We start from the raw sequence: 144,179 nt of genomic DNA, 5'->3' as shown, positions 1-144,179 counted from the left end.
TATAAATCAGTCCTTCTCACTATCATTCTGAGATAATTCAAGCTTTAGAACTGGGGCAACACCAGATTCACAGTGGTCTTACTTCAAGCTACAGTTGTTTTGAAGGTTACAGCTGTGTGGAACTCCATCTCTGCATCATGATTCTGGGGTCCCCAATGCCAGCAGAACCTGTATAGTATCACCCCTCCTTGTGGCCATGAATCCACATAACTGATGGAAGAAATGGAAAGGAACTGTTTTTAACTTTCTGAAGAATTCTCTAGGCTACATCTTAAAGACCTCAAACATGGTCAGCAAGCTTTGTTCAGTCCCACATGACATTTGTTTAATCTCTCAGAGGTACAACTTAGGCCAGCAGTGACCAGTATCAAATGAATTTCATGCTAGCCATCACACAATTAGTCGGAAACAAAATGTTCCTTCTGCATTCAGGCTGCACACCATACTTGATGCATTTTTCTAGAGATTTCTGGCAGCATTTTCTAATGAGTTTCCCCATCATTAAGGGCAGTGTCGATGGAGAATCCACTATAATGTTGATGTGGAATTCTCTACCCAAGAACATGTACTGCCACCCCTCACCAACAAAGTGCCTTGGTTTGTTCATTGTTTGAGCTGAAGTAGGTCTTAGAGGTTTTACTTAATGGTTTGATTTTTTTAAGTTAAGAGAACTGAAGTTAAACAAAAATGATTTTTTTCTCAAGGCATAAAATTAGCTAATGAGATGTAAAGAGGCATTTAAATAAATCAGACAGAACCAAGCTAAGAAAGGATTGGTGGCAGGCCGGAGACAGAGAATGGAATGCTGGGGGCAAAAATTATGAAAAGAGCTTAATTAAAAAAATAAATTCAGGCAAACCAAGACAGTATCTATTTCCTCTCCATCTGTCTACCCACCCACCCACACATTCATCTACCCACCCACCTACCCACCGATCCACCCACCCACACATTTGTCTACCCACACATTCATCTACCCACCCACCCATTCACCAATATATCCGTCTTTGGGCTATAATGCAAGAGCTCTGTCTTCCAAAGCCAGGTCATATGTCTTTTACATTCTTCTCTTCTGGAACACTAGAAACACCCACGCTTCCCCTCTTTCCCTAAGCCTTTCAACATGCATTGGCCAATAGTCAACATTCTTGTCTGTAGCTTTTTTATTCACAAATTCAACCAGTCTCAGATTATATATATATATATATATATATAGATAGATAGATAGATAGATAGATAGATAGATAGATAGATAGATATACTTGAAAACAAATGCACCTGTAGGGAACATGCTCAGATCCTTTCTTGTCTTGATTCCTTAAGCTGTATAGTGTATCAGTTGTGTGCTCAACACTCATGCTGGACTAGGCATTCTACGTAATCCAGAAATGATATAAAATCTGTGGGAAGATGTGTCTAGGTTATATACAAATGCTACATCATTTTATAAGAGGGACTATAATATCTGAGGAATCGGATTTTGGCAGAGCGTTCTGAAACCAACCCCCAAGGATACTGAAGGATAACTATAGTAGCACTGAATCAGGGTCCAGCTGTTTAGTAACATGTAACACAAGGCAAGGAAGACAGGCCAGTCTCCTGTGTCAGGAATGGGACAGGATGTAATGGTGGCTTGTCACATGTCTTCCTAGTGTGTTTTACCTCTGGCAGTTGTTTTGCTATCTCCTGTGTGGTTTTCAATCTGTATAATAAAGCTTACTCCATGAGTCACCCCTCACCCCACCGCTCTTTCCCTTTATAGAATGGCACAAGCAGACTGGCAATAAGATGTCTTTCAGCACTTTTATTTTCTAGGATTGAAGCAAGAATATATGAGGAAAGGTTGATCTGTGGAAATATAAATTATATATATATATATTCATAGATCCATATATGCATATATGTATACATGTATGTGTATGTGTATAAAACAAAAATAATATAATCTTGAATTGGCAATCATTCTTTCTCTCTTTTCTGAGCCCCAAATCAACAGCCCCAAATAACTGGTTAGTATGAGGAAGGCTATATTGAACAACATGGCTTCAAGTTAAGGTCGAATTAGTTTCTTTACCGCCCTCCCTAAACTGTACACACTCATTGACTTCAAACAGAGACAGCAAATACCCCTCTACTAACTACACAGAGGACCCTGGGATTGAGCCATCATTGTCCTTTCACACAATGATAAAGTGGATGAGGCCTCAAGGACAAGCAGCTCACACACTGGCTCCCCAACTCCAGATCACAGGACACCTGATCTCCATCAAGAAACCTGCAGATCAGTGATATTTCTTCCCTTATGTGAAGGAGTGAATAAAACAGGGGGCTCTCCGCTTCCTCCTCTTCCTCCTCCTCCTTCTTCTTTTCTCCTCTTTCTCTTCCCCCTCTTCCTTCTTCTCTCCCTCCTGGCTCTTACTTGAGTATGACAGGCTAGCTTTTCTATTTTGTTGGTTACAAATAATGAGAAATGAAGAGTAGTTTTTTTTTCTCTCATAGCAACACCTCTCAGGGACTCTGGTATGAACGATATGGTTGCAAACTGTCATGTGTTAACTTTAACTACCCTCTACAACATCCTTGACAAGAAACTCTGATTCGTGACACTGAGGCAACTGGAGTGATGGGTACATCTGCTGCCCCTAGGTCGATGAAGACATAGAAGTCAGCACTCTATGAGTTATGAGGAATAATCCAAGAGATCCGTTGGTAGTTGCTGAGGAACTCCATCATCCCCTACATGGTTAACTGGGATTCGGAAGTTAGAGTCTTTTTATAACTTTGACAGATAAAGAGGGCAGATCTTCACAATATTGTGCAGGAAGCAGCTGCATATTTTGGCAACCACTGAGAGATGAGAGAATGCACAAAATATTGCTGCAAGACTATAAAGGAGGAATCTAAAAACCAAGAGAAAAGCGGAGAGTGAAAACAGAGTTTGTAAGGAGTCTCCTTCCGATGTGTTTTCTCAAAGGTTCTGGATTCAAAAGGAGAAACCAGGGATCAAGGAGACAGGGGCAGAGACAAAGGCATTGGAAGAGTGAGCACCAAATGGAGGAAAAACTTTCCCAAGAGACACTTAAAAAGTAATCAGAGAAACAGACTGAAGATCCAGAAAGGGCAGAGTGTCTGGAGCCTGCAATGGGGGGTGAGTACTGGGAAAGGCCATCTCCTATATCACACTCTTAATGGACCGAGAAATCTGCTGTGGTAATAGCTCAGAGCCCAATTGCTTTGCATGAGATTCTGTCGAGTCCAAATGACTTTGACAAACTTCAATTTCCCACTTTAACCAGAGAGCGAAGGATCATTGCATGGTGTGGGCAGCTTTAGGGCCACCACGTCCACTCGGTGGGAAGCTGCCCTTGAGAGATTTCGTATAGGATTCCAAGGAAGGCTGGATTAGCCACTTTTGCTCAGGCCCTTCTCAACCCTTGAATGGTATCTCCTCTCACAGCTCATCTGCAGAGAATGCTGGACCATTTATCCTTTCCCTCGCTCTTCCACCTTGTGGCACTACCCACTGGCCTGATATGGCTAGAGAGAAATCATGCTTGCTATAAACACAATGATTTCTGTAACTTTAAGATGATGCTCTGTTCTTCAGCTGGTTACTTCTCCCCCCTTGGTGAGCAGCACGTAGAATACACATAGGTAACAGGCTGAGAATGACCCCAAAAGACTGTCACCGAGCTCTGAAATAAATTTCAAAAAAAAGCATCTCTAGTCCCAGTGTATAAAAGCCAGTGCTCATTACTAGGAGATTGGTAACTATGAATTGTGACCAAGGGAAGAGTCATTTAGCCAAGGCCTGAAGATCTGTGTGTCTAAATGATGTCACTTGGAGTAGGGCCTTCTCTACGAGTCAGCCAGGTGGAAAGATGGAGAGAAAACTGATCAAAATACTCTGGATTATCTTTTGGAAGGGAACTGAAATTTAATGAGACTCATCCACATGCCATAAACTTTTCTATCTAATTTTGTACACCTCATCTCGTTAGAGCCTGCCAGCATTAGCTTTATTTTAAATGTGTGTGCTTGGAATCAGAGTCTAAGTCACTCATTCACACTCACACAATTGTTCTCCAGCAGAATGAGGATCCATCTTTCAGACTGTTTTTGAATTAGCTTTTTCTGAAGATCATCTCAGCTGACACAGAAAAAGCACAGGGAAAGTCTGGTGTGGGTTCGTGATTAATTTCTCCACGGGTTAGATATGGAAAGGAGGGCAGTTCCTCAACACCATAAGGCCTATTTATGTAAAAGCCAAATGCTAACAACACTGTTTATGTGAAAAACCTAAAAGCGTCCCACTGAAGCCCAGGGCAAGGCAGGGATGCCAGTCTCTCCAGATCAGTTCAGCCCAAGGCCAGAAACACTAGCAAAGAGAGAGGAAATGAAAAAGAGTAGAGGTACCAGATCAGAGAGAAAGAGAGAGATAGAGAGACAGAGACAGATAGAGACAGAGACAGAGAGACAAAGAGAAACAAAGATATGGAGAAAAACAAAGACCATCTTCAGATCAGAGAGAGAGAGAGAGAGAGAGAGAGAGAGAGAGAGAGAGAGAAACAAAGACTCTGAGAAAGACAAAGACCATCTTCAATCTTTAGATCAGAGAGAAACATTGACAGCATTTTTATACGTGATATGATCCTACATGTTAAAAAAACAAAACAAAACAAACTCCTTACAAAATAACTTAGAAGTAAGTGAATTCAGTAAAGAGTCAGGTACAAAATCAACAAACAGACTCAGCAGAATCTTTACATGTAAATAACAGTCTAGCTTTAAAATATTAAAAAGCAGCTCATCTCATAGTAGCATCAATGATAAAAAAATTAAGACTGAAATTTAAAACAAGGGTATGGACAGACTCTAATCTGAAAGCTGTAAGACATGGACAAAAGAAACTAAGGGACAAGATGTAAATACGTACAGAAATATCCCAGACCCATAGAACAACAATGGGAGAACAGCATCGTTAGATGCACACACTACAAGAAGCCATGTTCAGAACCAAAGCCCAGTGTTGCTCTTCTATAATAATAATAAAAAAAACAATGTTCACATTTATATGAAGAGATAAGACTCTGAATCCACCTAAATACAATGCAGAGGAAGCAAAACAAATGTGGTGATGTCGTGAGTCCCATATCGATGAATATACTATGGCAGTCAATAGGAGTGGGCATTCAGCACAGAGGAACAGTGTGGAAAACTCAGTAATGGTCAAACAGTGCAGTCACCTGCTTTTGATAAAATCACAAGGAAGATGCAAAGGATAAAGAATAGTTCCTTTAGAAAATGCGCTGGGATTGTCACATAGGAAGGAATGACACTGAGAGGGTGGTATGTGTGAGCCTCCATGTGGAGCATATGTGGAGGTCAGAGTACGGGCACTTGCCACCAAGGTTGATGACCTGAGTGAGTCCCTAGGGGTCATACAGTGGACAGAGGGACAGAGAAATGACGGGGACTCAAAGGATAGGGCATGTTTCAGAGCCCGTGCTGGCCATGGGAGCCATTCACCCAAACTATGGTGATGGTTTTTTGTAGTGAAAACAGGACTTGAACCCAGGGTCTTGAATGAAAAAAAAACATATAGGGAGCTAGAAAGGGAGTGTTCTGAGTAAAGAGCTCTAAGCAAACAGGGGATGCTTCATAAGTAGTAGGATAGGGTTGAAGTAACGTGTTCAGAGTAATGATGGCTTGGAAAGGTTCTAGAAAAAGACCCATGCAATACAAGAACTTATCACTGAAGGTTTTCACTAGATATATGGCAAAGATCTTTTGTGTGCCTGCGTGGGGGGGGGGTGTTGTGAGTGTGGGTGTGTGTGTGGGTACACGTGCATGTGCACATGTGTTGAAGTGGAAAGACCATCAGCTGTCATTCCTCAAGTGCTGTCTGCCTTGTTGTTTTGAGACAGGGTCTCTCATGACCTGGGACTTACAATCCAGATTGTTTGACTGGCTAGCTGCAGGCCCCGGGGATCCTTGCTTCTGCACCACCCACCCCCATGCTGGAATTACAATGGTGTATCATAACATGCATTCCGTTATTGTTGTTTAGTTTATATTTTAAAGGATCAAGCCCAGTTGCTAGTGCTTGCAAGGCAAGCACTTTGCAGAGTCACCCTCTGGCCCTTGGGATCTTTCCTGGTTTGGACTATGGAGGAGGTAGTGATACCCATGCAGGACACGGACATCTGTCTTGCTGGAGATGGCTCTGGGGCTCAGATTTGTAACTCAGCTTCCAACCGAATTCCTCATCACTGCGATGTGTCTTTCGTGTAAATATGAGTGACATACACTTAAGGTGACCTTGAATCAAAAGGTCTTTAAAGATATTCCCAGAAGTCCAGTTTGAATTAAGAAAGAACAAAAGGACTTCGCTTCCATTTTACTTCTCAGAAGTTGCTTCTGAGCAATTTTTAGGTCAGAAATGATCAGCCTCCACGTATCACTCCTGCTCATCTTCCCAGGCATGGAAAAGATCATGGTCACTCCACAGTCTGCTTGCTCTACCTGGGTAGGCGTTAGGATGCCCACTGTCTCTGATCACTCATAAATTGCTGCACTTCATACCCAGGATACTTCTGTACACCTGAAGATGGAAACAGCCTCCTGGAGAAATATTAGAATTAGTTTTGCAAGAAACAGGAACTGACCAACACCATTTCAGTTTTGCTTCCCAGAGGAAAAGTCTACTCAAAACAGCAGATCCTATGAGGTGCTGCGTAAGGTCTGATGGCGAAGTCTAGCCCAGCTCTACCATCCCAGGGAAGGACAACTTCCCACAGGTATGGCTGGAGAGATGGAGAACTTTAAACATCTTTATTTTCTTTTTCTGGGTCATTTTTGTGTGTCCCCAAACCTGGTCTTGAACACAGTTTGCTCCAGCAACACAAAGGCAAATACATACTGAGCAATCGTTGGGGGAGAAAGCCTTCCCTCTCCCTCGAAGTCAAATCTTTCTCCAAATACTGGCGTGAAAATTACTACAATAACTAGAGTCAAACTCACAGCCTCCGGGGGGTGAGGGGATTCATCAACACTCTGCAAAGTGGTTTACAAATGTCACGTTATTATCCCTTAAAATAGGTTAGGCAGGTGTTTATCCATGCTTTTTTATGGGCCAAAATAATTTTATATTCTCCACTCTGACTCCTGTGGACTGGAGATGTTTGCAAACTGTCTCAAAAGGAGAAAATGAATGCACAGGGGTGGGTGCATAGAATATTAGAGCTTCAGGGGACCTCAGAGTTCAGCTCAGTGACTCATCTCACAGTGCCGAGGCAAGGCAAGTTGAAGTGACTTCCCTCCAGCCACAGCCTGGACACTTTAATAGATGAGGTTGGCCTGGAACCCAAGTCAGGCTACTCTCAATTCAAGATGACTTTTATAACACCCTCCGGGAAGCACTGTTAATTCATGGCAGCAAAAGACTCCGGCTTTATACAAATACTTGGAACGCTCATGACAAGTCACAGACACTGAGATACTTGTAAAATTCAAGGATAAAGATTATCACATAAAGAACACACATTTTAAAGGTAGAAAAATATAGAAAAGAAACACAATAGTTGGAAAGGTAGACTTAGATATGTCTTCTTAGCCTAGTCCCATCATTTACCATGTCCCTACACTTAAATGTATCCATAACTGATTCTCTTATATGTAGGGACCACACTATAAATACCTTTCTAGCTAGCTTTGGGGTATAGTTCAATCATGTTTCCAAACAGATAAATCTGTATTGACCCTCTCTGTCTCTCTGTCTCTTGGTCTCTCTGTTTCTCTGCGTTTGTCGGGCGCGGGGGATGGGGGCTGACACTCCAGATCTTAGAATTGAGTTCCTAGCATGAAACTTTTATACTGTCTGTATTTTCTCTTCTACACGCAACAGAGAGGCAATGTGTTGAGTAAAAGGGATTGTACCCTTCCAAGTTGTTCCTCCTTATAGCTGGTCAGCACAGGTTCTGTGAACTTCCTTAGCTGTTTCCTCGGCTAGCAAGCATGTTTCTTTCCAAGGGTCACTTGGTGTCTTAGGGAACAGGTTGTGTAGGGTATCTTCAACACATAGTGGTTATTTAGTTATGACATTTACTCAATATTTTATTAATACTATAGTTAGCAATCATTGTGTGTATAACCTTAGACTCTTGTTTCCCACAACTTCATGTCTATAGAATTGGTCATGAACTTCATTTCTAGCTTCTGTGGGTCAAGAAAAAAAGAGTTCTCTCAAGTGTAAGTATCATGAGGGTGGAGACTTGGGCTTTTTCCTCCTCGTTATTCTTCTTCAGAATGCCTACTTGTCGGGCACAACCAGTACACACTGGCATAATCACTGATCGAGTGAGTGAGTGGATAGATGGATGATGGATGATGGATGGATGGATGGATGGATGATGGATGGATAGATGGATAGATGAATGGATGAATGGATGGATGGATGGATGATGGATAGATGGATGGATGAATGGATGGATGAATTAATTAATTAACTGTATATAACAGCTACAAGAATGGATTCCTAGCTGAGCCCTGTGACAGCTATCCTGACACAAGCTAGAGGCTTGCAGTCTTCCCTTTATTTTAAGTAAAGAAAAGACACCTAGGCTGGGGCCCCAGCTCTGGTGGACTTCACATTGCCAAAATCTCCTTTCTGCCAGTATGTTTCCTTTTTTCATCATGACACCAAGTGCACAAGCAAAGTATTTGCTTCCCTGTGCACTGGAGAAGCAGAGCCTGGGCAAGCATCAAACAGATGATGCAGTTTTAAAATTTCAATCCTATGTCGTATATACAAGACAAGTAAGCATGGCTCTGGGGGCAAGGAAATGTGTTAGCAATGAAGAGAGAGGAGCAGCACATGAGCTACTTACCCTGCCCCTCAAGAACTGGATACTTTTCAGACCTTTCAGATGTTATAGGAGCCTGGCAGTGATGGCGGGCATGGACCAGGCAGGGGTCCAGACCTTGTTCTAAAAGTGATGCTTACCCTTTGGCATTAGTGATACCAAGAACATGGGTTAGAATGTTACATGGTTGGAATGTCACTTCAAGTCTTTAAACATTGGCTAGATGTCAAGTCAAATAAAAGGTTAGATCTGGCCCAAGGGGATAGTCTACAACTAGGAATCTAGACACTCCTAGAAAGTAAAGGAACAAACATGCAAATGATGTCAGGTGTAATGTTCCAAGGATAGTGCGACAAGAGAGGTTTCTGGTTGTGGAGTGGCACAGAGGTAAGACACCAACCCCACTTTTTAGATAGACTGAGAGAATCCTTCATACGCTGAATGAACCCCTCTTCCTTTAAAAACCTCTGACCATTAAAGAATTGGTGTACAGGGTAGAAGTGTGGGAGGCAGCCAGCAGGTGCAGGCTTTTGGGTGGATGTGTACTCCAGTGTGAATGGCTGTATAATCAAGATGGGGTGAATCTGGTAAGACATTAGAAAACTACTCTTTGCGGAAGAGAGCAGCCTCACATTTCAGCCAAATGGGCCCACCACGGACCTGCAGGTACAACGTTCTTTTTTTTTCCCCATGCAGTTACCCCCCCCCAAATCACTCACTATACCAACAAACTTGGAACCCCCAAACAGGTGTGGTGAGAGCCCACAAAACTCAGAAGCTGTGTAGCCTTACACTGCAAAATCGGTGCTGGCAGGCACCCACGCTGCTGTCTTCCCAGCACGGTCTAACCTCTTTCTCTTCAAACGGCAACTCCTGTATTCTGTGCTATTTTTTTTCTATTTGGAAATGCTCCAGCCGAACACTTGCCTGGTTGCTATGGTAACTATCAGGTAGCACGGTCGTTTTGCCTGGAGCTGAGGCTGCCAGCAAGAAAGCCAATACACTAGTATATTGTTTCTTCCTGGACTAATCTTTTAAACTGTAGCCTATAGTGTTCCCATAATATATTCGATCAGAAGCTTGAGTGGTTTATTGAATTTAATGCGCCATGGCTCTCCTTGGACCAAGCAATACGTTCAGCAGCAGGCCTTTATTCTGAGTTTTCTCCTTTACAATGAAAAGTGTGAGACTTGCTTTGGTGTTCATTTTGTGATTTCTACAATTCTAAAGAAAGAGAATGGATTTGTACACACAAACACTCTGTCTTTTTAATCTCACACTCATTGAAGAATTATTTATCTTATTTAGACAGGGCCCAGGTGGGCCGTGTGCCAAACATCTGATGTTGAGATAGTACACATCAGGAGGAGAGAGCTAATTCTCTGCTGTGGCTAGTGAACACACTGAGAAGGCAAAGAGTACAGGCTGCTGGGTTCAAACAAAACAGTGTCTGTCTATTCAAAACTCTTCAAAATGCCTTCTCCAACTATGTCCTGATGGAGGAGATGCACCTCTCAGTCTCCAAGAGAATACAGAAAGTAGGGAGGGCCTAGAAGTTTATCTCATGCAGAAAGATAGCAACACAGAGGACCATGAATGGCAGGCTTACTCAGGGTCAATAAAGACCAGGGAGGAATGAGGGTTTAGTGAGGGTTGTTGTCTGAGTGTGCTAGGATTTTCACATGATTGAGAGGCAAGTGGGCAAGCCCTGGGGATTTGTCCCTCTATGGCTGTATTCCTTCCAGCATGGAGCCACTCAGGGCGGACTGATCCATGTAGGTAATGGCTAGGTATGCAACCCAACCATAATGGTATTTTGCCCTTAATAATTTATTGGTATATATAACTGTTAGAGAATTATAAAATATTTAAGATCAGGGCTTTCTTTGAATGGATGTTTGCTGGGTGTCTCCTCTGTTTTGACTTTGAAAATTAGAAAGCACAGGCACACTCTGATCAATTGTCCAAGCAGGACCTCTTTGGTAATATACTTCTCAGTCTTTTACTTATTAATAGTTTTACAAGCACCCATGAATCCATCATCTTCTCTTTATAGTTATGGATGTTTTAATGTTATGAGATGTACATAGAAAAAAAATGGGTCACTTTTTTCAACTAGCTTCTAATTTGGCAGGGAAAGCTGCTGTTTGCCCTAAAGATAGACCTATGCCTTTTTGCACACCCCCCAGAAGCTGTGACTGTAACCTTATTTAGAAAGAGGAACTTGTAGGCATGAGCAAATTAAGGAACCTATTTCAGAAAACCTGAATGGATGCTAAATGTGATCCCAGGCATCCTTCTGAAAGGCAGAGAGTGGTATAGCCCACAAAACCACATAAGAAGACTTTATGAAGATAGAGAGAACGGTCCAGCAACATCCAAGATGTGCCAAGGAATTCTACCAGAAGTGAGCAGGCCCAGGAACTTTCTCATTGCCCCAAACAAAATGCCACCCTATTGCATCATGAGTTCCGGCTTCTGGCTTCCTGCTTGGAGAGAAGGAATTTCTCTCATTTAAAATATCAGTGTGTTACTTGTCCAGTGCAGTCCTAGAGGTCTAATACATTGTATGATATGAGATGATTGGTACCATGTCGTGAACGATATGAGTAGTTGCTATGGCAGCCTTGGTAGTAACTCAATACCTCTTTGCCAAGCATTTTATATGCATTTTTAATTGTCCAAATGACACCATCAAGTATTTGCTGTAACTATCACCATCTTATAAGTGGGGTAACTGAAAATCAATGCGTTAGAAAATCGTCCCAAACTCCCGTAGCCTACAGTCAGTGTAGTATAAAGCCAAGTACCTAAAGATCACAGTTTAGTTTTTAACCCTATTTCTGATGGGTAAAGGTAAGGGAGAAGGGGGAAGAGAGAAAGAGAGAGAGAGAGAGAGAGAGAGAGATACAGAGACAGAAACAGAGAGACAGAGGGGCAGGGAGGCAGAGACAAAGACCGTCCATGTATGCTAAATTAAAATTTTTTCATTCTAAACTTCTAATTAGAAATTTTAATTGTTTTTCTATACTCAATGACTTTTATTTATGGTACTCTTCACCCCACTTCATCTGCTTGATAAGAAAAATACTATGTCTACTTGACATAAAAATGCCTAAAATAATCTTCAGAATCTTCAGGAAGCAATAGAGACAGTGGTTTTATAGTGTCTTGTTGTCAGAGAAGACAGGGGAGGACAATTTGTATCCCAACCAGATTGTAGAGACCATAGGAAGTCCAACCAAGGCTTTGGGCTTGATATTGTAACAAGAAACTGTGGGGGGGGGGTAACATCAAAAATGGTTATGCTAGGACCAATGACAGATTGATGACCCTAGAACTTTTGATGTTTGCATTGGGATAACAATAGTTTGCAGAAATTTGAAAGAGGACTGGGCAAGCATGGAACTAGAAGCGTATGGAACAGAGCCCTTGTGGGTAGTGCTTAGCAGGGAGAGAAAAAAAATAGAGATAGAGTGAGGGTTGGGAAAGGCAATGGGCAGTAGCTAGCTAAGTGAAGCTCTTCCCTTGAGGAATACTTGCTGGCATGTGGTGAAAAAGAAAAGCCAATTATATTGGAGTCCAAGAGGAATCAGATCCTCTCCCTAGACTTAAAAACAAACGAATTAATCTTAGTTCAGTAATTGTCTAAAAGGCTCTGAGATAGCTCAAGGTCTTTTTGCTGGAATCAAAGTCTATTTTTTAAGAGAAATTAATGCTTTCACAGTGTCTGCTGTTTAGTGTTCGCATGCATCAATGCCTCTATTCACAGAGACATTACTAACATTGAAGGTTTGGAGAGGAGTGTTTTCCTTCTCACTCAGACTCAGTCCTGCCTCCTGGCTACCCAGCACTGAGGCGATGCTTCACTGATGTGAGCTGAACACGGAATGGTCCTTAGTGGCATCACTCTGTCAGCTCTGAGCTCGATGACCTCGGGGATTACACTTAGGTTTGTTTCCTGATCTGTAAGTGCCGAAAACAGCCTGTGCTTCCCAGGACAGTGAGCATAAACAGAAATGACAGGTACGCGCATAGCACAGAAACCGGCCGCTCACACGTAAGGCGTCATCATGTTGTCAAGATGGTGGTTCGGGAAGCCATGTGGTTAGGACAGAAAATAGAAGAGGGTAAACTTGACTTTCCAGTTTCATTGGCTCACTATCCACAAAAGTTATTCAGCCTCCCCAAGCCAATCTCCATTTATAAAATGAACATATTAATATTTGTTTTATTAGGGACATTGTGGTGAATAACTGAGTTATATATAAGCCTAAAACTATGTCCTTATACATCTATATATAAATTTGAAAATATTCTTTTCAATGAAAAATAAAACTGGAATTGCCATTAAAAATAGTTGGATACATTTGTGGGTTTTTAAAAAAATCATTCTAATATTTCAAAATTGATGGCAACATTTTTTAGATTTTTTTATGTGTATGGGTGTTTTGCCTACATGTATGTTTGTATACCATTTGTATACTTGGTATCCTTGAAGGCCAGAAGGTTTCAGACCTTGGAACTGGAATTAACATATGGTAATGAGCTGTCTTGTGGGAGCTGGAAATTAAACCCAGGTCTTTTCAGCCATTGAAACATCTCTGTACCCCAACACCAGCCTTATTCCTTCTATACTCTCTAGAATTCTAAAAGTTAATAGTTACATATCAATATTACTCCTCAGAGTTTAAAAAAAAGACAACCCTTATTCCTCTGCTTAGAATAACAGAGAACTTTGCAAACGTCCATGCAAGTATCATAACAGCAAACTCAGGGATGTTCCTTCTTCTTTTCTCTCGTTGACTGCAGTTCTTGGAGGCAGAGACTACGAAAGCTTCACACGTTCTCTGTCCCAGATGATGTGCGATGAATGTGGGGGACAGCAAAGGAGATCTGAGATCTCAGAATTCAGAGTTTTCAAGTTCACACTGCCTCTGGGTGCCAGTCCACAATCTCACGTCTATATTGTTGACGACGTGAACATGAAGAAATGACAATTAGCTACGGCACTTCAGGCCCCCAAATCTCATGGGATTCATCCTGATCGAGTATGGTTCATCCCAAAACTCTCAAAATTAGAAATGGTTTGAATACACTGGAAACTCGTTACATGTATGCTGACAAAAATAAATAAATGAACTTGATACTGGACCATGGCTATAGTCAAAGGAGGCATGTTTGATTCAATGCACTCGGCTGCTAATAGGTGTGTTTTCTAACCTCCACTTCATACACATGCAGTTTGCATAGTGGTTGAGTGTTCTTAAGACTCTGAGTTTATTAAAACAAGGTCCCTGGGAGATTGGTCCTCAAGGTCCATGGATGGAGGAGGCTGATATTGGATGGGAGTATTCTATTTACGGAGAAGAAAACCATTGAGATGCACCAAGAGGTTTAACAAAATGTCTAGTAGCCACAGATTGAGAAGGATGGTTTAGAGAGTCCCATTTTAGCAAGCTCCTCTGGATTTTCACTCTTTCTGTTTAAGATCTCCATTTCTTCTGCTCTGGTTGGAAACTGAGATGGTTATAACACAATTCAGTAAAAAAGAAAAACTTTTGCAAATAAGCTTAAAAGCTAAACCTACAGAGACACTTACAGAACACGCTGCTGTTTATTTTGTCTAGAGTATGTCAAGATAGTGATTGAAGTAGATAGTTGGTTAGTAGGACTCTCGTTAATTTGCGTAGTAGGTACACAAGACAGTGAAAGGCTGCAAGAGAATAAACCTGGCAAAGCTATAAGAGGATTGGCATCACTGGAATGATGAAACTGTCGGCAGAAGGGGGAGTTCGGAGATATTAGAAGTTTTAGCTTTTTAATTCAAGACTTTAGTGCACCTTGAAAGTGTTTGATCTGAAAGGCTCTGGAGGTGGTTCTCATCCCTGTCTGACTACTTACTTCTAGACAAGTCCTCATGTAAGCATTGATTTCCTAAACTTTCAAAATGAGGGGATCATATTTATTCAACCCCTTCGGTTCACAAGGGAAGAGAATCTGGCTCAAACTGACCTGACTTTTAAAAGAGACTTTATTGATTTTTGTATCTGTGCACAGTACACCAACACCAGGCATAGCTGAAAAGAGGCCCCCAGGACATCTTGGCTCTCCAACAAGTGAGCTCTCCCTCTGTGACTCGGGGCTTGTTTTTGCATCTCTGGAGTTTTACGTCCTGAAAACTTCAAGCACAGCAACCATACTGAAAAGTTTGCATTTCACCATAGTTTAAAAATAAGACTCATGAATTTTGTTTCATTGCAGGTTTGAGTTTCAGTCCCAACTCCCAAACATTCACTGCATGATAGCGAACATAAATAATGTTCTCCTGTGAAACATGAAATACAGTCATGACAGAGACTGTAAGGAAAGGCTGGGTTCTCAAGGAAAACCAAGTATCTGGAGGAAGGTAAATGGCTTGTGGGAGCCCCTCAACTGGATATCAAATCAAGTGTGGAGACTGTTGACTTCAAGAAATATTCCAACTAGCTAAGACAATCTCTGGGAAACTTTCTTTTATTCGATGAGAAAAGTTATTAGCAGAAAGAACTGGTGATTTTCTCAAGTGTCATAACTAATGCAAAAATAAATTCACACTCTCTGCACTTGTAATCCCAGGCTCTGTCTCATTTCGAGGTTCTAATTCCAGCTGTTGCAAAAGCCTCAGGAGAAAAGGATTCAGCTCTCTGCCTGAGATCTCTCCAGGCAGGTATCATAATGAAGACTGTTTCTTTGTTCCTTCTTGAGATGGTGTTAGGAGCCTCTGATAACCTCTGGTAGCCAAAGTAGGGTAGAGGCTGGTTACTTGACTCTGAGCATGTCACAACACAGCACTGCTGAACATGCTTTGAGTTCTCAGTTTGGATATCTAAGAACACATTCATGGTTGCCATAGCAACTGCCTAGAGGTGACTCCTTATAAATATGGCAATGAGGATGCTATGTCTTTTTCTTGGTCCTTGAGGTGGGAGGCAGAGGGGCCATGTTTGAGTGATTTCCTTTTTTAAAAAGTTTGTCAGATGATGATGTGCAGCCAGTATTAGAAGTCCCTGGCATAGCCCTTTCAAGTTTATTAAGACAGGTTTGACTGAGTTCAAATAGTTCATTTCATTTCACATACCTCCATTTCATTGCAGAATGCCCCATAGTCTGTTCCTGCTATCTATTTAAAATTGCAATATTATTATTACTTTTATTTTCTCCTCAAAGGACTGCGTCCACTCTGGCACATCATGTGATTGCCCGCTTTCCAAGGTGCAAACTCATGAATATTCTTAATTAGAACTGTGGTTTCCTGGTCTTTCCAATCCAGCTAAGTTGGAACTTAATTACGGCAAGGGACCAGGAACATCTGGCAGGTCTAACAACCATGATCTGTGCTTCTGGATGTGCCCTGTGAGTTGCCAGCAAAGCCGTACATCACTCTGATTGCTGATGCTCAGTGGAGATACAGAGAAAGAAGGAAGCCGAGCCAGCAATAACCTCTCAATTAAGTTTTCCCGAAAAATGCAGATGATTAACTGGCTACAGGCAGAGTTTACTCTTCAATCAAAAACAGGAGCAACAACATAAACCAGGCACACCTGCCATCTCAATGACTTAGGGACGGTGAGAAGAAACATTCCATCCTTTTACATTAGCAGGCTGTCCAATGTTTGGCGGTTCCTTTCCAAGTGATTCTAGCTTCCTTCCTTCATTAGTATGAGGCTCAAAATAAGTTCTATTTAATTTCATATTATCGACTTGATTTATGTCAAAACACTGTATGTGTTATGACCCAGGCAGTGATAATCTTCAAGGAACTGTGCGATTCCGAAGTTAAAACATAGTCTTTGAAAACTGTTTTTTTTTTTTTTTTTTTGGAGGGGGGAAAATTCTGCCTTATTTTTGATATTTTAATGGAATTGTTTTAAATTTGACTGTTCCTAATTGAAAACATTGTGTAGGGCTTTTGGTAAACAACACTGGGGGGGTTTATCTAGAGAATGTGCAGTATGCATCCTGCCAACTGGTAGGCACCATGGTAAACAGAAGAAACAATGTTCTGGTGATGTTTATGAATCAGTGGAAGAGAAGAAAGAGTTCCTTCACAGTTACAGCACTGAGCAGTCTGTGATAACGGATGATATGAGCTTAAAGTAAACAGACTTTGAACTTGGCAGGGAGAAGGCAAGAACACCAATGGGGTTTTTTCACTTTATAAGCAAAAACTGGGAAATCAGGAGTTTGAGGTGACTCATGACAAGCAACACTGTAAGAAAGGGGTCACTTTTGTGGGGAGGACGTTATCACATTTAATTCTTAGCCCTGGGAAGTTATTCTCAACATATAGATAAACAGCCACAATTCAAAAGTGCAAAGCTGTTTCTCGGAGATCACTCAACAGCAACTGGCTTAACAATCAGTTCATGGAAGGGTGACCAGTACAGCTCAGCTCATCTGTCAGAAAGCTGAGAAAGTGCAGCCAGAATGTAGTCTATCAAGGCAAGATTGCACAAAGGGACTGCAGCCCCATAAGTTCAAAGTTGGCTCCATATTCTTGTCAGCCACTTATGGCTTATCCATCATCCAGTGAACTGCTGCCCGGAGAGCTGGCACACCACACCGTTAGTCCTAAAAGCATCCTCTCCTTTAGGCTTCCTTAAACTTCTGTCCTCTTTTTTCTGTGGGCCCATACATCCACTGTTTCTTTGTTTTCTACGCTCTTCTGGTTCAGGGCAGAAGCTGGTTCATTCACAATCCTTCCATCCATACTGATGGGTGGATCCTTGACCCTTGTCCCGCAACACCTTGACACATGTCTCCTAAACAGATGCTAGGTTCTCTTCGAAAGACTTCTACTAGGAGAGATGCATTGGCCCCCTGGGAGCCTATAGGCTAATGCTCTGTGCAGTATATGTCAATCAAAACTTGGCCAGGTGTTGGCAGCAAGAAAGGAAGAATAAAGCAAGAGGAAGTCAAAACAAAGACTACAAGAAGAGCAGCCTCCTTCCCTCCCTGCCTCCCTCCCTCTCTCCCTCCACCCATCTCTCTATCCCTTCCTCCCTCCCTTCCTTCCATCCTCTTTCCTTTCTTGTTTGTGATTGAAGGGGTTTTCTGTTTTATTGTTGAGATATGGTCTCATTCTTAGCCCAGGCTATCCCTAAACAGCATTTTCCAGATTAATTTGTACCTTGAAAAGAACTTACAGGACCTCATGAGCCTTGTGATTATACCCTCTCTTCCTAGTCACAGCTCATCTATGAAAACAGGTATAGAATAGAATGTCTGCAGGTGGCTTTAGGAAGACATTTCCTGGCTTGCTCTACATTTTAATCAGAAAAGTTTTTCTTTGCCAGCAGATTTTTCTTAAAAGTCGTGTTTTAGCTTCCAGGCCCTTAAACCTTTGTTTTCACATGGCTCACTCTGTGACAGGGCAGATTAGTTAAGAGCTTGGATTGTCTCTGATCCACCAACCAGCAGAGATCACTGAAGCAGCAAGAGCACAGGAGGTGGGAGGCGGGTCATTTGTCTTTTCAGTGGGCATGCACAAATGATCTTCTCCCAACATACGTTCTGAAGAACCCTCTTCTTTCCCTTCAGGTGTTTGACCCTCTATAGTATAGAGGAATTGATCAAAGTTGAAGCTGTAGAGAGACCAATAGAAAACCTCCATTTCTCAGTAAATCAAATCTTTAGAAAGACTTCAAAGTAAAATGCTGATCTCTAACTCAGTTGCTGAGTTTGCCTGCCTCATGTGAACATGATCCATGCTGCTTAGGTGTCTTGTTCTCTGGTGCTTTTTCAAAATATGCACACCCAGGGAATTCTATGTGGAGAAAGATTTTTTTTTAAGCTGGAACTAACCTTAGAGATAGATCTTGTTAAGCAAAGGATGGTCATTTGAAGCAAAGCTTCTTGTGTCGATTTCCAGAGAAATATGACTTGGAAGGTTCTTGGGAGGTGAAGGAGAACAAGAAAAAATAGACATCAAGTTGAGATCCTGTGCCAAACATCTGGAGGAGAGAATGGGAACATTATGGGAAAACAGATGGCGGGGGGCTTGGCCAGATAAAATTAAAGGCAACGCTGCTCAGTATCTGATTACCTAAGAGAATTTGACTTAAAAGGAAAGCATCCATAAAACCTGTACTTTAAATAACCTCTTGACATGAGAACACTTTAAAAAATTGGAGCTCTTGTCGGGCCTTGAGGTTTACTTTGATGGCTTTAATTTACTAATTACTGGGTGCATTGTTGCCTTTTATTATTATTAGAAACAAGACTCTTAATTGGGAACCAAAAGGCTTATAAAGGCCTGCACTAAAAATTATTTCCATGTTATTTTAATTAGCCTACTTAAATTCCATTTGAAAAATTAGGGACCTAGCCAAGCATCTGTGTGTGTGAATTAACTATCTCCGTCAAGAGAAGCAGGTGAGCTTCTTTGGGAGCTGTTTTCCCTTTGAAAAGGGGGCTCCTTTGGAGTGTGTAAACATTTTGTCTGCAGCCATGCTGTACACAGAGCAGAGGGCTCACCAGCATTGCATAAACCCAATAAAAATGTAAAGAACTTGATCTTAAAAACTTTATTGAGTCTCCCCCAAGACACTAAGCTCTGAAATGAAAATTAATAATGATGTCAAGAGTATATAATATCAGGGATGGAGAAATGGCTCAGAGGTTAGAGCGTTTGCTGCTCCTCCAGGGGTTCTGAATTCAGTTCCTGCACATGCGCACGTGTGTGCCCACACACACACACATCATAAACATGTCATACACTCACAGAAACATGCATATAAATAAAACCCATACACATAAATAAAAATCATTTTTAAAAGAATGAGTATTGTCAAAAGTGAGTTTATAGAGACATTCATGAATGGAATGTTTCCATTAAAGCCCTCCTTGCGTTTCATGGGATCAATACAACATAGAGCTCTTAAAGTCATTCTATTACAGAGGTCTCAAGATAGGCCTGCTGATGCAGAGTGCACACACACACACACACACACACACACACACACACACACACACACGTGTTCCTTGCCTTTTGAAGAGTGGGTCTTCAGGCCCTCAGCTTCCCCTGGCCACCTTATATTAAAATGTCTCAGCCTGAGCCATGAGCTCACAAACCGAGACAAGCATGTTGGCTCCAGCCTCCCTCCATCTACTAAGAGCCTGGGGAGCCTCACCACCTTTCGCCCGGGTCCTTCCTCCTCCCGATTTCCTTGCCTTGCTCTCTCCCATCGCCTTCCTCCTCTCATTTTTTCTCCTTATTTTTTCAGAGACAGTTAATTATTTTCTTCTCACCTCTTCAAAATTCACCACCGATAAAGGGCCAGTGTGCATAATAGATCTTCCTGAAACTTTGGGAATCAGAAAGAGGGACTGGTTCTTCCTGGGAAAATAAACGACTTAACGTAGATGCAAGACTACATCTTGAGGCCTCTCTGCCACTGCCACGGGAAACTTGTTATGGGGATTTCCTTGCCTTGCCTGCTAGCCAGACACCATATTGGTGGGGGCACTTTTGCAATCAGTATTCCCATTTTCCAACTCTTCTTTGGCTCTGAGGACTTCTCCCTGCTGCCCCCGTCCCTTGTCAGACAAATCATGAACATCACAGACCACCAAGGTCATCGCAGCAGCTGCCTTCTTCTGTGTCTATGATTGCTACCTTCTGCTAACAGATATTGTTTACCCTTGCCTGAATGGGGTTGCATTCATGATGTGGGGAAGCAGCTACGCCATTTTTCATTGCGTAGCCAGGGAAACAGAATACACTTAGGATCCCAAAAGTTGCACGTGGAGGCAGGTAGATCTAGGGTTTAAGGTCAGCCTTGGCAAATCTGGGACATACCTGGGCTACATAAAACCCTGTCTTGAAAATGATAACAACAACAGAAAATAAGCCCCAAAACCCTTGTAAGGGGACTTCGAGTTGGCACAGAACATACCCAGATACCAAATTCTCAGCACAAAGGAGATTTATTACACTAGAAAGGTAAGTGGTGGGGTGGGGGAGGTCTGTTTCTGGATCGGGCGAAGACAGTAGCAAGTGTTTGCAGAGGCAGTTTTTAAGGAGGAAGAGGGGAAGTTTGTGCTAGAATGAGCTGGTATGTCTCGATAGAACCTATGAGTAGATGTAGCCAAATAAAGAATTTGATGGCTGGACCATGGTGCTTTGGTAGTTGGGGTTTGGTGATCAGTGCTAGGAATGAGTCAGCGGCCAGATGAGGGAATAAACATTGGGAGCCAGCTCTGAGAATGTAATCTAATGGTTTAGCGAAATGGAGGGATGGGATGAGGGATAGACCTGCCAGCACCATGTTTGCAGTGCGTGGGCCTGTCATATCCAATCAAGCATTTCCTGCGAGGTCATTACTGTATTTATGATCTGTAATTCTCTTAACACAGTCCCTGAGAAGAAGCCCATGGGTCATAGTAGCAAACTAGATCTTCTTCAGCAAGATTTATTTCTTTGAATAATTTGAACTATTAGTTTTTACATGTTGATAATGAATTTTAGTAATGAAGTCCTTAGAAACTTGAGCTCTTCATCACTTAGCTGAGCAGACAGAGCACACCAGCCTCAGGACCAGGCTTCGGCTTTCACAGGCCACCATACTTCAACCCACAGCTGGGCTGAGTTCAGGGAGTTCAGGGCTGGGTTATTCAGCAGAGGTGACTTTCCTCAGAAGATTTCAATACAATGGGCTATGAAGCCAACAAGGGCCCCAGGGAGAAAGAACTGTGTAAACTGGGTATTTAGAGAGGAGAATTCAATTCCCAGGAAGGTGAAGAAACCATCGGACTCCACCTCACTTGACGCTGAGCACGCTAATGGTAAAGGTGGCCAAGCTTCTTCTGGTGAACACCAAATAGTGGAAGACACTGGGGCAGAAGGAAGATACAAAAGATCCAGGGCCTGGGCCTGGGAAGAATCTGAGATTATTGACGTTTTTTCCTGGAAACATCCCTAAGGGATAAGGTTCTAAAGATCATAGCAGTATAGAAACAGATTCAGGCTGGTCAGTAGGCCAGTTTCAATGCTTTTGACACTATTGAGGATTACATTGGTCATGTTGGTCTCAGTGAGGGGTATTATATTGGTCAGTTTTTCTATCACCCTGTCTTCCAAGAGACTACTCAGGGAACAATATCGGAAAGTCCTCTTTACCATGCAAGGTAACAGGCTGAAGTGGCTCTGTGTTAGAGCATCTCATTCCTGTTCCCAGAGACACTTGCATTGTCTCTGTTATTGTGCCTAGGAAGCTGATGCTGCTGGCCAGTGTTGTTAGTTGTGACACATTAGCCAGGAGCTGTACTGTCACCCTGGGCAACTTTGCAAAGGCTACTTTTGATGCCATCTCCAAGACCTACAAGCCACTCAACCCCCAGTCTCTGGAAAGAGACTGTTTACCAAACCTCCCTATGAGGAATTGACTGACCATCTTGGAAACCCCAAACCTGAGTCTCTGTTAAGAGGACCCAAGTTCCAACAGTGGCTACTACATAGGGTTTTATGGCAGAAAAATAAAGTAAATTAAGTCTATTTTTTAAAATGGGGGGAAAAAATAAAGAAAGAAAAGAAAATGTGGCCCCTCCTAAAGTTAATTTGACTGGTTGATACATTTCAAAAAATAAAGTTACATCGTGATTTGGTCCATAATAAATGAAAATGTGTTCGGTTATCTTCAACAAGCTTGCTAGACTGCATGTGATTCTGGCTTGGACTCAGTGCACTATTCTCCCTACTTGCTGAGTGGTCATCTACATATTCTATGCCAAGCTCCATGCTAGCATACAGGACGGATGTGAAGAAAAGATGTAGTAGTGCACAGCCATTCTCATGGACAGGGGGGGGGGGGCGATGACAAGCTGCAGAAGAAGAATCATAAAGCAACACAGTAGACAGTGCTGCTGAGACAAACAAACAGAGGGTAACTGGTTTCTTTAGCATATTTCAAGGGATAAAGAGAAGATAGCTTGTGAGTCAGCTGATGGGTAAGAGATTCCCGAGTGGAAGAAGATCAGAGCAGGGGGCAAGGAAAAAAGGCAGATAGGCAAAGGTAGGGATGGAGAGTGGAAATAGCTTGCTCATTCACGGAGGCAGTGCTGATGAAGAACTGGTTAAGACCACTACTATAGAAGATGTATGGGGCAGGCTAGATGGGCATGGTTTTCCATGTATCCATCCACTTCTGCAGAGTTGGAGCAATTTACATATTGGGAGCTTACAGTCCAGTTTACTCGAAGAACAATAGAAAGTGAAGGTTCTATGGGTGGTGATAATGAAAACTATCAGCATCAGTTGGAAGGCCGACAGACATGGAAGCCAAGACCAGGTTTACTGTGATGGTTCAGGCACGAGATGATGAAAGCCCTGAAAGAAGATGTGATGGACTGGAAGTTGGATGAATCCATGACTGGATTCTCAAGTGTAATCGAGGACTTTTTTTTTGAGGGTGAAAAGTCTTCCAGAGCTCTAAGATTACATTGAACATAAGAAATGGCTAATGCATAAAATTACATTTTCATCTCATTTAGACCTGTGCCATAGCAGGGGGCTTGATCAAATCGACTAAGAAAAAAGTAGGCCCATAGCATTGTCCTCCTGCCCTGTGCTTTTGTTGGTAGAATCCAGACGATGGCTGATAGTGACATGTTGGAGGACAAGAAGTGCAAAAAAAAAAAAAAAAAAAAAATCAAAGATATTTGTTTTTCTAAGAGAGTGGTCAGTCTTCATCCAGACATTCCATGCACAGGCAGAAGGCTGCGTGTTCTGGTATATGGTATTTATTTTATGTATGTGAGTTCACTATTGCTATCTTCAGAAACACCAGAAGAGGGCATCAGATCCTATTACAGATGGTTGTGAGCCACCATGTGGTTCCTGGGAAGTGAACTCAAGACCTCTGGAAGAGTAGTCAGTGCTCTTAACCACTGAGCCATCTCTTCAGCCCCCATCAGTACTTCATACCAGTCATGACACTGAGTCCATTGACCAAATTCTCACCTCCTCCTCTCACTGTTCTACCAGCCTTTCTACTTCTGTGAGACTTGTGTTTATGAACTTTATGCATGAGTAAGGTCATATTGTATCTGTTCTTCTGTGCTTGGCTTATCTTACTGAACACGATGTCCAGTAATACATTTATTACATCTTTTCATTTTTTAATTGAACAACTTTATTTTAAAAAACACATATCAATGTACAGATTTTAAGCATTTTTTCATAGAAGTATACAAATACATTTTTGTCAGTACTTGTTTTTTTTTTTTAGGTTTGATAATGTGCATTGAGATCTTTTACTACATCTTTTCATCATCCATCAGTAAATATGGGCATGGGGGTGTCTCCTCGAGCTTGCCCATTTCCTTCCCTTTGAATATGTGACTACCCAAAAGTAGGACTGATGAGGCATATGGTCATTCTATTTTCCACTGTTTTTTTTTTTTTTTTTTTTTTTGGTAGTAGCCATTCTGGTGTGAGATGATATTCTAATTGTGGTTTTTGATTTCTGTAATGGATAATTCTCTCTCTCTCTCTCTCTCTCTCTCTCTCTCTCTCTCTGTGTGTGTGTGTGTGTGTATGTGTGTGTTATCTGTGTATAGTCCGTGCATATGAGTGTGAAGGTTTATTTGCCTGTGCCTACATATGCAGAGGCCAGAGCAAGACATCTGGAATCCTTGTGTAGTGCTCTCTGGCTTCTTGCCAAGAGAAAGGGTCTTTCATGAAACTGAAAGTGATTTAGATCAAACTACCTGAACAGAAATGCCTTTACATCTGCCTGTCCCTGCCCCTCAATGCTGGGGTTACAGGTGTACACAGACACAACTGGATTTTTACGGAGGTGCTGGGGATTTGAACTCAGCTCCTCATGTTTATAAAGCAAGTACTCTTACTCAGTGAGCTACATGCTGCACCCCTGTCCCATTTCACATATCTTTCGGTCATTTGTGTGTCTTGTTTGAAGACATATTTAGTTACTTCTCTAGCTCACTTTAAAATTTCATCATTGGGGATTATTTTTCTATATAGTTTCTGAGTTTCTTACAGCTTTCAGAAACTATCCTATCAAACATTCAGATATTTCTTGCATTTTATAAATTTTCCATTCACTCTTGTGATTGTTTTCTTTGCTGTACAGATTAGTTTTGCTCTCAGGTCATTCTGCCTGTTTCTTGGTGCTCTCGAAGTTCTAGATAAAGGTTCTTGCAGTGACCGGGTCGTGCAGCCTTTCTCTGTTATTTTTGTTAACTGTTCTATAGTTTCGGGTTTTACATTGAAGAATTTAGTCTATCCTGAGGTTAATCTAGTTTATGGTAAGAAATCTGGGTTATTTCTTTTATACAAACATGCAGTTTCCCCAGGATCCCTTCTTAAGAGGCTGCCCTTGTACAACTGAATGGCATTGGCATCTTTGAAACGGCTGTAAATGCAGTGGTGCTGAGTAGAGCAACTTGAGCAAAAGTACAAATACGGAAGCCCCATAGGACCCGATTTCAAAGTAGTTGGCAGGCAACAGCCATCCAGACATTTTGGTGTTGGTATAAGAACAGAGCCACAGACCAATGAGACAGGCTCCTTGAGTTCACTCTGTAAGATCTGGTTCCTTGCTGTCCCACTGCCCTAAGTGGCTACATGGTACCTCATACAACATCTCTACCTTCCTGAAGTCACTATGCCTCCTTTCCTACTCCCGCCTTCCTTGGGTCCTACTATGCGCCCTTTCCTCTCCTCCTCTTTTCCATGTCTCTACCTGACCAGTTATCCTCTCTGGAGACAGCTAGCTGTTAAGACTCGAGAGCCCAAGAACAGAGAAGGAAAAGATGACTGAGCCTTGGTAAACAAGTCCAGAAATAGAACAGAAAACAGCTTAAGAAGTCCTAAAAGAGGCAGGGAACTGTTCTGGACCTTCAGAGCATCCTTAGTGATGGACATTTTAGCCTAGAAGGGAAGTTGAGACACAAAGGAAGAAAAAGACACTGAGAGGCAGTGGCTGGTAAAGTGGGTGGGGAGATCTGGTTAACTCTAGATCTTTGTGCAGGGAGCCATCTTAGTTTCTATTCCCATTGGTCTGTTCACATACCCCGACAATAACAACTTGAAAAGAAAAGGTTTACTTTAATTTGTAATCCAAGGTTTATGGTTGTCATTATGAGGAAGCCTGGGCAGCGAGAACATGCACCAGTTAGTCACATCCACAGCCAAGAGTAGAAACTTGTACATTAATTCATGTCTATACATGTTCCGTCCTGCCTATTTTTTTATACACTTCAGGGCCCAAACCCAGGGAATGATGCCACCCACTTTCAGGCTGTATAATTACACACCCACTATCATAAACAAGACAATCTTCCAAAGACACCTGGGCTAGACAATCCCTCCCGGAGAGTCTAGATTCTATTAAGTTGACAATTAAAACTGTCCGAGATTTTTTTTTTCTTCCAACTCATTCTGCTGAATCCTCAAACCCTCTCACATTCTCTGTGGGCCTTCTACTTCACACACAAATCCAGTAACAATGTTCCATTCTCCAAGCTACCCTTAAGATAACATGATTAAGATTCGAAGGTTGTGGGATCAAGTTTGAGTTTGATTTCTCTGTCTGATACATATTTGTTGAGTGAGTGTTGGCAAGTTACTTAACATCATGGAGCCTCAGGGTCATAAACCTAACATCTTTAAATTCATGTGCTATGTTTTCACACTGTTCATCATTGTTCATCATGCCATTTCACACTCAACCTGTGAGGTAAGATCTTCTATAAGACAACTGTAAGGAAGGGGATTCAGGCCAAGAGGGGAACATCCATGCTCAGAGACACTTGACCAGAGCAGAGTTGAGCACATTGACTAAATACCAGGGAAAGTGAGCTCTGTCTCTGTAGGAAGAAAGGCCAGACCACACCTGTGACCAGGACCTTGTGGTCCTGATCCCAGAGTCCTGCAGTAACCATGGCAATCGGCCACCTCTACATATGTGTGTGTTGTAGTTACAATTTAAACAAGTACATAAAGCCCATGCGGTGGGGGTCTGCACCTTGCTATAGGCAGGGACAGTTATTAAATGTATCTCCTTACATTTCACTATTTATCCACTTGTCACTTAGGTGTCCATTTGTTTTTATTGGTTCCGTATCTATCCTTGCCATTCAAGCATACTGTAGCATCCCCAAGAAAAGAGTTCCAGCCCTCTGTCTACTGCTGATGTGTATGGGTTACAGATAACTCAAGATTGAGGCAGTGTACACCACACACACACACACACACACACACACACACACACACTGCCATAATTCTGATTCTTTGGGATTAAACTAGGATGAAAACACACAGTCCTGTACTTCAAAAAAATGCATAATACATACTGGCTTGAAGCTCCTGCAGGTCACCAACCCTGCCACAAACCAGAGATATCAAGAAAGAAAGCGAACAACCATTAGAGAGAAGCCAAGGACAAAGGTAGTGTACTGAAAAAAAAAAAAAAAAAAAAAATCCCAGTACAGGGTTTCTATCTGCCTTTAACCATTTATGTTTCCAAATGGAAGTACACACAAAGCCTTGTTTCTCAATAGCCTTAGGCAGCACAATAACTGGGCAACAGCCTACCTACCCTCCATGCTGATTAGAATCGACCTTCCCATCATAAACCAGGTCGTCGCTCACTGTTCACTGTGCTCCTCCTTGGCTGCTCTTAGCTCCAACTGGCCAGCCCACATGGCCACATTTCCTTTATCCCTACTCCAAGGTGCTCTCTCCCTCCTGGTTGTTCTTCTGCCATGGAGGCTCTTCCCTTCCTCCCTTCCTCCCTTCCTCTGGTGCCCTCTCTGACCCAAGCACTCTCTGACCTCCTCCCCACCTATGTCTCTTCTCCCTAGCTATTGGCTATCAGACCTTTTATTCACCAACCAGAATTAAGTTGGGGGCAGGATCCCAGGGTCTATTTGCAGACTGTAGGTTTTGGGGGCTCACACTTAGCATTACAATAAACAGTAAAAGAAAAAATCAACAGGAAGAAAGGAGAGAGGGAGAGAGGGAGGGAGGGAGGGAGGGAAGAGGGAGAAAGGAGAAAAGAAGGGAGGGAGGGAGGGAAGAAGGAAGGACTTTCTGCTCCCCTTTCATATGCCTTTAAGGCTTAAACTTTAAGCATTCTTAAAACACACTGTGACATTGTTCCAGTGACATATCCCTATATCTCCCAATCCCTAACTTCAGAGGGTCATTGCAGCCAGTGTCAGCCACCATGTGGAGAAACCCTCTGATTTTTCTTTAAATGAGGTAAAAATCGAGTGTATCTCCGAGAGTCAGAGTCACACACGTTAGGAGCAGGAGACGAGTCCTCTGCACAGCTGTCAAGGAGGTTTCTATTTTTGGCCTCCAGTCTGTTTCAGCATCAATGAGGGAAAGTGAGCCCTAACACACACACACACACACACACACACACACACACACACACACACACACACAAATTTTTGAGGGCATTTGTAATACCTGTGGAAGGGACACAAAAGGCACTTGTGTGTATCAGGTGGAGGAGAAAATTGGAAACAAAGGGGAAGTCTGCAGGCGGAGGATTTAACATTCATGTATGCATTCATTCAGCAAATATTTGCTGAGTGCCTACTCGAGGCAGAATCTGGCCCAGGGTGATCGTTCTGACGTATAAATATTAAAGAGGCCCAGCTCCTGCCCTTACCTCACAGTCAAGTGCAGGAGATGAGACATGTACATATTTATTATTTAGTAGTGTCGTACAAACATTTGAGCTGGGAGGCTGTGGGCTAAAAGGCCGAATTAGTGATGACACAGAGAACAATGTCCCAGATCCTCCTGGTCCCATCATTACCATCACCTCATGACATCAGCCCTCCACCTTACCATAAACTAACAGTGTGCATTGGGTTCATAGCTAAACTCTGGGATTCAGTTCCCAAGCCCTCTCTTCTTCCGAGGACAATGGGTCCCGGAATACCCTGACAGCTTTGTATTTGATGATAGAGTTCCACATCGGAATATGAGTGACTTCCAAAAGCCTAGGAGGCGTTGTCCAGGTGAATGTCCAGGACACAAAGGCTCTGGGGGCACAGGCATGGATCTGCTTCTCAATAGTGTCCATGGGTTCTGTGACAAAGGAGCCCCTCTGAATGTCCACCACGAGTCAGTGGATGTGTTCTCTAAAGCAATGTCATAAAATGTTCAGAACAAAGAGCTCAGAGCACAGCATCACCACAGCGACTTTGTGTTCGGAGTCCAGGCTACTGTACAAGGTGTAGCTCGTGCTGACAATACTTGATTCTTTTGGCTTGGGTGATGTGAAGTGAACCCACTGTGTGGTTCTGTTTCTTGTTTTCACTCTGGTGCCGGCATAGCCATAAGAGTGGCCACTTTGAATGGTAGATTCCTGGCTTGCTGGAATGAGGCACATCCACCTACTAATCAACCATCACCGTCACCTATCCTTAGAACCTTTCCATTGCCCCAAAGTGAGACTCCGTTCCAATAAAACAATTCACTCTCTGTACCTCCTTGTCTAACGCCTGATTTCACCACCCTACTTTCTGCCTCCGTGGATTTGTCCACTCTAAGTATCTCACACAAGCAAATTTATTCTGTATTTTTTTTTCTTGCATGCTCTGTTTATCCAAGGTATAGTATGCATCAGAATTTCACCCTTTTTGAATGCTATATAATATACCATTGTTTGTGCATATTGCATTTTGCTTATCCATTCATATCTTGATGGACATTCAAATATATTTCTACTTGTTGAGTATTGTGAATGATTCACTGTAAACAGGGCATACAAATATTTGTGCCACTGTCTTATTTTTAATATAATGCTGTAAAACTATTGAAAGTGCATTTGTAAAATTGTTTCTTCTTCCTGGGAAGGATCTTATAAGGATTGACAGGGTAACTTTTTATCTTTTGGTTTTGATTGCAATGTTAGAAACACTCTTGATTTTGCTATCATGGGTAATTTTTATGAATGTCTAGAAAAATGATGCTTCACTTTGTGAGACCTGCAAACTAAGAATGGGCATCAGACTTTTCAATGACCAATGAAGAAATCTTAAGAGCAATAGTTCATGATATAAGAGAGTTATGTTTGTAAATAATTTCTAAACTTGAGTTTATTGGAGTACTGCCATGAATATCCATTTTTACATTGTCTGAGACAGCTATCAAACTAGAAAGAAAGTTGAATACCTGTGCCAGAAACCTTGTGGGCCTCAAACCCTAAACACTTATAATCTGGCTATTTTGAAAGCAAATGCACAAACAAAAAAAGCCAACAGCTGACACAAATATTTGATCTACTCTCACTTCTTCATCTATATTTGGGAAAATCCAGGACAGTGTCCTATCAGGCCAGATATTATAGCCCTAAGAGTTTCTAGAAGCAATCAAAGTACCCCTGAGCTTCTAAACATGTCTCATTGTGATGCTGTCTGTGTGCAGCACAGTGGCTTACCATGAAGCGCTGGTAGTGGACCACCATACCATCAGCCTGCCCATGGTCTCAGCCTTCTCTGCTGCATCTCGACCCAGTAGGATCACTCTGAGAAGGTCTTTAACAGGGTCACCTCGGTTCACATGCTGACCTTGCCCATGATTGCTTAATCATGCTGTCCTATGATGGAACCTTTCCCCACTCCTTTCGGGATAACGCTGTATCCTAACTTAGCTCCACAGAGCTGAATTCTGCTCTCTTCCTCTCCACTTTCATCTTCCCACCCTCACCTTCCTCACTTCACTCCTTCTCATCTATGTCTCAAGTATTTCACAAGCCCCAGTCTGCCAATCTGTCTGTCTCCTCCCTCCCTCTCCCCCACTGTCTGTGTGTGTGTGTGTGTGTGTGTGTGTGTGTGTGTGTTTGCGCATGCACACGAACATGCTTCCACTCCCTCTCACAGACAGAAGGTATAAGGACTCACCCTGTGCACTTTAAGCACAGAGTCAGCCTTGCAGTCTTGAACTTGTATCTGAGGTTTCTATTTAGTTATGTCTTCCCTGCTGGAGTTTAAAAGAAGGGGAAGAAATATATCCAACAAGTCTTTAGCAGTGTTGTGTATCATGGCATGTGATGTGACTTCTGCTCCTGCTTCGTTGAACCATGACACGGATGTCAAAGAAAACTAAAGATAAATGTGAACAGGGGGAGAGATGCAGGTTTATTCATTTCTTCTTTTTCTTTCACTTAGTTTAGTGGCTCAAGTGTCAACAGTGACATCGGAAAGAACCGATAATAAAACCACCTTCTTAATCTCTAGCAACTAAGGGTCTCAGAAGAACAAATTTGAACCTAAATTGAAAAAGGAGATTGAATTACTAAAACAGTGCTTTCAAAACTTAGGGTCACAATTCAGGAATGAGAATGAAATCTATTCAGTGAGAGCCAGAATTATTTAGAAAAGACAAGAAGGAGGATGGGGGCAGGGAAGATGAGAAAGAGGAGAAGGAAGAGGACGAAGGAGGAAAAAGAGAAGGAGGAGGAGAAAATACTGGTGTGCACAGGGAACCTGATGCTTTATGATTTTTGTGTGCCATATGTGTATGTGTGTGTCTGTGTTTAAGATAAATTACAGTAGTATTTTCACAATTGATTATGATCAAGCCACTTGAAAAACACCACATTAAAACATTTGAATTTCATATATGAGTGGAGAAAAAATGGGGTTTATAAATTTTACATCAAATATTTATATTTAAAATACAAATATGATATTCACAGAGGTTCTCAGCTCCTAATTTATAGAAACACGGGTTGATGGTACCTGTGTGGTTTTTAAAACATGGCTGCACATTCTTTGACACTGTTTCCATTAAAAGGCAGGATCTAGCTCCCCTTTCCTTAAGTTTTATTAAGCCCTGTGGCTACTTTCTCCAAACAGTACTAATAATACATTACCATGGGATTTGAGACTAGGCCATAGAAAGACAAGCTTTGGCCCCCATCGAAGTTTAGCCTCTCCACTGTCCAGGTGGGCACTACAGTGACTGAGGTCATCTCAGCAAGGCTTAGATCTATGAGGGAGGCCATTTTGGATCCTTTATAACAAACCTTTCTTCAGCCAAGCAGGATCACGCAAATTCACTAATGCGTGGTAGAACACACAAAACTCTCAGAGAATCAAGGCTCAAATTCCTGACCAATAAAACTGGGACACAGAGTAAAAGTGAATGCCATCTTAAGTTACAGGTGGTTGTAAAGCAGGTGAAACAAAATGGCAGATGCCCAACATGTACATTAAAAATAGTGTTTCTCACCTAGAGGCATGAGTCACAAAAAACGACATGAGGGCAACTTAGTAACAGTATAAATAGATCCTAAAATAAGAAAAAACAGACTAGAAAAAAATTATAACACATAGTTCAGAAGAAAGGTAGTTTTGAGACACTGCTACATATATGCAAATAAGTATATGTATATACATGCTATGTATATTGGGTTCCGATGTATTTTTTATAGTGAATTACAAAAAAATTTAAGTAATATATTAAAGCGTCTGAATGTATTATGAGAACAGGCAAGAACTTATTTAATAATATTATCAGACAATAGACATCAAAAAGAGGGTCTTTAAATATTTCCCAGGTATTGAGTTCACAAAGCCATAAACCAATGTCATTTGCTTGTGATTATCAGAGTTTGCACTGCTTCTGCATGTTCTTGGAGCTGTTTCTGTCATGATGGCTGGATATCAGAACTACCATTTCTGAGTCATGGTGTCTTATCATAATGTATATAAAGAACTATGCTTCCAAAAGAAAATATTCCCCAGTGTTTATTCCGACAGGACATTCCAAAGCTAGAATAATGAATTCAGAGCTACACTGATTAGTTCTTACCTAATACTAAAGCCTTGTCATATTTGAATTCTGCATTCAAATTCTCTTCTCTCCTGCTTATTAGACTGATCAGACCTCCATGGCAATGGTTATCAATTCAGTTAATAAAAAAGCATCTTGAGGCTGCAATGTCACTCAAGAGAGATGGCAGAGAAATTATTTTTATGGGGAATCACAGACTCAGATCTTAGTGTTTTGTAATGAATTAGATTACAATAACTAAAATGTAAGTAGCATTTTCAGAGGAACTATCCTTTGATGTTTTCCTGATGTTTTTCTTGTTCTTTCCTAATGTGCATTAGCCAGAGAGCAGCAGAATTTCTAACGAGTAGACTTTGGAATGGTTGTTTATAATCCTGGAATCCCTAAAGGTAATTCTAAAACTACAAGACCTATTTTCTGTCAGAGAACTTGGCTCCCCCAAATCATTTTGATCAAACCATTTTTCTTTGGATATATTCTTACCAATAAATTAGTAATAACAATTTGTGTCCTTTGATTTGGTTTATTGGGGAAGAAGTGATATGATTGTTGTAGTACTGAGTATTTCAGTTAGTAGCATCACATGTGCCTATCTCACATGTAATAGCATCAGGGGCTCCCTTAGACAGAGAGGGAGAGGTATTGGAAAGAGGATCCTCAGAACAGTTGTGCATATTCTGAAAGTGACATATACCAAACCTGTTCTACCAAACACCCATTAGGAACCATGAGGTGTGTGTGTGTGTGTATATATTCATGTATGTGTGTGTGTGTGTGTGTGTGTGTGTGTGCATGCATGCGTGTGTGTTATACACTGTCTGGAATATGAGGAACAGAACAGGAACACTTCACCCTTCCCCAGGAGAGCCATACCCCAGTGAGTCCAGAAAGATTCTCTACTCTAGTGAAAAGAGCTTGCTCCCTGATAGAAGGTTTATATACGACAGTTGACCTCTTTCTTTAGTGGGCTCAAGAGGACAGTGGGGCAGGCTTGGAATCCTAGTGTTTTGTGGAGCATGCCACACAGGCACACTACTCTACACAAGGACCATGTGTAAAGAAGGATCGTATGCATTTCTTATCTATTTCTGACAATAAGAATATTCAGAGTATCAACTCTGTCTTCTGAAAGATATGCCTAGTCAGTATAAAAGCCAGCATACAAGATATACTGTGAATATTTTTTGTGGGCAGCACAGTATTATGTGGAGCACTATGCTATGTATTGGAATAAAAAGAAAACCACAGTCCCTGCCCTGTTGTGGCTCAGAGCTAGGTCAGAATAGCCAAGAGACAAAATAGTATAGTGGGACACATCACAAAGGCAGGAGGAGGTGAGCTCACAGTGTGATAGCATCAGGGGCTCCCTCAGAACAAGAGAAGAAGATATTGGAAAGAAGATCCTCAGAACAGATATGCAAAAAGAGATATGAGATATGAGATAGCATATTGCAGTTGGCTTCATGAAATGAAGCCAAACTACTGCATTTTAGGAGATAATGAAAGAAAATAGGCTATGCGGGAACCTGAAGAAAAGGCTTCATATGCCTTCTAAGCATCTGGGATTCTTTCAAAAAAAAGTTATGAATTGCTAATAAGACAAGTATAGAAGTAATGCATCTCTGCATCCTTTAGAAAACATGTTTTAGATTCAAATTTACATACAGAAAAAATACATAAATTGTAAGTGCATAATTCAGTGAATTAGAAATTCTACTAGAGGTGGGCATTTCGCTGTTTCACATTAACTTTCTGTCATTGGCTGCTGTACCGTTTTGATGCTATGCTTGTGTACGAAAGGGAATCAGTACTGGAGTCTCTGCTGCAGGCAAGAGCATCTAACCTGATTGAGAGTATGACAAAGCACTGTTGAATGATTCAGAGACATGTGTCTGAAGATGTAGAAGAATTCCTTCAAGCAAGATATTGCTAAACGGGGTACAGTGGTCAGCCTTGCTTTTGGTTTATTTCAAGTAGTGATGGGTAGGAAAGAAGTCAGACCAGCATGAGAAAGAACCCAGCAACAGTGGTACATCCAGACCTTGCTCAAAACAACCTCAGATGGGTGACCGTGCTGCGTTAGCACCCCAAAACTGACCCCCTCTTTTTATTACACCTTCCAATGAACAGACTCCACCAGAATGGAGGTCCCCATCTCTGCCTCGGCCACCGCCTCTCCTGATCAGTGTGATCACAGGTAGTGTTTCGGTTTTGTGCTAATACATTCTGCTAATTTCTGACTCTAATTCATAACTCTCCTCTCATGGCCTGTGAAGGATCAGGACACTTTTGTCTGCAGAAACTTCCAGTACTGCTGTCATCTGCTACTGTGGCTGTGACAAACGATAAAGCTTACTATGAGTAATTGGTTAGCCATCGTTAACCGTGCAGGGCAGAGCAGGGTCCCAAAGCGCCGGCCAGCCTGCCTTCTGTCCATCCTGGTCCAGTTGGCTGGGTTGGGTCAGTGGGATGGGTGCCACAGAGCATGGAATTGTACTTCACAAGAAATGAATCTAGGCAGGGACTGTGAGCTTGGAAAATGTTTTCTTTCCAAGTTGGGAATTGAAGGAGATACCTCACAGCTGATGGTCCTCTGTATCTGTTGATTCCACAGTCCTAGATTCGACCAACTGCAGCTTGAAGACATTTCTCCAAGTGTACCTTCACTGAATATGTAGAGTTCATTCTTGTCATTGTTCCTTAAACCATACAGTCTGTTTAGGTAGGTTTATCTGGTACCCAGTACTGTGAGTAACCTGGACATCAGGGGATGTGACTGGCTATGTGGAAACACCATGCTACTCCATAGAAGGGGCTTGAGTTGGTATCTGTGGGGGTCCTGTAGCTTATGCCCACTGGGCACCTTGGGACAATTTATTTGTTTGACAGATGACAACCTGCTTTAAATAGGACACTTGAGGGTACTCCAAGAAGAAAGCAAAGAGACAAAATGCCTCTTACTGTGGCATCTCTGCTCCCCCTAGGCTGTGTTCCTTCCCGGCACAAAGCCCCACAGAGTCGGTTCCCATCCCTACCTGAAGCCCTGCACTGAGCCCATGGCGTAGCATGTTGTTTCTGGTACAAAAATAAATAAATAAAAGGATCTGCCTAATCAGACCCGGACTCATTGGAATCAACTTAAATTCTTTCCTGCTCCCCAGCCGCAGCTGAGCCACTCCAACTCCCAACCCACCACCAGTCACTCAAAGAAGCTCTGCACTGCTTCCGTCGTTCAGAAGATTGGCACCTGCTGTTTGTAATACCCACAACTCCCCCTCACTAAGCTGAGTTTTGTTCCAACCTGAATATCAGTAACTCCAAGAGATCCTTACTACTGGTGAATCAAAAGACCCAGAGGCAACCCTGGAACACACTGAACTGGGAAGAATTATTGGCTAAGAGAGCCTGTGAGAGTCACAGGAGAAGCCAGGCAAAGTCTGAGGCAGGCACCACTACAAATATATTCAGATAAAGCTCGTGTTTGCCCAACTGCTTGTATCTGTGTGATATGTGTGCCATGAACAACATAGAGTAAGGCAAGCCAATGGTTAACATGACCTTAGCCCTGGGGTTCCCAAGAACTCACACTTTTCGTTTAACAGAGAAGTGGGGCGAGAGCCAAGTATGGAGGCTGGTGTTTCTGAATCTGCCTTCAGCTGCCACAGTGACTGACAGGTACCTGAGGATAGAAAGGGGAGTCGGAACCAGGAACAAGCTAGGGCTGTTTGAGAAGAAAAAGGTTAGTATAGGATGGGGGGGGGGGTACAGATTACACTTGGCCACAGTCAATATCTGGATTTCATTCCCTTTGCTACAGGACGTGCCCGGGTGTTTCAAACAACCAGGGGACATGCAGGTCTCTCCGTCTCCAAAGAGTACTCTGGGTGCTACATGGGAAATGGAGGACAGAGAATGTCCGCAGTCGAAAACACTGCCTACGTTCTTAGAGGTCTAGGTCGTTCCCAGGAAGAGTTTATTTAAATGCTTCACAATCACCAATTCACCAGATCCTTCAATAGAGCCCAACTCGGATACCATCCCTACCCTCTCTGCAAGTGAGGCAATTGAAACACAGAGAGTTCAGTAGCTTTTCGGAGGTCACACAGTCGGTAGGCAAGTGGAGCTGGTGCTCCGACCGAGGCAGTGTGAATTCAGAGTCTGGGCTCTTAACAAGCAGGGTAAAATAGGCACAGTTATTCCTGCCTTCCCAACTGACAAAGGACTGCTTTGAGCTTAAAATAGCATGTGCTAGTAAAGTGCTGTGAATATTAAGAAGGGTACTGTGAGAATTTAACAATGCCATTATATCGTATAAATATAACTCATTAGACAGAGTATAATGAATTGGCTCCTAATCTTCTGTATATTGTGGTTAAAAGAAGCACTAATATTTGCAGCAAGAAAAACAATTAGCGCATTCATTAAGCCGAGTCCTGCTTACACTTTGCTCATTAACTCTAATCATCTATGAAATACTTGAACTAAGCTAACACGTCAGCCCAGGAGCCATTAGGGCCTGTCAGCAGATAGGAGGCTTTAACTTTTAGAGAATGTTTTCATTTTACAGGCTAACAAAGAACCCAGCTCAGCCATCATCTTCCCTTAATGATATGTGATCATGAGATTGAATAGAATTTAAACTCACAAATTCTTCTCCACAACAGCACCATAAGCTGGACCCTAATTAGTGGTCACATTTATTTTTGTGTACCTCACTAAATATTATAACTCCTGTTTGGCCTGTCAATTAGCAATATACAGTGTAAAGCAGAGCATTGGAATATTTCTAAGGTGTAGCTTTTATGTATAAGTCAATGTGGACAACTCCATGTGAGATGCTGGGATACCAGACACACTTAGAAGAATGTTCTCAAATCTTCTGAGAATAACAAACAGCTTTAAGTGTCTGTATTCAATATTGACTCAAGGAAAATGGGAATATATATGTACACTATTTAAGAGGGTCACAAACTGCTAATATAGATCCTGTTATCAGCCAGAATGCTACATGAAGAATTTGTGATTTAACTTGATTTGACTATGTAGAGACCAGCTAAAGCTTATGCCCAGTTATAAAAGTTTTTCTTGAGAGAAGAATGGTAGGTAACAGACACACAGGAAAGGGCAGAAGTAGAAAACCTTACGTTTAACACAGCTTGTGTTTTCTTATGTGCCATAGAAGCATTGGGTTCTGTTTGGAAACATTGTCATTTTTAGGGGGTGTATGCTAAGATATTAAAGGGCAAAAGGTCATAATGAGATAACTTACATTGGAAAGATTTAACAAAATAGATGATTGATTGGTACATACATGCATACGTAAGTACACGCATACATAATATACACATAATACATACATACATTTACCATATACAACGCATAAATACATACACACATATATAATTATACATATTACATACATATATGCATGCATGCATACATACGTACAATTGATAGGTGATAGAAAATGGATGAAGTAAATATAGGGAACTGTTACACTAGTGGAGTCGGGCATGGTGGTGCACACTTGTGATGCTGGCTCTCAGCAAGATTGGGAGTTTGAGAGTAGTCTGGATTTACAAACTGAATTTATGTCAGAAGGGAAAACACAGAGAAAAGGAGGTGAGTGGCTACTATATATCTGGCTTTTGTTTTTCCGTTCTTGCAATAGTCTCATTGTTAAAAAATTTTATAATCGATATTTGTGGGGGAAAGACAATAGTTTTTGAGTGTTTGAGATTTGACATAGATAGCATGAATGTAATTTTAAATTTTAAGTAGTGAAAGTTGAGCATCCATGTATAGTCTGAAGGAGGGGTTGATATTACTAGATTCAAATAGAAAGTCATTTTCAGATTTGCTTCAGAAATAATATTAGAGAAAAGGTTCAATGATGAGGAAATTGGTCAGATAAGATTATCTGTCTTAGTCAGGGTTTCTATTCCTGCACAAAACATCATGACCAAGAAGCAAGTTGGGGAGGAAAGGGTTTATTCAGCTTACACTTCCACACTGCTGTTCATCACCAAAGGAAGTCAGGACTGGAACTCAAGAAGGTCAGGAAGCAGGAGCTGATGCAGAGGCCATGGAGGGATGTCACTTACTGGCTTGCTTCCCATGACTTGCTAGGCCTGCTTTCTTATAGAATCCAGGTCTACCAGCCCAGGGATGGTACCACCCCCAATGGGCTGGGCCCTCCCCCCTTGATCACTAGTTGATAAAATGCCTTACAGCTGGATTTCATGGAGTCATTTCCTCAACCGAGGCTCCTTTCTCTGTGATTAACTCCAGCTTGTGTCAAGTTGACAACAAAAGCAGCCAGTACAATTGAGCCCTTGTCAACTTGACACGCAAACAAATCAATACTAAGCTTTAACCCTTACTTTCTTGTTCATTCACAAGATACACTTTAAGAGTTCCACAGTCTTTACCAATTCTTACATTTTAAAATTGCAATACCTTTAAAATGTTGAGTCTCTTTTTAAAAAATCAGAGTCTTTTTATAATTCAAAGTCTCTAAACTGTGGGCTCCTCTTCTTTCAAGAGGGAAAGATATCAGGGAACAGTCACAATCAAAGCAAAATCAATCTCTAAACCATCCAATGTCTGGGAATTCACTTACAAGCTTCTGGGCTCCTACAAGGGCTTGAGTCACTTCTCCAGCTCTGCTCTTTGTAGCACACACCTTGTCTTCTAGGCTCCAGCTGCCTGTTCTCCACTGCTGCTGCTGTTCTTGGTGGTCATCTCATGGTACTGGCAACTCCAAACCACTGCTGTCAGTCCTGGGGCACTAATTGCCACTGAGGATGCACCTTCACCAATGGCCTTCCATCGCCTCTCACAGTGCCGAGCCTCAGCTGTTCTCCATGACCCCTTCATTCCTTCAAAACCAGTACCACCTGGGTGACTCTTACACATTACCATGTCCAGCCACAACATGAGGTACAACCTTGGGTATCTCTGGAACACATCCTCTTTGTGCTCTCAGAAAACAGTTCCCAGAAGATATCACCTCAATGATGCTGGTCTCTTCTTAATCACCACTAATTTCTTAGCTCCAACTGACCATCAATAGTCCCAGTAATGCATGGGTTTTGCTTTAGTAGTTCCGGGGTATCTTGTTAATCACAGCTGATTCTTCAGCCTCAGCTAACCAAAACTACAGAATCTTCACAACCAAAACAGCAACAGCCCTGATCAAAGAGTCTTTAATCTTCCCTCTGAAATTTCACAAGCCAGGCCTCCATCTTCTGCACTGTTCTCAACATTATCGTCCAAGCTCCTACAGAACATCCCACAGAGCTCTTAATATGCCAATGGCTCTTCTAGCTCAATGTTCCAAAGTCCTTCCACAGTCCTCCACAAAACATGGTCAGGTTGTCACAGGAATACCCCACTATGCTGGTACCAATTTGTCTTACTCAGGGTTTCTATTCCTTCACAAAACATCATGACCAAGAAGCAAGTTGGGGAGGAAAGGGTTTATTCAGCTTACACTTCCATACTGCTGTTCATCACCAAAAGAAGTCAGGACTGGAACTCAAGAAGGTCAGGAAGCAGGAGCTGATGCAGAGGCCATGGAGGGATGTTACTTACTGGCTCGCTTCCCCATGTCCTGCTCAGCCTGCTTTCTTATAGAACCCAGGTCTACCAGCCCAGGGATGGTACCACCCCCAATGGGCTGGGCCCTCCCCCCTTGATCACTAGTTGAGAAAATGCCTTATAGCTGGATCTCATGTAGCCATTTCCCCAACTGAGGCTCCTTTCTCTGTGATTAACTCCAGCTTGTGTCAAGTTGACACAAAACCAGCCAGTACATTATCATAAAGGTATAACATCTCAAATGTAAATACAGAGTATCTATTAAAAAATATTATCAATTACCTCAATCTACCTTAACCTAAGTCAATGGAAACTCTTTTAATATTAGTACATGCAATATAAAAGCACCATCATACTCTATAAATATAACTTGCTAATGTACAATGAATATATATTGTGGTTGTTAGAGGCAGCAAAACAAAGCTGCCGGAGTGATGACTTAGCAGTTAAGAGCACTAAATGCTCTTGCAGATGATATCAGCCCCCATATTGTGGCTCTTGAGCACCAGCAACTTCAGTTCCATAGTATCTGACTCTCTCTTCTGGCATCTTCTGGACACAAAGAATGCACATGGTGCACACATATACAGACAAGCTCTCATACACATCGCAAACTTTCAAAGCAGCAAAACCAATTAGCACATTAATTAAGTAGAACCCTACTAAACTTCATCCAACAATTTATAAATTTCTCAACAATTTTTCTAAAACTGTGGGGCCAGTCAATGGTTTGTGAGAACTTGAGAAAACCACCAGTCAGGGCAGTAGAGCTGATGTTGACAAGATCCTCTACTGAAACAGAACTGCTGATGAAAATGATGTTGGTGAATTGCCACACTACACAGGAAAAGCTGAGACAATGGGAAGATGTGCCATACTCCTTGCTGGGAAAACCAAACACTGAAGAAAAATGCTTTTATTTTATATATATATATAAAATAAATTTATTTATTTAATGTATATAAGTGTTTCTTCTATATGTATGTCTGTGCACCTGAAAAGGGTGTCTGATCCCATTGGACTACAGTTACAGACAGCTGTGACCTGACGTGTGGGTGATGGGAATTGAACTCAGAACCTCTGGAAGAGTAGCCCATGCCTTTAACTGCTGAGCCATCTCTCCAGCCCCTCCAATTGAATTCTTAGCCACATTTTTCATGGATCTTGATGAGGCAATGGTAGAGTTCATACTGAAGTCTAGGGTTGACAAGAGCAGAAATAATTTAATAATAACGATGGTAGTGACAATAACTACAACAATCTGTCTCAGCAGTCACTTGGGGCTGATCATACAAGCTATGTGACGATGGTATAAGACCAATAAAACAGAAGGAGTGCAGAAGGTGCCTGGACACATATGGAAATATTAATACATTGGGATGAGGCTTTGCATTTTAGTGAAAAGAATGATAGAAATTTGAATGAAGGGCGCATAAAAATTAGCTAGATAGATTGAAGATATAAAATGATACCCCTTACAAAATAACTTACTGTCTATTGTCTTCAGCTTAAAGTTTCAAATATAACATTTTGGCATTGACTTGAGAAATAATATTTTAATATGATTTTAATCAATTTTAAATGTTTTAAAATTGATTCTGCAGGCTGCAATAAAGTAACAGACTTCTTATTTTTTTAATGTTTAGTTATGTGTCTGTATATGTCTGTGAGTACTTATGTGTGAGTGCAGTTGCCACCAAGGGCAGAAGAAAGCTTCAAAGCCCTGTTATAGACAGAGTTTTAGGTAGTGGTGAGCCAACCAAGGTGGGTACTGGAAACTGACCTCGGTCCTCTGCGAGAGCAGCAAACACTACAAACACTGAACCATCTCGCCACCATTAAGAGGCATTATTTGTCAGGTGAAAGTGATCACTAATTAGCGGGATATAGTTGAAATTTATATAATAAAGAGGAGATTGGGTAGAATGCTTAGCAGCTTGTGAAATGAAAAGGATAAACAATTTATTGGGCAAAAGGTATAAACAAATATTTCTGTGAGGAGGAAGCACAAAGTGCCAATAAGCACGCGTCATATTCCCTTTATTTAAAACAAACTGAGTGCAAATTGAAACCATAAATAAAAGTCACATTGAAAACCACCGGACAGATAGAAAACATAAAGTCAGACTCTGTCTTAGCATTAGCGAGACTGAAGTGTCAGAACACTTATACCCAAGATGAGAGCATCTTCTGTTTCGTTCAGTTTCCACTAGAGTTTTTTAAAAAGCCCCTCAAAGACACATATAAGAATGTACAGAACAAACTCCCCATAATAGAAGAAAATGTGCTACATTCGCTCAATGCAATTGTATAACATATAATGTTGGAAAGGAGTGAGCCAAATGAAGAGTGGCTTCAATATTCCAACATGGGTGACAAAACTGATAACAGAGATGCGTGTTTCCTGACTGGGCTACGAGCAAACACCCTGACAAAGGCACCTTAGAGGGAAAGGGCTTGTTCTATCTGTCAGTTCCCAGTTTCAGCCCCCATTTCAGGGAAGTCACAAGGACAGGAACTAGAGAAGGTGAGTCATATCACCTCTGTAGTTAAGAACAGAGAAGAACATATTAATACACGCGTGCTGGTGCCCTGTTCACTTTCTCTACTCCTCTGTGATGCAGGGTCCTTGCCTAGCAAAGGAACAGAGAGCAAGTCTTCCTGCCTCAATTAGCATATTCGAGATATTCCCCTCAAAGACACACCCACAGGCCCTCCCAATCTAAACAATCCTGAAGCAGCGGTTCTTTCCAGGTGACTTTAGATTGTGCCAAGTTGACAATTAAAACTAAGCATCACAGAGTAAAATCCAAAAGATTGTACTTTTGCAAAGTTTAAAAATATGCAAGAAAGAAAGCAATATTTTTAGGAATGCATGCACATGGAATCAAGCATAAAGCAAAGCAAACGAATAATAAACTCAAAATTCAGTACTTCAGGGGTCAATCTAGATTTTGTTTTGTTGTTAGTGATTATTTTCATTGGTTTTGTTTATTGTTTATATTGTTTATTGTTGTTGTTGTTGTTGTTGTTGTTGTTGTTGCTCTTCTTCTTCCTCTTCCTCCTCTTCATCTTCTTCTTCTTCTTGACGGTGTTTTGGTTTTTTGGTCTTTTGCTTGTTGTTTTCAGGGGCTTCTTTGTGTCCCTGGCCATCCTGGAACTCATTCTGTAGACAAGGTTTGGCCTCAAAGTCAGATCCACCTGCCTCTGCCTCCCACCACAGCCTGGGCCTGGCTTCTTTCTTTCTTCTTTGCTTTTAAAGCCAGATCATCAGGAGACCCTGTGTTGTCAAATGTTCTGCTGAGTCACTAGGGCTTCTCCACATCAGACACTTCCTCAGGCTGCTGCAAGGTGACACAGTCAGGTCCTACTTCTGAGGTCCCCTGTTCTAACTCTGATGAAGAAGCATGTGTTCAGATATTGCTGAGTGTTCCTGGCAAGTCAAACCCACCCCACTGAGGACCACTGTCCTACACGCTCTTCTCTCCTATATCATCTTCTTGTGGGTAAATGTTTGCTATTTATTATTATTATTATTATTATTATTATTATTATTATTATTATTATTATTATTATTATTAAAGGTTCTCAAACATTTTGTGACCCAACAGCTAATTCAAATGAGTGCCAAATGAGACTCTTTGATGCAAGCACTAGACTGTTAGTTCCTTCCCAGTGGTTCGTCTACACCCCTCGTGAGCCTGACATTCGCTGGACTCTAGCTGATCCCTCAGGCAGGTCCCATGGCTTTTTGATCTGGCATTTTAATGTGGTTAAACCTAATAAATGGAGGAGATTTATCAAGCTTCGGGGGTAGACACTCAGATAATGAACATGTCATTTCTTCCCAACTGAAGCAAGGATTTAATAAAATTGTAATCATAGTCTCGGCAGTTTCATTAACCTTCATAATGATTCCAAAATTAATTTGAGAAGATAAAAAGTTGAAAAAGATAAGAAAGAGAGGGAATGGAGACTTGTTCTATTAGAAACAGGACTTCACACGCACACAAAATAATTAAGATAGTGTTTGGTGAGACAGATGATCTAATGGAGGCAAACAGAGCCCAGAGTAAGGACCATGAAGAATCCATCAAGATAAGCTACGGTGACACATTAGTCCTGAACTCCACCATTTAGCACTTAGTTTTCTTCTCTCTCAGAGTTCAGTGTTAGCGTGGATGGATGAATGTTTGTGCGCGTACGTGCGTGCGTGCGTGCGTGCATGCGTGCGTGCGCGCGTGACTCGGGCTCTTGCCTCCCGCTCACAGAAGAAAGCTGAGAGATGGAAAGTCTCCCCAGTCCCGTCTGAGAACAGGCATACCTTTTCCGTTTGGGTCAGTGGCCACTGCTGCCAAGCTGCATAGGAGCTGATCAGCAGAGACTTCTGAGGCTCCACGGAGAGCAGTCAACAGTGAGCACCAGCGATGCTCACAGAGTACTCCATGCTTCAGACTCGGAGCTCTAGGTTTCCTGTCTACCCAAACACCATTGCTAAGACCTGGGTTGCAGATCATGGGAGGTGGGGGTGGAGATGTTTGAAATGTAGTAATGTGTCAAAAAAATAAAAATAAAAATTGAATGCTTAACTCATGATGTGACTCCAAATCGATTGAAGATTTCGATGTAAATAATAAACCTAAAATTAGTAAAAATTAGCACTTGCTGTCTTCACTAAATCGAACAAAAATTTTGTTAGCAAAATAATGAGCACCAACTATAAATATAAAGGAAGTGACTGATAAATTTAAAGTAGCAACAAAACAGGTAACAGTGTTTTAAAATAAAGCAAAAAAAGACACTTAAGCTACAAATAATAGAACGTTGAGCTGTGTTTGAAAATCTAAATAATGCATATGATGAATAAGGGGTAAAGGGGATGAATCAAATGAACAGGCATGTCCCATGCCAGGCACAGGATGTTTACTGGGACATTGTAGATAATAGAAAGACTGAGAAATAATTTTTTTTTCCTAGAAAAACATTCTCTAATTGAGCGCTAACAATGGACTTCTAAAACAGGGTTAAAATGACAACCATACTCTGCCCACAGCAATCTGGGTAAAAAGGTAACTGGGAAACATAGTGTTTGTTCAAAACACAAGTGTTTCCATACATTTTTAATCTGTGCATTGCTTTTTTATGTACAGTTTATATGGTCTAACAACAACAACAACAACAAAAACCCATGGAATAGAAGGTCTCAAATCAAAATCAAGATTAGAGTTGCCTTCAAGGCAGAAGGACAAACAGACTTTGAAAGTCCTTCTCAGCTTTATACTAAATAGTTTGTCCTTCTCCTCCCTCAAAAAGCCAAAGCAAAAATGGAAGATTCTCAAGGCTGATGGAATCCAGCTACCTGAGAACTGTATGTTATTCTGCTGTCTAGACTTTCCTTTCAGTTAAGAATATATTTTAAAATGTATTTATTTATTCATTTTACAACCTAACATCAACCCTTTCTCTCCTCCCAGCACCTTCTCACACAACCCCCCCCCCCCGCCCTGCATCCCACATTCCCCTTCTCTTTTGAAGACACATCCTCTCCCACTGAAACCAGACAATGTGGTCCATTTAGAGGTCCAGGAGCCACAGGCAGGCAGACAACAGGCTCAGGGACAGCCTTTGTTCCGGTTGTTGGAGGACCCACATGAAGATCAGGCTGCTCATCTGCTATATATGTGCAAAGACCCATGGTTCAGCCTGTGCTCTCTCTTTGGCTGGTGATTCAGTCTTTAGGAGACCCCAAGGGTCCAGGTTAGTTGACTCTGTTGGTCTTCCTGTGGAGTCCCTGTCCTTCCATCCTTTCAGGCCCCCCCAGTCTTTCTCCCAACTCTTTCCTAAGACTCTCTGAGCTCAATCTAACGTTTGAGTATGCATCTCTGCATCTCTTTCCATTGGCTGCTGAGTCAAGCTTCTCAGAGGACAGGCTCCTGTCTACAAGAATAACAGAATATCATTAATAGTGTCAGGGATTGTTTCTTGCACATGGAATAAGTCTCAGTTTGGGGCAGTCATTGGTTGGCCATTCCCTCGATTGCTGCTCTGTCTTTGTCCCTACACATCTTGAAGGTAGGACATATTTTGGGTCAAAAGTTTTGTGGGTAGGTTGCTGTCTTTGTGCCTCTACTGGGAGTTCTGAGTAGCTACAGGATGTGGCCACTTCAGGCTCCATATCCCCCACTGCTAGGAGTCTCAGATAGTCACCTCCATAGACCCTCTGGGGCCTCCATCCATCCCAGGTCTCTCGTGTCTTAGGGATTACCCCACATACACCACCAATCTCTCTTTTCTCTCCTCTGTTCTCCCTACATACTATCTGTTTCCCCCCACACACCCTGTACCTTCCTTCTCCCCATCCCCACCAACCTTTGATATCTATTTTGATTCCTCTTCTGAGAAAGATTCAACTATCCTCCCTTGGGTCCTTTTTGTTGATTGGCTTCTTCTGGTCTGTTGATTATAACATGGTTATCTAGTACTTTTTGACTAATATCCACTTATAAGTGAATACATACCATGCATGTTCTTTTGGGATTGGGTTACCTCACTCAGAATATTTTCTAGTTCCATTCATTTACCTGTAAAATTAATGATGTCTTTTTTTAATGGCTGAGTAGTATTCCATTGTGTAAATGTACCAAGTTTTCTTTATTCAACCTTCAGTTGAGAATGTCTAGGTTGTTTTCAGATTCTGGCTATTACAAATAAAGCTGCTATGTACATACATGAGCAAGTGTATTTGTGGGATAGTAGAACATCTTTTGGGTATATGCTCAGGGGTGGTATAGCAGGGTCTTGAGGTAGAATTATCCTTAATCTTTTGAATCATTACTTCTGTTATTGTCATTAATTCTGTTTAGTTTCTTTGTCTCAATGATCTCTCCAATGGTGAGAATTGGTTATTGAAGTCCCCGACAATTAATGTATGGAGTTCAATGTGTAATTTAAGCTTTAGTAATTTTTCTTTTATGAATGTGGGTGCCCTTGCATTTGAGGCATTAATGTTCAAAATTGAGATATCCTCTTGGTGGATTTTTCTTTCAATGTTCTTCCCTGTCACTTTTGATTGCTTTCAATTGAAAGTCTATTTTGTTGGATATTAGAATATCTAGTACAGCTTGTATCTTGGGTATGTTTGCTTGGAAAACTTTTTTCAAGCCCTTTATACTGAGACAATCACTATTTTTGTTGCTGAGATGTGTTTCTTGTAAACTGCAAAATGATTGATTCTGTTTATGCGTTCTATTACCCTTTGTCTTTTTACTGGGGAATTGAGTCCGTTGAAGTTGATAGGTATTAATGACCAATGATTGTTACTTCCTGTCATTTTTATGTTGGTGGTTGTTGAGAGAGAGAGAGAGAGAGAGAGAGAGAGAGAGAGAGAGAGAGAGAGAGAGAGAGTTTCTCATCTATTGGTTTTAGGGGTATGGAATTACTTATTTCTTGTGTTTCTTGAGTTAGCCTCATTGAGTTAGAGTTCTTCTAGTATCCTCTGGGGCTGGATTAGTGGGAAATTATTGTTTAAATTTTGTTTTGTCATGGAATATCTTGATTTCTGCATCTATGGTGAGTGGATATAAGTTTTTCTGCATATAGTAGTCTGGGTCTCTAAGGGTCTGCAAAACATCTGTTCAAGCCCTTCTTACTTTTAGAGTCTCAGATAAGAAAATTGCATATAATTCTGATAAGTCTGCCTTTAAATGTTACTTGGTCTTTTTCTCTTGCATTTAAAATTCTTTTCTTTGTTCTGTATATTTAGCATTTTGATTATTATGTGGCAGGAGGACCTTCTTTTCTGGTCCAATCTGTTTGGTGTTCTGTAAACTTCTTGTACCTTCATAGACACTTTCTTTAGGTTAATTAAAATTTTTTATGGTTTTGCTAAAGTTGTTTCCTGGGCCTTTGACCTGGGAATCTTATTCTATTTCTATTATTCTTAGGTTTCTTTTTTTTCCCCATGTACATATTGATTTTATTGTAACAAAGCAACTGTACACTTCAACATTTAAAATGAGCATCTTTTTTTCTTCCAGTGAAAACCAAAAAGAAAAAAAAAAAGATAAAGTTACAACAGAGAATGCCAACTCCAAATAAAGTCTGCTGATTCTCCCATTGAGTGGCAGGGCTCAAGTCATAATCAGGAGAGAATTTTATTTTAAATGTCACCTTAAACTGCAAGGATGTCTGTTAAGCATCACAATTAAACATGCCAAAGGAGAAGACATGTTGTCAAATGCCCACCTACCCCCCGACACCTCAAACCCACCCTTGCTAACTGTCTATACTCCCTTTTCTCTTTTTATTAAACAGGAGAAAGTAGACAGATCCATGTTGGTAAATGCTGTCTGTATTTACATAAAGACATAGTGTAATCTCTGAACCCAATATACAGAGAAAGGACAAAAGCTAGAATTCTATGCACTACTACACAGGGGCCCAGCCCCCTCCAGCCTCCAGCAGAGCCAAGAGAACTGGAGGCCTTTCCTTTTATCCCCATAGAGCACAGTGGAGGTGTTGAATCCACAGTTTTTGAGACAAAAAAAAAAAAAAGGATAAAAATGAATTTAGAACAGAAACCTGGAGATTCTTTTCTTGTTGTATTTTGCTCAAGATATTTTCCCCCAAATTAGTTGAGAACCACAATGTTGAGACACGGCAACCGAGCATACAGGGACAGGGAGGAAAGGATGTAACTTGCTCCCAGGAACTGGAGAAATTTAAAAAACAAACAAAAAAAATTAAAAAGAAGGTTGGATCCATCAGTCTTCTGTGCTTGTCATTCTTGTCTTCATCTTTCTCTCCTTCCTCCCCTTCATCCTCCTCTCCTTCCTCCCCTTCATCCTCCACTCCATCCTCCCCTTCATCCTCCTCTCCTTCCTCCCCTTCATCCTCCACTTCATCCTCCCCTTCATCCTCCTCTCCATCCTCCCCTTCATCCTCCTCTCCTTCCTCCCCTTCATCCTCCACTCCATCCTCCCCTTCATCCTCCTCTCCTTCCTCCCCTTCATCCTCCTCTCCTTCCTCCCCTTCATCCTCCTCTCCTTCCTCCCCTTCATCCTCCTCTCCTTCCTCCCCTTCATCCTCCTCTCCTTCCTCCCCTTCATCCTCCACTCCATCCTCCCCTTCATCCTCCTCTCCTTCCTCCCCTTCATCCTCCTCTCCTTCCTCCCCTTCATCCTCCTCTCCTTCCTCCCCTTCATCCTCCACTCCATCCTCCCCTTCATCCTCCACTCCTTCCTCCCCTTCATCCTCCACTCCATCCTCCCCTCCTTCCTCCCCTTCATCCTCCTCTCCTTCCTTGCCTTCATCCTCCTCTCCTTCCTCCCCTTCATCCTCCTCATCATCTTCTTCACCTCATCCTCATCTCCTTCATTATCATCATCATTATCCTCTGCCTCTCCTTCTTCATCATCCATATCCGGAACCAAACAGTACTGCAAGGGATTTGGCCAAATATTATCTTTGATGACCTCCCCTAACTCAGCCCCTGCGTCAGAGTGGTCAGTGGACCAGAAGAAACTCTCTGGCTCTTCGTGCTCCCTCTTCCTGCCGGCTTTATTCTGCGTTTGACTTGAGCATTTTGTCAAATCCTTTCCAGATTTCCATTTGGTCTCAGTGGACTTTGAAGACGGGTCACCACTCTCATTCAGATGAAATTCTTGGAGAGAACTTTATTTTCAAAGTAAGGGTTTTCATCAAAATAGAAATCTGTTCTGCAACCTGATTGGATGTCTTCAAATTCTGTCGCTTCCGCTCTGGTCAAACAATGCAGGGCCTCCTCGTCTTCCTCCCAAAGCAGTGCAAACACCTGTGGATGATTGACAAATATTGTTATCCCAAAATTTGGGATTTTGGTGATCATTTCTGATCTCTTCTGAAAAAAAATGGTTGGCAGAGTGTGTTATGTTTTTCTTCTACTTTCAAAATGTCCTCGCTGGCTTGTTCATTAAGCCTGTCTGGAGAGGCCGCCTTGTCCTCCAGCTTCGGGGCAGCAGCGGGTCTGGATCTTTTGGACTGAGGCAGGATCGCAGATTGCCACTTCGGGGCCACGGCGTGGCCAGGAGACAGAGGCCAGAGCCACAATGCTCACAGAAGTAAGAAACTCGCAGGAACTCAGGTTTGGTCTTTTCATTGTGTTCCAGATTTCTTGGATGTTTTGTGTCATGAACTTTTTAGATTTTGTTTTTTTTTTTTTCTCCTATCGTGTCTTCTACACCTAACCTTCTCTCTCCCATCTCCTGTGTTCTATTAGTGATGTTTCAATCTATAGCTCCTCTTCTCTTTCCTAGGTTTTCCACCTCCAGGACTGCCTCAATTTGTGTTTTGTTTATTGCTTCCATTTCCCTTTTCAGGTTTGAGACAGTTTTATTCATATCCTTTAACTGTTTGTACTTTCCTGTTTTTCCTTACATTTACTTGTTTCTACCTGTTTGAATGTATTTTTTTATTTACTTAAAGGATTTATTCATGTCCTCTTTAAAGGCCTGTATCATCTTTGTAAGACTGGATTTAAGATCCTCTTTTTGTGCTTCAGTTTCATTAGGATATCCAGGTTTGTTGTAACAAAATAGCTGGGCTCTGGTGGCACCATATTGCCCTAAGTCTTGTTGCTTGTATTCTTACGCTGACCCTTAGGCATCTGGTTTTCCCTGGTGTTGGCTGGATGGTCCTGATGGCAGTAGAACTTCTAAAGAAGGCAGGAGGAGCCATGGGCCAGACAATGGAGGACAGGGTACCAGACTCTTCTGGCTATGTATCAGATAGACCCGACTCTGCAGGCTGTGTCCTAGTTGCACTCAACTGGGTTGTCAGGCAGATATGACTAGGTTGGGATTGGTAGATCAGGGTTCCAAGATAGTTAGTCTTAGAGCCCCCAAAGGTTTCCACGGGGAAGCAGGACACTCTTGGAGACCCTCAAGGGTCCCCCAGACTGACTCCGCCCGACTCAGCTCTGCAGACTGTGTGCCAGGTGAACCAACTGGGATGGTGAGCGAATCCGACTAGAATGGGCTTGGTCAGGCAGGGTTCCAAGATGCTCCCTCAGGGTTTCCATGGAGAAGCAGGATGCTCTTGGGGTTCTGCAGTGTTCCTCCAGACTGAAGAGTGAACCCAGAGCTAGACAGTGGGGCTTGGAAACCTTGCACAATTCACTTCCGCCGGCTGTTCCTGGGATGGTGGGTGCATCTGACAATATTTTTTATTAAGGGCCCCGAAAAGAAACAGAAATGTATTTTTAAAACACTAGAAGGTATTAGTTAAAATGCATAACTTTTGATCAGATCAGAGCTCTCGAATTAGAGCACAGACAGTCACAGGTCATGTGACATGTCTGGGTTAGAGCCCTCAGAGCTAACACAGCGTTGAGAAGCTCAACTTCATTTCTGTTCCAACAAGACTTAGTTTTCCCAATGGCTTCCTGTAAAGGAGGCAGCAAGCCCCTGTGGGGTGTGGGGACAGAGCAGCACTGGAGCACATGGGTCACAGAAAACAATTTAATTCACAGAAGCAATAATTTAAATAAAGCCACAATGCCCTGCACAAAGTAAGCAATCTCATTAGTAGCCCGATTTTATAGCTAATAATATGCACGGGTCACTTTACTGGTTACTGGGCTCTTCGAGTTCTGGGGGTGAATAATAAAATGCCACTTTTTTTTTCTATTTTGGGACATCAATGGCATTTTAATAGCTACCATCCTTTTGGCTAAACTGAAAAGTCACCCATATATCATTTCTGTTTATGAGGCTTTCGAGACATCTGTTTCTTGCATCAGGTAATTAGTTTAGAGCAAGTTATGGTAAGTGACATATATATTGAGTTGACCATCTGCCTTCATAATATAGTTCACTTCCAGGACAGGGCTGTCGTCCTCTGTCATCCCATCAATGTGCTCCGCCACAGGTCTGTCGCTCAAAGCTCCAGTCCACTCCCTAGCTTGTATCTTAACTCTTTCCAGCAGGACTCACACTGCAGACCTGCAATTGCCACAAGGGAGATTTCATTTAGAAAGATTTAGTAGATGCAATGAAATCCCTCTAAAGACAGCCTGAGCAAATGGTTACGAATGGGCGTTTTTATATGTGCTGTAGTTTTCCTAAATCAACAAATCTTGTTTTACGTTGTACATCACCATAACCATGACACCCGGGAGTGCTGCTCTAAAACAATTCTGAAGTGCCCTGGCCAATAGCTACCATTTCCTTTTGGGAAGAACAAGAGTTCTCAGGTTAGTACAAGTGATGTGGGCTTTGAAACCATCTTGAATTCTGTGTCATGTTCAAAACTGCAACTGGGCAATGGCACTTCTGCCTCCCCGTTCCTCGAGCTTTGCAAGAGTGGGTTTTATAATGGTTTATGCAGGCTACGTTTAATTAAATAGACAAGAAGGAAAGAAAAGGAAGAGTAGGCTGACTTGTTTCTTAGAAAGCAGGCGATGGATTACATTGTAATGTGTGTGTGTGTGTGTGTGTGTGTGTGTGTGTGTGTGTGTGTGTGTGTGTGCATATGTATGTCTTAGTTTATGTTTTATTGCTGTGAAGAGACACCATGACCAAGGCAACTCTTACAAGGGAAAACATTTAATTGGGGCTGGTTTATAGTTTCAGAGGTTCAGTCCATCATCATCATGGTAGGAAGTATGGCAGTGTGCAGGCCAACTGGATATTAGAGAAGCTGAGAGTTCTACATCTTGATCCAAAGACATCCAGGAGGAGACTGGATCACACTGGACAGAACCTGAGCATAGGACACCTCAAAGCCCACCTACACAGTGACACGTTTCCTCAAACAAGGATGCCACGCCTCCTCCAATAAGACCCCATGTACCAAGCATTCCAACATATTAACCTATGGGGCCAATACTTATTCAAACCACCACAATGTGTGTGCATTCATGTGTAAAATTTGTGTACATGTGTATGTTCATGTGTGTGTATATGAGTATATGTGTCTGTATATGTATATGTATGCATATATATGTGTACATATGCATGTCTGAATATGTGCAAGCATGTATATATGTGTATATGTGTGTATGTGTGTGTATTCACATACACATACATAACTATATATATGTATGCACATAAGATCCATGTATATAGACATGCATGCACTTATACATATGCACACATGCATGTTTATGTGTGCATGTGTGTGTGCATGTACATATAAATGTGTGCATGTAGGCATATTTGTGTATTTGTGAGTATATGCATGCATATGTATTTGTGCACCTGCATATATGAGCATGTGTGCATGTGTATGTGTGTTTATGAATGTGTGACATATGCACATGTGTATGACTATAGTCATGCATATGTATGTGTGTACATTTGTGTAACAGTGCATGTATGTCTATATACGTGGATATTATGTGCATATATATATAGTTATCTATGTTTATATGTATGTATGTATATTGGTGTATGCATGTCTATATGCATGGATATACATGTGTGGGTTGCATGCATATTTATATATATGTATGAGTATGCACATGCATTTGTATATGCTTATATATGAGTGTATACATTCATGTATATATGTGTAAATATGTGAATGTGTGAATGCATGTGAATATGTATATGTATTAATTTGAATCTTGCAACTCTACCATAACAGTCAAAATTAATTTCTTAAAAAAATAATTTTTTAGTAGGGCATCATTCCAACTGCCATATTGTTGTTCCTATCTCACTAAGAATTATGAGTAAATAATTAATCACAATTTTTACTATTCTAAATTTTCTATTTTTTAAATGACGCATATTAAGCCTAAAGAGAAAAAAACATGAACTTTAATCAAATGCTTTAGGAGTTGGGAAAGTCTTATGATTTCATCATCTGACTTTATCTCTTCCAGGTGTCTGGGTCTACCACCCAGAGAAGCAAGGTATGTTAAGAACTAGGAGTCACTTTGTGCTGTTTGCTTTGCTGCGTGAGGTAACTGCAGCAGCTGTGGGTGTGCTCCTTTGTCTCTGGTTACTAGGAGACAACAACACTCAACTGGCAAATAGAAACAAAAAGAAGGCAAATAAGAAGAGCATCTAACCTGCCACTATTTCTTAGCAGTTAGGTCTCATAATGCCATAACATATATATGTAAACATCACAGTGGCTGCTAAACAACAGCACAATGGAAGTGTCTTAATAATTAGACCCCTGTAAAAATAACGTGTGGGCTGAGGAGATAAATTACTGGAAATCTTGTTTGCAAACAAGTATAAAGACTGGAGTTCGGATTCCCAGAACCTATGTAAAAGCCAGGCAGGCATGGCAGTCACCTGCAATTAGAGCACTTAGGAAGCTACTAGAAACCCCAGGACAAGCTGGCTAGCTAGACTGGCAGGAACTAGGAAGTTGCTTGCAACCCTAACCAAGACCCATGGGGGCAGAGATAAGAAGACGCAGAGTTAATAACACAGACACAGGCAAGTGGCAAAAGCAGTCTCCTTTATTTCAGGAACTGGGCACGCCTGTACACCCTCCATCCAGGCCCCATTGGTTCATGGCTGCTTGCTCTATGTAGTTGGCGCCATTTAATTGGTTGTTCTGGGAATTTGCTCTGTCGCCACTTGTCTCCAGGTGTCAGGTAGGCTTTAGGGCTTGGCAGGTGCAGAAGCTACTGTTGCACTTGCTTGGGCCACTGTGAGCCAGGCAGGGTTTGTTGACTCATTCCTCCTACACTAGGAGGCTCTAGGTTCAGCAAGAGACTCTAACTAAAGTGAAGAGTAATTGAAGAAGCCATCTGATTTCAACTTTGATCTTACACACACTCATACACACACATATGGGTGGAGATGCATATATTTGTGTTTTCATTTACATGCACACACACAAACACACAAATATTAACTATGGGATACAGGTAAAATGCAGAAGAGTGAAATTTTACCTGCTATGTTAGACCAGCCAGGATAGATAAACATGCGAACTCAACAACTACAGAATCACAGGCATGGAGTCTTTGCTTGCCTTGTGAAGTTCTATTCATATTATGGTCCCCCTGGAAGCTTTTCTTGTTATTTCTGAAGCATACTCTCCTTCACTGGCTTTTTAAAAGCATTATGTGTTTCTATTATGGTATCTTCTACTGTCTTTTACTGTCCTGTTCCATCTCTGAAGCACATAATTATGTATATCTGAAATTCATCCTATTATTCATGGTCTGTGGGTTCCACACTTATGCCTTCAACAAACATTGCTTTGAAATTACCTTCCTGAAAGTTGCATTTGCCCTGAACATATATAGTCTATTTTCTAATCATCATTCCCTAAACAACACAGTATGACAACTATTTGCACGGTATTTACATAGTGTTTTGGTATGACATGTAATCTAGAGATGATTTAGAATGTAAGGAAGAGTGTATAGAGGTTATATGGAAATGCACCACTTTGTGTAAGGTACTCGAGTATTCTCAGACCTGGAACCAATCCCAATCCCACACAGATACCAAGGGACAACTGTATTTAATGTGGCATTGTTCTCCCACCTTATTTCTGTCCTGCATTTCCCAAACCAACTCTCATTAAATCAGTGAGGAATTTACAATTCATCAAGCTGGGAATAGCCTTCCAATCTGCCTATCTGGAAGGGAGGGTGCACATCTGTTGGTGTTTGTATTATCTAAGAAGATAAACCATATTGCTTGTAGGATAGAGACCTGGGGAGACTGAAATTAATAACCCCAGGCTCTCAGACTGAGAGAAGGGAAGAATTTTAAAGAGGTGACCACCATGAGAAGATTGTGTTTTTATAAAACTGGATGTATCCAATGATTTCTCCTTCTTCTCTCCAAATTTGTTTTAGTATTTTAACCCTACTCTCTGACAATTTGATCATATTGTATCTGTTCATATAGCTAAAAACAAAACAGTCTTTGGATGTGTCACAGAGGGAATGCATGAAGTTTACAGTTGAAGATTCTTCCCCCTTTTCACCACAGAATCCCTCGGTCCCCAAACTCCAAGTGTGAAGACTGACAGCTCATAACTGAATTCTTCTGGATAGAATATTCTCTGCTGGTGAGAGCAGTCTAACTTAAGCTCACATTCCCATCTTGAATGTGGCCCACATCCGATCACAGGCCAAAGATATAAAGGCTGAGTCTGTGACCTGATTTCAGATGACAAAAACCGACCACAGTATCAGGGCAAGTAATCCAGTTGTTTGGGGTCTTAGTTGTGAATGCCTCACCACTAGAGATCTCTGTCTACCCCTATTTCCTTCTCTTTCCCACAAATATTAATCCAGATGTAACTACCTCCCAGGGAACTTAATCTGTGACAGCTGTTGTGTTATAAGTTGTCAAGCGGTTTCGGCTCTGATCCAATGAATAACAATGGCCCTACCACTGAAGGCAGACAGGCCTCAGAATGACAGAAAATGCTCACCAATGGTGAACAAGAACAGAGGCAGGCACAATGAGCGTGCCTAGTGTATAAGGTGCTACAGAAACACTAAAATAATAGTAATAGTAATAATAATAATACAGGTAAGTGACCTAATTAAAGACAAGTGTGATCACCAAATCCTGCTTTGGAGCATATTGAGTGACAAATTTTCCACTACTAAGGGCAGGCAAAGCCCTTTATTTTATTTATTAAAAAAGTAGAAATAGCATGATTCACTATACTCAATGGTTCTGGCAGGTCTACTATGCCACTATTAAGGTCCTGAATAGAAAAGAATGGGAACTATGAATCTTGAGATGGGTATGTCTACGTTAATCAATTAAATAATATTGAGCTCTCAGATTCTCCTGAATCTCCTGGAGCAATAGCCCACTCTTTCCAGTAAAATGTTAATGATATGAAGCTGGAGAGGTGGCTCCAAGGTTAAGAGCACTTGCTCATCCAGAAAACCTCAGTTCAGACCCTAGAACCCATATCAGGCAGTTTCCAAGCACCAGAGAACCTAATGTCCTCTTTTGGCTTCTACAAACATGTACTGAAGTGGCATACATCCACACAGGCACACACACGTGGTCTGTTGGTAGATGACAAAAAATGGCCCTTCTCATGCAAGTCAGTGGAGACTCAGATATACTCACATCTCCCTTCTGTCCACTGAAATGATAACTAGGTTTAAGTCACAGCAAAAAGTGACTTCCTAAGTCTTTTTCTTCCTGCTGTATTTAAGGAAGAAAAGACCAAAGTGCCTGTAGCAGCTGTAGGATCTCGACAGAGCCCAGATAGAATACATGTGAGCCTGAATTCTGGGTTTTAGCATGTGGGTGAAAGATACTGGCAGATATTGGAGTTCTGATAAACATGAAAGTAATAGAGAGCTTAATTCTTAGCAAGACCCAGACAGTGATAACATTTCTGTTACCAAGAGGCTTGTGGGAGGGTTAGAGAAAGCAGTGGTTCATATTAAGTCATGCAGAAACATTGGGACGTAAAATGGAAGGAAAAACTAAAAGCATTACAGAAGTATGCAATTGTGGCTATATCAGGTAATGCTGAAAATCCCACCAAAGGAGTCTAACCTAGAAGAGGATCCAGAAAGTACTCTTTTAAACAAAATAAGAAGCACACTGCTCCGAGGGGCAGCATTATCAGTGGGCAGCTGAACTTTGGCCTACTTCTTGATATCATTGCTGACAATGGGCAGAGCAGCTCCTAAGAAAAACTGGGCCTTAGAAATCTATGGAAGTGCTTAAAAGAGCGAGGGATCCCTAGAGGTGACAGACAATGGTAGAGGCTGTGGTGTATCCCACAAAACTTCCACTCAAAGTTCCTCTGAGGAAAAAAATAATGCCACTGTAATCTCACATAAGTGGTTCCCAGGATATATATGAGGCAAGGAGAGTTCATACACAGCCAAGTGGGTTCTGCATTGTGACATCCAGATCGTTCTTTTTTAATCCAGCTGCCAAGAATATTAGCAATAGACAACTCCTCTGTAGGGATAGTGTTACACTGACAGAAGCCATTTACTTGCAAGCATGATTCCCTTCAGGGAAATCCCAAGAACCAATTCATCAAGAACTATGAAAGTCCACCTCCCAAACCCTACTGAGACCCAGACACAGAGTTGCTTCTGAACCAACAGTTCTTGGCATCACCCAAGGCCTTGGTGATTGTTTCAAAGCCTGACTTCCTGTCTTATACATTGTTTCTCCGCTTTTCATGAGTTTTCACACTTAAGAATATCCCAATAAATATCCCATGGAACTTAAACTGAAGTTTTTCCATCACCACATGCTACATCAGATTTGTAAATGCATGTGATTGACTTGCTATAGAAGAAGGGTCTAGATTATAAAGTTCACCAATCCCTTCAAAGCCACTGTGGTCCAGGGAATGCATCATGGATGTGACATTTTAAGGTACCCTTGATTCTGAAAGGAAGCATGATATTTAACCTGCCGCCCTGTCAAGAACCCACACTCAAATCATTCTATGATACATCTTTCTCTTTACCCCTAATTCACCTCATTGAATGAGTGAAGAATGGAGAAGCAGTAACATGTCAAAAAGCTTGATAGCAGCTAAGTAAAATATGAAAAACTAGTTCAGCTACTGCAAGAGTTCAGAAGAACCAAGCAATTAGTATATGTCTAACTATTTCAATGGCACTAGTTTGGGTCTCCGTTTCCATGAAATGACCCTAACCAAAAGCTATGTGGGAAGCTTATTTCTCCAGTCTATCATTGAGGGAAGTGAGGGCAGGCAGAAACTAAGACAAGAACCGAAGTAGAGACCTATGGAAAATTTTGCTTACTGATTCACTTTCTAGAGCTCTCTCAACTTGCTTTTGTATACAACCCAGTATATACCCAGGGGTAGCACCAGCCATGTTTTGATAGGAACTCCCACATAATCAGTAATCAGTAAGATGTTTTAAAGGCATGGCTATAAGTCAATCTGATGGAGGCAATTCTTCAATTAAGGTTTCCCCTTACAAGATGGCTCTAGTTTGTGTCAAGCTGATAAAGAGTTAACAATCACAGTTAATTCCACTGTGTTCTGGAGACACTCAAAATGGGGTTTATGGCTAACTTCTGGCTTCCACATACAACAATCATCTCTTCTGCCAGATGCTAACCTCAGCCCTTGCTGTCTCGAACTCTTGCAATCCAGTTTCCCTTTCATTTCAGTTTCTTTACATAATCCTTGGTAGTTTTAGATTTTTGCATATATCTCAAGTGTGTGTGTGTGTGTGTGTGTGTGTGTGTGTGTGTGTGAGACTATTGCTTTACAGTACTCGGCCCTGAGAAGTATTTATCCACACTACACAGTTAAATGTGCATAGTGCAAACTACCAGGAAATCCAATGAGTCTGGTTGCCCAATTGCCCTAATTGAAGGCTCTGATTCCAAGGTGTGTCATCGGGTAATCCAAGACATGGAGACTCAGAGCACTTACATTATTATACACAACACAGGAGGAAAGGTGTCAGAAGAATCAAGAGGAAATTGATGTAGACACAGGTATATATAGAGCGAGATTCTCGTCCATGAAGAAATACTGGTTATAACTTCTTATTTCCAGATTCCTTTCTAATTCTGTCCTTTTCCTCCAGGAAACCTCTACTTTTCCTATCAAGATCCCATGGAAACCTTGTTCTGGAGCCATGCTGTGGAGGAAACCTAATAATGTTGTTTTCCCCCAGCTCCAACCCCCCTAAGCTGAATAAACATGCTAAATGAAAGAACCAACATCTGACATAACACCCCTGGTCTTTCTGTTCTTCTGTGTTTAGTAATTGCTCGGAAGAATAAGACTAGGATTTTCAATTTAAAATTTAAAATAAAAAATACAACTTGTGCATCTTGAACTTCAGAGAATTTTTTTTCTTTCTAGAAGGTAAATTATCATAATTAATGCCAATTCTACTATGGCACTCCTGGGTCACTTGTTTCCCTGTAGAGAGATGAGAAAATAGAATCAACCAAGAATACATTTGTCTTAATTTTAAAAGTGTGTGCTATCTGGCTTTATTTATTCGGCAGTATGTTCTGTCAGCCTTTGAGTGGGGTTGCCAAACATTCTTGTGCTTCCCAGAGGAAGCTTAACTTGGGACCAAGCTTGTCTCTCAACTCAGCTTGAGGTGTCCATGGTTCTTTATAGACATCTTTTTTCAGTGGAGAAGCGGGTATTGTCAAATTGGTTCATACCACCACTCTGTGAGGGTGAATATCAAGGATATTTCTTTTCATTTTTTTCTTACATTTATTTGTGCTTTAAAAAACTATCAAAACAAGAAAGGATGAATCTGAAGTTTCTTAACACATAGAAATTAAAAGATGTGAAGAAATGAAAATGTTAATTTTCATAATCTGCCCATTATCCATTGTATAAATAAATTACCTGACTTTACATGATAAATATATAGAAATGTTTTGTGTCAATTAAAATTAAAGAGGTTGGTGTTTTAAATATTTTAGCTACTGTGATGAATACAGAAAGCAATACAGGAGATGAAATATCTCTTAAAGATACTGATTTTCTGAGGTGAAAGTATGTAAGGTTGATTGCATGATTACTTCACAATAAACATGTATATCAAAATATATAGTTGTCAACTTTAAATATATATCATTTTAATTTCTAAGTCATATTAAATAACCCTGGAAAATAAGGTACTAGATAGAAAGTGGAGAAATAGATCATCGCTTTAGAGCAATTGCTGCTCTTGCAAAGGACCCAGGTTTGATTCCCGGTACTTGGCAGTGACTCACAACCATCTGTGACTCCACTTCTGGGAAATATGATTTCTTCTATTGACATTTATGGACAGCAGGCTCTCACACATGATGCAATTACAAAAGTTCAAGCAAAGTATTCAGACATGAGGAAAATAATGATGATGAGGGTGGTGAGAATGAAGATGATAACAGTCTGTGATTGTAGGCCCACTTACCATACATGTAGACCTAATGCTCAACTAAGAAAGTCTAATCATGGCGCAGACTTGGAGCAGTGCACAGTGGAAAGTCTCTTCCCACCAAGATATCCTGTACCTGAGGACTTCTCTCTGTCTCTATTGCTATCATAGTCAAACCATAGCATCTCCTCTCTGATGACTATATCACTTTCGGTGCCTCCCGTTGCTAGCCTCAGTTTCAACAAACAGGTGTAGATATTTGACTATAGGGTATAGTTGTATCATAAGTTAACCTGATTCCCTTCCATAATTCGCACCGTTTCCCCCAGTTAAATAAGAATACATAAGATATGCCCTCTTAGCAAACTTAGATAAAAAACGGTCTTGCTAATGCCACACCAATCTCTACCCTGCTTCTCTAGAACAGATTTATCTTGCATAGCTGAGTGCAAAGTTTAGTTTTTACTGATTTTCTAAAATATTTGAATCTTAGCCATGGGAACCGTAAAAGCCATCCTACACCATACCCTCATTTAAGGAAGGTAGGTGGAACTCATCACAACAATTTAGCAGTACATGGAATCCAACCAGGATTCCCAGGTCCATTTCTAATGGCTGATTACTGCTCGATCTTAGCACCTTTGTGAGTGTTGTTTCTCTAAGGCCTCTCATCATATAGCTTTCCATTTAGTGTGGTGAGCCTCTCAGTGTGTCTCCCTAGGGAAAGTGTAGTGAAAAATTCCCCTCCAATCTGCAAACAAGCTCTAATTGGATGCCATCCATGACAAATGACTCCAAATGTGACTAAAACAGTCCTAACATTGGTGGACAGACACTTTTACCATTTTGTTCACTACTCTGTTCTAAGAGCCATGATAATGCTACAATTTACTAACGAAGTATTTACCCAATGAATGTTAGTCAGACCAAAAAGAAAGAAAGAAAGAATGGAAGGGAGAAAGGAGAAAAGGACAAGGAGGGGGGAGGGAAGAGAGGAAGAGGGAGGGAGGGAGGGAGGGGGAGTTTCAACAGAAATAGTATCACACTGCAATGTGAACAAATGAACTGGCTAAAATATTTTTAAAAGTCCACTTGAAAATGGCCTAGAGTTACAGGAAAGGGTTGATGGCTAACGACAGGTCAAGAAAGATAATCTGTGGTCAGGCCATGAATTGTAATCCAGGTAAAAGTCTGATTTTTGTGGAGAAAGGGACATCTTTTCTTAAATTCAAGAGGATAAAATGATGGCATTTATTCTTAGAAAGAACACTTTGACTGTAATGAAGAGACATGCATTTGGCCAGGAGATGGACTAGAAACAGGGAGAGAGTAGGTGAGAGATATTTGTGGCTAGTCCAGGGAGGCAGTAATGTGTCACAACATTCTAATATACTCTGAAAAAGTGACACTTGGTGTCGGAAGCTTGACTGGTTGGCGCTATGATTCCTGGCTTGTCGGACAAATGAGCAGATGTGGTCGGCCAGGCAAGGCAGCATAAGGCTAAGGAGGTGACGTTGAAGGGATGGTGGTGGGGTGAGTGCTGGATATAATGACTTTAGGACTTGCTGGAGTAGCAGGCCAAGAAACATCTGCAGATTCTGATGAGGAACTGGGAGGGAGGTGCGCTGGAAATTTGGATCTATAGCTACTGGCATAAAGACATAAATGAAAACATAAGAGCAAGTAGTGATCTTATGTAGCAAAGGAAGATACCTGGGAAAAAAAGAAGATGGGGGGACAGAAAGAAGGGGTGTCTCCAAGGAATATCTGTACTATAGAAGAGACACAAAAGGAACCTGCAAAGGTGAGATGGACAGATAAGAGATACAAGAATGTACCACTGTAAATATAACATGGAAATGTACAGTTTCCAATAGTTCTCTCCTAGTAATAATGAACAACTTGCATCTGGGCATCATAAGTAAAAGGCAGAGACCTAGTCTCAAATACTCATGATGCGAAACTCACCCCCAAAGAAAGCAAGTAGAGAGAGCATAAAGGGATGCATGGCAGAAACTGCTCTACACACCCAGCAAACTCATTTGTCTGGTCTTCTCAGTACTAGAAAAGTTGGTTCTAATTAGCGACTCAGCCATGCAGTGGGATACTTTTTCTTCCCGGATCATTTCAGGAAAGCGTGGTGGTCCTGTGATGACATTCTGGCCAAAAAAATAAGAACAACTTCTCCATAATATCTTTGAAAAGGAAAAAGTTGTCCCTATTCTCTCACACCCTGGACCGGAAAGAGGGTGTGATTCTTACAGCCTGGCTTTGACAATTTGTGGAGAACAGTCCAGCCATTCCCCACTACAACCCACTGATCTCTAAAACTATATGTTAGAGTGGTAGTTTTCAACCTGTGGGTTGTGAGCCCTGTGCGTCAAACAACCCTTTCACATACAAGAACCACCACAATGGGTGAGAAGAAGCTGAAACCTATCCACCTGCCCTATCTTCTACTGTGGACTTACAGTGAACAAGGAGCAAATGTGTAGCTTTTCTGAGCCACTGATGTTTGGGTGTCTTTGCTGAAGCAGTCCTGTCTGAATAACTTGCTCTAGGTACCTGATTCCTAAAAGAGGAACCTTTTCTAGTATCTCCTACAGGCATCCAAAGAAAAATATTCCACTAGAACTTGCTGACTACTAAAACTGTATTCTAGAGCTCCCAATGTGTGGGTCGTGACCCCTGTCAGAGTCAAACCTTTCATCCTGCCTATCAGAAGTTTACAATATGACTCATAACAGTAGCAAAATTATAGCTATGAAATAGCAGTAAAAATAGCTTTATGGCTGGGGGGGGTCACCATAATATGAGGAACCGTATTAAAGGGTCACAGCATTAAGAAGGCCGAGAACCACTGTCCTAGACGACCACCAACATCCTGGATGTGGATGCATCTATTTCCCTTGCCTCTCTGTTTACCCTCCCTATCTAAACTGAGTCAGAGGCAGCACTAGAATGCCTTTCTCTGCACGGGTTGGTCCTAAAAACATGGACTGGGACTATGTGAGAATGAAGAAATGCCAGATACAGACATGAATGCAGAAAGGCCGTGTTAGTCATGATGGAGGACACCTACTGCTCAACTTGGAACCTCTGTACACTTGTTATGAATGGCAGGGGAGGAGGCATTAGCCAGTCTCAGCAGGAGGTCTATGTCCAGAATCAGTTTGAGGCTGGATACTTGCAGGAGAGGGAGGGCTCAGTGGATGCCCTCTGTATGCTGGTCTTAGCTAACAGCGAAACATTCATCAGCATTTGTACTTGTACCAGAGGAAGGCTTTGCCATCTCCATGGGTCTGAGACACGGGTGTCCTTGGCCAGGCTGTGCCAGCGTCAACAATACACGTTCACTCGGGGCTTCCTCCACCCCCACACGAGTATGACCAGGGCTTTCTCATCTAGAGTATACTGAGCCAGTGGGTTGCTGTTATATTCAACACCACAGAAGCAGTTAACTATTCTTCATCAAGGGTTTTCAAAGAGAACAGGCCGCAGGTGTTTGAAGTGAAGTTCGTCTCCATTCTTTGGTGCCACATCCTGTCTGCTCCCAATACAGACAGCCATCAAGCAGTAGACTTTTATAAGCCATAATCACCCAGAACAACAGTCTTTAAAGGACCCTTATGTAGACAGAATGGTCAACATCAAGCTATTTGTTTTCTGAGCTATTAGCATTCTGCACCCTGTTTTTCCCAGTGGTATGCTACTCATGTCTTTCTATTAGCCAATGAATGTTAAACACTTATTAAAATGATTTTTTTATGAAACAGAGACTTCTAAATTGCTAAACTGATATGCCAAAATTATTTTCATTTTTCATTGGAATTAGGGCTCACTTTTGATTGCAAGCCTCATAAACAACCCCCCTTTATTGCCTCATTGACAATTACACAATCTCTCTATCCTCTTATTTACAGAGTTTTATGGAAACTATTTCAACAGAGTAGACATTCATCATCACAGAAGAAACTCTCATTCTGACATTAACTACCTCAGCTTTATTACAAACTCATTTCCCACAGATGTCCAGCCATGATTTGCTCCTTTTTTTATCAGGAAATAAATAATATCAGGTAATAGCTTCCTGTGGCAGAGGTTACATCTTTATTACATCCAGGGAAATAGATCTCTACCGGTTAGAGAAAAGCCAGATGGTATACCTTCTCATCAATAAAATTTAATTTTTAGTAAGCCAGTTGCTATTAAGCTAATGTTCAACTAGAAAGCAGGAGGCATTTCAGATTCTTAGAAGACACAGTAAGTGTCACATTAAAGTTTCCGATTTCTTCCATGTAGCTCCCATTAGTAGCTGCTGCCTTTTCTTTGACCTAAAAGCCTAAGCCAGGAATCTGGCTAAGCCAACCCATAGCTGGTTGTATCACGTCAAACTGCCCCATGCCCCGAACTCTGTGTCTTCTCTGAATTTCCATGCCGCAACCTGGATAACTGCTGCTCTGCTTTCTATCTGGTATACCCATGGTGCAGCACCGCCTTACACCACGAAACTACCACCTTACATCATCCACCCATCAACCTCCATCTTCCTCACCATCAGAAGTGGTCTTTGAAGGTGGATATGTGTGAAATGCCTGAGTGTGGTTTAAAAACAAATCAAAGCCAAAACCAGGATCTGCATCTCTGCCTCATTTTCTGGCCTTATTTGCTGCCTTCATCCACACATCATGCTTATAGCTGATATTGTATTCAATTTATATAAGAACTTGATGATTCCCCCAAACATATCGAGTTCATGTGGCCTCTGAAAACACGGTTCCTTTTGCTTGTAGTAATGTCCTCTCTGTACCCACCCATCCATTTGCATTCTTACCTTGGCCTGGATAATGATGGCTTTGCTTGGTATCTAGTGTACCTATGACTTTTCTAGTGAAGACCCCCCTTTCAAGTCATCCAAGAAATTTATAGGTATGTGTGCCACGAGCCAGTTCACCACAAAAAAAAAAAAAAAAAAAAATCCATTTCTACTGACTCTCCAGTCAAAACGAATGTTGGCTTATGTTTACTGAAAAACAAGGAACTAACTAGTTAGTCTTGTGTGATCTTGCATAAATGAGGTGCTTGGAGAGATGCTCAGCATGATTATTTCTGTGATGTTCAGTTCAGAAACCTGTCCCAACCCAAAGGATTTGATGATGTCATTAATATTGCTAGAGGCATCAGTTAGCAATGGCGGCGAGGTGCTAGCATCAGAGAGCAGAACTAACAGAGGCTTGAAATAGAAGCTTATTGCTCTGCCTCAGGAAAAAAAAAAAAAAAAAAAAAAAGAGCATCTAAAGATAGTCAATCCAGGCCTGATACTGCAGATATAAAGTCATCAGGGACACAGCTGCATCATCCTAAGTGTACAACTTCCATTCTCAAGACTGCAAAATGTCTGCGCATCTCTAGACAGTCAACTTTCATTTCAGACAAGGAAATGAAAACAAGGACCAAGAACAAATGGGACTCTTGCTGGTGCCTTCCCTGTGGGCTTCAGTTGATAGCAAACTGTCCACTCCTAGATGCATTATGTGATGGGTTAGTTGTGCACACTTGTGCTTCAAATAACACTACATTAAGAAAGAGTTGGGTAGCAAATACTTGGTAGGTGATTTGCAATTTACTCCATACTTGGCAGGCTCTTAGGGTCCATGCTTTAAGGAAGTAATCATCCCGACTAGGACATTCAAATTTCCACGTAATCTAAGAAACAATACATTGTTTAGCAAGAAGAGTCACTGGGGAGACTTTTAATACAGCCCATTTCCAACACGAGGAAAGTGTTAAAATTTAAACCACAGTGGTCTTTTGGGAACATATCTGTTGCATCTAGCAAGATGTGTTTTCCTACAGAGACCTCACCTACTCACTCTTACATCATCCACGCTGAACTATAAATGTGTAGCACAATGCACAATTTGCCTTATGAAGTGGGACTATCATTCTGATTTTAAACTCCAAGGCAGAGTCTTATACAGAATCACATCTCTGATGATTGTACTGGCTTCAAACTCAGATCTTCCCAAGGCTCTATACTGAGTAACAGATTCTCTGCAAAGCCCAGTCACCCACCTTTAAGATGGGCTACATGTTGTCACTTCAAGAACAGTTTTCAGTGTCACCTCATGAGAAGCCATCATAGCCTATGCCAAATCCATTAGCTACTTTGTTAAGTTTAAGCACATGGTGGGCAATCTCAATAGGATGCTTGGGTCTTAGAGCAAGTAAAATCATTTCTACCCATTTTTTGTGGTGAACTGGCTCGTGGCACACATACCTATAAATTGTGTAGCCCAAGGGAAGCATCCCACTCATTAGATCCTAGTGCCCTTCCCCTGTTCCTTGTCTCCTCAACCCAAGTCTTTTCAAATTCCAACATGCCTTCTACTGCATTGTCAAGCCCCCTGAAGTTTTCCTAATGACTCAGACTGTCCTGTTTCCACCTAGTACATTGTGAACCCACATTCTAGTTCTTCAGACCTTCTGTTATATCAATTCCACAATACTAATTTATAAGCACTTGTAATATTTAAAAAACCTAAGTATCTAGTTAGTATTTTGTCCACACTAATCATTCATCATGTATTCATGAATGAGCAAATGATCTACTTGTGTTTTACTATTTTTGGAGTGGCTTTCTTGACCGGGTATATGTCTAGAATTAAAAAACTGGGCTTAAGGTTCTATATTGGGGCTTTCCCTATTGTGCTAGTTTGGTTTGTTTACCAATCTGAAGCATCCTCTAGGAGACTGTAATATAAACGACCTCTTCACACCATTTTCTAATACCTAGAATGTGTGTGATGTGGTGTTATGTCCTAGTGCCATGTGAACAGTAAACAAGTAAGCCTAAGTCTCCAGATGCTCGTAAGACTTCCGTAGCATTATCCTGAGTTTTCCATCACCAATGAATGCCACCACATTCTTCTAAATAAAAAATGATGAGACATCTAAGAATATAAAATTGGCAGGCTCGCAATACATCTTACAAAAAAGCGGGAGCGTAGCTGTCAAGGAGAAAAGATACGCAGACAAGAAGAGTCTTCAGAGCTATATCGTTAACGATTCTCACAGTGGTCTGATGGCATTCAGCACTAAGCAATCCTTGTCCGTGCTGGAATGGTTGACTGGGCAGCTCTGACTGATCTTAGACAGCTCATCTTGTCTCAGCCAGACAACCTCATGTGTACAGGAGATACATCAACAGGAGCAGATCAGCTGGTTTTAGCTGATGCCAGATGTTCTTGGCTAGAATAATATTAATCCATCTCTGTTTCAACCATCTCTAACCATCCAACAGGCTAAAACACACTTTCTTATAGTGATGAGAGGGTAAGAAGCAAACAAGCTTTAGTTCAACAAGCTTGGCCAAGCTTCTGTTTGTACCTTGCTTACTAACTACTCCTTGTCCGACCAAGTCTCATGTTAGAGAATATAATCTCTGCAGTTGTGTAGCAGAGACTTCAGAGGTAAATAACTGCCTTTTACAAATCTCCCACCAGAAAAAATAGACTGAATACTATTTGCCTAAATTTTTCATCACTAACATATAAACAGTGATTGGACAAGTATCAGTTGAACAGATGCATAGATCAATGGATGGACAGATGACTGGATTCATTAATAAAGTTAGTTTACAGAGCTTTTAGCAAAAACAAGTTATTAATAATTCAACTACCTTATCATCTTGATGCCAGCAAAAAAACTCTTGTCCACAGATTTCCACAAGATGTGACTCAGTCTTTTGTAAAATCAGGACCGAGCAGAAATTAAGGCATTTCAAGGCTTCACCCATGGAAAAAACTTCAGATCCTTCTCAAATCAGAAAATACTTTCCAAGTGTCACCAAAGACTTCTTGTGAAACTAAGGTGCATGTTCCTCGTGGTTATACCAAGGCCACTCTAAGATCTATAGTCTCCATTTCTTTACTGCACAGAGCTAGGGGATGCAGATGTGTGTTTTATTCCAATGCAGGTTCTTTATTGCAAGGGCAATAGGAAGCACCCCTGACCCATAGCAGACCTCTGAGAAAATCATGCAGGCCTCTCTGGAGCTTTAAAGCACATCTTTATTCAGGAAACTTCACTGGTGACTAGATTGCAACAGACAGTTGTGAACTCAAAGGCAGAACCGTTGGAGCCTCCTCCGTACACCTTTGCTCCGAGCTGAGAGACCGTCCTGATTAGTGGTGAGATAGACTGTATAAATAATTCATCTGGGATCTGAAGAGGTAACTCGGTAAAGTGTTTGCCATGGAAAGATGAAGACATGAATTCAGTGAGTTCAGATTCCCAAGCACTCTCATAAGAAGGTAGGGACAGAAGCATGCCTGTAATCCCAGCCCTGGAGAGGTGGAGACAAACTGACCTTACCACTCGATGGCCTGAGAATCTAGCTGAATGGGAAGCTTCTGGTTCAGTGCGAGATCCTGTCTCAACAAAGAGAGCAGACAAATACACGTGAAGTCAACATCTCTTCTCTATAGCCATCTACACACATGTGCATAAGCATGCACACACACACACACACACACTCAACGTACATCTCGATGGAAGCATGGGGATTGTAACACTACTACAGTGTATTGTTTTTAAAGGCAATAAGCCCAAGACTTCCAGTGATTTCTACAGGACAATCAAGTAGTAGATAGTAGCTTTTGGCATCATTCAACATTCCATATAACTCTGAGGGATCTGAGGGTCTGAGGATCTGGAGAAGTACTCACAATAGCAACCAACATCCCCTGATCTTTTATAGTATCACTGGGCTCTGTGGACCCTGCTCATACAGGTGACAGATTCCACATCTTCATAATAACTCCATAAACGTTACAGAGGAAAGGGTCAATCTTGCTAAGAGTTTGGTGACAAGACACAAGACATCACTTTTTGTGAGATTTGGTCTATTGCTATGTCTTGAAATACTAAATTCTGTACCCAAAGAATCCTCACATTTACCAGCTTTTGTTGTGCAAACCTTGCTCCTTAATTTAAAACTATTGGTTAATAAAAATGCCTACAGCCTGTAGCTGGGCAGAAGACAGGTAGGCAGGACTTTGGTTCCCCAGCTTGGAGTCTGAGAAAAGACTACAAAGTGAGGGGGAAGGAGAAGGAAGGTCCATCTCCATCTCTGTGGGGACATGTATCATGAGACCATGGCCACAAGGACCAGTCAGTTGGAATAAAAGCTGTCCAGGTAAAACATGGCAAGTTTTATCTTGGGTTTATTCAGAGAAGCAGACCAAACAGCATAGAGAGTTGCTATCTACCCAGCTTTGGTGCTTTAAGGCTTATTATAAATAAGAAGGTTTTGTGCCTTTTCTTTGGGAATTAAATAATCTAAGTTGGGGTAGAAACCCCCAATTAAAATTTATTACTAAAACTTTTATTTATATCTGTCATCCTGCTATCATTATTATTATTTTCTGCTGTAATTATGGATGATATCACCCTTCCTTAAGATGGATGATGGTTGTCATGCTGGTTAAGAAATTTACCCGCAAGGCTAGTGATGGCAGAATCAGGACAGTTAAGTCAGCCTGATGCAGATGCTCAGCCACTGAAACCCCTTTGTCTACACTCATTCTCAATGATGCTGACTGAGGCTACTCCTCTGGGAACTGAGTCAGTGGGGACTTAGGCATTAAGACTGGAAAGGGGAATTTCAGTGGGTTCTAGTTGTGGTCAGAAGGGCTGGAAAAAAGATGTAAAGTCTCTGACATCCATCTTTTAGCTGGAGTGTAAGCTATTGCTTATGTGTTATCATGGATAAATCTGCTCTCATGTTGACTGACTAAGCGTAATGAAGAGTCCAAACTTCTGTATAATCTGCTATACAGAACAGTGAACAATGCTGGCTGTTGGAAGAACTTTCTTCTTCCCATTTCTCTTACTGCCAGTAAATACCAGCATTTGTCACCTTCCATGCTCTTGGAAGGATGGCTTATGTCTTCAAGTGATGGTCAATTTGGGTACAGTGAAAACTAACATTATCATGGATTCCTCCTTCTCCATTGCTTCCTTCCCTGAGGTAGGAAATCAAAAACAGAAGGCAGCCATGCTCACCATGAGACCACCAGCACGGCACCTACAGAACCTTGGTGGAAACTGCTGGAGAAGCACAAGTTTGCGATGTCTGGCCGTTCACTGCTCACACTTCCTGAGTGCAGTCACCCTTTACTCCCATGTATTCATTTATTCACTGTACATCTCAATATCTAACCCCCTCCCCCATTCCTGGTACATCAAATCTCTGCAGGGCTAAGCACATCAGGGACCCTACAGGAAGACCAAGAAAGTCAAGTCACCCTTGGGGACTCCCAGAGACTGAAACACCAACCAAAGATCCTACATGGGCTGGACCTCTCATTCCTAGGCCACAGTCATTGCTCTTTGCTGGTGCATCTGAAGGGGGGGTCCATCCATACTGTCCTCAAGCAAACCAAGTTGGAGAACAATTCGCATCGAAGGGTATTTGTTCTCATGGAAGAATCACTATTGAATTCTTTTAATAAAATATATTTATTAAACCAAAGGACTGAAAATAACTCACCTGACAGTTTCGGGAGTTAGACCAAATTACAGAATAAAGAAAAATAAATAAGTACCAAGAAGGGCAAAGAAGAGCCAGAATAAAGTCTTCTAGAATAATGATTACATACATGGGTTGTGTTTAGAAGTCGCTCCCCCAAAGTACAATATCCAGAGGGCAACCAGGGAACCCCTAATGCACAAGAAGGAGCACAGCAGAAACAGATGTCTTCGGTTGCTTGAGTGCCCTGAGGGAACCAGGAGGGTAATGATGCATACTGTAGAAGTGGGGAGGGGAGGTAGAGGAATGAAGGAAGGGAGCAAAGGAGGGAGAAGGGGAGAGAGGGGGGAGAGAGAGAGAGAAGGAGGAGGAGGAGGAGGGAGGAATGAAAGAGAGAGGAGAAAGAGGGAGGGAAAAGAGGGAGACAGAGACAGAGAGACAGAGGGAGAGAAAGAGAATCCACTGACTCAAGAGGGAAGAGAGAAGGAATGGGCAACCTCTTGCCACTTGCCTGACATTTCTCTGAGCCACACCTAAACTGTGGCAGGCAGATGAGACTTCCAGAGAGCAGATCCCGTGGTCTCCCTCCGCCACAGTCTCCACAGCGGAACTGGTCAGAATGTTTTCCTTCTTACTAATCGGTGCCCAAGCCACAAGAATATTCTCTTTCATTCTGTTTTCAGGGAACTAGAGAACAGGCAAGCTCCTCACTGCCCATGTGAACAGGAATGATGGGGCTGCTGTTACCTCGTGGTGGTGTGATCCCTTGGAAGAACAGTGTCAAGCCCCATTGTCACCTCCAGGTTCACACACTGGGCTCTAAAAATTAATGCCCTTTGTCCAAGCAGATTGTAAATGTTGTGCCAATAAAATTAAGTTTATTACAGTTAAAAACACTTTAAGCAAAAGCCTTAGGAAATGAACCTTCACCCAATGACAGAAAACCAGATATGAGTGTCAACCACAGGCCCAAATCCTTCAGAGCAGAAAGGCAACTAAATAGCCAGGCAGACAGACCAGCACTAGCACTCTCTCGTCTGTCTCTTCCTGCTAGACCCTTTCTTAGGTAGGGTAAATATGCTATTGCTAATACTAGAGAGGGTGCTGATGTTGAAATGTCTGAGTATTGTTCATTTGAATTTATTGTAGCTAGTAATAAGTACAGACTCCTCCTTATCCCCCAAAGAGTCCTTACCCTCAGAAGCCACAAGAATGCTACACTATCTGGTGGGAAGAGCGGCCTTACAGACATAATTATATATACAGATATAGCTTCTAGCCAACTATAAGCTTTCCTGATAAGGTAAGAAATGAAGCAAGGGTGAGCCCTGTCAGCTCACCACAGCGTCTTAAGAAGTTTGCTAAGATGAGGAAAATAAACATGAGGCCCAGTGATTGGGGAAGAAGAAATAAAATGCCTTTGTTCATTGATAAGCAATTACATGGAAAGTACGAGAGAATCAGGCAGGCCTGGCGGAGCAAGCTTGGAACCTTGGCTACTTGATGGGCAGAGCTGGCAAGTTCAAGGTCGGCCTGGGTTATAGTGTGAGTTCAAGGCCAGCCTCGGCAACTTCGTGAAATGCTGCCTAAAAATAAAGTGTAAATATATGGATAGGGTTTTTCTCACTGTTAGAATGATTGTCTAGCATATACAAGGTCCCCTGTTCAATCCCAAAGAGTCCCACAGTCCACCTCCTAACATAAATTTAATATAAGAAAGCCAATGCCTACCTACATGTGAATAATTAATGGTGTTTCAAATAAAAAAAAAGTTACCATGATCATTAATAACCCCAAAATAAAACGCAAGGATATAGATTTAACAAAATATATACATTTTTTTAAAGAGTGACTCTCCACAACTTTGGTAAATATATTGTGGTGGCCAGTCTTATATCAACTCACCACACTAGAGCTATCTGAAAAGAGGCAACCTAACCTGAGAAGGAAAATGCCTCCTTAAGATCCAGCTGTAAGGCATCCTCTTTCTTAGTGATTGATGGGGAGGGCCCAGCCCATTGTGGGTGGAGCCACCGCTGGCCTGAGAGTCCTGGGTTCTCTGAGAAGGCAGGCTGAGCAGGCTGACTAGGCGCAATGGCTCATGGCTTTAATCCCAGCACTCAGGAGGCAGAAGCAAGTGGATCTCTTTTGAGTTCAAGACCAGCCTGGTCTATAGATTGAGTCCAAGACAGCCAGAGCTACACGGAGAAATCCTGTCTTGAAAAGGGCAAACAAACAACAACAAAACCAAACGACAAGAAAAGCCAAAACCAGGCTGAGCATGAACCCTTTCTTCCCTAACTTGCTTTGTGGACGTGGTGTTTTATCATAGCTGCAGTAACCCCAATGAAGACACATCGAATCGTGTATGGAAAGGCAATGCTGTCAAATATGTCAGTTCTTCCCCACTGAACCCATAGACTTAAAGCAACCCAGCCCGCCTCTGCAGATGTGGTGTAGTTGGGGTGGCGCTGGCCTAGCATTCATAACGACCTGAGTTCATCTGCTGGCACCTCACAGACCAGTTACGGTGACACATGCTGGTAACTCCTGAACTGAGGAGGTGAAGGCGGATCAGAAGTTTCTGTTCATACTTGGCTGTACAGTGGGTTAAAGACAGATGGGGCACTTGAAGACCCTGTCTTAAACACAAAAAGTTCCACACAAATTTCAGCAAGCTATAGGTGTTGACTCATTCATGTCAAATATTACAGAGACAGGCAAAAGACCCATGAGACTATGAATAGAATGAAGGTTGCTAATTGACTGCCCATAGGAAAGGGTGATTTCCTTGGTTTATCAGCAAGGGTACAGTCTCACCACAAGCATCCTTATAATTAGACGTGCGAGGCAGAAAAGTCAGTGTCAAAGTAAGCTGAGTGGCGTGAGTCTATTGGACATTGCTAGGTCCGAAGGTGGAGGGAGGAGGCTCAATCCAAGGGATGCACGGAAACTCCAGCAACTGAAAAGGCCAACAGCAAAATGATTCTCTGAGATCCCACAGTACATAGCCTCACCCACCTGCTGCTTAATCTGAACCTGGCTAGAGCCACACTGAACTTCTGATTCAAGTACTAAACAATAATAAATGTAAAATTTGAGCCACTTTGAAGTAATTTGAAAACAATAGGAAAGAAAAACACTGTGCTAACTTTAGGCTATTTCATATCTGCTTGTCTCCGATTCTAATAAGTGCTGTCACAAAGCCCTGATCATTTGAGTTTTACAAACGAAGATACTCCTCAAAGGCCAACAGGTGCTTGTCTTAGTTTGTATTCTGTTGCTGTGAAGAGACATTTAATTGGGTCTGGCTTTTAGTCTCAGAGGTCTAGTCCACTATCCTGGGAAGCACCGCAGAGTCCAGGCAGACATGGTGCTGGAGAAGGAGCTAAGAGTTCTCCATCTTAATACAAAGGCAGCAAAAGGAGACTGTGTCTTCTGAAAGCAGACAGGGGAAGGCTCTCTTTCCACACTGGGAGGAGCTTGGGTGTAGAGACCTCAAAACCCACCCCACAATGACACACTTCCTCCTATAAGACCGCACCCTCTAATAGTGCCACTCCCCATGGGCCACACATTCAAAGCACAGGAGTCTATGGGGACCAAACCTATCCAAATCACCCCAGGGCTGTGGATATATCTTCAATATGCGCCCTAAGGGCATCTCATTAGAAGGTCAATGTTGGGGAGGTGATGGAATGCTTTAAAAAGGTGGGGTCACTGGGGAGATGAATATGGGTGTGTAGGAAGGATCAGACAACCCAGCCCTTCCTGCTCTTTGGCTTCCTGCCTTACTCTGTGAGGTTTCCCACTTACGTGTGCTTTCTGCTTTCCACCTGATGGCAACTGCCACGACACAATGTCACCAGGGGGGCCACTCCAGGGCTGCCACTGTGTTGTGTGGGATGTCAGCTTTAAAACCTATAGCTAGATAAACCCGATTTCTCTCTAAAGGACTCATCCTTAGCTACTCTGTCACAATGCCAAACAAACTCCTAAAAATGAGTTGTCTACAGTGTCTCTTGGGGTACAGGGCACTGAAACCAAAGCTGCCTTTGTTTCAGACCTGGGCTGAGTGACCTCAGGCGTTAGACTCACTCCTCAGAAACTGAGTAAAGAAATTTTTTTTTCTTTTTTTTTTTTCAAAAGAGCTCCCTACGTGGACAACAAAAAGAAGGTGTCATTTTGGTCTAACTACTGGCTCTGATAGGCGCTTCCCTTACTTCATATGTAGGGCTTCTCTTAACACAGAAAGAGCAGGGTAGACATGAACTCAGCCTCAAAGCTGGGCTGAAAGCATCCCAGTTAACAACCCAGTCAGACCCTTGGAGTCGTGTTCCAAATGCTGTTTTTATTGCTTGTGTTTTTGCCTTTGTAATTAATTAATTGTCGACAATGCTTTTTGCTATTCTTTTTTATAATTAATTAGCAAGCACCGGGGGCGGCAGCGACTTCTAGATTGCATAAGCATGCAGTGCTAAGAAATCGGCATCGTTACTGGAATACACATTCACGGATTACTGAGCTGCTCACACGCGAATTACACACTAATTCAACGACAATAAAAAATTACACTTGAAGAGATTATTATATACGATTCCTTCCCCTTCTAAGGAATGTTTGAGCAGAAGCCTAGCATGGCTACCATGGCAACTATAATGCAAAATTGGCAGTAACTTTATGAATTGCAAATTCCTCTAAGGGTGTTGGGGAATTTTTTTTCTTCCTTCCATTTTTAACCATCTCATATGCATTATCCCAGCAATATGTTAAACAAGATTTGGGGGAACTCAGCAATTACTTGGAAACAAGCTGTGTTTTAAAGCTTCAAATTCCATTTTTCTAAGGAAGGCGCGTGTTCACAGGGAACCCCCACTTTACCTGGATTTAATGTTCCGTGTTATTAACTGAGCTCTTAATATACTTGTCACCCTCACCTTTTCCGAGGAGGGTCTGGGTACTCTCAAAGGGACTCCACTAGATTCCTTCCCGACATCTAGCCTAGAATTTCTTGGCAAATGGCAAAAGGGTCAGTCTCAGTTTCAAACAAACAAACAAACAAACAAACTAATCTTATGACCAGTCTCTCCAAGTAAATTCAGTTGTGATTCTGCATCAAAATGTTCACCAAAGGAATGGTCAGTCCTTCTTGTTTTCCTCCCTCAGTCCCATCACACATGACAAACATGACAACGGAAAGCAGGCAGCACCCAACAAGGCTTGCCTGCCATGGGATTTAGACACTTGCAAAGGTAAGCAGAACCGTGCTGTTCTGCATGGGAAGTGCTCTCCTCACCTAAGATGGCTAGGATTGAGAGGAGAGTGAGCATCACGCCACCTTCTACCTCTGGTTTTGGCCTCATCCCTTTCACAAGTCTGTTGCGAAAATCATATGAGACAATGTGTTTGAATTCTGCCGTATCCCACTAAAATATGACAACCCAGAATTCTGATTTTCAAATTCGATACAACTCATAATAAAAAGTTAAAGCACAAATGGCCTTTATTCTCTGAGTCTGGCACCAGGAAAAGAAAGTGATGGTTTTGCCAAAAGATAGTTCAGGTCTTAGGCAACACTCTGAAATGAAGGTAGAGACCAAAATCTGAATGAAATCTTCCTCTGTGACAAAAGACATAAACGGAGAGAACTGTCAGTAGGCAACGAGTGACCCAGAAAATGACTTTGTGAAGCACATCTCTAAGAGCAGAGCTCTTCTGTGTCCTCGGTGCAGGGCACGCAGTAGCATTTTGAGAAAACAAGGGATCTTCTGGTGTGCTCCTTTCTGTCCTGTTTCATAGCAACCCCCTGTGGTCAGAAGAACACTAGTCTTCTACCATTAAACAGTAGTCATCAGAAAGGATGTCACAGCACTGCTGACAGACATGAATTATTTTAGACAAGGTAATCAGAGGAACCAAAGAGGCTTCAAGAGACAGGCTCTTGAGTTGCTCTGAAGACTTTCTGGTCAAACTTCCTACTTTCATGCCTCCACTCAACAAACACCCACTGAAAGTAGATTGTTCTCTGCCCCAGCAAATAAAGGGAAAAGAGCCCATAAGGTCTTGTTTACAAAGACCTTTTCCAACTGACTGGGAGCAGACTGTGCGGCCCCTTCCCGACTCTTACAGGGTTATGAGATAGCAAAGACCAAAGCACAGAGGGCAAAGGGGAATATGGAGACACATCCTGCAAAGTGGTCTTTGCGTTGTGGTGCAGGAGCATCCTATGTGATAAAGATATGGTCATGACTCTGCAGAGGAGAGAGCACTTGGGAAGCCCAGAGAGATGAAGCCTAGATGTTGTTGTGGGGTCCATAAGCTGGGGCACAAGAGGGCAAAGATAGAAGACCAAAGAATCCTTCCAAAGTATGTCCAGGTCCAACTTGATAGTCTATGTACAGCAGTGAGAAGGTCCATATTCTTTTTAAGGAGAATATGGACCTTCCTTTTAATAAGGAGTAGGGATGTTTTCAGATCAGGGTTTTAGGAAGAACTCAGCAGGGATAGCAGACTCTTCCAAACAAGACTAGTCATGGTCAGCAATGCCACTCGTGTCTCCTAGGATAGCCTACTCTCTTCAACACAGACCTGAAACGCAATGGCCCCACAGACATGAGAAGCGTGCGGAGCTACAGGAAGTTGGAATCTGCTGTCCTCCACAACTTCCCAAAGAGCAAGGAAAGCACTGGAAGGCAGTCAGCCTGCTCTCAGAAGGTGAGCGCACAGATTGCAAAGCATTTCCACCTCTCCAGCTTGGCAGTGATACAAAAATGCGGTCGGTTCCCTTCCCTCCAAGAAACTCACAGCAGATGCTGATGCCCTTAGACTCTTCCCCAGCTACGGTTCCCAACATCATTTCCTTCCAGAGGTCAGGCATGTGGAGCTCATTAAATTCCACACAGCAATATTTGAGCCGTGTGAAACTTTTTGTCTGCACTGCAGTTTCATGTTGAGTTTGATTTAAGGGGGACTGCGTATTCTTGGTCCTGGAATGAAAGTCTATTTCATCCAGAAGTTGAAAGCCTGGTTTAGGAAGATGGGTTGGGAAATCGCAGCTTATGTTGAGAATTTGTAAAGGCAGGAGAACCATCCTGTCTTAGAAATGGTCTGCTCCAGCTTCATTTTTCATATAGTGGAGGATACCAAACTCTGGACCGTTCAAATGGTAAAGGTAGGGCCTACAAACTGGATGTCCTTGTCCTTGGCTCTGCAGCACTACCACCCCTGACTCCCCATAGATCAACATACAAAAAGAACAGGCAAATAGCATTTCTCATCCAAGGTGAGACTCACTTCAAAATGAAAATGGCCACCCATTCACAAAGTGCTGATTCCTTCATAGCCTATTATAAAAATGAGAACATTAAGATTTGCTTGAAAAGGTCTGGTGTCTGTTTGCTACATGATTATATAATAGGGAGCATGCAGTTCCTAGGAATTTAAATAACTTCCCCAGAGTCACGTGGCTTAGTAAAGTCTAAGTCATGGTGTCTCACTTGTAAATGGGTAAGTAAGATGGTTCTCAAAGTTGGATGTTTTGTTTACTTAAACCTTAAAGCGAAAATGCTTAAAAGACAGTGGCTGTTGTGTTTTGAGGAGCTAGAGGGCTTCAGTCTGCTTAACAGACTCAGCAAATACTTGTTCTCACGACTGCAGTCTGAAACCTCTGAATGCGTGAGCGAAGACTGAACGTTTCTCTTGTGTTTATTATCCCAGGTGCTGGGTCACGGGGGAGGGTATCACATACACACACAGCCTATGACTCAGTTTTATCAACTTCATTCACTAGCATTAGCCCTCCAGTGCATCTAATCACTTGTTTAAAATGAAGCCAGACTGGGAAACAGGGCATTTGCCACCACTGAGGATTCTTACAGACTTGGTTTCTCGAAGGTAAGTAGATATGATTTCTCCCCACCCCCCACCTTGGATATTTTATTTACATTTCAAATGTTACCCCCTTTCCCGGTTTCCCCTATGGAACCCCTATCCCAACCCCTTCCCCTGCCTCTATGAGGGTGCTCCCTCACCCACCCACCCCCTCCCACCTCCCCACCCTGACATTTCCCTACACTGGGGCATTGAACCTTCACAGGACCAAGGACCTTTTATCCTGTTGATGGCTGATAACATCCTCTTCTAATATGCAGCTGAAGCCATGGGTCACTCCATGTGTACTCTTTGGTTGGTGGTTTGGTCCCTGGGAACTCTTGAGGGTAGGGATGGGGGCTCTGGTTGGTTGATATTGTTGTTCTTCATATTGATTGCAAACCCTTTCAACTCCTTCAGTCCTATCTCTAACTCCCCCATTGGGGACCCCATTCTCAGTCCAATGGTTGGCTGCAAGCATCCTCATCTGTATTTGTCAGGCTCTGGCAGAGCCTCTCAGGAGACAGCTATATCAGGCTCATGTCAGCATACATTTCTTGGCATCAGTAATATTGTGTGGGTTTGGTGACTGCATATGGTATGGATCCCCAGGTGGGGCAGTCTCTGGATGGCCTTTCCTTCAGTCTCTGCTCCACACTTTGTCTCTCTATTTCCTCCTGTGAGTATTTTGTTCCACTCAGGGACCTTGGGAAGGTCATCATTCGCTATGGAACCAGAGTCTGCTCCCAGGATAAGAAGGTGAGAAATGAATGGTGTTGAAAACTCCACATCAGACCCAGGGAAGGTAGAATTCTCTGGAAGTAAGACTAACATTCCACCTTCAAAACAATTGCACGTTATTATCACAAGCAGGAAGGATTACTGCAGCTCTTGAAGAATTCTTAGTCTACAGGAAGGACACAATGAAAGAAAGAGCCTGTGAGTACACAACCCCCAGGAAAAAGAGCCTGCGGGAGGAAAAGAATGCCTGGGCCATCCAACTTTGCCCCTATTCAGGATAAAATATTTCCTACTTCACCTATTTCCCCAACACTTACACACACACACACACACACACACACACACACACACACACACACACACACACACACGGAAGGGTAGGCCACATGCCTCCTATGTTCTGCCAACAACTTTCAGAACTGAGGGTCAATACCATCCTTGCTACTTGCACTTCAATACCTCATTCTTCACGCTGTTATCACCATAACCCTATCATTACACTGCTTGTTAGTCATGATTAAAACAATAAACAAAGGGAAAAGTCTTCCCTTGGTGAGCATGAAGAATTGCAGATGAGCACATCTTGCTTGGGCCCCACACCGTGTAATGTTATATGCTATTACGAACAGTATTAGAGGATGTTTTATTGCCTGATACAATTTCTTTCTAATTGTACTATCTGCTCCCTTCAGATTCCAATCTCATCCTGAAGGCCCAACAAAGTAACCCAGAGGGAGTTTATAGCTCTTGCCTGCAATTTATGGAAAAAGTCTTTTTCCTTGGTGATATAACCCTGAAGCAAAAATGTGAAGCCGAGCAGAAAGAGGCAGGGCATGCTTTGACTACCAGGCATTAAAAGGAAGAGCATATGGGACATGAGCCTTGCTCCTGGGGTAACTAGCAAGGAGGGGAAATCTGGGGGCTCATGTGGAAGTGTGCCATACACCAGCAAGCTCACACTAGAAAGCCAGTCACTCTGGGGCTGGCTCAGTCCTGAGGCTGGAAACAGCTAGGATTTCTTTTGTCCTCTCTCACTGGCTCTGTCGGCTTTCTTCCCTTACCCAACAAGAATGCCTCTGGGACATGAGGAAGTACTGTTCACATCCAGTGGCTAGAAGAACCTAATTTCAGGTATCCTAAAAGCGCATCTGCTGATCTATCTTCAATAATCATCTCTCACCCAATTTTAGGTTCTTCGTTCTTGTAGTTTGAGGAGAGGGGAAGGTCAATCTCCTCTACTAGCTTGCCCATCTTTCCTTTTCTCTTTTCTTTCTAATCCATTCACTGTGCTGCCTCTGGCTCCTGGACCAGGATAAAAAGCGACAAGGGCAAGGTCTATAAACTGGTGATCTTGTATCCTTTTAGGATGTCCTTTAAGTAAGATAATCAGATGCTGGCTCTGGCACATCCTTGTACTTTTGGGGGATTCTTAAAGAGATATCCCCCTTCCCCAGTTTGTTCTATAACTGCAGCTCTCTGACTACCCATGTTCTTAACCGAACCCCTAAATGCATTCTTGGCCTTAGGAGACTCCATATGGCTTCCTTGCAAACTCTGGCAGGAAGTCCTATAGGGCAGGCGCCTTTCAGCATCACTCTGACTTGCTAGTTTCCTCATTAGTCAATTGCTCCACAGGAAGAATCTCCCTGTCATCTGCTCCCTGGAGCAGGAAGGACCCTGAAGCCTCTTGCAGTGTCTGCTTTTGTTTCTACCATCAAAAGTGACTAGACTTCTTCAGGTAACAGCCAGGTGTCCCTCTCAGCCTTTTATCCAAGCCCACCACTACTGGTCCACATCAAGTTGTGAAGTGCAATTTTAAAAATGCAGTTCTTTGAGTGTCAACGTGAGTTATGATTTTAGTTTACTGACTTTACAAGTCTAAGGCACCAGATATGCTCTCAATGAGCAGGTCACACCTGACCCTTCCCCCTCACTGGGTTTCTAGCCTAACAGGTGTCTCTTCAAGATACCAATGATTTTCTCTTGAGAGTATTCCAACTTTCTACTAGGTGAAAAAATCTTAGGCTTAACATTCTTCTCTCTCATAATCTTAGACAATCTAGAGAGATAAATGTATGGCTTCGTACCCATAAATACGGTTGTTTTAGTTTATCAGAATATATATATTTTCACCTATAAAAGCTTATATCCATCATAGCATTTTTCAAATACTCAAGCCAAATATTATCGCTTTAGATACCATGACTCTTCTAATGAAGTAAATGTGAACCTTCTAATCTTGTCAATGACACATAATACTTTTTTTTTTTAATTCATGCATCCTTACGAAATGAATGCGGGGTTAATTGGTGAAGGGACAGCTGATAGACAGGTATATTGATAGAGATGAATGTATTTTCTAGTTCTTCCAAATGCTACATGGTGATCTTGTGAAATGTGATTCAATGTCATCTGGTCACTTAGTTTCCTCAGTTATAGACAGACACAATAGTCTTGCTGTGAGAAATGGATGAGGTTACTTACGAGCTCTACACTCTATACTGTAAGGAGGTATTAGTGAGATGGGGCGGGAGATCTGCAGCTCTGCCATTGCCTTCAACGTTTTTCACAGGCTCCATTTTACCACATGCAGATCAGACACTGGAAGATTATGCCCCAGTTTCCCGTGGGCAATAGTCCAAATAGGAGAATCAAAATAGCTGTACAGCCATCAATCTGTCCCAGAGTTCCCCCAACCCACTGAAGCCAATGGCTATGACTACATCATAGGGTTGTTGTGAGAATCAAATCTCTTAATGTAGTACAGTGGTTCCTACAGAGACGGCAGTGCCCAGCATATACAATGATTAGATTCATTAGTGCCCTGTAAATTCCCAGTGTAAAATACCACAGGGTTACCTCCCCCTTCGATGCCTAGGTTCTGTCATTTTTGAATAAGCTTAGTTGCTATGGTTACCTCCCAAAGACACAACGTTGGAAAACGTGTTAGAAGATGGGGATTGACGGCAGAAGGCTTTAGTGGACAGCACAAAGCAACTTCAGCGGTGGAGACATTTTAATACATGTGAGCAGTCTCCCTTGGAAACCTAATTCACATTTTGCCAAAATGGAAATGAACTCAAGAAGTAGAGCCTCAGGAACTTTGTGCACGGCCCCCATACGAGACCCAGACCCAAGACCTCAAGAACAGCATTTCTGGCCCTGATCCAACTCCAGAGCACCGCAGTGTCCTCTCCCAGGAACTGACAGTCACAAAGATGTAAGCTGCTAGACAGCCTTCATCTGATGCGGTTGCTTCTGTGTAGAAGGAAAAATAGGTGGCCCAGTAACTGAGTTCATTAAGAAGGGGGCAGAGCTAAGAAACACACGATTTGCTATCGCGCACGAAATAATAATGGGCAGTTCTTACTAAATTCACTAGCAGCCATTGATGTGTGTTCTGGGGGCAGGGAGAGGTCTCATTCCCTGTCAGTCCTGTTCACTGAGGGAAGTGATGCTAACAGCCCAAACTATACCCTCCCCTTGGTGTGCTTATAAATGGGTTTTCATCTATGAAATCGGCCACAGCTCCAACCACTCTCAGTGAGCGAACAAAAGCGGGCCTGACCCTGCTTCCTGTTTTCAACACAAGCAAACCCAGAGCCCTAAGAGGCCTGGCAGACCCGGGGTATTGTATAGCCAGTCCTACTGAAAAGACTCTTTCTGCCTGGTCATTTTTCCCAGACATTCCAGGGAGCTGTCCTGCTCTTATTTGAAATTCTAACCAGAAGGAAGTCACCCCTGAAAATACTAGGTGCCCCAATTTTCTTTTCATGATGATTCAGCACCACCTAGGGGACACTGCCATTCATCTCTTTTCTGTCTCCAGTTCCTTGTGAAGTACGTCTGTCCTCCCCACTCACACCCTGTGAAAAAGCCAGAGAAGCTTCTCCACACATGCTTTACAGACTTCAACCTAACTACAGCTGGAAGCCATGGTCAGTTAGCTTACTGCTCAATGACCACTGCTGAGAGCTGCAATTCACATCCACAACTCAGCCACAGGAAAGTTGCCTCCCTATTATAAGAAGCACCAGTTGTTAAGCATCAACCGTAGGGCCCGGCATATAAATGTACTTAGAATATGCACACCGGTCCTTCAGATTGGCTCTTAGCATCCCCATTTTACAGAGGAAGAAATTTAAGGTCAGGAAAAGTTAAGAGATTTTCCTAGACTTCAAGCCATGGTAGACTTAGTCTTCACTATAAAATGATTTGTCGATATCCTACTATGGGTTGAATCTTCATAGCAATGGGCTGCTCACTTAGGTGAGTTATTATCATCCAAAGAGACCACTCCAAAGACTGTTGTGCCATTCCAATAGCAAATACTCAAAACATGCATCTAGGTTGAGGGTACTGCTGTAGGAGCTATCTGTGAGCTGCAGAGCAACACTGCACTGCTTGAGAAGCAAGCTGCAGGTTAAGTGAAAATGACATGATTCCATGAGGCTGGGCGTGATCACCTTGCAGGCCTGTGCTTGACTGTAATCAGTAGGAATGCTTGGGAAGCACTTGCTGTAGTGCCTTGAGCTTGAGGTTGGGGGAGGAGGTCGAACTTGGCTCTTCTTTCCCCCTAAATATTATCTCGTAAGAAAACTACTTAAAGCCCTTATCAGAATTCCTAATCTATGGAATGAATATGAAAAATTATCAGTAACCATCAAACAAGTGCAATATAATAAATGAGATCACACTGTAAAATGCTAGTACAGAACCTGGCACCTAATAAATGGCCATTGTGTTATTCAACTGAATGTACATTCAGCTCATTATTGACCTTGGCCTGACATTGTATATTGTCTCCAAGCTGTTGTATTTTAATGTTAATTCCACTTCCCCAAGAAGGGCTGCCTAGTGACTCCAACTGAACCTTCCCATTTTAATTAGTAAAATAATGGAAAGCCAGAGACTGGAAGGGGAGAGGGAAGTAGAGAGGGTGGAGAGCTCTGAGGAGGTCAGAAGACTGAGGGTGAAGGTCGTCATGGCAACATTGAGTTTCCCAAGGACCAGCTAGATCCAGGTGATATTAATTGGCGTTAAATAGCTATAAACATTGAGAATTTTATGGGTCTAGCATCTTATATAAAGGGAAGTTTGTATATTTGTCTGTTTGATGTAATCTTGTTGTGTAGAGGGTTTGTGGATTGAGAGTTGAACATATAAACCTGTATGAAAAGCTACCAGGCTGTAGAGTTGTGTTTGTGTGGGATTTTTGGGTACAGAAATACCCCGGGGCAGAGGCTGAGAACAGGCGGTAGTAAACCACCAAGGGAAAGGAGTTGCTTGGATGAGTTGGGCCATGGTGGCTTGGACCGGGCGCCAGAGGTGCTCGCAGCTCCGAATCAGGGTCAGGCCTGAGGAGTGAGACCTCAGGGCTGGTAAAGAGATAAACTGATTATTATTTTTTAATATTTGCTGCATCATGACAGGGCTTTCTGCTATTTCTAAAAAGGAAATTCACGGTGAGCAGATTTGGTTATGGAAACTATGTTTTGGCAACATAGACTTCATTAAAAACTAAACAATAAAGTTCCTTAGGAAATAAGATGATAGAGGATAAAAAAAAAAATCTTTGGATTAGGAGAACACTCTAGAGATGAGAAATTGAACACTGAAACAGTCTGACCTTCAAGAGATCAAGTCTCTGGGGGTGGGGTACACACATGGATATAAACAACCTAAGCATCCATCAACAGGTGAAGGTGTAGCCCACACACACTTCCATATACATACATGGAATACTTATTTCTGTGATTTAGAAAGGAAATTCCAACACACCAAAGAAAAAAGGGAAACGTGTCCTGTGAGTCTTCTTTTGAGAGTGTTTCTATTTATAGGGGTTGGGAGTATGGCTCACTTGTCTGGCATGGAGCGTAAGGTCCTAGGGTATGCAGTATTGAAAAAAAAGTACAGATAACAATTAAATGAGGGCCTTGTCCTTCTCATGCCACCAGCTAGGTCCCATCACACATTCCTCCTAGGCTCTATCAGGACATCCTTGCATAGCCAGTTTGGCCCATCTGTCCTATCCCATGGGCCTTCTTGGCCTTCCTAGAACTTCCCCACACTGCCAGGGAAGTTCACTCCTACCTATCCCATAGGTCAGCTGGGATCCCCAAGACTTCCCTAGGTGGCCAGCTAGGCCTACTACTTCTGACCCTAAAGCTCCCCCAGCCCCTCTGTGTCCTTTATTCCCTGCATTGCTAGGCTTGTGTGGGTTGATGTTAAGGTGACACATGATTGGACAGTGGCAAGGTAGGCAGGAAAAGAGATTGGAGGAGCAGAAGAGGAGGCGGTAGGAGGGATTGGTGGCGGAAGGAGATGGAAGCTGAAGTGTATGTTTCTGGGTACATCTCTAGCTTGATGAGGTTGTCATAATTATTTCTAAGGGTTTCTATGGGTCTCATTTATCTCATATAGATGTGCAGTTTATATCTTTGTTCATTGGTTGTAAGCTTATTGTGTAGAGGGTTTGTGGATTGAGAATTTAACATAAAACCCTATTTGATAAGTTAATGGATGTGGAGTCATATTTGTACTGCAAGGCGGAGGAAAGAGAGTGAAAACATACCTGGGTAGTCATGTCCACCCAGGACAAAAGCAGCAGGGGTGGTGGAGTAAACCGCGCCTGAGTTCTCAGAGGCGGCATGGAACGCCAAGTTAGAGATCCTCACAGTACCAGATGGCCCCTCGGGAGCCAGCACTAGCACAAGATAAAAAGTTACTGCTTTTTAATATTTACAGCAACAGGTAAGCCCCGCTCCTCCCTCCTCTATAGCTCCCTTTGTCCTCTGAGACCTCCCTCCCCACCCATCAGATAGGCTGTGCTTCTCCTATTCATTGTAGTCAGTCCATCTCTCCAGTGATCTCTGGTTTCTCTGATAGACATCATTCTGGATCATCCTCCATACAGGCCTCCAAGCTCCTCCCAGATGTCACCTCCAAGTGCTACCAGACTGACCAGCTCTTCTTCCAGGATCTCCTATCCCAATCCCCACCACATAAGTTGAGGGTTTCATTGGGAATCTCACTCCCCAGTGCTCCCTAGAAGTCTGTGCCTCTCCTTACTCCATAGGCTTCCTCCCATACGTAGCTTCCTGAGAAAGCCTGCTCCCAATTCATTCCCAGTTGCTTATTCAAGGTAGAGTGATCAGACTTGCAGAGCCATACTGGAAGGTAGCAGAAGACCAGCAATGGCTCTTGGATAGTGTCCACTTCTGCAGACTGTAGCAGACTCTCCAGAAACTAGAGATGAAATGTTCAGCTCTCAATATGAATTCCAAAAAAGAAAACAATAATCTTCCCTACAGCTTATTCCTGTCCTGAATATTGTACAAGCCTACACTGAAAAGAATAAAGTGGTTTAAGCAAATGAAAGAAAGGGGTAATGAACAAACTGTTTCAGACACATGCATTCCAACATAGAAATAAAAGTGAATATAAACAAACAAGACAACATGTCCTGTCCAAAATTACTTATCTCATATGAACACCAATGAGAGACTGTCTTCCAGACAGCTAGCAAGAGGGTTTCAAAGCTCAACCCCACAGTGACACGCTTCCTCCAACAATGCCACACCTCCTAATAGTACCACTCAATCCCTGGACCAAGCACATTCAAACCACCACATCACCTTACAGTAAAGGATGGGAAAAAAAGATAGTCCAAGCAAATGAAACTAAGAAACAAGTAGGCATATGATCTAATATCTAACAAAATAGAGTTAAAACCAAACCCATCAGAATAAATGCAAATGTCACCTTGCACCAAAGGAGCTCTACCAAGAGGATGTTACAATTCTTTTGTTTAAATTTATACTTCTAAGCATAGATGTACCCAACTTCATTAAAAAAAAAATATATATATATATATATATATATATATATATTAAAACTAGAGATTAACTCCAGTACGATAGTAGGTAACTTCTACACTTGACTCTTACAAATAGACATCTGGGCAAAAACTAAACAGAGAAACTTTTTAAATGACACTATACATCAAATGAACCCAACAAACACCTACAGAACATTTTATCTAAATATGAAGGAATACACATTTTCATCAGCCCATAGAACTTTCCATACATTGGAAATATATGGAAATATATACCACATATTGTGTTATAAAGTAAGTCTCAATGAATATAGGAAAACTGAAATAACAGCCTATATTCTAACCACAGGGGAACAAAGTTAGGTATGAACACCAATAAAAACAGTGGTTAGTACACAAACTCATGGAAAACAAACAACATACTACTGAGTGATAATTAGGTCAAGGAAGTAATCAAGGAAAAAAGCTTTAAATTCCTAGAATTGAAAGAACATGTAAACATAATATACCAAAGTCTATAGGATACAAAGAAGGCAGCCATAATGGGAGTTTATGCTACTAAGGAAGAACCAAGATATGTCCAATTAATAGTGTAATGATGCACTGAACGCCTTGATAAACAAGAGCAAACATGACCCTGAAACAATAGCTGGGAAGAGATCATCAAAACTGGGACTGGAAATAATGAAATAGAAACTAAAAAAGAAAAAAGAAAGAAAGAAACAGTGAAATGTTAACTCTTTCAAAAGCTAAAGATTAAGAAACTTTTAGCCAAACAACTGAAAGAGAAGACACAACTTAATACAATTGGATATGAAAAGGGAGAAATTGCAGTAGACACTAAGAAAACTCATGCTTATAAGGGCACAATTTATAACTGTATACTCCAGGGGTTCAGCAGTTGCTGCTCTTACAGAGAGACCAGGTTTGGGTCCCAGCACCCACATGATGGTTTGTATATATGTGCAACTCCAGTTCCAGGGCATCCAGTGCCCCCTACTGGCTTCTTTAGGTATCAGATCTCCACACAGAGCATGCACATACATTAAGGCAAAACACCTATACATGTAAATACAAACAGAATCTTTCAAAAATGATATTCTACTAATCTGGATAATCCAAAAGAAATGAATGAAGTTCTAGATTATGGTCTGCCAAAGTTAAACTGATGAGAATTAAATAATTTAATAGGCCTATAACAAATGTCACAGAAGCAAATTAAGTGTCTAACTAAAAAAAAAAAAAAAACAGCCCCAGGGCCATACGGATTCAGCACAAAATTAGACTACACCTTCAGAGGACAATAAACACCAGCATTACTCAAATTATACCACAAAATACAAAGGGAGAGAATACTCACACATCCTTTCTATGAAGTCGGTATTAGCCTGATTCCAAGATCAGATAAAGATGCAACAAAAAGTACAATTTATGATTGCATGCACTCTCCATTAAAATTCCATTAAATTAAAATGCACATCATCATAGAAGTTTAAAAGTAATTTTAAAAATCACAAGGAAACACAAAAGGGTTGGAATATTTAACATAATCCTGAGGAATAACAACACTGCTGAAGATACCACCACTCTGATCTCAAGTCCTACTTTATAGCTATGCTAAAAAAACCAGCATAGGAGCTGCAATTACGGCCTAACAGTTCATTACTCTGTTCTTACACAAGACTTGAACACCACTGCTAGAACCTGGGTCAGGTGGCTCACAGCCTCCTACATTTCCAGTTCCAGAGAATCCAATCCCTCTGGTCTTCACAGGCACCCAGATACATATGCACAAACCAACACACAGACACATAATTCAATATTTTGTGTTTTTAATCTTTAAAAACACAGTGTGCGGTCAGCCTGGTCTACACAGCAAATTCTAGAACAGTCAGGACTGTTACACAGAAACTCTGTCCTGAAAAACAAAAACAACAAAACAAGAAAAAAAAAAAAAAATCAGTGTGGTACTGGCACTTAAAACAGACACATTAATCAGTGGAATATAATTGAGAACCCATAGAAAGCCCGCATTCCTACAGCTACTTGCATTTTGATAGATGCCAAGAATATACATTAGAGAAACACAGCATCTTCAACAAACTGTTGGCCAAACTAGACAACTACATGAGGAAGAATAAGACTAGACCCTTATGTCCTGTCCTGCACATAACTCAACTCCAAATGGATCAAGAATCTCAACATACAAGCTTATCTTCTGAATCTTGTAGAGGAGAAAGTAAGGGATGCAACTGAAGTTACAGGCACAGGAAGTTTTTCTGAACAGGACCCTGGTAGCACAGGCGTTAATTAGAGCTACTGACAAACGGGAGCACATGGTATCAAAAAGCTCCTGTACAGTAAAGGGTACCGCCACCACATGGATGGAAAGACAACCCATGGAAATGGGGAACAAATCTTTACCAGCTACATATCTAAGAGGATTTATGTTTACACCATGCAAAGAATTAAAACAAACACACAAACAAACCTTAAACACCAAGAAAACAAATAATCTTTAAAAAAAAAAAAAAAAAAAGGAACATGGCACTTAGCAGAGTTCTCAAAAGAGGAAATGTAAATGTTCAACATCCTTAGCAATCAGGAAAATTCAAATTACTTTAAATTTTACCTCAATCGGAATGGCTAGGAGACAGACAGACAGACAGAAAGACAGACAGACAGACAGACAGAAATTACAAAAGGAAATCCTGGCTGTAGGGAAGGTATAAATACATACTCACTGTTAAGGAAAGTACTGGTGCAGCCACGGTAGAAATCACTGTGGCGTTTCCTCAAAAAACTAAGAAACAGATCTCCGGTATGATACCATTCCTGGGCATATTCCCAAAGGACTTCATCAATAACTGAAGTATATCTATATATACTAAAGAGATGCTTGCTTGTCCATGTCCATTGCTCCCTCTTCACAATAGCCAAACACCCACCAACAGCCTTTGTGCCCATAAGCTGATGAATAATGAAATGTGGACATACACGCAATCGGATTTTATTCAGATGAAATTAAAACATGAAACGATCAAACTCATAGGCAATGGATAGAGTTGGAAACAATCATTCTGAGTGAGGTAACCAGATCCAGAAGGACGAATGCTGAATGTCTCCTGAACATGGAGGCTAGCCCTGACTATTTAGATGTACATGTCTGAAGTGGAGTAGTTGTAGAAGTCAGGAAACTAGCAAGGGACCAGGGTGAGGAGCTTACTGGTGGTTTGAAGGTAAATGGAAATGAGGGAATGGGAAGGGTTAAATGGAGGGAGGGCTGAAAGGCCAGGGTTGAAAAAGGAGTCTAGGGAGGATAAGACTAAAGACCTTTGAAAACGCCATCTGGAGACCTACTACTATAGCGGTTTCAGATAAGAGGAGACTAAGTGGCAGCTCAGGGAACATCGCAGAAGAGAATCAGAAAGAATAAGAGAGCCAGAAAAAACAGGATGCCTGCTGTGAGCCAAGTGACGGGGATGCAGCACCCATGGAATCTTAAAGTATGATTGCTTATACGAGACCTGTATAATGACAACCGCAGTTGACATGTCAATGCAGCTAAGGGAAATTTGGCAAGACCCAACCTTAGATGAAGCGCTACAGGCTTCATCAACAGCTACTGAGAGGCAAAGACAATCTTCAGGGATGGACCCAGACAGGTCATCCAGACCTAAGTAGTTAACCCTAAACACAGATACATACAGGCACACAAAATGGACTCGTTAGGTTTGTGTGTGTGTGTCCAAATATATGCACATATATGTAACAATAATTAAAGAAGTCATGAATTTGAGAGGAAAAAGGTGGAGTAATAACAGCTGAAGGAAGGAGGGAGAGTAGGAAATATGTAAGTATAGTAGTCATACATGAGATTCCCAAAAGGATTAATATATATACAAATAAGCACTTCCTTTTCATTATCCATGGGGTAGACAGGGAACGAACGAACTGAATGCACAAGTAATTTTCAACCAGCATTCTAAAAACAAACAAACACACACACACACACACACACACACACACACACACACACACACACGACTGTCCTGCTTTAGTTTTCTTCCACTCTATCGGTTTATCTAAATTTCACTTAAGGGAAAATGTAGACAATCTGCTCAGCCTGGATTGATGGGAAGCTTTAAAAACTGGCTACAGCGTTATGGGAAATGTCTAGGGACGTACTAAGAGGGACTTTCCTCTCTAGCCTGTACAGAGCTCCACCCTGGGGCAGCTGGGTAAAGTGCAGGCACATCAGAGGCTTGACCTCTGGATCAGATCATAGGAAACCCCATTTCAATCATGGCCTGCAAGAGCATCGCACACGATAAATGGAAACTTACATCTTGAATTTCAAGCTGCTGAAGAAAGCGCTGTTCTTCAGCTTCATTTATTTTTAATTTTCTCCGGAATGAAGTCTTCTTCAAGTTGAGCTTTCAGTAAGATAGAGAAACGGTGCTGTGAGACGCCACAGTGGGTAAAAAGCATCGCCGTGCAAGCCTGGTGACCCGGGTTTACGCCCCCGCCCCCACATCAAAGTGGCAAGGGAGAACCCACGCTGCCGGTTTTCCTCTGACTGTCACATACACAGTAAAAAAAATGAAAACTTAAACATAATATTTTCTTTTGAGCAACATCCAGTACTATGAAGGCTCCCAATATGCTGCCATTATTTCAACTTAATTATGAAAAGATGGAAGTTATGCCTGTTGTTAATTCCGCACCTCCATTCTGCATTTAACATGGACACGGGATGGTTTTTCTAAGGCCACTGGGGCAAGGGTTGATGATACCTTCTCTTCTGTCTTCAGGATAACATGGACCCAGGATGGGAACACTGCCTGAGAGATCGGTGGGAAGATATACAGTGAGCTATGGGAAAAGAATGTAAAAACTGAGTGTAAGAGGAACTGGAGGGAAGCAGAGGAGGCGGGGTGTTTTCTCTCCTCCCCTGCCTCCTGGAGAAAAGTGCTGAGAGTAAGTTCACATGTCAAACCGACCTCAAGAAGCCTTTGGTCAGAATAACTCACCCACCCAGAACCCAGTCAGAAAGCTACATCTCCCACTGAGAGCACAGAACCCGGGCCATTGCCAGGCTGACCTGTCCAGAGCCTTACTTACCACATTAGCCAGCACAGGACGCCCCATCCCGCTGTGCTGCACCATTGGAATTCTGCCTACTGTAAATAAAGCAGATGCTCTTAGCTATTGCAAAAGAAGCATTATCTCTTGTTTGGCCCACCTGATGTCTTTTTATTTAATATCTTACTTTTATAATTGTATATGAATAAGCATATTTGAGTGCAGAACCCATAGAGGCCAGAGAATGAATTAGATCCCTAGAAGCTGAAGTTGGAGGCAGCTGTAAGCACCTGATATGGGCGCAGAAGCAGTCTGCACTCTTAGCTGCCAAGCTATTTCTCCAACTCCCAACTTAACTTTTGAAGCTGGAAGAGAATCTGCAAAATATAAAATGAAACATTTTCAGGCCCACTGGTGACAGAGGGCCCACACACACACACACACAAAATGGGCCATGAGTATACCAAGACTTTATTGAACTCACAAGAAAGCTTTGGTTACCCAGCTTTTTGGCCACCTGGAAGCTGAGGAGCTCCAGGCTTCCAGGAAGGTCTCACAAAGAACGGCCATTGAAGTCCAGCACTCAGGCGATAGGGATAATAGTGTGAGGAGCGGGGTGGGGGTGGGGCGCTTGTCACTCCTTTGCCACTTTCAAGTGTCCCACTTTCTAGGCAGCTACCCAAGCAGCCTGCTGCTGAGTGAGCCACTATGGAGGCAGGATCTTCCAGCAGCTAGAGAGTCGCAATAAGACACAGTCAGTTTCAGAAGCAGCAGCTTTCAACAAGTACAGCTCCATCACACACCAACTGTACAGCTCCATCACACACCAACTGTACAGCTCCATCACACACCAACTGTACAGCTCCATCTCACACCAACTGTACAGCTGCATCACACACCAACTGTACAGCTCCATCACACCCCAACTGTACAGCTCCATCACACACCCCAACTGTATAGCTCCATCACACACCAACTGTACAGCTGCATCACACACCAACTGTACAGCTCCATCACACACCCCAACTGTACATCTCCATCACACACCAACTGTACAGCTGCATCACACACCAGCTGTACAGCTCCATCACACACCAACTGTATAGCTGCATCACACACCAACTGTACAGCTCCATCACACCCCAACTGTACAGCTCAGCTCCATCACACACACCAACTGTACAGCTCCATCACACACCAACTGTACAGCTGCATCACACACCAACTGTACAGCTCCATCACACACCAGCTGTACAGCTCCATCTCGCACCCCAACTGTACAGCTCCATCACACACCCCAACTGTGCCCAAGGTGCTTCTATTAGCTTAGGGATCACAATAAATTTGATCCTCACCATCCAACACTCTTGATATTTAAAAGTCCAAGTGAATCTGAGATTCACCTGTATCTCTAGACATGATGTGGCAGGGAGAAGTGCTACTGGGCTACATAATTTCAGTTTTGAATGGTATTTTTAACAAGTCCTGCTTGCTTTCATGAGCTACTATTATGAACAGTTCCTTGTCAGTGGTTACTACAAAGAAGTTGAAGAACTTACCAACGTGTCTTGTTTAAGAACCCCACGTGTGTATTTCAGCACACAACCTGACATGTGATAGTTACACACAGAGAGTGAAATAGAGCCTCTCACTAACCGTTTGGCATATAAAATTACTTGCAATTTCACAAAAGCAGTATTAAATAAATTCCCTGAAACTTTGGGCTTTGTTGGTTTCTTCTTCTATAAAGCAAATGTTTTCTTTCTCTATGCCCGAGAGCAGACACTGTAAGTACCCGTAACCAGGCCAGAGAGAAAACTGTCATCTTCTATGCAGATCCCAAGAGGCGGGAGCAGGCAGGGAACCTTTTAGGTGGTGCATGTTTGCATGATCGTGGTAAGGGTTTCCTAAGTGTGTCTGCATTTTGTGTGCACATGTGCAAGTATAAAACTGTACTTTACATAAGCAGATTATAAGCTAGTTAGACTTTAATACAGCCATTTTCCTGAAATATAAAAAGTATATTCCAAAAACCTTGCATTTAGAGTCTGCCAGCAGCCAAAGCAACTGTTCACTGCATCTTCACCAGTACGTAATTCTTTAAAAAAACGACGAAAACAAAACAAGAAACCACTGCTGATCTCAGAGGTGAGGACGGCTCAGTTATTAGAATGTGTATGTCTTCACTAGCAGACTGAAAACTTTTCATGCTCTGCCTGACTGCACTGACCATGAGGAGCCCTAGTAAAACAGGAATGCCCTGTGTGTGCTTTTAGTCAGCTAAACTCAATAAAATGACTACTCCATGCAGTGGGCTAGGCTCCGATAAATCTGTCCAGTCCTTGGAATATGCATAATCATTAACCACTAGAAGAAACTGATGGACACTTAACATTTAAAGAATGAACCTTGGTTTTCTTAATAACAGTATTTCCATCTCACTTGGAACCTTATAAAGGTTAGATCACTTGGCTAAACACACACAAAGCTAGACAATGTCCGATATGGAAACGGAAGGCAGACCTCCTGGGACACAAACTGCAGAGCAGCAGAGGATGAGAGGGTGTGGAGATCAATGGCATGACCTTGACTCAGAAAAATGAAATTCCTAGCGCCTTAACCTCATCTGTTGTGTGTGTGTGTGTGTGTGTGTGTGTGTGTGTGTGTGTGTGTGTGTGTGTTGGGGGTCCACTTAGAGATCTCTAAACTTCCTTTCAGATCTGACCTTTCTACATGCATCTGGATACACTGATAAAATCTGACAGCTGTTGTCATGCCGTTGTGGTTTGTTAATTGGCCAGCTAGGGGAATCCTCAACAAGTTGAATGTCAGCTCATTCAACCCCTAGCCTACCTTGGTATCTGTAGACATGACAAAAAAAAAAAAAATTCTCCACATACTAAGAGGAAATTAAAGCCCACAGAGGATCCTAAGAGCAGCTAGACTTCAGAGGGTTTTTAAAATAATGAAGACAGAATACAAACAAATACTTAAACATGCTGAGCAAATAGAAAGGCACTCCAACAGCTGCACAGGCTGGGTGCTTAGGGATAGAATAATATTTCTTTGCACATGGATCCCAAGACATAATTACATGGGTGACCATACACATTGCCACTGTATCCCATGGTTAGTGGATAGACATAAAAACAAAATATTCGAACCTCAACAAAAGAATAAGGAGACAGAATAAAATAACAAATATGTCTAGTTCAGCTCTATATTTAGATTTCAAGTCTCATGCAGTGGTGGATGACGCAAGGACAAACAAATTAATCTCAAAAATGGCCAAACTTATGTCAACTGACTGTCCATTCATTTTAAGAAACATAGATTACTTCACTTCTGTTTCTCCTGCTGTGGTCCAGGACACACTTCCACTTGCAGTGCTTGCCACATATGTGCACACCATCCCCATGTGCTTTGTGCATGTGTGTGTGGCTGCAGGTGGTTGCAGAGGCTACGGTCAGGATGTCTTCCTCAGCACTTCTCCACATCATCCACTATAGTCAACAGAGCTGGCCAGTGAGCTCCTAGGGTCTTCCTGTCTGCACCCCCACACCCCTACACACATACCAGGTTACTGGTAGATAACCATCCACATCTGGCTGTTCACATGGGTAACATTTGCACATCAAACACTATAATAACTAAACCATTCCCAGGCCCCTCACTAATTCCACATGCTACCTCACCAATTCTGGCAGGACCTACTGTTTGAGAACTTGGCCACTGTTTGAATGATCTGAAGTATAAATCCCAAATCTCACAACAGCTGACAGAAGTATAAATATTCAGACTTCAAATAATTCCCAACACAAACTTATATGTGACCTAGCACAATACAACGAAGAAACCAGTTTTAACACATCAAAGCCAGTGAGAAAAAGTTTAGAGACGGCTCCTGGATACTGAGCATCTGGACAGTCAGAGGAGCAGATATAGTTGGGAGAATGGCTCTTCTGAAGTGTTTTCAGTGCATTCTAAAATACCAGAGTCAACAGCTTTCCCGGTCTTAAAGTCATCTTTAACCCAACCTGAAATAACACTGCTCCAGTGATCAGCCAGCCTGTTCCACTGGTAACAGAGTCACAGACTTTATTAAAGTCATTTACAGCTGTGCATGTTCTGATAAGCGTCTGATTTAATCCGCGCTTTACATGGTTGCATCAGTAGTGGGAAGAGCTTCATCTGAATAGATCTTCTTCCTCACAAATGTGACTGCATCTGCCATCTTCAGTTTCTTCAGCTCCCAGTGATGGATCTTCCCAAGAAAGAAAAGTTTGTGAAAAATGCTAACATATAAAATAAAAGCTTCTTTAGAGACCTAAGCACAAAATAGTAGCAAACCAGCTTTTAAAAATTAAATGTCACCAAGCAAATGTTCATATTCTGAATTTAATAAGCCTAGGACTGAGGAAAATAGTTAACACCGGAAAGAATAAGACTTCAGGGCTCTCTGAACAATGCAAAATCATTTCTAAACTTTTGGACAGTACATCAGCAGAGGGGAGCCATATCAAACCTTAGTGAGCCAAGCCACACCACCTCTGGATACTAAAGTATGATAATGGGAAATCGGAGTGTTTACACTTCCGGCTGTGTGCAGGGCTACTGAATGGCACACAGATAAAGCCAAAGATCACCATCAGGTCTTAGTGACTGACAGGAGATCTGAAAGGCTGTTCGAGAAAAACTGTGGTGCTGAGGGTCAACGGGAAACCTAAGAAAAGTATCTTTTTCCAGGTCTCCAGGCAAAGAACATAAAATACAAGAGTCTCACATTGGCCTAGAAAACAAAAGCCTTAACATCATTCCTTGTTCAAGATAATCTGAAAATTGGAGGTAATTTTATGTGTCTTAAATTCAGCATGAAAAGGTATTATTTATCCTCTTCTTCATTAAAAAGAGATTAAGGCTGACCAGATACCAGGTATAAACTCCTAATAGATGACAATACCCAGCTGAGTAGAAGCCAAATCACATACTAGAATGTTCCTTCTGACAAAAACAAAAAACAAAACAAAACACCCACTCACGGCTAACGACTGAAAGGCTATCCTGCTGGTCTGAAGCTGCCCTGCGGCCCTAGTGACTACCCTCCCCCACAGCATCGGGCAGCACTAACTCAGGAAACAGTCCATTCCTATTTTCCTCTTACCAAGATCACATGGAAGCCCATTACATTCAAATGTCGAATTTTCATGGCCATCAATCCTCTGGGGTGGTTTGAATTTAAACAGTAAACAGACTTAGGAACACACAGCACGGCCACTCTGAAAAGAAATAGCAGACAGGAAGAGTGACGGCGAGCTCCTGGGAGCGATGCAGCCGGCTTCTTCGGGACCGTGTTCCCACCTGTCCTGCCTTTACTTCTGCTACTTAGCCTCTGCAGACAACGCAGCATACAATGACTACTTTGTAAACCCAAGCCTGACATGTTTCACATGGTTCTGCAGCAGTCTTCTTTATGAATGACTTCTCTAAGGAGTAAGTTTTCCTGATACAAAAACATCCATTGAAAGAGTTTCGGGGGCAGTGCTAAACTCTGACCCAAATATGATTATTTAGTAAAGCCACTGGTGAAGGCAACAGAAATGGTACACGACCTTCCAAACCCAAGATGAAACACAAGAGAAGCCTGAGACACAGGCTCCTCAGGGGATTTCCTCAGCAGCATGGAATGTTGTGCACTGAGCCTCCTCATTCTCTGCTCTCTGGAAGTTCACTGAGTTCTCCTGGACCCCGACTTTCAGAAGATAAACTTCATACCAGAAACCAGTCAGCTTTTATCCTTCCCAGCACCTTGTGCTATCAATTACTATATCATTTTATATCACAACAGTAGACTAAAAGGGGGAAAGGTGATTTCAATGGAGAAAGGCTTTCTTAAGGATATTTGGGTAACATAACACTTAAAAAGATAACCAAGTAAGAGTAATAAGCCAGAGGGATGTAGAAACAGGCAAAGACAGAACAATGGTGCAGTAACAGGGATGACCAGGGAAGACTTTGAATCCTTCTAAGTGTTTCCTACTCCTCGCCACTGTACATGTGTCTGTTGGGACGATAGCATGGCACAAGTTCCCTGGGGCAAAATACCCAACGAAACGTTGTGTGCCCCACAAGCCTAGCAGAACCTGCCAGGGGAATGAGCCCATGATCTGCTTCTCCTGAACAGGCAGGACATTCTAATGTTATGACATCAAGTTTCACCCAGCACGCTGTATGTAATGTGAGTCAAGAAAATGACTTGGATTAGCTCCGATTTGACCTACAAACTATACTAATTACAAAGCTATAAAGAAAGGACAAGGAGAATGGAGAAAGTATTGGTATTTTATTTCTATAGATCCCTCAAGTGTATGATTACTGTATTATCTTGGCTGAAGTGTATACTGCACTGATAGTTTCAATTATGTTAAGACTTTATTACTGAACTGTTGGCTTTATATATAAATTTTAAAGAAAGGCTGATTCAGCAGGTGTTTCAACTCCACTCTTGTATTTAGCCTTGAGCACCAGATTCCGATGTACGAAGGACCCCAGTATGCTGCAAGCCACAAGGTCTTTTTGACACTGCTTTTTAATATAAAGTCTCTCTTTATTAAAATCTTAGTTCAGATGCCCAGCAAATAAGTATGTAAAGAGTACCTCTGCATGTTTGTGGCAGAACTTGCATCTTCATCAGAAAATGAAAATACTTGGGTCCTGTTAGCATCCATTCTGATTTCAAAATCTGAAAGGAAAAACATGTTGATATTAATTTCTCAAACACTGCTCAAAGTGAGTCTACATATCAAAATCTAATACCAACTGTACCAGAGAAACAATGGCAGTAGCTAAAATAAAATTGAGAAATTATAATATAGCAGATGCTAAAATAGGGACTTGGCATGTAGAATTTCATGTGCTAGCCACAGAGTTCTATGAAATGCTATAGTTGTCTTTCCAAACAAAGAAGCTGGGGATGGTTACATTCCAACGTCATTGTACTAGAAATCCACAGACTAACAAAACCCAGTGCCAAGGAGTCAGAGATTCTCAAAATAACATAGGATATTGCACTTGCTCTTGGCTGTCTTCTAGAACTAAAAGGTAAGATCCTATTGCTGAAGACAGCACACACTTCAAACATAGACTTGGGAGAAAGCAAGTTAGAACTGACTTTCAAGCCTCCTCCCTAGCTCTCACAGTATCCAAAGGTCCTATGCAAGCTGGCAAGAGAGAAAAGCAATCAATAGTCCTACCCAGACGGGAAACCTATGCACAATAATGGCCAGCAAGGCAGGATAGCCCCACGGTGCGACAGAAGCACCTATGTTTTGCGGGGGGGGGGGGGGGGGGGTAACCTGTCACTGCGCCATCGCTTCAGCCCCTGAATGAGACGTACAGAAAGCTACACGTGCTCCCACTGCAGAGAACAACTGACTGGGATGGCCAGCCCCAGCTGATACATCTACAGAGCCCGTCCCTCAGCTAAAGCTTGGGGACATTTCACAAAAAGATATACAAAGACTCTGAGAGCAAGAATACCAGAGCATCTGCTGTAAGATAGTGTCTTCTACGTGTAACAGGAAATCTTTATAGTATGGTCTCCTGGGTAAGACCTGCGCCAACACCACCACCTCCTGATGGGCCACTATGGATAAAGGGAAAAAAAAACCTCACAAGGACCTACTGCTAGATGAAGAGCTACAGGCAATTAATGGCTACTGGGAGCTGAAGAACAGTCTTCATGGTAGGTTATCTAGTCCCAAATGGTCAGTAGCAAGCATACACACAAACGAACAACACCAAACAAGCTCAGCAAGCTGTATTTACATATCCGTGTGTGTGTGTGTGTGTGTGTGTGTGCATACACATACAACAACAATTAAGAGAGCATGGATCTGAGAGGGAGTAGGGGGCACACAGGAGCTGTGGTAGGGTAAAAGGGATAGAAATGATATAAATGTAGTATTCATGTTTAAATATAATCTCCTAATCCTTTGTCAGAACAAACAAAATGAATTTTAAAAATAAAACAAAATAAAGAGACACCCATACCGATGTGATAATTATGTGGCAACTGCACATTTCTTGAGAAGCATCCTTCCCCTTCCAGAAGCCTGCTGAGTACCTCTGCAAGCTTCTGGTTTGGGTGTGATGCTGGCAGTGGGAGCGGGGGTAACTGCATCTGGATAGATTTGTAAGCACTTTCATCAAGTTTCAGACAAGTATTTAAAACATGAAGCTTTTGAATATTCTTCTCTGTGTCACCTAAAAATACAAAGGCAAACACATGATTAAAACATGAATGAGAGCTTAGAGTGGTATAAGGTATCAGTTCTACTGTTTCCCGGGAGTTGTCCGTCACCACCTTCTGCCTCCTCTTATGGAGACCTCCATGAGCCCTGAGTCAGGGAGGGGCTGATGTCTCTTCTTTATTCCCAGGACTCTCTCAATGACTCCCTGGTTTCCAATGTGTAGTTCAGTGGCCTGCAGTCACTTGTCACTGTTTCAGCCTTTAAGCTATCTTTAGAACTGACTTGGTCTAACCTCATTTTATAGGAGGGAAACTGTTCAAGAATTTGGGACTAGAATCCAGATCCAGTCTATTTTCAACCACAGGCTGTTTTTTTTTTTTTTAATCAATCTATAATGTCGACTCGTCACAACTCAATTTCAGAACTTTATAACATCATTTATAGAATGAACTATAGCTTTTTAATTTTAAAACATATTATTAAATTTTGGACATCTACCCAAACACTGTTTTTCTTCATTTAAAGTCAGTGACTGTAAGGCATGGTAACACACCTAACACACCTTTAATTCCACCTGCACAGGCAGCTGACTATCTATGATTTGCAGGCCAGCCTGAGCTACACGGACATGGTCTCAAAAAAAAAAAAAGTCAATGATTGATTTGGTTTCAATAAATAAATAAATATACTAATTTGGTCCTCACTTGGTCATTAGCTCTAACCGGCTATCTCTTTGATATAGAGCAGAACTAACTGTTCCTAGGTGACCTGGATTGGCTTTAACACCATACTTAAGGAAAGAAATGCAAGCATCTCTACTCAAGAACCCTGAGCTATGAATATGTGCAGGCTAAAAGAGTAACAACAGTGCTGACCGTATTCCTTCCCCTGCAGCAAGGGCATCACTAAAAGCAGCTCTGAGGGTTTGTAGCTGGAACCCCTGACCTTTGACTTCACCACTGTCAGCTGTGCTCCGCAACATCTGCTCTAATCTTCTCTACAGACCCCACAGAACGCCATGGTGACTACCTGAAGTCAGCAGTTCGCTGATGATGTTCTCTTTGATAAGCTGGTTAATGGGAGCCAGGGGGAAATAATTCATCATGCAAAACGAATGCACAGCATTCAACAGGCTTTCAGAAGAAATGTGGTGAAGACATCCAGTTAAAGCACTCGCCAGAGCTTCTAGGAACCTTGTAGGGAACAAAAGAAAGTCAGATTTCAAATAAACCTATAAGACAAGGTTATAGAAGAGCTGACTCCATGCTACAGACCCAAGGTCTTGAAGGAATGCAAAGAAACAAGATGAAACAATCAGATTTGCAAATAATCATCCATACCTACTGCAAGATGTGGCCAGACCCCATAGTAAGTATACATAGCTAATAAATGACTCCTGCAGATGTACTGCATAAAATTGTTTTATAGTCTCTCAGTCATTTCACTCCTATTAAAACTCTATGGGGTAGCAGTATTATTATTCTCATAAATAAAGATGAGTGAACAGGCTCAGAAATTGAGTAACTCATCCATGAACTAATTACAGTGGATAGGCAAGAAATGGAGACAGTTTTAGAGCCTAAGTGGTCAGGCACGAAAGCCTTTTACCTGTCACATAGTTTCTATAAGACCTGGACTGGCACTGCAGCTTTATTTATAAGCAATTAAACATTCCTAGCTATCAAAATTCCTGGTAATGACTTACAAGCCTAACCCTACCAGTCACAGCTACTGCTGCGCGGTATAACCCAGCAGCTACGCACAGATGGACTGGGAGGATAAACCGTGGGGAGCTGACACTGTTAATGAATGGCGGACTTCCCGTGAATCCAGGTAAAGTCTGACTCTCAGGGCTTATGTTATCCTCAGCGCAACACGGGAAAAACAGAAATACACACAGGGTACTATGACAGGGTAGAAGGGAGAGAGGAGTTGGGGGGTGGGGGATTGGAGGGTAGATGCAATAGGAAAGAGAATCTGAATGGAGCCCTGACAGCACAAGATGAAAGCTGGGAGCGGCGATGCGGACAAGGGCAAGCGAGCCTGAAAGACAGCTCAGGACGGACAGGACCGTGCAGGCCGGAGTCTGAGAGAAAACTGCTCAGTGGCCAGGGCAACAGGAAGAAGGCCTGCGAGGTCAGCACCACAGGATGCGATGAGCAGACTGGAGAAAACAGTCAGGCCATGGTGCTAAGCTAGGAACTGACGATGTCAACTCACACAGAAGTCAGCAGTGTGTGAACCATCTTAGTTCCAGTACAAATGATAGAAAAAGCTGCTAATTATGTAAAAGTTAATAACCATACAATCTTAAAGATATAAACTATAAAATCATAACAACGAGTGGGGGGGGGGATAAAGTCGTCCAGACGTTCTGTGTGACTAGAGTCATGAGACTAAACTAATTACCACAGCAGCATAATTACATCAGGCTTACGGACCACAGTAAAATATCTACTGAAGATACATAAAGAAAAAGAAAGATGCTTCAACTCACAAAGAACAACACACAAAAGAGGAAAACAGCAAACAGTGGTGACAGGAGACTAAATGGTAACAGGCTCTCCCAGTACAAGCTTTAAATATATCTGTACTGTCACCATCAATCTTCCCTGTCAACCTGACAGGATGTACAATCACCATGGAAACATACTTGTGACTATGTCTATCAGGGTATTTTCAGAAAAGCTGAACTGAGAAGGGAAGACAGCCACCCCCAATTTGGGCAACACTATCAGACCCTGGACCAAATAAAACATGAGAAAGCTACTACTACTTGATAGCATTCATCTCTCCTTCCTGGGTTTGGCTACCATATGAGCAGCCTCACGTTCCCATTAATAAGACTTCCCTGTCTGGGAGTCAGCTATACTCTCAAACGGGGAACAAATCATAAGTTGTGTATTGTCTACTTTGGCACAGCACTAAGAAATGTAACTCATAGATGTATTAAATTAAAAGATATAAAATAGTTCAACAGATAACAATGTAAGTGAGGTCTAACAATACACTGTGAAGAAGAAGTTCACAATCTGAAAGTGAAAAAAATAAAAGATATGACAAAGAAATGGTGACCAAGAATAACAGGGATGGTTTTGTGTGTGTGTGTGTGTGTGTGTATGTGTGTGTGTGTGTATGTGTGTGTGTGTGTGTGTGTGTGTGTATGTGTGTATGTGATTTAAAGCCAAAAACTGTCACAAAATACAGTCATTCTATTAGAAGAGTCAGTTCATCATGAAAGTGGGGCAGTTTACAAATGCATGAGGAAACAGCAAAATCAAGATCTTACAGAGAGACAGACAGACAGACAGAAAGTAATTCAGTAATGTACTGTTCTTACTCTTCATTCAATAATCACCAATGCAGAAATGAAGACAGGAACCCTGAACAATACTACACTCAGGATGACAGTGCAGACAGAGGCCTCCCTCGCAACATCGTCAAAATAGATTCTCTTCCTTAAGCACATGCAGGACAAGCTGCATGTGAGGTCCCAACAAAACTAGCACATTGAAAAAAGTGTGAATCTTACTAATATCAGCTCAGACTACAACAGAGTAACTTAGACACCACTAAAAAATGGAAAACTGGAAAATTCATAAAGGGAAAATTATTCAACATGGTCTTGAACAACTAGTGGGTAACAGAAAAAAATCAAATAGAAAATTTAAAAGAAATTTCAACAAAGCCACAGCACACCAAAAGTAACAGTATTCTGAAAAAGCAGCAGCAATAGTAAATGCTACCTTTAAAAAAGAATATTCAAGTAAACCTTAGTTTATACCTCAAGAAACTAGAAAAAGAGTCTGGAGAGATGGCTCAGCAGCTACACACACTGCTGCTCTTGCAGATCTGAGTTCCATTCCCAGTACGCACATGGCGACTCACAACTGTCCAACTCCACTTCCAGGATTCAACTTCTTTTTCTGGCCTCCACAAGCACCAGGCACACATATAGTATACATAAATATGCACAGACAAAATATCCATATGCATAAAATGAAAATAAATAAATTTTTAAAAGAGAGGAAACTAGAAACAGCACAAAGCAGAGCCAGAGTTGCAGAGGAAGAAAGTCATGAAGATTTAAAGAGAAACAATATGAACTGGAGGGAAAGATCAATCAAAGTGAGACCTGATGAATCTGCAACTAAAACTAGCGGGGAAAAGGCAGTAATCGGAGAGTCGAATGAGAGCCAAGACACCAACACTAAAACCAGAGACAACATGAAGGGGGCTGGAGAGGTCACGTAGTTGGCACAATGCTCAGCATGAAGCCCCAGGTTTAATCCCTGGTACCACATAAACTAGGCACGGTAGGGCACCTATAAAATCCCTAACACTGAGGAGGCTGAGGCTGGAGCGTCAAAACTTCAAGACCAGCATGGGCTACATGTGAGCTCAAGTTAAAAAAGGAAAAAAAAATGCATGTAACCTATACACATCATCTACAAATAATCCTCTTTTGATTATTTATAGCATCTAATACAATGCAAATTCTATATAAATCGCTGTCATATTCTTACAGAAAAAATGACAGTAAATTCTGTACATGTTCAGTTGCTCTCCCACAACACACACACGATAAAAAAAAAAGCCTAATAAATAAAAAACGAATGGTTTGCTAACAAGTTGGTATCTGAGAAGAAATAATCATATATAATCAATAAAGACTAAACCATAAAGAAAAAAATTAAAATAAACTAACAATGAATATAGAGACTGAATCAGCAATAAAATCCCCCCACACAAAAAAATCTGGTGAGGTGACTTAGTAGTACACACACATACATACATGTGGAAAAAACATTCATATACCTCTCAACAGTGAAAAAGTCCAGACCAGAACACTTCACTGGTGAACTCTGGGAAATTCTACCAAATGCTGAGAAGGAGAAGAATTAAATTAAATAAACACAAGCCTCTTAAACTCATCCAAACATCTACAAAAGAAAAAACTCACAAGACCAACATCACCTTCATACCAAAAGTCGGTAAACATGGTATACACAAGCAAAACACTAGCAAACCAAATTCAATATCACATGAGAAAAGATCCTACCTAGACCACAAGCAAATGAGACCCATGTAGCCTCAGCACAAGCCACCAATTATAATGTCATAAGTCACATTAAAGAAATAAAGGGTTAAAAGAAAATCACACCACTACCTTAATACACAAAGAAAAGCATTTGAGAAACCTTAAAACCTTTCTGGATAAACATTCCCAGTATATGTGGCTTGGAAGGTATGTACTTCAATATAATAAAGCCATAGGGAAAAACAACATACAGTCAGGAGCATGTTAATTGATGAAAACTCATAAATAAGACAAGAATGCTTCTTCTTGCCCACTTCTATTTAATATAGTGCTAGAAGTTCTAGCTTAGAGTGAAATAAATAAATAAAACTAATTAGATACATAAATAATTAAGAAGGAAAAGGAAATAAATAAGATTCAAAGCAGAAAAGTAGTATCTGCTTTATTTCTCTACACTAATGAGCTGTCCAATTTCCTTTATAATAATACCAAAAAGACCTAACGACGGGAACAAACATCACCAAGGAGGTGAGAGACTTACACCCTGCAGCCTATAAAGCACTGGCTAAGAAACTAAAGATGACACAAAAAACTTCTCTTATCCATAAACTGGAAGCCAATGTTTTAAAATGTCCATATTATCTTGGTGATCAGTAAAATCTCTAGCAAACTCCCAATAGCATTTTTTTTTAAACAAAGAAAAATATGATTCCGAAATTCACATGGAAACCAAGTTGCCTGAACTCCTTCACCATCCTGGAAAGAACTGGGCTGGAACCATAACAACTTTCTTCTTCAAATTATGTTACGAAGCAGTGGTCATTTAAGGTTACACAATTCTGCATGAAAACAACCAACGGCGACAAGAATACACAATGGAGAAAGGACAGTTTCTTCAACAGTGCTGGGGAAACTCAGTATGTGCCCACAAAGAATACAATTAAACTTTTGCCTTATACTTTACACAAAAATCAACTTAAAGCTGATTAAGCCTAAGACCTAAACTCCTAAAACTCCTCCAAGGAAAATATAAGGGAAACCTTTATTTTATGACATTGTATACAACAACGATTTTTAAACTACCATATAAAAAGTACCATTAACAAAAGCAGATATAATCAAGGAGAAACAGCATACTAAAAAGCTTCTGTGAAGTAAAAGTCGACAGAATGAAAGAAGAGCAGAAAATACTTATGAACTGCATACCCAACAGGGGATTAGGACCCACAATACAGAAGGGATGCCTACTGTTTAACAGCATGGACATAACAGGTTTCTCCAGAATAGACTCTCACTGCGCAGCTATAAGGAAGGATGCTCTACACAAACAACAGTCAGGAAATGCAAATCCGAACAACTAAGAGACGTGCCCTTGCACCTGTCTGGATGGCCACAAAAGCAACACAAGAAGACACGTGCAGGATGCTGGCGTACAGCCCTTCCACTACACACTACTCTGAGAAAACCACCAGAAGTCAGTGAGGATTCCTCAAAAAGTAAAAACCCAAATGTAAGATTGGGATGAGGAGACATGGCTACCACAAGGTTCCTTGACCCCACACTCAGAGATACTTCTCCTTTTTGTTATTTTTGTTTTAGATATTTTTAAACACAAGTCTCAGTCTGTAGCCTGGGCTGGCCTCTAACTCACAGCAATCCTCCTTCCACAACGTTCCAAGCGCTGGGCTTACAGGCATGGCTACCACAGCAAGTATATTTTGATTTACAAGAATTAAAACCAGGACCTCAAGAGGATATATTGAGGTCTGGTGTTCAACACAAAAGTTAACAATCTAAATGTCCATCAACAGATGAATAAACATAACATGTTATAAACATATAGCTGGAATATTAAATTTTTAATTGTTTATGTACCTTTAAAAAAGAAAATTTTTCATACGGTATAATACAGATGAACTTGAACACTGTATTAAGTGAATAAGTTAGTATAGATGGATATATAACACATACTCCAAATTCAGAAACAGTAGGAGAGAGGTGAGAAGGGGGAGGGGAAGAGAAGCGGGATGGTTCTAGTATGATGGGGACGCAGCCTCAGACAGGTGTGCTATGTTAGTCAGCAACACTGAACTTGAGAGGGAGCTAGGAGAGCATTGCTCATGTTGAAAACCCTTACCACACTGACAAACAAACAGATAATAAATGGGTAATGAATTTAAGAAAACATTTCTCAACTTTTTGAGGAAGTTAAAAAGAACAATTAATTTGGGAGTGAAAACTGAACAAGTTCAAAATGAAAACTCCTGCGTGAATGAACAGCCGAACAAAGTAACAATCTTAAGACAAAGCATCTCAAAGGCGAGTCTGCTCAACTCTGCAGATAAATGCTGCTGTTCCTCTAGATGCGATGGTGCCGTGGACACGGTCACGCGTACTAACGTGTGAAGCGAGATCTTTAAGTACAGCGTGTGAGTACACAGAAGGAAAACCGTACATACTCTCTGTTCTGGACTTCGTGGACGTGGTTGAGAGAAGAATACACGTGAAGGATAGACACGATGTTCTTCACGTTTAGACTGCCAGGCTCCTGCACTACTTTCTCCATAAGCTTGTCCATCAAACCAGAAGGTCGAAAACCAAGAGTTTCAAATGACAAGAGCAAAAAGATAACCTTAAAAATAGGAGAAGGAAGTTACTCAACAGCTAAAATATGCCATGTTAAGTTTTTAAATCTCAAAGAACTTAAGCAACAAAACTACATCAAAAGAAACAAATATATTTTCTTTTTATTTATTCAGCTATCAGATTAGTGAGCAATCTCTTTCTAAGATGAGAACCAAGACATACAATAATCCCATTTAAAATCATTTAAAGTTACTTTAAATTGTGCCTTTTCTAAAGTCTGTAAGATGACCCCTATCTTGAACTACTCCCACTTCCAAACACTGCCTACATCCTCGTCAATGGTATAACTAATTTCTTAATTTTTTTCTCTTTGTTTTTCTCCCATAAGCTGGCCCTGAGCTTGCAGTCCTGAGAGGTTGGATGACAGGTATGTGCTATCATGACCCGCTGGATTATCTGAATCTTAATCCTAATTCTATGGTGCAAGTATTTTTCCTCTCTTTAGTTTACACAGTATTAGATTCCATTATGGCATTTTCAAACAAAATTTGTTTCTGTAACTCAAACATTTCTGTGTCTTATATCAACTTATAGAAGCAAAATATTATGATTAACATAAACTTCACTTCTAGTTTCCCACTGGGTAATATTTACCATAAGAACTACTGTCTCTGACATCAATTTTCATAATAAACTCAAAATTCATCTTATTTTCGTAACAGACTGAACCCAGTAATCCACATACTTCACTAGAAAAAGCAGGTTTTACAAGCAGCTTCATTTGCACATGAGATTGTTAAACGTGATTCCTGAGAAGCTGTTACTCCAAATAAAACAACAGATAAGATCATGAAGTAGTAACATTTTATCCTTACAAAACCATAAGCCTGTCACACTTTACGATTTAGATCCATCTTTATGTCAAAAGCTAACAAGAAAACAGGAAATACAATGCTAAGTAGTTAGTCCATCTAACCATATAATCCTCTGACAACCAACCAGAGGAAGAACTTTAAACAATGTGTTTTTCCTTCAGACAGAAAACTGATCAAAAACTGACTACTCCAACAGTGAGTAGCCTGCAGAAAGATAAGGAGCTGAGTTAAGCTAGCACTGGAATATTCTGACAGACTGACTTCTATAAAGCAGGGAGAAACATTTAAAACAAGTGAATAAACAAACTTCCTGGTAGTCGCTCAAGGATAGCCCCACCAGAAACTCACTTGTTTCAACTTCCAGATGTCAAAGGTTGTAGCCACATAATCTGCTATGCTATTGAAGAGATCTTCATTTTGGTATCGGAGGTCTCTACAGGACTGCAGTATGCTGATCAATACTTTAAAAGGACACCCATGGATATTATCTTTAAGAATGAGTTAAATAAACACACATTACCAGATGTTTTTGAACATAAGATTCAAGCTACTCAATACCTTCTTTAGGGAAAAAAAAAAAGCTAAAACAAAAACAAAAATGCTGTATTTTGAAGAAAAAACAAAACTACAGGCAAAAATAAAATTTATATGCAACCAATCACCTACTTGAAAACAATAGGTCAGATGTGGCAGGTCCTATAGGAAAGCCCCCCCCCCTTACCTATGACAACTTTACTGCATTCATTCAGAAGGACAATGGAGCGGTGGTCCATGGCAGCTAATACTTCAAACATGTGCTGGCTATTCAAGATGGAAAATCTGTCTAACTCCTTCAAGGCTTTCATCTACAGAAAACAAACTTGCATTAAATTATCACTTGTGACAATTTTAATGTTGGCGAAACAAGGATGGAGCTTATGAAAGATGATACAGATACATGGAGAAATTATATAGATATGTTTACATACACAGATAGATATATTTATGCCTTAATTCATTTCAGCAAAGCTAAACCCAAAAACATATTCTATGTCTTCCTCAAGGAAAAAAACAAAACAAAAACAAAACAAAACCTTTGTGACTTCAAATTTCACCCACCAGAGAAAAGCCAAGTATTTACCTCCAATTTCTTCTTAAGAGCAAATGGTGCGTCTTTCCCAATACATTTCATCAGTGTTTGTAAGGTGAAGATATGTTTTATATTCCAAACTTGCTGATCAACTAGGATTCTGTCATTAGATACAAAAAAATAACAATCCTAGAATTTCCATACCAGAAATCTGACCACTTCATTTGGTCCAGCATCTACTTGAAATAGGCCAAGAATATGAAAACCACAGACATGGTCTACTTGCCCAAGATGGTGTAAGCACCTAAGAAAAAATCTAAGTCATTCTAGTATACTTTCTCTTACATTACTGTACTATCTTTATTAATGAATAAATAACACCAGATTAAAGGTATGCTCATAACTTATAACCTGTGACATGACTTTAGTTGTATCAATTTTATATCTTAAAATAAGCCAATATAATGCAATCCCCACAGTACCCAAGTAACTCTTCTGAACTGAGGATACATGTCATTTCTCCCCTGACCTTACATCAGTACTAGAGTCTAAGAAAAAATAATTTCAATAGCACCCACATCTTTTTGTAAAGTAGATCTTTTAAAAAGCACAATCTTCAGCCTTATATCATTCAGAATTAAAATTTTAAATTCAACAAAGTATTCACTACCACCAATGTGTACCTGACTGGTGCTTCCCAAAACAGGAATTCAACTTTCATCAGGCCTTTTCATTCTCGTCTAAGGGCCACAGAGAAAACCATGTGAAGAAAGTCTAAGAGGTTCTTACCGTATCCCTGCTCGAAGCGCATTCACATTCATGCATGGCTCCATTGTCACTAACGCAGTTGACAAAACTGAAAGACATGTCTCATCACACTCATTGATACGCTCCTATAAAAATATAATTACAAATAAACCAAAGGTAATGGCATGTATATTCGTTTCCAAAGCAAAACCTCTGAACTCATACTTTCAAAGGACTAAGTACCAGAGCAGTAGTAATTCAGAAACTCAAAATTAAACATCTATTCTGGGAAATAAGATATGTCAATTCAGTGACATCCCAAATAACTGATACATAATCCTTTATACACCAATATGTCTTAAGCATCATTGGAAATCAATTTGATATTGATTAAATTTCTTTTGCTTGTGAAATAACTTGCATTAAATATCATCTTTACCCCTTCGTGGGCACTGAAACCACCACGAGGAGAGCATGGTGGAATAACAGAAAAGCTACTAAAGTGTGCAGACCAATCGCTCCCCTAAACAAACCCTAGAAGACTTGTCCTTACAATGTCTACATAACCTTTCCAGAACATCATGCTACAACTGCCCAGGGGAATCTTCTTATTCACAAGCCCACTGCATTTTACTCCCACTATCTGGGTCACAGCTAGGGCACTAGTTTATTCCAGTAATGGCAGGGGCATTCTGGAAAGAGACAGTACTGATACAGCTTCTCTAGTACTTTACAGCCCAACCACAACCAGACTAAAACCATATTTGAGGAAGCTAAAGTAGTACAATTTAACCACTACTTAAAAAGGCTTTGAGTCAGAACTAAATGATACAATGCTTTAAAGGACTGGAAGAATGTATCATTCCTTTGAGAGTGTCCTTAAATAGGTAGATCTCCCATTATATATATTTATATATTATCATATACACTATAAATTCTATAATATGAATATTATAACATAATGTATATGTACATATAATGTGTGTGTGTGTGTGTGTGTGTGTGTGTGTGTGTGTGTGTGTATGTGTGGGTGGGTGGGTAGGTGTGTATCCCATAACATCTGCTGTGAAAGGTCAAGCTATTTGACTCAAATTCACTGACAGCACACTGTCCTTTCACCTCTGGCTAAATGGCTTTACTACACTCACACACGTTGCTAAAGCACAAACCCATGCAGATTTTCTGACTCCAACTATGTTCCCAGTGAGGATGCTACACAGATCAGAATGAAAAGTCTAATACAAAACTGATCACTTTCAGTGGAGAGTGGATCCAAACAATTTTTAAATTACCACACTAGAAAAAAAGACAGTGCCTACCAAACAAACAGCTATTCTATGGCTTAGAAAACTACAAAATTTAAAAGTTCTTGCTTGAGGACGTATGAATTGAGTTTACATAGTTTTACACCTATAACTCAATTTATGAATTCTAGTGAAACAAAATATAACAGTTTATCTTCAGGAAATTAATGTATTTTAAGATACTTAATTATGGGGAGCTGGAGAGATGGCTCAGTGGTTAAGAGGACCATCAGCTCTCCCAGCGGTCCTGAGTTCAAATCCCAGCAACCACATGGTGGCTCACAACCACCTGTAATGTGATCTGATGCCCTCTTCTGGTGTGCAAGTGCACATGCAAGCAGAACTCTACACAATAAATAAATCTTTAAAAAAAGAAAAGAAACTTAGTTATAGAGTTTAAGAGTCTCTTAAAAAGTAAATGGTTAAGTTTTCATGTCTGGTGCCATATAGGAGACGTCAAGTAAGATTCTGACAGCTTTGTTTGAAACTGAAAATTCAAACTTGAGTATGTCAATTTGTGTTAAAATTCTACAATGGACTACTGTGCCTACTAGGCAAATGCAAACTCAACTAGGCATAAAAATTATTTTTTATGACTTTGCAACTATCTTTTTCAACCACAAGTCCTTGACCCTCAGCATATACATGACTTCTTTCTTACTCAACCCTCCTGTTCTCCCAACCCCCATCTCACCAGCATTCTTTACTTCATATGCACAACCTATTTCAGCTCCCTGAACATTTTTTCACTGGATGGTAGCCATATAAAGTCTACTGCAAACACCAACCTCTTCGTAATCAATCCTCACAAAATGCTAGCTGTTTCTTAGAAACACTGACTTTAGAATCTTTCTCACCATCTTATTTCCATAGAAATACACCGACATCCCATGAACTCCTTCAAAATATGTTAAACACAGTAAAACTGCATTCAAGTCTCTTTTACTTACCTGAATCGTCCTCAGCAAAGTCTGTACCATAAGAGTATTCTGAGGGATTCCAAGCTTCACTATAGCATTGAGACTGAACAAAAGGTGGTTATAGGGCATAATCTTGGCCTCTCTCATCATATGCTCACATAGCTTGTTAAAGGCAGGGTGACTAAACATCAGTTGTTTCTCAAAGCGCCTCTTGTCTTCCGATACTCTTTTGACAATTGTCCACATGGCTAAGAAATAGTTACTACCAGGAAATGTAGGTGCTTTTGAAAATGTGTCCAGCACATCGCTCAGAGAGTTACACTCCTGGGCCAGCTTTTTATAATTCACAGGGGTTGGTCTCTTTTCCTTGGTGAACACATCTTCACTGGAAGTATGATGAAAGTTAATTTTCATTAAATCATGATCAGATGTCCCATCAGAGACAAAAGGCTGTTTTGCATCCAAGGACATTCTTCTGGGACAGAGTATTTTATCAAGTTTAAAAACAGCTGCATGGCTTGTACCTTTAGTTTGAGTATAGCCATCAACTAATTTTGAAATAAATATATCCTGAAAGAGGTATCTAACAGATGGCTGCAATCCCTCATCAAAACTATGTGGCAGATGGTTTCTTGGGTTCCATTTTGAATAAATAACTTCTGGTCTGCAAAATCCCAAAGCTCTGCTTCTTGGAAGTAAAGTGCTGAATTGTCTGATGTTCCATAACAAGGAATATGCTTTGTTATTCATTTTGCTCTCTACTGACACACTTTCAAACACCCAAGGCGCAACACAAGTTAACTTCTAAGAGCACATGCTGTGGACTGTCCTGTGGAAGATAGGTGAATAAAAGAAATGATAGTTAAAAACTGTTGCTTAAATAAGGAAAATGCATCGAACAGGGGCTTGCATGGGCACCGAGGAGTCGCTAGAGCTTTATGTTTAAAAGGTAAAAACATGTCCGCAGCATGCTTTGACCACTTTTATTTCATCATTGTAAAGTACCCAGGTCAGTCACTTTAGCAGTTATGGATAAAGTAGTTTCAATCAATCCATCAATCCTAGCATCGATAGGTAGGCAGGAATAAATAGAGAGCTAGAGAGATAAGAATTTCCTCTTGTAGGTGTTCAGTATACCTTCCTTGACTAAGGATAACTTTGCTGATACTACTTTGGAGGCCTTTATTGAAAACTCTATCACTGATGGACACTTCAACTAGATAATCTTGCCATGGCCAAAATCAAACAGTTAAGAAAACGTACTCGAACGGGTCGGCCTTGGTTAGGGACGGAATTAAAAAAAGAAAACCGATGTCTTTCCTTCTTGAGAATCTAGGCTCAGCCAGGTTCTTCAAGATCCCGAAACCGGAGTCAGCGTCCTTCCGCAATGGGCCACCCAGCATCAACGCATCGCCCTAAACTTAAGACCGAGACCACATCTCAAACTTTTCTACGATACTGCCACGATTCCGCTTATGCTTGCCATCCACTCACCTTTGAACAGAACCCCGTGGCTACACACGGGGGCAGCCATGACAGTTCCGCCTTAAGCGGCGCGTCTGATGACGTTATACGGATTCTTTTATAAGACAAAAAGCATACGTTCGTGGCGGCCGTAGAAGGCCACACGTGAATAGGAAGGAAAACCTACCAGAAAGAATACTTTCTATTCTCGGATGAAAAGATAGAGACGAGATCCGTAATAAACCATGGAGCTTATAAAGTTCATGTATTGTTGTTTACGGAAATTCAATACATTTAAGAAATGACTTTGAACTTCTAGCCTCTGGCGGTGCAGCCTCTTTTGAGAGCGCCTGCGCCAGTTTTAGTACCTGTCCCGGTTGCCAGGAAACCGTGACGCCGTAGTCCCAGTTTCTAGCTCTTGCTAGAAATCATGGCCAAATTTGTGATCGCGGGTGAGTGCTTCTCCAGTAAGCCCACAGATCGTTTCCCATGGCTGTTCGTCAGTCTTGATAACTGGCTTCTATTCCGCAGCCCCATCCTTTAGACGGATCACCGCAGACTTTCCAGGCATTCATTCAAAGACGCTTGATAGACAGTGGCGATGTGCCAAGGTCTGAGTGAGGACACGTTGGGGAAAATTCTCACCTCTGCCCATGGCGAGTTTTAATACCCATGGGGGTACAAAATGTATAAGGAATTACTTTTATCTGCTGTGATTTAGGTAATAACGGGCGACTGCACAGGCCCTGCAGGGTTGGCGGGACGGGGAACATAAGGGTGGAGAGAAGGAACTAACTAGAGAACTAACAGCTTACTGCTGTTCTATCTCTAGTCCTTCTTTCCACTCAGTCTGGCTTCTCCTTTGGCCTTCCTATATAAACTATTTCGACCACCATCACCAGCGATTTCTTAGGTAAACTATCCAGTCTTGTCTTTGTTGGATTTATTTGTTATACACAATTGGCATTTTCCATCTCGTTGGAAGTACTTCTTTGCTTCACTATACATTCTCTCTCTCTCTCTCTCTCTCTCTCTCTCTCTCTCTCTCTCTCTCTCTCTCTCACACACACACACACACACACACACACACACACATTAGAAAACTGGATGGTGGAAATACATACAGTAAAATATTTCCGGGTGTTTTGTGTATAACAGTAACAGGGCAATGTTCTAGAGGGAACAGTGGTAGACGATCAACCTAGGCAAGGGCTTCCCAGAAGGAGAGGTGTCTAACAAGATGCCTGAACAACTAGAGTTTCAAGCAGAGAAGACTCAGGAAAGCAGAAGAATTTAACCATGGGTAATAGGGAGTAAAGCTGGAGTGTGTGCGCTTATAAAGACCATATACAGTTGTGAATGGAAGCTCAAAGCATTCGGGGAGTAACTCTGAACCCCTGGCTCTTCTGAAAAACCCTGAAAAGTCCTTGATGGTGCAGTTGCCAGGGAAACATGAAGCAATAGTCCCCGTATTTGCTAGAAATCGTGACCAAATTTGGTGATAATTGGGAGTAGTTGGTAAGCATATAATTGGAATGAGTTTAGTTGGACTGGAAGAAAATGTGCAAGAAAGAGAGCATCCTAGGCTGAGGACAGGAAGGCGGTAGCCATGTAGTACAGAAGGGGCTGCTTTGTGGGGAATATGAATGGAGAAAAGCAAATAGACTGAGACATTATCTAAGAGACAAAATATGTTAACAAAGATGTCTAATTCACCGAATGATATTGAGAAATAAAGAAGTTACACTCCTAAGCTATGGGTAAGTGAGTAGATTGGGATTCATTTGAAAAACTTGTATCAGAAGAATATGTTTAATAATCTACATACTCACGGTATTTTCACTTGAGACAAAGTCTCACTATGTACCCTAACTATTTAAACCTAGCTATATATACCAGGCTGAGCCAAAATTCACAGAGATCTGACTATCTTTCTCCAGAGTGCTAGAATTAAAGATATGCACCACCTCACCTGTCTGCTTTCAATATTCTTATATAAGGAGACAAACGTAACTACTATAGGATATGTAAGAATCTCCTACATTTTTTTTTTTGGTAGATGACTTGAATAAAAAATGATCTACAACAGTGGTTATTGACTACTGCAGTGATTAAGCTAATTAAAGTTTTTAGTCCTTTTATTAATGGCTAGGCCAAGAGTGGGCTTGTGCCTCTGAAAGTCTCTTGCTGCCCAACAGCAGGAGTGTGGTGTTTATAAAGGCAAAAACCACAACGAGTTTGATTTACATCCAAATTAGGTGAAGAATGGCATATCCTTGCAACATTCATTGCTGACAAAGCAAGTATTAATGATCAACTATTACAGACATAGCATGAAAATTATTTTTAACTCATGTCTCCTTAGTCATTTTAGCTTAATTATTTTGATTAAAACACCTGGATCATGGTCAAGGCCATGAAAATCTCAAATGGGTTGCCAAGAGAGACACAATCATTGTGGGAAAGGGGAGAATTGTTTAAGCAAACCCACAGTGGATTCAGAACAAGATGACATTACCTTAGTCAGAACAAGATGACATTACCTTAGTCATTTCAGAATAGAATCCAGCTTAACCTGCTGAATGCCCATAATACATTCAGAAAGAGATGGTAGGACACAGGAAAGGGTAGGTAGGCATCTGGATAAGAGGTAATACCTGAGCTAGGAACACAGACTGCCCCCTTGAAACCAAGGAGCTTGGCCAGAAAAATATGCAGATAAGCTATGAAATTATTTGCCTTACAAAACAGTACCTTTGAATGGATTGGTGAGAGAACAGGAACTTACAAAGCACAGGAAATACTAGCCAGAGATGTAGAAGGGAAAACTGTAGAGTATTCCCACCATAGAGATGCACCCAAGATTTACTCTAGTGGAAATGGAAAAGGCAACCATGATAAATGCTACTGGGGATAAAGAAGATAGGAGGAAAAAAAACCTATTCATTGTATTAAGGACCTGGTGGTCCCTAGCCACCTTCTGAGAGATTGTGTGGAATGCTAGATTATTGTGGGATAGAGAGCGAATAAAAATGTAAGAACCATGGATGGTGTGCTGGTTGGTTTTGTGTCAACTTGACACAAGCTGGAGTTATCACAGAGAAAGGAGCCTCAGTTGAGAAGATGCCTTCATGAGCTCTAGCCATAAGGCATTTTCTCAACTAGTGATCAAGGTGGGGAGGGCCCAGTCCATTGTGGGTGGTGCTATCCCTGGGCTGGTAGACCTGGGTTTCATAAGAAAGCAGACTGAACAAGCCTAGGAAGCAAGTCAGTAAGCAACATCTCTCCATGGCTTCCGCATCAGCTCCTGCTTCCTAACTTGCTTGAGTTCTGGTTCTGACTTCCTTTGGTGATGAACAGCAATGTGGAAGTGTAAGCTGAATAAATGCTTTCCTTTCCAACTTGCTTCTTGGTCATGATGTTTTGTGCAGGAATAGAAACCCTGACTAAAACAGATGGCAAGGATATAGGATGTTTAAAAGAAGTTTTTACAGAAAGGAACATCTAGAAAGCAATAGCTGGGGAGAAGAAATACAGGCTTTTTGCTTCTTAGGAAGGAGAAACTGAAGTTTAAGTTAAATGCATTTAAATATGCTGGAAAGGAGACACTAGAAACAGAATAAGAGTCTAATGGGGCAGGAAGAATTTGTTCAGCAAGGGTTCCAAGATTTGGGCTTCAGAGGTGGAATCCCTTTCCTTTAGAACCTTCTCTGTTCTTTCTATCTACCTCCCCATAATCTCAGTGGTGCCTGGGCAGAAGGAACCTAGATCCGGAAAATGCAGGTAATTGAGATCATCTCAAGTGCAGGGCTTTTACATGCTATTTCCCAATAAAATGGATGGGATTGTTAAACATGAGCCATAAAGTGAGTTCCAAGTAATTAACATTGGATTTGAACTAGACAGAGAGGGTTTGGAAAGGATTAATGCTGAGGACTCTATGAAGCTGAAGAAGAATATTCCACAGCAGGTACTGCACTGAGCCTGTCCTTCTAAACTGACATCCATCCCACTTCCGGGGGAGGGGGATTAACTTCCTATGTGTTCCTCATTTCGGGAAGAAAAAAAAAAGTGCACCTAACGTTCTCCATATGCATCTGCACATCAGACTGGACATCAGATGCCCTGCCAATCACATCTTTCCACATGCACTGTGGGATCATATTAATGCATTTGTCTGAATCTCTCACCCAGTAAGGTCAGCCCCAAAATAGAAGTTAGCCCTGGATTCTTTCTTCTTCCTTGGCTTCCTCACAATAACGGACCACATAGCAAATCCAAAAGGGACTATATACTTCCACCCTTACCTCACATCTTACCTTGGAATGCTATCTCTTTCAACATTAATTTATTTGTCTTGCATGGGGGAGTCCAGAGTTAAAAGACAATCTAACAGGAGTATGTGTCCTGGAAATGAAACTCAGGTCTTCCATCTTGTTGGCAAGTGCCTTTATCAGTTGAGCCATTTCAGTGGGCCCTTGAATGGATGCTAATGAATAGCTTACTGTTAGTATCTAATGCTTAAATTGTATATGCTATAACCTCTTATGTGGTCCAGCACAGTACTAGAGAAAAGTAAATATTTAAAGCATTTTTCTTTTCCACAAAATTTTATTGTATAAGATTCTAATCTATGGAATGTACCTCATTTTTACTAATGTAACAAAAATTAGATGTTTGTGCTAAGAAGTTTATTCTGTAATTTTCTTATAAAATTATAGTCATAATGCATTCTCTAAGTGTATGGTTATAACGGTAAGACTCTCATAACCTCATGGTAATTTGTGCGTTGAAAAGAAATCACAGCTAATTTGAACTCTTCTAGGTAGAGCAAACTGCCCATATTATGCTAAGGCAGAACTTCTGGCAGACTATTTACAAAAGAATCTTCCTGACTTTCGGATTTTTAAGATCACGCAACATCCTGACGTGTGGGAGGTAAGAACTGTTAGAGTTGTTAAATGCACCTACACAATATATAAAGTTCTACTTTGGTTAAATACTTGCTAGTATATTATGTTAGATTCTGAGGATGACTGGTCACACATTAATGATATTTGAATACTGGTAAAAATGAGTCCTTCCTTGTCTGTCTTAAGACATGACTTTTTGCTAATACTTAAGAGCACAAATGAGTCTGTAGTAAGTGGAATAAACGTGCTGATTCCACACCCAAGCCTATCAAGCAAACAGGTAGTTCATACTTCACTGCTTCTGAAGGTGAGGTCTTACTGGAAAGTGCTCTCTGAACAACCTGAGAAGGAACCGAAGATGAAGGAGATGAAGGCAGCAGTATTAGGTAGGGGGCCCGAGAAGTTGAGCTACAATACAGTTGCAGCAGAGGAGTCTAAAGATCATACAGAGAAAGCATGTAGGGGATCCTTTCAAAGGCATTCCATGCAGAGGAAAAGTAGCTGAGCCTTTGTATTCCGGCATCAACAAGTCACCTGATGTGGGCTTTCCCAAAGAAGGGCACTTAATCTTAGCCAAGAGGAATGAATTCCTTTAGCTGAGGTCAGTCCTAGAGAGAGACTCTTCCATTAATCCATTGGCTTCTACTATCCCTGGTGCCCTGGTGACTGCGGGCACAAGTGCCTTGCTTGGAAGAGGGGAGGGACCTGGACTATTCATGAGTATCAGCTACAGTCCACCTACTGTGCCTCTGGATCCGCGTGCTCTATTAAGTGAGTTCACACCATCTGGTAAGAGTGCTTCTGGGACTCATATCAAGATCTTTCCCTGGGAAAACTCTATTAGAGGGAGGTTTGCTAATGAACCATATTCCCCATTGCACACAGTTTCAGAGCCAGGCTGGCTCTCATCTCTCCTCACCACCATCCATTACAGGTCTCCTGCTACCACTCTAGGCCACTTGTTAGATGTGATGACCCAGTTCTGTGTACTTAAGGGATGTGAGCTTCAGTCCCTTTTCAAGACCTGGCTGTTATACTTTCCCTCGTATGCTCAAAATTGAGCCAGAGAATCATGGACGGTGCCCAAATGATAACCTGGTCGTTAAATAATTTTACTCTGGGTAGTAGCTGTTGTGGGTTCTCCTGGTGAGCACACCCAGTTACTCTGTCCCCAGAAATAGCTTCTTTTGTTGCCTGCTGCTCTCTCATCTCTCCGAGATCAATGTCAACTGTAGCTGAAAGGTGAGACTCCTCTTATGTCCTCTGCTAGAATTGTTCCTCTATTGGAAACTTAAAGCCTTCCAACCACATAGGCTGGAGTAAAGAAATTTGAGGAACCATAAATGCTCCATAAGGGTCTTCCTTAATTCTGTCCCTTGATTTCTGAATGCTAAGTAGTGTGTCTAATGGAAGAAAAGACTACACTGATATAGCATATGTTTTACAACGTGAAAGAGCCAGACCATTCCTTCCATAAGTCAGTCTTCCACCTGGTCTCTGCAGCTTTGCTGGTCTGCCTTGCTCCCCAGTCAAGCTCAGTGTTATGTGATAAGGGCAATATATCCCCTACTGACATGATCGGTACTGTGCCTCTTTTCCTATACAGTGATCCCCCTGGTTCGAAGATGTGTTCAAGACCTAAATTGTCAGGCTTACAAAACACTACACGTTTTGTAAGTGTGTAGGCAGGGCTTCTGGTGAAAGCTGTACAAGCAGAAAAGGCCATTCTCTACCCAACACGTGTTGAATTCAGTCATTTTCCTTTACGTTGTGGAGAGAATGCAAAGTGTCATCAGTTTTCTAGAGAGGCACGTTGATGTCCTTAAAGGATGGTGCCATTGTAAAGTGCTAGCCCTGGTCTCTTGTGAGGCTGTTCACCTATAGCTTCCTGAGTTATTCTATCTGTGGGGTTGGTTAGTATTACCATAAAACAGATATTCTCTGATGGGCATTTCCCCCCATCCTTTATACTTGAGTAATTTAATATTTCAGTTTGTTCCACACATGGTTCTTTCTCCCTTTAGTGCATTTCTTGCGACTTTGGTGAATAAAGTTATAGCTCAGGCCACTTGAGAAACTATGGTAGCAATTTATTCAGATTTCCATAGCAATGTGCCCACTATCCCTTTTAAATTAATGCATGTCTAGCTTTGTGTACTGGCTGGTTTAGTGTCAACTTGGCACAGGCTGGAGTCATCATGGGGGAAAGGAGCCTCAGTTGGGGAAATGCCTCCATGAGATCCAGCTGTAAGGCATTTTCTCAACTAGTGATCAAGGGGGCGGGGCAGCCCATTGTGGGTGGTGCCATCCCTGGTGCTGGTAGACCTGGGTTCTATAAGAACTGGTAGACTATAAGAAAGCAAGCTGAGCAGGCCAGGAGAAGCAAGCCAGTAAATAACATCTCTCCATGGCCTCTGCATCAGCTCCTGCTTCCTGACCTGCTTGAGTTCCAGTCCTGACTACCTTTTGGTGATGAACAGCAAAGTGTGTGTGTGTGTGTGTGTGTGTGTGTGTGTGTGTGTGTGTGTGTGTGTGTTTGGTTGCTTGCTTGCTTGTTTTGTGGTGGGGTCTGCATGTGCTAAGACATGTGGAGGTCAGAGAATATCCTGCATAAGTCAATTCTTTGCTTCAACTATGAGAGTCCCAGACATGAAACTCAGTTTGTCAGGCTTGGTGGCAACTACTTTAACCCAATGAGACATCTCAACAGCACTGTACTGTCCTTTTGACCCCTTCTTCCACTATCTTCCTTGGCAGATTTGTCAATTTTCATGTTATCTGAGTCATCGCTTTCTCTAAACTTTCTGATTGCCCATCGAGTAATGCAGTGCAGCTGTATTCTAGGGTCCCCACCAAAGCATGCCCCCCCCAAGTTGCAGAAGAGTGATTCACACTGATGAAGTTTCCCTGTCCATTTTTATGTTCCAGTCCCAGTTCAGGACTCTGAGAACTCAGTCCTACACAGATTCTCCCAGCTGCCAATAGACCTTTAGCCTATTCTCCATTTCATAGTCATTTAGGGTAGATCACGTTCTTCTTCCAGCCAAGCTCTGCAGTGATTAGAGGAACCATGTTGGAAATCGCAGTCTTCTTGCTTTTGGATGGAATAAGAGCATAGACTTCTTCAGCACCAGCAAGCAATAGAGTTTACTTGTGAGCTGGCTTTAGTACACATGCCCCCCATGGCACTCTAGGACTCCTCAATTGTCCTTCACTAGACACTCAGATCTTATCACTGGAAATCTTTGTCTACCCAAACATAGACTGTTTTTTTTCTGATAAATATGATGAGACTATCAGATAGGTAACTTGTTGCTGTTTTCTACTTTACCATCTGATGCTATATGAATATATCAAGAATATACCTTTAAATGCAAACTTTAAAAAGTCTGTCAGTTAAATCCTACAAGGCTGGACTAAGTTCTTGGGCAGGTTAAATAGATGCCTTTCATTGGAGGCTCTTCCCACAGGAGTGGCTGGAAGATGTTTGTGAAAGGAATATGTGGGACCACAGAACCTCCCCCATTATCTGGAGAGAGTTGCTGGATCGTGGAGGCAAGGGCTTGCTTTTGGGAGGATACAATGAGTTTCTGGAACATGCCCAGGTACAAGATTGCATTGCTTATGTGTTCAGACATACCATTCGCTTGGCATTGTTTTATAGTTTTGCTTTCCAATCCGTTCTTCCATCTTTCTTCTAGTCTGTTTCCTATTCTGGCTTGTGTCTAATAATGGTCTATTCTCTGAGGCTGAGTTTTTCTTTTCTGGTATTTAGCTTTACTATGGTGTCACTTCTAGCATGACGACAGAGCTGATGACAGTCATCGCTAAGGAGAACATGAAGGCACATATGGAACAAGAGTTGGATAAGGAAAACACAAAAGACCTCATCAGTCCCTTGCAGGTCTGGATTGCCAGGTGGGATAGTCAAGCCCCAGGATTTATGAGTTCAAATTTTCATTTTGAGAAAGGTCAACGGAATTGGATTAATTTCATGATGAAACAATACCTGAGTAGGTTCAAAAATGTGTGAGTGTGGTGTGTATTCACACATCTGACTTGTACATGGTCTTATGAATGCTTCTGTGTATCTGGCCTCCAGCATCCTTCCCCATGTGATCTACACACATGCATGTCTTCACACACAATCTAAAGCAACATTCCTGGCATTTGTTCCCTCTGATCGTTGTTCTCTCCCTTTCCCCCAACCCCTGTCCCTCCTGTTGGCTTTCCTTGTTTTTTCCCCCTGCACTCAGAACTGTCTAACACCCAGCTCCCCTAGGACTCCTCCCTTTCTCCTTCTGTGGGTGCTTCTCCTCCTCCTTGTTGTCCCCAATTGTCACTGCCGTTCCTTCCATCCCCACCTCTCTCCTTGTTGCTCTTTCTCTCTCTGCTTCCATCCCCTTCATCTCCCTCATGCTGTCCTCCTCACCACATGTGTGCATACTAACACATATGTGTTTTGAGGAAGTCTATATAACTATGGAATACTACAACCACTGAAAAGGTTCAGAAATTGTACCACACACACCCATGAACCTGTCTATAAGAAAGCACTGAACTGGGCATGGCCACTGTGCCCCTTCCCAAACCCAGCAGGAGCAATAAAAGTTCTCAAATGCATTTTCCAGTCCCTCATAGTTGATCGTCACTGAAACAGAAGATCCAGGTACATTCACTTTCAAACAGAGCACACAACCTTTGCTTATCTTAGCCATCCCTGTAGCTTTTCCTTTGTAAGACTGTGAGAAAAGTAATCTGTCCAAAACTAAAGGCTTAGTAGATAAAGGGCTAAAAGTTAATGGCTAACTGAAACATATGTCTTAGTCCTTTCATGAGAAAGCCCAAGTTCACAAGCAGAACAATCTGATAAGGATCTTTTGTTTGCTTATTTTTTGTTTTGTTTTCTGCATGTGGGAGAGCTCTTTTGTTTGAAAAAATCTAGTGCACCCGTGCATTTTTATTTGGTGGTATGGTCAGATGCTGAGATGGAGTGGGTGGTGAGACTTCCCTGTTCTGCTTTGGATTCCTAGGCACATCTGTGCAAGTGTGAGAATGCTCATGTAAAACAGTGAGTCATCCTATGGCGCACAGCAGAAACACTGGTTAAGAATAAAATGCATAACTGGGAATGGAATCTAACCATTTCCCATCCAACTTTTGCATTTAAACAGTGCAGGAACTTATGTGTGCGTCCACTTAATTCCCCTCTTGCTAAGTGGGGAAGTGTTTGGGATTCACACAGAGATCAGCCTGACCCTGTTTGACCAGGAGCAGAAGGAGGACTGCCTCAGAAGTATAATCATGGAAACCGAAGACTTGGCCTCGCCAGTCCTCCGCACGGTCTCCTTCTGCACTACGGTAAAGGAGGCCTTCCTTCAGGCCCAAGTCATCATCATCCTGGACGACAGCACAGATGAGGAAGTGTACAGCCTAGAGAGCTGCCTGAGAAGCAGGGTACCACTGTGCCGTCTCTATGGTTACCTGATAGAGAAAAATGCTCACAAATCCGTCAAGGTCATCGTGGGAGGGAAAAGCTTTGTGAATCTGAAAACGACTTTGCTCATGCAGTATGCCCCTAACAACGCAAGCAACATCATCGCAGTGGCTCTGGGGGTAGAAGGCCAAGCAAAAGCAGTCCTGGCCCGAAAGATGAAAACAACTTCAGCCAGTGAGTGAACTCCCATTGGTGTCATGTTTGTGTTTTTGAAAACATGGGTTCAAACACTGGAGAGAGAAAGCTACATCCTCCAGGACCATCCTGGATGTGTGACATAGATTAGGAGGGATGGGTGGACTCAGTGTGGTCCTTCCTCATTGAAGGGATGCGGCTTAGACTACCTCATCCTTCTTGGCCAGTCTCTTCCTGGACACACATGCTGTGGTCCAGTTTAATTCATAAACTCAGGACAGCAGGAAACTAGCAATAATAAGTAGTAATAACCTAATAATCCAATCATGGCAACATACAGTAGTGAAAATGATCTACAAGTTACCCACTGATTAGTTTTGAAAGTTTCCCTATCATATGTTAACTGCAGGGATGGGGTGGCGGGTCAGTGATAGTCTAGCGTGCATGAGAGCCTGGGTTTCATCTCCAGTGCTGCTGCACTCTCCCTAAAATGAAAAAAGCTCAACGGTTGCTTGGGTGACAGGATGGAATGTGAAGCTGTGGATGGGGGAGGGGCAGTCGTGCACACTTCTTTTAATCTACTCTCATGACTTTGTCCAAAATTGTAAAATTAGCAAACATTTGTTATAATAATTTTTATACCTTATATCCCATTTTTCCATGATAACAACAGGGGAAGTAATGTGTGTTGTTTAAAAAACACCAAGGCCATGTTAAAATGGCTTTCCCTCCTTTCTCACTCGTGTGACTCTGAACAGTCAAATTGCTGTGCCTCAGATTTATCATCTTTCAAAACAGCAACTCCCTCCTATAACTGATGTGAAGATCCAATAGGATAGTGTGGTGGTTACTTTTTTACCATTGTGAAGAGACAACCATGACAGGCAACTTATAAAAGTGAAGATTTACATGGGGACTTGCTTACAGTTTTAGAGGGTAAGTTCATGACCACCCTGGCAGGGAGCATGGCAGGAGGCAAATGTGGTGTAGAAGCAGTGGCTCAGTGCTTACATCTGCTCCATAAACAAGAGCATAGATAAAAAGTGAGGGCACTTTGGAAACCTCAAAGCCCACTCCCAATGACATACCTTCTTCAATATCTGCTCCAAAAAGGCCACACCTCCTAATCCTTCCCAAACAGTTCCATCAACAGGGCACTAAATAGTCACACATATGAGCCTATAAGAGCTACTCTCATTAAAACCACCACAGACAGTATTTCTAAAGTGCCCATAAGAGATGCCTGTTTCAAGGTAAAGCTTAGAAAGAGATTAAACTTATAAATTTATTATATCTAATTATTTTCATCGATCATCCAATTGGTAGATATCAGAATCATACAAAAGGGAGACTGGATCACATTAGCATATTTTGACTCTTTGCATCCTTAGAGGTGGTTCTTTGTGTCCTTACAACAACATTCATTAACATGGAAGTGCAGGCCTTCTGGAAACAAACGTTGGGGAGACGGTAGATATGAGCTGACAACAGTGTAAGCCAGTGAAGTACAGGATGCCACGAGGACCTGTCATAGCCAGTGCTGTTATCCACCCCTTTAGAGAAAAGCTCTGAACACTTCTGTCTTCCTACAAACAGCTTCAGCATCTTATCCTAAAAGTTAGTCTAATAGCCATCTTCCTAGAAGAGAACAGACAATAATTTAGTATCCAGGATGCAGAGTTTAAGTAAATAGATGTGCTGGCTAGCTGTTTGATTTTTGTTCCCCACTTGACACAAGCTAAAGTTGTCTGAGAGGAAGGCACTTCAACTGAGAAAATGCTTCCAGAAGAGCAGTCTGTAGGCAAGTCTAAAGTGCATTTTCTTATTAGTTAGTAGTTAATGAAGGAGAGCCCAGCCTATTGTGGATGGTGCCACCCCTGGGCTGGTGTTTCTGGATGTTATAAGAAAGTGGGTTGAGCAATCTATAGGTAGCAAGCCAGTAAGCAGCACCCCTCCATGCATCAGCTTCCACCTCTAGGTTCCTGCTCTGATCTCCTTTAGTGATGGACTACAATGTGGAAGTGTAAGCCCAATAAAACCTTCCTACCACAATAGCTTCAGTCATGGTACAACCATAGCAATAGTAGCCCTAAAACAATAGGTAAGTAAGTAAGTAAACAAAACTCGTTTTAAAATTAAATAAAACATTTCTAGAAAATCAACAATTGCAGAATCACATTAAACCACTATTTTTCTTTTCTCCAACTCATGCTCTTTTATTTTTCTCCATAAAGATACAACTACTGTGTGGCTCTGTGGTACTGTATTTTCAGCCCCTGCCACCCCCATCCCAGAATGCTATAGGGCATAGGGCCTGTTTGTTTCCTCCTAAACGTTGTTCTAAAGGTACCTCCCATGAAGAATGTCATCACTATGGTTTTACAAGTGACGAAACCTTCCCAGAGAGTTGTCATCTATATACAGTTCTATTTCAGTCTGAATCCAAAGGGCCTTGTCAAAATCTAAACAGCTGAAAAAGTTTCCCTTTGGGATTGGGTTTGCGGAAACATCGCTGTCCATAAAATGTCAGGTGTGACCACGTGCATCCATAAGAATAGCACTCTAGGGATGGAGAAAGGCCATCTCCAGGCCTCACTAGCCAGCCAGTCCTGTTCCTTTCCTAGAAGATACGGTGGAGGGAGATTGAGGAAGACTCCCAATGTCCTTTCTAGCCTACACATGCACACTCATCCACACACGGTCACGCACTGTGTGTGTGTGTGTGTGTGTGTGTGTGTGTAAGGGGAATGAAGTTAAGAGTAGCACAAATGATATAACTTTCACTAACAATTTCTTTCACGGTGGTTCCCTCAGTATTCCTTGACTTACCCATCCAGTACACTGTTCACAAGGCATAACAGTGACAACCAAGCCCTGATAATTAGCGCGGTAAACCCCAGCTTTGGCACTTCACTGAACCAAGCCTAAAACAATGTAAATATACATTGTTTGTATATTGTGAACAAATTTACTGACAAAACAATGGATTTGAATACACTTCATTTCGATAAATGTCATTTTAATCCTTTCTGCTTCTCTTCTGCATAGGCATCAAAGATGTGATAATTTGGGGTAATATCACTGGAAATAACTACATTGATCTGAGGAAAGCAAAGGTTTACAACTATGAGAGCGCTATTAGGGGACCACCTGGATATTATCACTCCGTGTTAAACTTGATTTTTGACAGGTATAGTATATGTTCTAAGTGAAGTATTCTAACAATAGAGAAATGAAATGGATGGATAACAGCTGTAAGCACCTGTGGAGCACAGTGTGGCTCTGGTGGGAACAGGGTGACATGGCCCCTGCCTCTGGAACAGGGCCCCCATGTGAGCCTCCATGAGAGTTCATGGCTGCTGTGGGCATAAGGCTTGTTTGTGTAATAATTCACATATTTTTACATTTCTCTGAAGAAGGTCCTCGCTGTTCACGTTAATGACTCCATACTAATCTGACAGCATGAGTCCAGGAGGTGAAAGTGTGGTTTATGTCTTAGCAAAATGGTAAACGCTGGGACCTTCAGGACAAGTCTTAAGGCTGTGAAAAAGATCTCTAAATACATGAAATATATGTGTGTATGTATGTATGTATGTATGTATGTATGTATGTATGTATATATATATATATTCTCAATAAACAAAATATAAGGATGTAATATGAATGATGAGGGGCTTCATGAATCTAAGTGAACAAAGACAGCTACACTATGAGCCAGCTTGTCAGAAAGATACAAAGGCAGGCAGATTCCTAGGTTCAAAGTCAGCCTAGAACAGAGCAAGGTTAGACCCAGGTGTGGTAGAAATGGTAATTTCCCACCCAGCTATCTTAACAGAGGCAGGCAGATCTCTGAATTCTTTTGCAATGTTAACAGAAAATGAGTGCTTGGTATTTCCTAAGAATTAAGGGGCTGGGCTCATGGGATGCTGACCCTTAGGATAATCAAAAGGAAACCTGGAATAAGTAACTGAATTGATCTATAAACAAAAAACTGGGCTTTGGGTCTGCATGAGATGAGATAACAAAGAGAGACAGCAGTTCTCTAGAATTATTTCTCTATAGAGAGCTGAGTTTTCTAGAGAGAAACACAGCTCTTCAAGAACTTAACAGGATCTCTGATTTGGTCAGAAGCTCCAATAATTTTGGTTAGAAAAGCCATGAGCTTTTGGAATTTTTACTAGTAGAGAGAGCTGTCTCAACCAGAGAGTTTTTAGAATAGCAAGAAAAAGCTGTCTAGAGCAGAACACACACACACACACACACACAAACACACACACACACAGAGAGAGAGAGAGAGAGAGAGAGAGAGAGAGAGAGAGAGAGAGAGAGAGGAGGGAGGGAGGGAGGGAGGGAGGGAGGGAGGGAGGTGGGACAGAGAGAGGAGGAGCAATCTGGAAAGCCATCTCAGCAGAACCTAGGTCAGCAGCAGCTTGGACCCACAATTTAACTTCAAGTCATTCTTTTCACTGCTCCCAAGATACCCCTTCTCTCAGAATTTCTCTCCATGACAAGGCTGCTCTTTGGCAAGCACCATTAAAACATTTTGTAAAGTTTGCATGAAAATAACATGTATTCTTTACACACATATTCCTGTGCTTTCTACTGAAGAATCAGAAATATCCAAATAGTCGCTAATTGGTCCCCCACCCCTATCTGGTTTGCTTTAAAATTATGAATTTTTATATTTCAGGCTATCCTGAAAGTACTTTGTATATGGTTATCATTATCTCTAAAGCAGGTATGCATAAAGAAAATGTTAACATAAAGACAGGTACATAGCCAAGGTAGTTGAAGCAGGTGTAGAAAGAGGAGTTAAGATGATACGTAGACCAGGTCAGGTTGACTATTAAGTCCCAAGAGAGGTGGGGCTGAAAAGTGGTGCATACAGGTTGAAATCTGTCACCGTCATTTATTAGATGTGGCTTTGGCGAAGTTCCATCAGATTTGAGCCCCAGCTTCTCTGATGAGTGAATGAAAATGGTGGTGTGGCCTGTTGTGTATAGAGTAAAAGGGAAACAGATTTATCCAGGTAAACAGGCATTGCAATGAGGCAGGAAGAGGAACAAGGCGGCGCCCCTCAGAAGCACATTCACATTCCCTGTTCCAGGTCCCAAGTTGCAGCTTTTCCTTTGTCTTTTATTTCCTCCCTGTCTCTAGCCCTCGGGAATGTTATCTGTGCCTAGGCACTGTGCGAACTGAGCCCGTCTCCTGATGCCCACACCCTAATGTACTTCTTGCAGAGGGTAAAGGTTACAGGCATCCGGGGCATTCCCTCTCATCCAGCTGAGCTCTTGCCTGAATTTATATACTCCAGACCATAAAACATATTGCCCCAAATCTCAGTGTGAACAATTCACTGTATTTGATTGTAAATGAAGGATATAGCTGGTCCCAGGAAAGTATCTAAGTATAATTAATGATTTGTAATGAAAGAAATTGTTTCTATAACCTTTGGGTCTCATTACTGTGTCGGTAGCAGACAAAGTTCCCTGTGCTGAGTTTCAGGGCTCAGAGGACCTCCCCCCTCCATATGTGTGTATGTATGTATGTATGTATGTATGTATGTATGTATGTATGTATGTATGTACGTATATACATATGTGTATATGTGTGTCTCTCTCTGTGTGTATACACACACACACACACACACACACACACACACACACACACACATATAATATGTATTTCTTTTCATGCAGGGAGTGGATAACAAAAGAATTTGTGAGGACACTTCAAAACTTGAGCAACACTGGAAAACAGTTTGGAGGCATTCTGGCTGCACACAGCATAGCCACCACCCTGAAGTACTGGTACTCTGGCTCACCACCTGGAGAGATCGTTTCCTTGGGTGTAAGGAGTGAAGGTGCCGATTCCTATCTTCTAAAGCCTTGTTTAGATCATAGCTTGACCTATATAACTTGTGTCGATTTCAACAGCACCATGCATGCACTCATTCTTTCAGATGTCTGCTCACAAACCAAGCAATATTTATTGTGGATGACAAGGGATCACACCGGGTTTTACACTTCAGAAAATGTACAGCAGAGTGAAGAAGGTTCAGATCTCTACAAGTTGTCTTACAATGCTTTCTCACTGTGTCCAGCTGAGAAAGAGAAAACCAAATTCGTTCGCTGCAGGGAGCTTTGTGTCAGAGTAGGCTTTGCGAAGAGATGACATTGCCAGAAGTCTCCCAAGTGTTTGGTGACCTGGAAGGCCAGGGTGGGAGAGCACTGAACACTAAGACAAAGACAGAGACAGGATCTGAATGTGCAAGGAGGCCCAGGCTTCAGAAGAACAGGTAGCATGGGAAATGTAGAAAGACTGCTGCCTTTGAGCAAACGCTGAAGAGATATGCTGTAAACTAAAGAATACACAAGTCTCCTAGCATCCTTATAAAGTAGAAAAAGATGGTGTTATATCCCCGTAGGTTCATCCACAAACATTTCTTCAGCTTTTGTCAGTCTTGTTCGCTCCCTAATCTTCAAGCCTGGGACCCTCTGCTGAGTTCTATCCCTGGTTGGTCAGCCGCATGGCCATGTGGGTGGTGTGCCGTCAACCCAACGCACAGCAGCCTTAACCAATCAGGTCCACCTCCAGCATCCCTTATTTAACAGCAGTGTCATTATCTCCTCCTCATTCCAATTTCAGTGCACCTCAGAGACATCTTCAGACAATCCACAGTGTGAGAATTAATCTCTGTCTCCCTTCTATGTTCACGCACATCTTGTTCTTCTCTCAGACAGAATTCACTTTAGGCACATATGTTAGAATATGTGCACTAAGGACAGGGCTTCCTGTGTGTCACCTTCTACATCTCCATGGGAGGAGTATCATATGTGACATTTGGCGAATACTGTATAGTTGAAGTACCAATTATTATTACAATTACAAGAAACAATTCCAAAGCTGTTATCACGATAATCATTAATTAGATAAGCTCTCATACATTCTTTCGCCTTAAAACACTCACCGCAGATGAGATGCAGGCGGCGCGAACAGTCTGGGAAGCCTGCTGATGAACAGTCTGTTAGTATGACTTCTTCAGCGCACCAGGGTTTTGTTGGTAATGAAGCAGGCTAGCTAGACACAGGGCCAAAGGACCAGCTTTGCAGTGGTTGGAAGTGAGATTACCGAACTGTCACCACAAAGTCACCGTTGACTGCTGGCATCAACATGTACTATGGGAGCCCATAGTACTCTCGACTTTCTTCTCCGTCATTATAATGGCGTTTCTATATCATTAGCCTTGCAAATTTTCTGTTCCCACTATGCATCTGACACCATGGTATGCCCAATAAACTATATCTAAAGACAAAAAAGAAGAAAGGTAAACCAAATTCTGAGAAAGTTCTGACATACTCCTATAGTTCTTCACATTTTTCTCTACCTGAACTCATAAATAATATCTCCCTTCTCCAAAGTTTGTCTATAAAATGATTATACAAGATGGCTGGACTGTGATTCTCTTGAAAAGCTTAATCCACCCTTAAGAGTTGCAGAAGCCCTCAACTTAAAAAAACCCTGCTTTAGTGAGCTTTAGGTTTGCTTTAGGTTGACTTGTCTTGAAGTTGTTTTCTTCAAGGTGATTCGGTATCTCTTTGTCTCGCCTATGGTGGGGTCTCTGAAAAGAACTCAGGCTGCATATGGACCAGTGCTGAGCTGTAACTCCCATGGCTGCTGACAGCCATGTTTCTGATGTGCAGAACAGCAGGATTTTACAACTTTCTAATTGAAAGCCATTATAGGATATAAATACAATAGGAAGAAAGTACAATTAGTTTTTCAAGAGCACAGGTGGAGAACTGGAAGCTCTAAGAAAATAACCAAGTAACTTGCTCACTTTCTTTTCAGTCCCAACCCAGCATACCTGGCCAGCATGGCTACTATGGCGTGCGGACTAGTTTCATGTCAATTTGATGCTAGCTAGAGTTCCTGGAGGGCAGGGAGCCTCAGTTGAGAAATACCTCCATAACATCAGGATACAGGCAAAGGACATTTTTTCTTAAACTGCTGATTGATACATGAGGGCTTAGCCTATTTCTGGTGGGACCTCTGCTGGGCTGGTGATCCTGGGTGCTATAAGAAAGCAGGCTGAGTAAGCCATATGGAGCAAGCCAGTAAGTGTTACTCCTCCACAGCCTCTACATCAGCTCCTACCTCTATGTTCCTCCCCTGTTTGAGTTCCTTTCCTGAATTCCTTCAGTGACAAACAATGGTGATTGTTAGAGCCAAAGAAGACTTCAGTTCTCCAAACTCCAAAGGGCAGTTCAAATATCCAGAAATGGGCTCAACCTAGACTATAGGAGAATTCTGGCAGTTAGAGAAAAGCCAGCATCCCTCAAGAAGCCATGAAGCTGGTTCTCTCTACCAAAGGAAGTCATTTTCTTACCTCTGGCAGAGGGGACAGATGGCTACTTGTGGTGCCTATTAGCATGCCAAAGTGCTTGCTGGCCTCCAGGCCTCTTCAGTATCCCAAGCACCCATTGCACATTTTAAAGTCTTTGCTGACATCTTGGCCTTCCTCCCCTCCTCCCTCTTCTCTCAAGCTCAATAGCTTCCTTCCCCTCAGCTACCCATTCTTCTGATGACCCTGATATTTTTCTTTCTGTCTCTGTCTATCTCTCTGTCTGTCTGTCACCTCCACCCCCCTTCCTTTCTATCTCTCTGTTCTGCTCCTGTTTCTGTCATGGCCAGGCTCAGTCTGCTGGTCAAGTTCAGATGATTTCTTTCTCTCTTTCTGCTCCAGACTCTTCCAGGTGCCTCTAGTGGTCCTCTCTTTCATAATCTACAATAAAAATCATTCCCTTAATCATACCGCACAGATGGATCCTATTGTCAGTTTATACAATGATGACGCATAAGCCAAATAAACCCTTTCCTCCCCAAGTTGCTTTGGTCGTGGTGTTTTATCACAGCAGTAGAAACTCTATCTAAGACACATTGCTAAAACAGAAGGCTAAATTCATCGAGTGGTTTAGACAGCTATGGAAAACAGGCACAAATTACTCACAAGGCTTGGGAAAGAAAAGCTGCATTAACTCCCGGATAGGAAGGAATGGAGGATGCTCAGAACTAGGACATGTGTGTACTCAGGTCTGAATGAGTGCCCCAGCCCTAGTCAGATAGCAGTTCCAGAAACTTAGCTCCACTTTGGTCCTTAAGAATCATGTACCGGCTTAGGGGTTAAGAGCCTGTTCTGCAGAGGACCAGAATTTGGTTCCCAGCACCTATGTCAGGCAGCTCACCACCTATAACTCTAGATCCAAAGCATCTAAACACCCTTGGCTGGCCTCTGCGTGTGTACACATGCTCATGAGTGTGCACGGGCAAGCACACAGGGGTGGGGGACACACACACACATACAGACACGCACCCACATCATAAATAAAACCTTAAAACGGTGTATTATGTGTGTCCTTTTCAGCTCTTCTTCTGAATTCCTCATTTGTTTACCCTTTGCCTTGTGTGCCCCCCACAGGCCAGTTTGGCATTCCTGAAGGGATTGTTTTCTCTATGCCGGTGAAATTTGAGAATGGAACTTGGGTGGTTCTTACTGATCTTGAAGACATTTCCCTTAGTGAGAAGATAATGAACAGGCTCATCAATGATCTGATTCAGGTAGTGGCAAAGGGTCTGCAAGAAAACGGCTTTCATAATGATCCTAAAATGATTCTGTGGACGCTCGTGACTTTCGGAGCTCATTTTGCATCATATCACTAAAAACCATAGAGCAACAAGGGTTAAAGAATGTAGCAAAAGCATGCTATGCGTCTAGTTTCATAATCTCCAGTGCGTTAAGAATACTTATTTGTTTTAAATCAAGACTCAAAGAATTTGTCTACTAAAGAGTGACTTCATGGTTGCTGTCATTATAATTTTTTCAACAGGAGAAGCTTGTTGCATTTGGAGACGTATTAACTTTCCAGCCAATTGAAGAAGGTAATCTCATAAACGTGTTGTCCCATTGGGTGATGTCAAAAGGTACCACAGGGGGACTGGAGAGATGGCACAGCAGTTAAGAGCACTGGCTGCTCTTACAGAGGACCTAGGTTTTGTTCTCAACACCCACTTGGTGACTCATAACCATCCACGACTCCAGTTTCAGGATATCGAGTGTCCTTTTCTGCCCTCCTTTGTCACCAGACATGTATATATGCATAAGCAAAACTCTATAAACATAAAATAAGAATGAATCGTGTTTATATGACTGGAGAGGTATGTGGGTATGAGCACTTGCTGTACAAATATGAAATTTAAATCCTTGCCCCTAATACATAAAGGTGAGTGTGTCCACACATATATGTTCTCTCTCTCTCTCTCTCTCTCTCTCTCTCTCTCTCTCTCTCTCTCTCTCTCTCTCTCACACACACACACACACACACACATACACACATACACACACACACACAGACACACACACACACACACCTATAAGGTAGGGATCTAGGCATAGAAGAAATAGGAAGCTCTCTGGTGCTTGCTGGCTGCCTAGATTGAATGTGCACACGGGCACAGTTCCTCCAGGAAGGTCAGCCAGTGTCAAGCAATCCCTAACGAGATGCTGGAGTGCACTGAGGCCCTGAGAGAGCTGAGCAAACTCTATAACCTCTGTCATGAAGAAGGTGACCGGCCTCTTTCCAGGATGAGAAGGGGGAAAACCAAACAGCAGAGAATACAACCTCTAGAATGACTCCAGTTTAAGCTGCCAGTCAGAACTTGAGGCACTTAGCGCTTCTGCCAAGTGAGACTTTTATGAGAACTCAAGTCACCTGACAGAACAGAGAAAATGGCGCTGGTTTCAGAGTCTTAGAAGGCAGTTTGTTGAATAAGCATTGAAATCATACACACCACATAGTTCTTTATGACTCATAAAAGCATATAACCTTATCTTGGCTGCAAAAAAAAAAAAAATGAATGGTTAAGAAAACCAATCTAATCAACAGAACTTTCCCACTGAAATATTATAAAATTGATAACAGGTAAATTAAGAACAGATTTTTCCCCCACTGAACTTGGAAAGGATAGAACAAGACAGGACAGGGTATAACAGGACAGGACAGGTTAGCACAGGACAGGACAAGTTAGAACAGGACAGGAAAGGGTATTAACAGGACAGGACAGGGCATAACAAGATAGGACAGGGTATAGCAGGACAGGACAGGTTAGAACAGGACAGGACAGGTTAGAACAGGACAGGACAGGTTAGAACAGGACAGGATAGGCTACAAGGAAGGAAGGGATGGTGAAAGGAAAGAAAGCAAACAAAGCAACAGATACGTAAACCTTATACATATTAGTAGTATATACAAAGTATTAAAAACATATAATCTGTATGTTAAGAATATGTATTACACATACACTAATTAACATTCTATAGACACACATATGAAAGCCAGGCATGGGAATGCCTGTGATCCTAGCATGTGAGCAGGTAACTAACTCTACTCAGAGTTAGAAACCAGTCTGAGCTACACAGTGGGATCCTTTCTCAAAAAAAAAATGTATATATATATATATATATATATATATATATATATATATATATATTTAAGAATGGTGGTAAATAAAAGGGAATTAGAAGAGAATTGTAGAAAATAATTTTTGGTTCATCTGTACATACACAAACACACAACCTGATGATATAAAACACATATTTTATCATGGCTTCTGGCACAAAGTTTGAAAAGCACTAACTCAGAACATCTCACAAGCTGTTGATTACATTTGAAAACTAACTTTTTAAATGTTTGGTTTCAGATCCCAAAGATAACGAACCTTCTAATAAAGCCCTGAATAAAGAGAAGGAACAAGCTGGATCTGATGGTGAGTCAGTGGGGCTCACAATCCGAGCTCAGTAACACCCCAGCTTCTCCTCTTATACCCCAGAAACACTCTGAGGCAGGGGAATGAAAGCACTAACAATTGATTTCACACTGAAGCTGCTTTCCCATGACATCATACATCAACCTCCCAGACACTTTAGCTCAGTCCTGACCCGGTCTGTATGACCCTTTTCCATCTTCTTTATTTAATTTTCCTTTCCAAAGCCCAAAACACCCAAGAGGAAAAGGGGAATCCTCTTCAGGAGGACAGTGAGCCAGGGACCCTGAGAGAGCCAAGGGAGAAATCCCCTCAACTCTGAGAAAACGTGAGGATCCTGCAACAGAAGCAAGGCTGTTTTCTAAGTCTGCACACACAGAACAGTATCAATCTAGTGCACTTTCAATTTTACCGTCTTCTCTTTACCTGAGCCCCTCTGTGTAGAGGGAAGTTGGCTTCACTGAGCAGCTTCCCAGAGACTTAGGCTGGGAAGCCTGTGTTTGTGGGAGGTTAGCAGAGACCTGCAACAACAGTCATCTGGCTGGGCAGGTTTGGTGGTGGTGGTGGTGGTTGTTCTTGTTTTGCTCCGTGGTCCACAGGACGGTTGTCTTAGACGGAGACTCCATACAGATATGCATCTTGCAGCTCCTAATAGAGCCAGGCCACCATGGGAATGCTGGGTGGGGGGATGAGAGAGGAGAACCGAGAATGACCACCGCTGCAGCCTTAGGCACACTTTATGTATTTCCTCTCTGGTGCTCTACTTGCTGCAGAGGATTATCTCAGATCTGAGTTGTCAGCTCACCTCCAAAAAGTCTTTAGCTCAGGAAACCACAAATGGTAGGTGGTAGACAATGAATTAAGTGCCTCCTTTCCAACAAATGGGAGGGTTAGCAGCAGATCAGGGCTCCCTGCGGTGTGGTTCTTTGCTAACAGCTGCCTCCTAGCCCCCACATTACTGAGATTCAGGCTGCCTTGCCCATTTTCCTGAAGCCTAGCTTTGCACTTTAATAGCCAAGGCTACGGTGGAGGGATCTATTCCTTTCCTCAGGATGGATGGTGGAGGAGCCAGGAGGTATGTTGAGCTATGTGAGTCTACTTCACCAAAGCATTTTACTGAGACCCCCCCCCCCCATATCTTATGAAAACAAGCTAATGTGGATTTCATTGTGTCTGACCAATCAGTATGTTCATTCGAACTTCCACCCTTGTGTTTCTTTTTTTCCCCTCATTTTTTAATTAGATATGAAAGGATAAAAAATATAGCCTAACCCCTCCAAGGACCCCCAAGCTACCTCACTCTAAAGGAGCCTTAACCCTCACGCCTAAGTAGCCCTAAATACTTCAAATTCCAGACTCTGTTCTCTGCCAATAAGTAGATATAAGGCTACACTCCTTGCTGTTCCAGAGCCTGCTTTCTGTATGAAACTGGGTGAAAGGGCATAGGACAGGCCCTTGAATACGCAAGCTGGGCCTAGTAAGTTAACAGGAGATAAGCTGACTTAACCACTTCTCTGGCTTCTGCAAGCTGCTCGAACCATAGAAACTCTGGCCCTAGTGACTTCTCCTAACTGCCATTGTCACTCCCACCCAGGACACCGTGCAAATACAGACCTCCGAGATTATAGGGAACTGATTGGTCCATGGAGCGCGGGCTTAGATAGTTTAACATGATTGGTCCCCGGAGCACAGGCTTAGATGGTTTACAATGATTGGCCTATAAAGCGCAGGCTTAGATAATTTAAAATAATTGGTTTGTGATTCACGGGCTTTGCCATGATTGGTTTGTGATCCGCGGGCCTTGTGAACCCTATAAAAGCTGTTCCAATCCTGCACTTGGGGTTTACAGTCCTCTACCCTTGCGTGGCGTGTGACTGTGGGCCCCAGCGTACTTGGAATAAAACTCCTCTTGCAGTTTGCAGCAAGATCGCTTCTCGTGAGTGATTTGGGGTGTCACCTCTTCCAGGACAGAGCGTGGGGGTCCTCGCTTTGAGGATCTAACAGATACTTGTTTCTTGGGTATTCAAATCTTTCTGGGGCTAGTGTCTGCTTAGCAGTGAGTACATATCATGAGTGTTCTTTTGTGACTGGGTTTCCTCACTCAGGATGATAGTCTGTAGTTCCATCCATTTGCCTATGAATTTCATGAAGTCATTGTTTCTAATAGCTGAGTAGTACTCACTCCATTGTGTAAATGTGCCACAATTTCTGTATCCATTCCTCTGTTGAAGGACATCTCAGTTCTTTCCAGCTTCTGGCTATTATAAATAAGGCTGCTATAAACATGGTAGAGTATGTGTCCTTGTTATATGTTGGAGCATCTTTAAAGTATATATGCCCAGGAGTGGAATAACTGGGTTTTCAGGTAGTACTATGTCCGATTTTCTAAGGAACCACCAGATTGATTTCCAGAGTGGTTGTACCAGCTTACAATCCCACCAACAGTGGAAGAAGTGTTCGTCTTTCTCCACATCCTCGCCAGCATCTACTGTCACCTGAGTTTTTGATCTTGACCATTCTAACTGGTGTGAGGTAGAATCTCAGGGTTGTTTATATTTGCATTTCCCTGACGACTAGGGATGTTAAGCATTTCTTTAGGTGCTTTTCAGCCATTCAATATGAGGATCCTTTGTTTAGCTGTGTACCCCATTTTTAATAGAATTATTTGATTCTCTATAGTCTAGCTTCTTGAGTTCTTTGTATATGTTGAATACTAGCCCTCTATCAAATGTAAGATTGGTAAAGATCCTTTCCCAATCTCTTCACTGCCATTTAGTCTTCTTGACAGTGTCCTTTGTCTTACAGAAGCTTTCATGAGGTCCCATTTGTCTGTTCTTGATCTTAGAGTATAAGCCATTGATGTTCTGTTTAAGAAACTTTCTGCTGTGCCTATGTGTTCAAAACTCTTCCCCACTTTCTCTTCTAATAGTTTCAGTGTACCTGGTTTTATGTGGAGGTCTTTGATCCAGTTGGACTTGAGCTTTGTACAAGGAGATAGGAAAGGATTGATTTGCATTCTTCTGCATGCTGACTGCCAGTTGAACCAACACCATTTGTTAAACAGGCTGTCCTTTTTCTATTGAATGTTTTTATCTCCTTTGTCAAAGATCAAGTGACCATAGGTGTGTGGGTTCATTTCTGGGTCTTCAATTCTGTTCCATTGATCTACCTACCTATCTCTGTACCAATAACATGAAGTTTTTATCACAATTACTTTGTAATATAGCTTGAGATCACGGATGGTGATTTCCCCAAGAAGTGTTTTTATTGTTGAAAATAGATTTAAATATTCTAGGTTTTTTGTTATTCCAGATGAATTTGAAAATTGCTCTTTCCAACTTTATGAAGAATTGAGTTGGAATTTTGATGGGGATTGCAATGAATCTGTGGATTGCTTGTGTTTCTATGTCCAGTGGACACAATCCAGGGAACTCTGGATTCTAAAAGTGCACTGCATGATGAGCTTTGGAATTGATGGTGGGTGGAGGGTTAAAACTGATACCCTGAGGAAAGGCCCAGAGATAAAAGGAGCTGAGACCATAGATGTTGTACCACTCAGAACATGGAGCAAAAGCAGAGAGACTGACACAGAAATAGCTGCCAGGAAGGAAGCCAGAATTTACACTACCACGTGGAAATGGTTAATGAGGGTCTGGTGGCTTTCTCTCACCACCAGATCTGCCTCACACAGGTCCCCTTTGAGTCACTGAACCAAACTAAATGCAGGAAGCCAGTGGTTGTCAAGAGAGGGGAACAAAGGTAAAAGCTAACAGAAATAGGAGTGCTGTTCATTTTAAAGACTTACATCTTTCCATGTTCTCCTTTACAGATTCTGATGGGAAAAATGAGGACCAGTAATAGCTTCAACCGGAACAAATATTGAAGGAAAGACAGAAAGACCCGCGAGTGTCTGCATTTAGGGACACTTAAAAGAACAATTAAATGCCACAGACCCCAAACCTAGTAGAGTCGACCACACACAATCCTGCTTTTGTCAATTAGCATATGTCCTCAAAATTAAATGAATGTAGACTGTTGTTTTAAAGACATTAACATAGTGCTGTCAATCACTGCATCTTTTTCGGGGACATCACCTATCTCCTACCTAGCATTTTTTTTTAAATTGTTTTTGAGACAGGTTTTCACTGTGTAGCTCTGGAACTCATTATGGAGACGAGTCTGGCTTGAAACTCACAGAGATCCACCTGCCTCTGCTCCCAAGTACTGACTTCCTTCTGCTACTTTTTTTAAAATTTATGTATTTAGTCTCTCATTTATTTTATATCCGACCACAATTTCCCCTTCTTCCTCTCTTCCCAAGCCCCCTCTCCTCTTTCCCCCACTCTACTCCTTCTCCTGTATCCCTATTACTAGAAGTCTTAGGTCACCCTTATAGATTCCTGGGAATTTTCATCACACTAAGTTTCCATCTCACCCTCCTAAATCTCCTCCCCCACCCCAATTCCAGGGAAAAGGGCAGGCCTCCCAGGAATATCAACCAGTCATGGCATATTAAGTTGCAGTAAAATTAGTCACCCCCCTCATATTAAGACTAGACAAGGCAACCCCGTAGGGGGAAAGGATACCAAAAGTAAGTTAAAAAAAATACAGAGACAGCCTCAACTCCCACTATTAGGAATCCCACAAGAAGACCAAGCCACACAACTGTACCATACACGCAGAGGCCCAGGTCAGTCCCATGCTGGCTTCCTGGTAGGCAGTTCAGTCTCTGTGAGCCCCCATGAGTCCAAATTTTTAGTTGATTCTGTAGATTTTCTAGGGGTACCCTTGATCAGCAGAATATTATTAGAACTCATTTCAACAAGGACTGTTTAGTCATTCCAATAAATAGGAAAAAGTTTGTACTTGGTTTCTATTTTTTTCTTTTAATGTTATAATGTTAATTTATAGTCCCTGGAAATTAACAGGCGTTTTATTAAAATGGGCTTTATATTATTAGTAAATTATATCGCCAGCATATTTATTACTGTGGAACCTTCTCATAACATATTCTATTTCTTTTTTTTCTCTGGGGGGTCTGGTTAGTTGATATTGTTGTTCTTCCTATGGGGTTGCAAACCCCTTCAGTTCCTTCAGTCCTTTCTCTAATTCCTCTGTTGGGGTCCCTGTGCTCAGTCTGATACTTAGTTGCAAGCATCCTCATCTGTATCAGCATGGCTCTGGCAGAGCCTCTCAGGAGACATCCATATCAGGCTCCTGTCAGCAAGCACTTCTTGGCATCAGCAACAGTGACTGGGTTTGGTGGCTGCATATGGAATGGATCCCCAGATGGGGCAGTTTCTGAATGACCTTTCCTTCAGTCCCTGTATTTTCTCCTGTGAGTATTTTGTTACTCCTTCTAAATAGAACTAGGTTCCTTCTTAAAAAGTTATCCTCCCCCTCAAACAGGCAGAGGGGAAGGGGAGGAGGGAATGGAGAGTTGGTGATGGGGTAACCTGGAAGTGGGATATCATATGAGATATAAACATTTGGAATGATTAATTTAAAAAAAGAGTAGCTATTCTCCCAAGATGCAATACCTACATTATTGGCAGCTATTTATGGACACAAGGAGAAACACCATTAGAATAATATGATATTAATAAGCAACGCAAGATGTGAAACCTTCTCATAACATATTCTATTTCTTTCTTTCTTTCTTTTTTTCTTGGCAATGAGGAGCTCAAAGAACCTCTCAACTAATGCAAGGCTAGTTCTAACGTTGGTGAAATACTGAACTCTGTGGTTTAACATGTTGGTTAGGTAGGGATTTCCATTACTTATAGATGACTTCTGTGCAGTTATATACATATCTATATAACTTGATAAAGAAATAGCTTCCAACTGTTTTAGGGAAAATAATGTATTTAGATAATTTAAATAAATTCAATTAGATTTACAACTTGAATTGTCTTCGTTTTTAATATTTTCTCCAATTCCAGAGAGCAAATCTCATGAAGATTTATCAGTCCTATACCAGTAGTTTTTGTTTGTTGTTTTGTTTTTGTTTTTGTTTTTTTTTTTACATTAGCACCAACTGAACTCACCATTTAAAGCAGATTACTAGCTAGATGAGCTTGCCCACACCTGCGATCCCAGCATTTAGGAGATGGGGGCAGCAAGATCAGGAGTTCAGGGCCAAAGCTCAGCTATATATTAAGCTCAAGACCAGCCTGGCTACTCAAGATCTTGTCTCAACCAAAAAGGGAACAACAACAAAACCATCGAGCTTATGGTAACCAGTGGTTTCATGTGGAGCCTGAGGATTGGCATTTCCAATATATCTCCAAAGGCTGATGCTATTGTTCTGTGGACCACAGCTTCATGGCCACTGTCTCCGGCTAGCTAGAAATTCATC

At 41.7% G+C, this 144,179-nt stretch overlaps 2 protein-coding genes and 1 pseudogene across 3 annotated transcripts; 1 reads left to right on the top strand and 2 right to left on the bottom strand.

Annotated features, from left to right (window-relative positions):
• Positions 1–48,922: 48,922 nt before the first annotated feature.
• On the bottom strand, positions 48,923–86,928 carry LOC308433027 (protein SET-like; annotated as a pseudogene). Its single transcript has 3 exons — positions 86,851–86,928; positions 49,504–50,310; positions 48,923–49,003 (listed from the first exon to the last, which is right to left on the bottom strand). The product of its transcript is annotated as a protein SET-like (transcript).
• A 9,526-nt stretch (positions 86,929–96,454) lies between these two features.
• On the bottom strand, positions 96,455–115,538 carry FASTKD2 (FAST kinase domains 2). Its single transcript, XM_080933436.1, has 12 exons — positions 115,487–115,538; positions 114,023–114,821; positions 111,811–111,914; positions 111,073–111,181; positions 110,674–110,797; positions 110,301–110,440; positions 108,951–109,123; positions 102,480–102,643; positions 101,251–101,463; positions 99,856–99,940; positions 98,363–98,477; positions 96,455–97,465 (listed from the first exon to the last, which is right to left on the bottom strand). The coding sequence occupies exons 2-12, from the start codon at positions 114,740–114,742 to the stop codon at positions 97,358–97,360; spliced, it is 2,055 nt and encodes a 684-aa protein (XP_080789562.1). The 5' UTR covers positions 114,743–114,821; positions 115,487–115,538; the 3' UTR covers positions 96,455–97,357.
• Positions 115,539–115,886: 348 nt separating this feature from the next.
• Positions 115,887–141,679, top strand: MDH1B (malate dehydrogenase 1B; the record flags this gene model as incomplete). The annotated part of the gene is made up of 11 exons (XM_080932851.1): positions 115,887–115,912; positions 120,286–120,394; positions 123,840–123,974; positions 124,145–124,287; positions 125,544–126,040; positions 129,050–129,191; positions 131,701–131,864; positions 135,480–135,619; positions 135,889–135,940; positions 137,759–137,824; positions 141,651–141,679. The coding sequence occupies 11 exons, from the start codon at positions 115,887–115,889 to the stop codon at positions 141,677–141,679; spliced, it is 1,503 nt and encodes a 500-aa protein (XP_080788977.1).
• Positions 141,680–144,179: the final 2,500 nt, after the last annotated feature.

This window comes from Micromys minutus, assembly GCF_963924665.1.
Source record: "Micromys minutus genome assembly, chromosome: 19".
Classification (NCBI taxonomy): Eukaryota; Metazoa; Chordata; class Mammalia; order Rodentia; family Muridae; genus Micromys; species Micromys minutus.
The sequence above is the reverse complement of the archived record's forward strand: the minus strand, read 5'-3'. Positions and strand labels throughout refer to the sequence as shown.

What these genes read in the sequence shown, in the direction of transcription:
- FASTKD2 (XM_080933436.1), bottom strand. Translation starts at nt 114,742, where the DNA reads ATGAATAACAAAGCATATTCCTTGTTATGGAACATCAGACAATTCAGC. An exon ending in CTCTTAAGAAGAAATTGGAG is followed by an intron (nt 110,798 to 111,072) that starts GTAAATACTTGG and finishes TGTTTTCTGTAG; the next exon opens with ATGAAAGCCTTGAAGGAGTT. An exon ending in CAGCGAACTGCTGACTTCAG is followed by an intron (nt 101,464 to 102,479) that starts GTAGTCACCATG and finishes TTGTATTTTTAG; the next exon opens with GTGACACAGAGAAGAATATT.